The following is a 144,179-nucleotide window of genomic DNA, read 5'->3' on the forward strand; positions in this document are numbered from 1 at the left end:
GTTCAGCTTTCACATGCATATGAGGCAATTGAAAACACCATGGTATGGGTCAGGTGCACCTTCCTCCTCAAGGTGACATCTTTGCTTTTCAACACTTTAAAGAGGTCTTTTGCAGCACATCTGCCCAATGCAATGCGTAGTCTGATTTCTTAACTGCTGCTTCCATGGGTGTTGATTGTGGATACAAGTAAAATGAAATCCTTGACTACTTCAGTGTTTTCTCTGTTTATCATGATACTGCTTATTGGTCTAGTTGTGAGGATTTTTGCTTTCTTTATGTTGAGGTGTAATCCATACTGAAGGCTATAGTCTTTGATCTTCATCAGTAAGTGCTTCAAGTCCTCTTCACTTTCATTAAGCAAGGTTGTGTCATCTGCATAACGCAGGTTGTTAATGAGTCTTCCTCCAATCCTGATGCCCTGTTCTTTTTCAGACAGTCCAGCTTCTTGGATTATTTGCTCAGCATACAGACTGAGCAAGTATGGTGAAAGGATACAACCCTGACACACGTTTCTTGACTTTAAAGCATGCAGTAACCCCTTGTTCTTTTCAAATGACTGCCTCTTGGTCTGTGTATAGATTCTTCATGAGCACAATTACATGTTCTGCAATTCCCACTCTTAGGAATGTTCTCCATAGTTTGTTATGATGCACACAGTCAAATGCCTTTGCATGGTCAGTAAAACACAGGTAAGCATCTTTCTGGTATTCTCTGCTTTCAGCCAGCATCCATCCAACATCAACAGCGATAGCCCTCCTTCCATGTCCTCTTCTGAATCCGGCTTGAATTTCTGGCAGTTCCCTGTCAATATACTGCTACAACCACTTTTGAATGATCTTCATAAAAATTTTACTTGCGTGTGATATTGTTCAATAATTTCTACATTCAGTTGGATCACCTTCAGTGAAATAGGCATAAATAACAATCTCTTCCCGTCAGTTGGCCAGGTAGCTGTCTTCCAAATTTCTTAGCATAGACTAGTGAGCACTTCAAGCTTTATACTCATTACTACATAATTAGTGTTTATTTTTTCCAGACTCTACCCAAAGAGCTTAAAGCTATGATCTAATTTAAATTTCACAACAATGCTATGGATACTGTTACTAAGACATTTCACAGAAGTAAGTTTTCTACTGACCCGATGGAGTCAATTCTGACTTACAGGACGCGGTAGAACTGCCCCATGGGGTTTCCAAGGCTGTTTGGAAGCAGACTGCGACATCTTTCTCCAGCGGAGTGGCTGGTGGTTGGAACTGCAGCTGAGCACTTTCTCCACTGTGCCACCAGGGCCCAGAAACAAGTTTAGGAATTTAAGAAAGAAACTTGCCTTGGCCATTACAAATCTGAAGGGTGCTGGAGTACAGCTTGAATCCAGATCTGTTTGGCTTTAGAACTCACGCACAACTATCATTCCAATGCCTCTTCCAAAAAAATCAGAAAACTGCTAATGCAAACCTCCCTCCCCCTGCTTCTCGGGATTACATTTTTGGTAATCTTGGGAGTCCACTGAGGATACCCTAATTCCAGGTGTATCTCCTGTAGATAGGTTTGCTACTTATTTCAAGTCTGTTAAATATTAATACATACTATATTCATTCAAAAACATTTACTGTTTCCTATGTTCCAGAAACTGTTGTAGGCAAACCAAACCCATTGCGTCCAGTCGATTCCGACTCATATTGACCCTATAGGACAGAGTAGAACTGCCTCCCCCCACCCTCCCATGCCTGTAGAGTTTCCAAGGAGTGCGTGGTGGATTCGAACTGTCGACCTTTTGGTTAGCAGCTGAGCCCTTAAGCACTGCACCAGCAAGGCTCCTTTATATTCACTTAAAAACACTTACTGTTTCCTATGTTCCAGAAAGTGTTGTAGGCATTGCAACTACAGGGAGCAAAACAAGCCACTTGTCTCAAAATGACTTTGTATTTAACAACCCATTTGTGCATTTGTAAAATGGGGATAATGGTTATCTACCTCACGAATCAAATGCAGTTCTACATAGAAAGCCCCTACTGCCTAGCATTGAGCAAGTGCTCAAAAAATATTGGATATTATTACTGTGCACTCAGAACTAAGGTAGCTATTGGGGATATAAAAATAACTATCACTGGATTTCTTAAACTCAGTTTAGAGGGGAAGACAAGCACCAAGGGTAGAATGTGAAGTGCTGGGAAGGGGCAAGGCTGTGAGAGAAAAGGTTCAGAGAGGTACACGGCTGCACTGGGACTTAAGGAAATCAAAGAATTTCGCCACGTGGTGCAGCAGTTCCTGTAGCTAGTGCGAAGGACTGGAGAGACGTGATGCTCAAATGGCTAGAGCGTAGGTACCTGGGAAAGGAAAAGATCAATCTAGAAAAGTAGGTCGAGGGCTCCAGTAGAATCAGATTCTGAAAGCTCTTGCATCACATCCCAACAACTCATTCTTTGTGACCTAAGAATTTACAAAGGTGTAAAAGACCCAATATCCTATTTAATAGTCGACAGTAATACCCAAAGTAAGCCACAATAATGAGGGCGAAACTTGGGGGAAGGGCTGGGAAAATAGCACAGCTTTCCAGGGCCCAAATTACAACACATCAAACAGCCGAAAACATCCACAAAATGGAGGACCGGGGCAAAGAATAAACTGCAAAAAACGCATGGGTGGAACCCGACGTAAGCGGGGAAGGTATGTTAAACCCAGACTCTTCCTCACTATTGGCTCGACTAACTCTTATTTTCCTTTTTCATTGGTTATTGGCGCATTCTCTGGGTCGAAACAGCCAATCACGTAGCGCCCAGGGTAAAGCCCGCCCTTCCTCCTATGGGAGGAGGAGTCAGAAGAACGTAAAGGGTCCAAGGCGCTTGCGCGGGCGCGCACTCCGCCGGTTAAAAGCGGGTCCTCCTGGGAGGCGGTGTTGCGGTGTATGAATATTGATTACGCATTGCAACGCTGAGCGCCCGCCCCTCTCGGCCGCCAGACGCTGGCTGTTCGCGCTCGGGCTCGCGATGGGGAAGAAGTCCCGGGCGGTACCCGGTCGCAGGCCCATCCTGCAGCTCTCCCCGCCTGGTCCCCGGAGCAGCACCCCCGGGCGGGACCCGGAACCGGAGGCCGACACCGAGCCGGACTCGACGGCGGCGGCCACCAGTCAGCCAGCCCCGACGGTGGTGGCGCCGGCCACGACGACTGCTGTGACGGCTGCCGCGGCCTCGGAAGACTCGCCTTCAGAAGGTAAGCGTGCATACGAGGCCCTGGCCTGGAGTCGGGCGGTCCGAAACTCGAGCCCGGGGCTTGAGGCCTAGGCCTCAGGAGGCGCCTGGCCTGACGCTGGGAGGAAGAGAAACCCGGGCGGGCGGGGTCCGCATCCAGGCCTGCGTGGGGCTGCGGGCTGGGCGGTGGAAGGCTCAGGCGGGCCGTGCGGGCTCCGTCCGGGCCGACCCCGAGGGCCAGCTCTGGTGCAGGGGTTCCCCAGGAACGTTTGAATCCGACGGCGGCCCGGGCGCCCTGAGTCCTCATCGTCCAGTGTCGGCTTGGGATAACTTACAGGGTGGGTGAATGTATGAGTTTCCGCGTCCGAGACGTGGTGACCGCTGACCCTGTGGCCTTTTCTATACGTCATGTGTTTTTCCCTCCGTTTTTGTTGAAACTGAGAGAGACTCTTTAGAAGTGAGCAAACCCTGTTTATTATGCCCGCCGAAACGTAACTGCCCCCAAATTGGCAGGCATGCCACACACATGGCTGAAGAAGTGAAACTTGGGGGTTCCCGTGGACTTGGGTGGCTCGCCTCGGACTGGTAATTAGATTAAGGGTGACGGGCCAGCGTTACCACAGGCGCTGAACGCGAAACAAGTCGCCATAATTTCAGGTGTTTAAAAAATGACGAGGGAGTTTTTTCAGGAGGGAAAATACTATAATAGCAGTGCTTGTTGTCAAGACCTTGTGGTAGCCTGGAGAAGAGAAATTTTGTGTGAATGTGAGGGGTTTTTTTTGACTTTCGAGTATTTCAGAAGTAAAAACGTTATAATAGATATACATATCCACAACAGATTAAACAGATGGTAGTCTTTTGCTATTTTTACTTTTTTTTTTTTTTTATAAAATAAAACTTTACCAAGAGTCCCCCACTACCCCACATTCCATTTGTTTCCCTTCCTCCCTCCCTCTCAAGAGTATTCCGAAGCTGGTGATTATGCTTGCTTTGTGTATTTTTATATTTTTACTCTATGTACGCTGTTAGTTTGTAGTTGTTTTTACATAAATGGTATCAAACTATGCACATTCTTCTGTAATGTTTGTGATTTATGTGTTAATACATGAGTTCTGTGTTGAATTTAACTGTTGTATTTTTTTATAGTATCCCGTGGTATGAATGTACCACCGTTTCTGCATTCCACTATTGATGGATGTTTACGTTTCAGGCTTCTTTCCTGTTTGGGGCAGTGATGCAGTTAACACCGTGTCTGCCTGTATATTTGTCTCAGAGTTTACGTAGGGTGTATATCCAGAAGTAGAATTATAGAGTTACATTGGTTTTCCAATGAAATCACCTTAAAAAATTATAAAGAGTTATTAAAAATTTAATGTTTAAGTACAACATTTAAGTTTTTCTCTTAATGTTAAAGTCACTAGGCAAAGGGAAGATTATAGCTGTGCTTGTTTATCATCTCCCAATTATTTGGGTCAGTGAGAGATTATCCACCCTGTTTTTAAATTGATGAAATCTAGGCTTTGAAAACGTCAAATCAGAGATTCTTGTGTCACTTGTAGTGTTTTTTCTTATCCATAGTCTGACTGCAGTTTTCTTTGCTCATTTTTAGATCCAGATGAACAGGAAGTGGTGGTGGAGGTTCCCAGAGTTGTTGAGAATCCTCCAAAACCAGTCATGACTACCAGACCCACAGCTGTTAAAGCAACAGGTATAGCTTTTTGGTTTGTGGTTTTTGTTTTGTTTTTTCCTACATCTTTTCTAGAATACCTTTCATTAGAATCAAATTGGTTTTACATAAAGATTGTTTTGTTGAAAGGTTTGGTGTTGATAACGTTTCTCCCGTAAAATGGAAATTCAAAATCTTTTGTTTGTGAGGATTTGGTATATACACTTGGACCAGTGGAAATTTTGTTGTTGCTTTTTCACTGTACGCAAAGTATTTTGTACTACTTTTTCTTCTGATACTATTTTGTAATTCGTTTCTTGCCCTCCCACTAGCTTGGTATTTCTTAAGATCACTGATCATATCTCTTACCTGTCCTTACGTTCCTTTTTTTAACATGCTAGCCTGATTGGTACCTAGCAAATGCTTGTGGACCTGAAAATCATTCTTATAAAATATTTTTTAAGCATTGAGAGAGATTTGCAATGGTGGCTTTGTAGGCAAACCTGGGTTCAAATCATGAGCCTAGCATTCACTCTTAAGATCTTCAGATAGTTGCTAATCACACTGAACCTCATTCACCTGTAAAACAGATCTAATAGCTCTGAGTTATTTTGAGGGTTAAATTGACAATGTGTGTAACATTTTCTGGAGTCCTGGTGGTGTAGTGGTTAAGTGGTATGGCTGCTAATCAAAAGGTTGGCAGTTCACATCTACCAGCTGCTATTTGGAAACCCTATGGGGCAGTTCTACTCTGTCCTATAGGGTCCACTATGAGTCAGAATCGGCTTGTTGGTAACAGGTTTGGTTTTATGGTTTATAACGTTTTCTGACACATAATAAGTGCCAAAAAATGTTAGTTTTCTTTATATATCGTGAAAGATTAAAATATGCTTTGATACTAAATATTCTGTAATTGTAATAATTTTATTCTTTTGTATTTGGAATGCTTTTTGTGCTATTTGACACCTAAAATAATAAATTTTTCTTCTGTCCCCCAACATTTCAGAACAACTACCACTTTGTATTTACCAACTACATATGTTATTCATTTGAGGCTTCTAAGAATTGTGTGAGGTAGTTCAAACTTAATGTTCCTAGGAAAAATTTCCTTGATTGCCATGTCAGTCAGCTCTTTACGCCTTTATGTACATTGTGAATAGAAATGTTTTCATTCAGTTCAGTTTTATCCTGCACCATAACAATGAATAAGCTTTATTTTTGCCTGTTCGATAAATTGAACCTGGAAGTACCCCAGCTGGAGAAACTATAGAGGGGCAGGAAGAAATCTAAAGTGGTTTCAGTAGACAGGCAAAGGGTATTCCTGGGGCAATTCACTCATTCAGACAAGTTTCTTGAGCACCTTCTGTACGCTAGGAGTATAGCAACAAATGAAACATAAGCGTTTCTGCCCTTGTGAGACTTATATTCTAATGAAAATTCCATGCGACTCGCCTGGTTGGAAAGAATATAGTACTACCAAAGAATATAGAGTTAAGGCCAGCAACTTCGGCTTGTATCTATGATTGTCTCTAAACTAGAAGTCCTTTCAATATAAAAATGTAAATTTCTCACCCTCTCCTTTCCCCATACACACTAAACTATCAATGCTGAATACTAACGGGAAGTTTTTTTTTTCATACAGAAGTTTGTCCTTTTGTAGTTCTATTCATACTCTTGTTAAGAAAATTAGGAAAATTGACCAGTATGCCCAAAAACAAAGAAATAAAAATATCTGGAAGATAGAAACACTGTCAAAGAAATGTCCACTTAAAAATCATTCCAATCCATTTAAGACAAATATTTTGGAAATTGAGTATTGAATGTAAAATGTGAAATTGAATGTAAAAGCTCACCTATATAAGGGAGACGTGACTAAATCATTGAATGTAAACTGTTGTATAATGGATGGAACAGCTTAGGTTTACTTTTAGGTGAACCCATTAGTTCACTTACGGCGTGAAGGACAGAAAACTGGATTTTATTTTCTGATAGATCTGTTCATTTGCCAAATACTTATTGAAACCATGGAATGTACCAGGCACTGTAAATTTTAGTCTTATTAGTAGCTGAAAACTCTAGCTAGAGTTTAACATTTTATATGCTTATTATAATAACAGTATACATGGGGGATATACATGTACACGTAATTATAGAATTAGAGTAGCCACAGATGATCCAAAAGGAGATGGCATAGCAGCGTTAAGAAGTTTGAGAAAGACATTGATAATTGGTTCTGCCTACTTTTGAGTTGCATTTTAATTCCTTTCACTTCCTGTTTGAGGAATAATCTTTGTTTCAAGTGCTATGCTTAGCTGTTTGAGAGGAACACATTAATCACCAAATTCTAAAATGTGTAGTATATTGTTAGCTGCCATCGAGCCCCCGACTCATGGCAACTCCATGTGTTACAGAGGAGAACTACAGCATAGGGTTTTCTTGGCTTATCTTCATGTAAGCAGCTCACCAGGCCTTCCACGGAGTTGTTCAGTATGTTCGAACTGCCAACCTTTGGGTTGGCAGCCGGTTGCAAACTGCCTCCACCACACAGGCTTCTAAAATGTGGAATATATTATGTGCTATTTTGAAAGAGAATGAGATTCAATAATGGATTAAATATTAGTTCTGTATGCATGCTATTATAACTTATGTCTCTGTGGTAGTTCAATGATTTTTAATTTTGAGGCTGTTTTAGTCTGTAAATAAATTAGCCATAAACTCTTTGGCTAAAGAACCGTGTTATAGCTTCTTTCTTATACTTCATAGAACGTACTAACATTGTTACTGATATTATCTTTTTGTTTTTAGGAGGTCTTTGCTTACTTGGTGCATATGCTGACAGTGATGATGATGAGAGTGATGCTTCAGAAAAACCAGCACAATCTAAAGAGGCAAATGGAAACCAGTCAACTGATATTGACAGTACATTGGCCAACTTCCTAGCGGTTAGCAGTGCTCTTGTTTGGATTTTTAGTTATGGAAACCACTTTGGGATCTCGATCTCAAGTGGTTAGCATACTTGTCAGTCCCATATTGTTTCTTTTCCTTTCTTTCTGTCTCTCCTTCCTCCTCCTCTCCCCATCTCTCTCCTTATCCTCTTTTAAGTGATCGTTATTTCTCAAAGTGTTCTGGTTTTGGTGTAATTAATGCATGTGTTACTATTTTCATTCTAAAGGAGATTGATGCCATAACAGCGCCTCAGCCTGCAGCTCCTGTAGCAGCTTCTGCTCCACCTCCAACTCCACCTCGTCCAGAGCCCAAGGAATCCTCAACATCTTCACTTTCTTCCACTGCTTCAAATGGGACAGACTCAACCCAAATGTCAGGGTGGCAGTATGACACTCAGTGTTCACTGGCAGGGGGTAAGCTTGTTCTTTCATTTTTAAAGTCACCTGAAATATACTTCTTAAAGATGTTCTGTGAAAACCCAGATGCTTTGTCTTTGGAAGGTAATTACTTGCCCTTTCAACCAGCAGCAGATTGTGCTTGATGAATAATAAGATAAAAATATTTTGGGGTTCAGATGCAGTGTTGAACTAGTAAATTGCTTTTTTGAACCATGTGTACAAAGGTGACTTTATAAATAAATTTTGAGAAATGTATTTACTCAATATCAAGAAAATAATTCTTGCCGTTAGGTCATTTGTCTCAGCTAGGTGTGGGTTGCCTCCCAGGGGACATTTGGCAATGTCTGGAGACATTTTTGGTTGTCACAACTGGGAGAGTGCTCTTGGCATCTAATGGGTAGAGGTCAGGGATGCTGCTGCTAAACCATCCTATAGTGCACGCAACAGTCCTTCACAACACACAGTTATCTGGCCCAAAGTGTTAGTAGTGCCAGGGTTGAGAAAACCCCGTGTTACGTTTTTATGGCTTAGGGCTGTCTTAGGATGAAAGGTCAAAACTGAGGAGGAATGAGCTTCTAAAATTTTGTTTTCTTCTAGTTGGAATTGAGATGGGAGATTGGCAAGAAGTCTGGGATGAGAACACAGGATGCTACTACTATTGGAACACACAAACAAATGAAGTGACATGGGAGTTACCCCAGTATCTTGCTACCCAGGTACAGGGATTACAACATTACCAACCCAGGTAAGGATGGACTTGGAAAGAAATTACCTAAAAGGAAATTGGAGTCTTGTATTGTGCTGAAAATGCTTGCTTTCTATTTCTATTGTTAAGTATATTTTTTTAGTTCTGTAACAGGTGCTGAAGCCGGTTTTATGGTAAATACAGATGTATTTACTAAGGAGAAAACGGTTTCTGTTTCCAGTAGTAAAAGTGGACCAGTCATAACCAAGCGAGAAGTTAAAAAGGTCAGTGTTACAACTTATCTCATGTGCTTATTTTCTGATCTGAAGAACCTTAATGTGACTCAGAGCACTAGTATACATATCTTGTGTACTTTGTACAGTGCAGATGTAAATAGGGTAAATTCTGATTCTTAAGATCTGTTTCTGATTATTCTGCAGTATTTAGCAGTTATGCAGTCTGTAGTTTTTTTGACACTTTAGGATTTCACAGAGGCCCCTTGAGTCATTGTGAGGAATGCAGGAGCAGCCCAGCAGGCAGGGCTTGAGATTCCCAGCACCACTTCAGACAGAATAGTTCTATTATTTTGGGATTCTGTAAGAGATTTTTTTTAATGAAAAAATTAGCTACCTTAAAAATTAAAAAACTGCTGTTACTGCCACTTGAGCATCTCACATAGCAAAAAGTACTTTTAAAATACTTTAATCTTCACAACTTGTGAAGGAAGGTAAGACAAGTATCACTGTATTCAGGGAAACAAACATTTTATATAATCACTCATGTCATTTTAGAAATATTTACTCCTAGGTCACCTTGACTGCAACCCTGTGAAGTTATCTCAGCATTCACAAGGGGAAGGTAAAGATTTATCCAGTCATGTGTTCAGCTGACAAAACTGTGGTCTTACTTAAGTCCACCTCTGTTTCTTACTAGTCTACCTTTTGATGTCCTGAGAATAGGGGGAGAATATGTATGAACTAGGTTCTAGATCAGCCAACGCCTTCCAAAAGTACCAATGCTGTAAGGGAAATAGTACAAACATACATAGTAATCCATTGGGAGTTGATGGTGTGAGAGTATTCAGTGACTGAAAAATACAGGCAGTATTAACATAAGCAATTGAATATAAACACTGATGAGAATTAAGTGAACTTAAATTATTTCTTTGTAGGAAGTAAATGAAGGAATTCAAGCTCTCTCAAATAGTGAGGAGGAGAAAAAAGGAGTGGCAGCATCCCTGCTTGCCCCTTTATTACCTGAGGGAATAAAAGAGGAAGAAGAAAAATGGAGAAGAAAAGTAATTTGTAAAGAAGTAGAGCCAGCTTCAGAAGTGAAGGAAGCAAGTACAACAGTAGAAGAAGTAGCAACGGTAGTAAAGCCACAGGAAATTATGATGGACAGTATAGAAGACCCTTCTCAAGAGGATGTTTGCAGTGTTGTTCAGTCTGGAGAAAGTGAGGAGGAAGAAGAACAGGATACCCTTGAGCTGGAGCTGGTTTTAGAAAGGAAAAAAGTAAGTTTTTGAAGGTTTAATAGAAATTAAAGTACCCTTTGTCCCCTCTATTCATAGTGGAATCATTGTGTGCAACTCACCACCATTATTGAGATTTCCTTTTTTCTTAAACTTTTCGCCCAGATATGTTTAAGACTGCAATACAAAGTTGAAGTACATAGGTGTAGGAACCCTGATGGCACACTGGTTAAGTGGCTCAGCTGCTAACTGAAAGGTCAGCAGTTCAAAACCACCAGCTGCCCCGTGGGAGAAAGGTTTGGCAGTTTGCTTCCATAAAGATTACAGCCTTGGAAACCCAATGAAGAAGTTCTAGTCTGTCCTACAGGGTTGCTATGGATCAAAATTGACTTGACAGCAGTGGACTTGGGTTGGTTTACAGAGATGTAGTTCTTTTGGCTCCTGATGATACTTTTGGTACTTGAAAGCCATAAAATCTGACATTGTTGTGATTTAAGCATAGATTTTGAGTAATGAAACGTTAATTTAGCCTCTTAACAAATGAGTATTGTTAAGTTTCTTGTGACAACTCAGTTTTTAACCCAAAGTGAAAAGTGACTGCCAGTAGTTGGCCATTTCATTGTTTGGGAAATGAAATGGGTCTTTATAAGGGAACAGAAAATTAAAGAAGAATCTGTAACTAACTTTGAGGTGTTTTCATTTTCAAAAGGTGTCCATGGGAAACTTAAGCGAAGTTTTAACAGGTGTTAGAACAGTGACATTTCGTTGAAGCTTTACCTCATATGAAAAATTTTAAAGTAAAGCTATAGAAAGGAGCTCTGGTGGTGCAGCGATTAAGCACTTGGCTGTTGACCAAAGGTCAGTAGTTTGAACCCACCAGCTGCTCCCAGGAGAAAGATGTGGCAGTCTGCTTCCAAAAAGATTTACAGTCTTGGAAACTCTGTGGGGCAGTTCTGCTGTCCTGTAGGGTCGCTATGTGTTGGCATCAACTGGACAATGGGTTTGGGCTTTGTTTGTTTTGTTTAAAGCTATAGAGAAAAAACTTCAAAGCCAAACCCATTGCTGTCAGGTTAATTCCAATTCATGTCAACTCCATGTTGCATAGTGGAGCTGCTCCATAGAGCTTTCTTGGCTGTAATCTTTATGGAAGCAGATAAACAGGCCTTTCTTCCTCCTCCCAGCACTGCTGGGTGTATTCAAACCACCACCTTTTAGGTTAGTTAGTGGTAGAGTGCAAACCATTTGGGCTACCCAGAGACCGGCCATAGAGGAGGACTAACTAAAGCTTTTTATATTTGGTACACATATTGGAAAATTTGTTTGTGGATCTTTGTAATCTTCTTTAAGTTGATAGTTTTTACTGTGATCACAAGTAAGCATTTATTGAGTAGCAGCAGAATAGGGAGTGTAATACTTGGTTCTAAGGAAAAAAATATTAATGCTCCCTGCCCTTTAAGAGTTTAAACTTAAGAACATAGTCATATCTATATGACTGTGTGTTCAGCTGACAAAACTGGTCTTACTTAAGTCCGCCTCTGTTTCTTACTAGTCTGCCTTTTGATGTCCTGAGAATAGAGGGAGAATATGTATGCTGTTCACTTACTTTAATGCATAAGTACTGGAAAGCAATTAATGAAGCTAACTTTATTGAACTATTTCTTGTAGGCAGAGTTGCGAGCCTTGGAGGAAGGAGATGGTAGTGTGTCAGGGTCTAGTCCACGTTCTGATATCAGCCAGCCAGCATCTCAAGATGGACTACGTAGACTTATGTCTAAAAGAGGAAAATGGAAGATGTTTATTCGAGCTACCAGTCCAGAATCCACCAGTCGGAGTTCTAGCAAAACGGGAAGAGATACTCCAGAAAATGGTGAAACTGGTAATTAATGCTTTCCTGAACTTTACAGTGAAAGGTGTAGAGGGGAAATTCACCTTTCCCTTTTTTGTTCCTTCTTCAGCAAAAAGGCAAATAGTACTTTTATCCTTTTGGGGAGGTGCTTGAAAGGAGGGTTCTTCCACTTCTCTTCTATTTTTTCCTTGTTTCTCCTCTGGGGGGATACAGAATTAAGAGTCTGAGAAACTGACATCCATTGGGTCATGCATATATTCACCACTGAGTGGGAGTGGCTTACTTAAAAGTAGAAAACAAGATTCCCCCCAGACACACATTCCTCCCCCTCCCCAATAATTGCCTTAATCTGTATAAGGACAATGGACTCTTTGTGCTCTTTCTGTATTTGTTAGTCACAACAGGCAAGGCCTCCTCTGGCAAGCCCCCACCCAGCCCACTGCCATCCAGTCGATTCCGAGTCATAGCAATCCTATAAGACAAAGTAGAACTACCCCATAGAGTTTCCGAGGAGTGCCTGGCAGATTTGAACTGCCAACCTGTTGGTTAGCAGCCGTAGCACTTAACCACTGCACCAGCAGAGTTTCCAAGCCCAGCCTCATCTTCATGCTCTCTGTGTACAAGTTTGTCAGCCTCTGGTTTGGTGGGTAAGCAGTTTGGTCCTGTCATGAGGACCCAAGTTATACTTTATTCAGGGTAAAGTAGGAGAGGCCCTGCTGCATTTTTCAAGTCTGCTACCAAAGAGCTCTGAATAAAGCAAATATGTTAATCTCTATCTGCCCTAATTCTGTAGTGGAAAAGTTAGCGGTACAGTTTTGACACCAAATGTTTTCTTGAGTACACCTAGCAAAAAATACCTTATATGGGTCATTGTTTTAAAAAAACAAACCTCGCAGAAAATAAATGAAGGCAAATATGCTTGTTTGAAGTTTTTCTTTTAATGATGAGCATGAAGTAAAATTCGGAAGATCTCCTTCACCTTTTTCCTATTCCCATTTTTTACCCTTGAAGTCTGTTTTCTCTTGCCTATCTTAAAATGCATATATTTTTCCTTAACCCATATATGCATGTATAACTGTGTTTGTGTGTATATATATGCATACGTAAATTTTTGCCATAGATGAGGTTAAGCTGTGTGTATTATTGAGCAAGATAGTTTTTTCACTTAACAGCATGTCTTGAAAATCTTTTCATCATCTTGTCTTTGATCTGTTTAACTGTTTCTCCTATTGAGGGACATTTGTGTCCATTTTTTTACTCTTGCTGCAAAACCATGCAGTCAGGAAGGCAATGGGTTGACGTATATAAAACCTTGAAAGAAAAAAACTACCTGAGAATAATGTATCCTGCAGAACTCTTGCTCAAATATGATGGCAAAATTAGGACATTTCCAGATTAACAGAAATTAAGGGACTGTGTAAAAACCAAAACAAATTTACAGGAATAATTAAAGGGAGTCCTTCAGTTAGCAAACCACATTAGACAACAACTCGAATCTAGGACGCAAGATAGCATCAGCCAGATACCATCCTAGGTAATGAACTCTCAAAGATAAAAGAAAACTAAAAGATCCACAATAGGGAACCAGAGAGATCAATCTGTAAATGACAACAACGTCAGAACTATAAAACGGAATAGATGATGTAGGTGTAGAACTTTCAGATGGAGAAGTCAAGGCAATATCAAGTAATAAAAGACAAGCTTAAACTTAGGAAGATAGGGACAAATTTCAAGATAAGCACAAAGAAAGTTAACAAACCTACTTATATTAAAGAAGAAAAACAAAGTCTCAATAAACACAAAATCTACAAAAATGAAAAAGTATGCAGAAACAAAAGGAATTCAGCACAGAATAGTGAAAGGAACAGAGAAAATGTCAGCACCACAAAAAAAAAGTACTACAAAATGACAGTAATAAACTCACACTTACCAATAATTGTACTGATGTAAATGGCTTAAATGCAGCCATAAAAAGACAAGAGAGTGACGAACTGGATTAAAAAACAGGACCCATCAATATGCTGTCTACAAGAGACATATGTTAGAAACAAAGATATAAATATATTAAAAATCAAAGGATGGAAAAAAATACATCAAGCAAACAGCAACCAAAAAAGCAGGAGTGGCAATACTAATATAAGGTAGACTTTAAAACAAAAGCCAGCATAAAAGACAAGGAAGGATGCTATGTGATGATTAAAGGAACAATCCACCCTGAGGGTATAACCATAATGAATATCTTCACACCCAGTGACAGGGCTCCGAAATACATAAAACAAACTCTTAACAGCAGTGAAGAGAGAAATTGACAGTTCCACAATAATAGTAGACTTTAACATACCACTCTCGTTAAAAGACAGAATATCAAGAAAGAAACTCAGCAAAGATAAAGAAAAGCTAATAATAGCCACCATCAGCCAGCTTGACCTCATGGACATATGTAGAAAACACTACCCAACCCAGCAAAGTGTGCATTCTTTTCCAATGCACATGAAATGTTCTCCAGAATAGTCTATATCTTAAGCTACAAAGCAACCCTCATCAAAATCCAAAACATTGAGATAATACAAAGCATCTTCTTTGATCACTGTGCCATAAAAGTAGAAATTAATAACCAGAAAAGCAAGGAAAGAAAATAAAATACACAGAAACTGAATATCACCTTGTTTAAGAACTACTAGGCTGTAGAAAAAATCGAAGACGTAATCAAAAAATTCCAAAAATCAAATGAGAATGAAAACACATCATACCAAAACCTCTGGGACACAGCAAAGGCAGTGCCCGGAGATCAATGTATAGCAATAGATGCACATATCAAAAAAGAGACAAAATCAAGACATTGGCTGCATGACTCAAAGAATTCCACAGCCACCAGAAGAAAGAAAATAAAGATCAGAGCAGAAATAGAAGATAAAAAAACAGTAGAATCAACAAAACCAAAAACTGGTTATTTGAAAGGCTCAACAAAATCAACAAACCGTTAACGAAATTGAAAAAAGAAAAACAGAAGAGGATGCAAATAACCCAAATAAGAAATGAAATGGGGGGCATTGTAACAGATCCAACTGAAATAAAAAGGATCATAACAGTACTTTGAAAAACTATACTGCAACAAGTTTGAAAACCTAGAGGAAATGAACAAATTTTTAGAAATATACTACCTACCTAAACTAAAACTGAGGTAAAAAACCTGAACAGACACATGACAAGAGATTGAAAAGGTAGTTTAAAAAACTCCCCAAAAAAACCTATGGCTCAGATGGCATAAACTTTACAGTTGAAAGGCATGGGGGGGAATTCTACCAAACATTCAGAGAAGAGCTTGCACCAGTACTACTCAAACTATTTCAGAACTTAGGAAAGATAGGGATACTTCCAAATTCATTCTATGAAGCCAGCATAACCCTGATACCAAAACCAGGCAAAGATGCCACAAAAAAAAAAAAAAAAAAAAAAAATTACAGATCATACAGATCAGTATCTCTCATGAATATAGATGCAAAAATTCTCAACAGAGTTCTAGCCAATAGAATTCAGCATTATATTTAAAAAAAAAAAAAAAAAAACACCACAACCAAGTGGGATTCATACCAGGGATGCGAGGATGGTTCAACATTAGAAAATCGATCAACCTAATCTGCCACGTAAATAAAAGAATCACATGATCATCTCGATGCAGAAAAGACCTTTGATAAACTCCAACACCAATTCCTGATAAACAGTCTCAATAAAATAGGTGTAGAAGGGAGATTCCTCAATAAAACGGCATCTCTACAAAACCAGGAGCCGACATCATTCTCAGTGGAGAGAAGCTGAAAACATTCTCCTTAAGAATAAGACAAGGATGCCCTTTATCACCACTTCTACTTAATGTTGTGCTGAAAGTCATAGCTAGAGTAGTAAGGCAAGAAAAAGAAAAAAAGGGCATAGAAACTGGTAAGGAAGAAGTAAAACTATCCCTACTTGCAGATAATGTGATTCTATACATAGAGAACCCAAAGGACTCCACATGAAAACAATTGGAACTAATAGATTCAGCAGAGTATCAGGATACAAGATAAACATGCAAATATCAGTTGGATTCCTATGCACCAATAAAAAGAACTATGAAAAGGAAATCAGGAGAACAATACCATTTATAATAGCCCCTAAAAAAAATAAATCTAACCAGGGATGTAAAAGATACGTACAAAGAGAACTACAAAACACTACTGCATGAAACCAAGAGACCTACATAAATGGAAAGACATACCATACTCATGGATGCATAGACTCAGCATTGTGAAAACGTCAGTTCTACCCAAAGCAATCTACAAATGCAATGCAATCCCAATAACCAACAACATTCTTTAGATATAAAAACTAATCATTAACTTTATATGGAAAGGAAGGAGGCCCCGGATAGGTAAAGCATTGTTGAAGAAGCATAAAGTAGGAGGACTCGCGCTACCTGACCTCAGAACCTCTACTATACAACTATAGTAGTCAAAACGGCCAGGCACTCTGGTACAACAATAAACACATTGTCCAGTGGAACAGAATGTAGAACCCAGATGTAAATCTATCCACCTACAGACACCTATTCTTTGACAAAGGCTCAAAGTCCATTAAATGGGGAAAAGACAGTCTTTTTAACAAATGGTGCTGGCAAAACTGAATGTTTATCAGTAAAAAAAAAAAAAGGGAACAGGACTATACTTAACACCGTATACAAAAAATAATTCAAAATGGATCAGAGACCTAAACATAAAACCAGAAACCATAAACATTGTAGAAGAAAAAATAGCATCAACGCTAGAGGCCCTAATATGTGGCCTCTAGCGTTGGTAAGGTTTGTATATAAGTAGAATACAAACCATAACAATGCACAGACACCAGAAGATAAGCAGGATTACTGGGAACTTCTGGACTTCACCAAAACAGTAAAAAGAGAACCTGCAGACTGGGGAGAAGAATTTCACTGTGATAAATCCAACAAAGTTCTAATCTCTGAAACCTGTTAAGAAAATCTAACACCTCTACAACAAAAAATACAAATGATCTAATTAAAAAATGGTGGAGGATATGAACAGACACTTCAACAAAAAAGACATTCAGACAGCTGACAGACATGAGGAAGTGCTCACAATCACTAGCCATTAGAGAAATGAAAATCTTTTCATTTTGAGTTTTTTTAACAGTGGTCTCATACACTGTTAAAAAAACTCAAAAGGTTTACGTAGAGAAAGAAACAATCTTTGATGATTACTAGGGAGAGAAGGGGTGAGGAGGAGAAAATACTAGAAAAAAAAATGGATAAGTGGTAACTTTGATGAAGGATAAGACAGTACACAGTATTGGGGAAGTCAGCACAACCAGGAGCAAGGCAAGGTCATGGAAGCTTTATAGACACATCCAAACTCCCTGAGGGACCAAATTACAGGACTGGGGGCTGTGATCTCAGGGGACATCTAGTTCAACTGGCATAGCGTAGTTTATAAAGAGAATGTTCTACATCCTACTTCGGTGAGTACTGTCTGGGGTGTTAAAAGTTTGTGAGTGGCCATCTAAGTATTCCACTGTCCTACCCCATCTGGAACAAGGGAGAATGAAGAAAACCAAAGACATAAGGGAAAGATTAGTCCAAAAGACCAATGGGCCACAACTACCACAGCCTCCACCAGACTGAGTCCAGCACAGCTGGATAGTGCCTAGCTACCACCACCAGCTGCTCTGACAGGGATCACAATAGAGGGTCCCAGCCAGAGCTGGAGAAAAATGTAGAACAAAGTTCTAACTCAGAGGAAAAGACCACACTTACTGGTCTGACAGAGACTGGAGAAACCCCAAGAGTATGGCCCCAGACCCCTTTTAACTCAGTACTGAAGTCACTCCTGAGGTTCACCCTTGAGCCAAATGTTAGATGGGCCCAGAAAACAAATAGTAATTAAAAAAAAAAAATAGTAATACACGTAGCTAAACCATGTATATGAGGCTAAATGGGGACACAAGCCCTGGGGCAAGGATGAGAAGGCAGAAGGGGACAGGAAAGCTGGTATAGGGAACCCAGGGTAGGGAAGGGGAGAGTATTGACATGTCTTGGGGTTGGCTACCAGTGTCACAAAACAGTACATGTGTTAATTGTTCGTTGAGAAACTAATTTGCTCTGTAAGCCTTCATCAAAAGCACAATAAAAAAAGAAATAATGCTGCATGTATAATATAAAAAAGTATAAGTCATTCAAATCTCCGTCAGTGATAGAATGGATAATTGTGGTGTGTTCTTACGGTGGAATCTTAAATAGCAATGAAAAATGATTGAACAATAGTTACATGCATCAACATAGATTAATCTCAGAAACAATGTTGAACAAAAAGAGAATATACGTTAATATATATATATATATAAATTGGAGAATAAGCAAAAATATTGTGCTTAAAGATCTGTCTGCATGTGGTAAAATTAAAGCAAAGTAATAACTAACACAGTCAAGGTAGAGATTATGTCTCCTGTAGGTGGATGATAATAGCAGAGAGGTTCAGGGGGCTTCCAAGGTGCTAGTAATATTCTATTAGGTTTTAGTTACTTGAGTGTCCATTTGATTTAAACTATATTATACACATTCATTATTATATTTCACAGTAAAAACAATGCTGTGAACATCCTGGTACATACATCTTCATGTATATTTTTTCTTATCACTACACTGTTGATCACTAGTTATCTGTTGGTAGGTAAAGGGACATATGAATTTTAATTTGATATATCCTGCCTCGTTCTCTAAAATATTCAAGTGTTAGAGCTGTAGTGGTGCTTTATATTGTTAAATTATTTTACTTGCTGCTAAATGTAAGGTATATGTAAAAATATATATATATGTATGATTGAATTATAAGTAAGTGGGGTGGTAGATTTTGTTTTGGACAGTTTGAAAGTAGAGAAAGGACTATTATTAATAAAAGGAGAGCAAGACCATTATATCATAAACAAAGAAATTCAAACCCACTGCAGTCAAGTCAGTTCGGGCTGATAACAACCCTATAGGACAGAGTAGAACTGCCCCATAGGGTTTCCAAGGCTGTAATCTTTATGGAAGCAGACTGGCACATTTCTCTCTCATGGAGGGCTTGGTGGGTTTGAACCACTGACTTTTTGGTTGTCAACCAAGTGCTTTAATCACCGTGGCACCAGGGCTCCTTTGTTATATCATAAGGTTACTCCGTTTAAGTCAGTGGTAAACCTTTTCTCTTTTGGAGATTCCCACTACCTACAGACAGCACCAACAAGAATAGGTGAGTTCAGTAAAGATTGTCTACCCATCTTAACTAGTTCAGGTTTTTAAATTAATGCTGCTCTGACTTTAAGAGTCTTTTTTCGCTCACTTGATAAAGAACCCTTGTATATCTCAGGTTTGATGTCTAGCTTTTGTAAGTAATTGAAGCAGTGGTGTTCTGGAAGAGATTAGAAAAAGATTAATAAAGAAGAAAGGGAGAGCAGAAACTATACAGGTTAACATGGTAGAGTAAGGTAAATTTTATTTATAGATTGACATTCTAAGAAAAGTGATTATATATAAAGGATAAAATTTTTTTTTACATAGGTTGAGGAGTTGTTAGGGCTTTTATAACAGGTAAGGAAAAATAAAGCAAAGGAGAGAGAACTAATAGCCTTCTTCAGATAACTCTGCTACAGGAGTAAGAAAATGTATGTGGGGCTCTACCAGTATTGTCATTTAATTTCATATCTTTTCTTTTGTAGCAGTTGGTGCTGAAAATTCAGAAAAAATAGATGAGAATTCAGACAAAGAGGTGGAAGTAGAAGAATCTCCAGAGAAGATAAAAATACAAACAGCACCTAAAGTAGAAGAAGAAGTCCAGGATTTAAAAGTATGTATATTAATGCAATTTGACAAATAAGGATTAAAAAATTAGCAAACCAGAAAACTGATTTTTCTTCCTGTTAGCAAGTAGGAAAAGTAGTCTTTACTGTCTCCAAATTGAAATCATTTACTTCGGTAGGTAAAAAGGTCATACTTAAGGTCAGATTAAGGAATTAAAAAGACTGGCTTGATGAAGAGAAATTATATAAAATTAAATCCGAAATGCTGAATTAATTACTCTCTTTCCCGTTAAACCTTATTGGAAAGCACTAGCTTATCAAATAGGCTGCTTCTATAGTTTGAAAGTACTAACAAGACTAGAAGACACAGGTGTAATTCCTGCATGAACTACTTGTTGTATACATTTCTAATTTAATCTTACTGGTAAATATTTGGCTATTTAATGGCAGTCTTTTGGAAAAACCACTTAGCTTGTTCTTTGGGCATGAAAGAGTTTATCCAGTCATTAGCTAGTGTACAACCATGTGGGTAGGGACTGGGAAAATTCATTTTGTTTCAGCATATGGCTAGTATAAGCAGTTAGTAAATGGATAAAGGACTATTTGGGCAATATTGTGAGTTTTATTATTCAGGATCTATTTTCAAATGTTGAATTCCATGTTGTGTTAAAGTGCTTTATGATAGTATGAGTAGATATACATTTAATTCCTGGAGAGCTTCTGTCATTATCACTTTGTTGTGAATTTTACTATAAATTAAAATTTTGTCTTCTGCATTAACGGCTTTAGATGCAGCTGTTTGAGGAAGGCTATTTCTAGTATCACATAAATGAAAGATTTTACATAATACAAAAAATATTGCTGATTTTATTTTTGTTTTTCCTTTTTTTCTTCCCTGCCTTACAGTTTCAGATTGGAGAACTGGCAAATACCCTGACCAGTAAATTTGAATTCTTAGGCATTAATAGACAGTCCATCTCCAACTTTCACGTGCTGCTCTTACAGACTGAGGTAATTTAGCCATTTTTGATATGAACAATGTTTGAATAAAATGTGTGTAAGGTACCTACTTTGTGTTTTAGTGCTAAATTTAAGTTTTTAACCTTGATGCGTATATGAACCACCAGCCGAACAGCTAAGAATATGTAAACCAAAGCAAAATATAAATATGAAATAAACATCAAGTGTTTGTGATATAGTAATGATGCCTATTACAGTAAAACATGTAAAAGCTGGAACCTGTATAAAGTGGAAGCCTGTCAGAGAAGGAAACTCATATATTTTCCACTAAAACCAGAGGTAGAAAAGTGGTAAGACTGCAGCCTTTCAAGTGTGGAAAACTTGCGAGACCCGGAAAAACAAGGCAGTCCCATCAAGTTCGAGCTCTCACAGGTTTCACTGTATGTATATATAAGGCATATATCTTAGGACAGATTTTCTAATAAATTAAGATTCTACTCATAATGACCAAGTGAGGCCATAGAATTTGAAAGTGTTTTATAAGTTGTTTAAAGTATTATAAATCTATTTAAAAAGGAAATTTTTGAGTCCTATTTATATTCCACGTACTTTACAAAATACTAGGGAAGCCAATCGATACAGTCAAAAGGGGTGAAGAAATTGCTGCTGCTCATTGTCACAAGTATTGGAGACTTAGCAGTGTAAAAAATGTACTGGGGCCCAGTCCCATTTTTCACAGCTCTCTAGAGCAAACAAAATGGTCTTTTGAAATTACAATTGGATTTCTTTTCCTCTTTGGTCTACCCTCTCTTCTGCTAGAGTATAGCAATACAAATCTTGTACCAGAAAATGTATGTCTCTTTAACCTCTGTCACCTGATGTAGTAATAGCTCTTAAACTTATTTCTGTATGTGTTTGTTGACTCTAGACTCGGATTGCAGATTGGCGGGAAGGGGCTCTTAATGGAAACTACCTTAAACGAAAACTTCAGGATGCAGCAGAACAACTAAAACAGTATGAAATAAACGCCACTCCTAAAGGCTGGTCCTGCCACTGGGACAGGTACGCACTCTTCTCCCCTTTTCACCTTTCACCTTTGACATCTCAGACATGATTTGTGATCACCACCACCTGACGACGTGGCAGCCTGCCTGGAGACTGAGAGCAGCTACAGTTAGCGGTGCTGGGCAGGCAGAGCACCGCAAGCACTTACAGAGTTTGGGCCAGCTACACAGTGGAGAAACAAAAAGCAGTGTTTACAGTGTTCCATGTAACGGATTTTTTCCCAAGATTGGACAAAGCTGGTGTTGACTCTCCAGAGTGTTGCACGGAGTAGGGCGGGCTTGGGGGTTAAGCGCATGCGAGAGCTCTGTGCGCTTTACAGGACCTCTGGAAGCAACTACTCCTGATTAACCTCGGCGACGTTAAGGAAAGCTTCGTGGCTGAAGATGTGAATGAAGAACAAGATTACTATCTTCGGCCAGCAGGTCAGATCAAAACATTTCTTTTTATATTTGGCTTTTCTTGATTTTTTTTTTTTTTTTTTTCGTTATTTGAAATCTTTGCTCTTTTATTTTTCAGCTCCCAGATCCTCTCCCTCTCTTTAGCTTTCACTGTTTGATACCAAGAGTATGAAATGTGAATTCCACGGTCCAAGAGGGGAAGAGTCACCTTTCACAAACTTCGTTGTTCTCTTCTTTGGAAGGGAAATTAGTGTTCTAGGCGATTGAGTCCCTTCAGTCATGAAACTTGAAACCCTGTAAAGCAAAAAAAAAAAAGAGATGTTTTCTAAGTCATCTGTTGTAGAGGGCTCAGGGCTGTATTCACAGAGCTGCTGGCAGTGCAAATAGCTTTGAATTATCCTTGGCTCTCCATCCTCGATTGTCAAAGCTCTTTGTTGCCTTTGTGAATAGCAGTCCATTAAGAAGAGGTTCGTCCCTGTGAGAGCAGACTGCTGCCCTGGGACAGGACCAAATGGAGTGTCTTTGTAGGAGAATGGGTTTTAAAACATGTGTTTTCTTTCTTGTAATTTAGGGATCATAGACGATATTTCTATGTAAACGAACAGTCGGGCGAGTCTCAGTGGGAGTTCCCAGATGGTGAGGAGGAGGAGGAAGAAAGCCAAGCACAAGAAAGTAGAGACGAGACTCTTTCCAAACACATTTTGAAAGACAAAACTGGCACTGACTCAAATTCTGCAGAATCCGCCGAGAATTCCACAGGTGGGACAATTCACCCTCTATTAATTGGAGAGAAGAGATCTTAGAGAAAAAAGACTTAATACTTCTTATTAATTTATAAGAAGAACTTTTTGTGTTAATTTTTTAAGAGGAGCTTTTAATAACATAAGCTTCTAATTGAGAAATAGTAACTGACCTACAAAAAAGAATGCATGAATTGTACTGAAAGAAACTAAGGCAGTGACTAGTTGGAAGTCAGAATGCTGTTCATATCATGTATCAGACTACACAAAGATGGAATGATGAGCCAGTATATTTTGACTTTAAAAGATTGTCTTATTGTATAATCCTATTGATTTCCAAGAACAGGAATGCTAGTTGATGCCAAGGACCTAGAACTAGTTGAATTGTCAGTGTCTACATTGAGATTTGTTCAGCTCCGCAAATCAAAATGATCTGTAGAAACACTGCAAAACTAGGACCATACTTTTTTCAGAGAAGCAAAGTAATTGGTTGTTAAAAGTCACCACCAAAAGAAAAAAAAAATCACCAAGATTCTAGTTATAAAACAATCAGAAATCTGAGGCTAATCCCATTTAAGGTAGTCTTAGAGGTATTTTATTCAGTTATATACAAAAAGTACACTTTCATAGCTCCTCAGTTTCTCTGAGTTTCTGATAACTGCGGAAGAGCCACAGCTTGGTGGCCACGTTATGGATGTTTAATAGATATTTCTGATACATTTGGCTTTTACAAAGAATCTACAGGTATTTGTGAATGAACAAGAGAAGACCCAGTTTTTTCCCTCTAAGTTCACCTTTGTTTGGATGACAAAAATAAGTGAATAATATAACACAGCCAAGGCTGATAACCTTTTGATCTTAAAACTCAGTAGCTATTTGTTAAAACAATAATGTTTGAAGGCAAAAATCTATAGAGTGATTTCTAAGTAATGGGTCTTTGAAGATTAAAAGATGTGGAATTTGTTGGGAGTTTACAGGGAGTAAAGAGCTGAGTTCTTTTGTCCTCTGTTCATTAAAAATGTTACTTTGTATTCTACTGGCTCCCTGGTCCCAATAGAAAATTTCTGATAGCGTACCAAATGAAACTGATAATGTACAAAATGATGGGTTCTGTTAACTTCTTAAATGACCTGTGAATCTTTGTCATATCACCTTAAATGAAAAGTCATATGACTGCTGTAATAATTTTAGAACTACCAAAAACAAGTGTGGTTTTCTGCTACTTCACATTTCAGAAGTGTATTTTCTCAGGTTGTAGGGTATTTCACTTTTTTTATGAAGGAACTTCCTTTTGAATACTTTTCCCCCCACTTTCGGTGGTAATGATAAAAACCCATTGCCGTGAGTTGATTACCACTCATGGCAACCCCACAGGACAGAGTAGAACTGCCTCACGGGGTTTCCAAGGAGCGCCTGGTGGATTCAGACTGCCAGGCTTTTGGTTAGCAGCTGAACTCTTAACTGCTGTGCCACCAGGGTTTCCTAGTAATGATAGACATGTTGAATAATTAGTTGGTGAGCTGAAGTGGCTCGATGATAGTTCTGGGTAGGAGATTCCACTTCTGACTGCTGTCTAATGAATATCATAGTGCCTTTTTTTTTTTTTTTAACCCTTTTCATATGTTCCAAAGCTGAGTATTCTAGAATTACTAACTCTTAATTTTTTTATGGTTCTGTGATCACTTCAGGGTTAAGTGTTATTTTCTTCTTTTGTTGAAGACACACACAGTTAGTTGGTTCTGTCAGTGAAAGGCAACTCTTGAGCTATTTCCATCTGATTAAAACAAACTAGTGCTATAGGAAAAAGTCATTGCCAAACTAGCTTAGATACTCTGAAACCTCTACTGAGACTCCCTAGAGCCACACGATAAAAACTGATCCAGATAAAATCTAAATCTTATACCAAGACCTTTGGGATTTAAATATTCATAATCATTTTAACCCTATAAAGGGCGTTTATATAAATATATGCTCTTAGTCATCCCTGGAGTGGCTAAAATCATTTATTAAAGAAGAAAATTTACTACTCTTTGAAGATGCAAGGAAGTTTCAAAGTTCTCATTTTTCTAAATCATTTTTAGTCCTTGTATATTATTTCAGTGTTTGAATTTAGTATCATTTTCCATAAAAACAAAAAATACTTGAAGCTTAATAAAAATTAAAAAAAAAAAAAAAATACCAGTTGCCATCAATCAACTCCATCCAACTCATGGAGACCCCGTGTGTGTCAGTGTAGAAATGTATTCCATCAGTTTTCGGTGAATTATTTTTTTGAGGCATATCTGGGTAGACTCAAACCTCCAACCTTCAGTTGGCAGCCAAGCATGTTAATCATTTACACCACCACCCAGGGACTCCCATGTCTCTAAAGATGGTTGATATTTCAAAATATCTAACTTGTCTGCCTGGGCTTTTGACGGTTAGGCTTAAGTTTAACTACCTTTTTTTTTTTTTTTTTTAATCTGTCTTTGGAACTATTGTTTGTATAGTAATGTTTTGCTATAAATTGCCAGCCTGGTCTCTTAGGTCAAAATACCAAACAATTTTCTCTTTGGGGAGATACAGGAAAACAATAAAGGAAGGCTGCATTATAAATAAAAGTAAAGATGCATAGAAGAAAAAGTTCTGGAAGAATTCAGTGTTTGAATCTCCACGCTGTTCTATCATTAAGCTTATAGCTTTTAATCTGTTAGCACGTAATAAAAGCTATTTATTGTGTACCGTTTAAACCTCTACTGAGACCTACGAGTTAAATGCTCTCTTACATGGTAAAATACAAACTAGTTTAAATTCAGAAACAAGGAGGAACATCTTTGGATGCTCCATGGATATCAAACTAAGATTTCTTGAAGTTGTGTTTCTGATAGAAGAAATATTAAGACACAGCTTTTATGTGTTAAGTAAATGTCCGTAGTTTGAGATTCAGTTATAAAGTTTAAAAGTGCTCCTCCTTTGCTGCTAAATTTATCAAGTCTCATTTAATCTTGTATTTACATGAAGTTTAATTGATTCTGATGAGCTTTGCCAGGAATTGTAAACCACATAATTCACTTTGACAATGCTGTGTTTCCTATGAATTCCTTCATAGCAGTATGTCACAACCATAAATGTATGGGTATTGCGTTATGCTTTTAGATGAGAAACCTCCCAGCATATAAAATCTGACATATATCTGCTTATGTGTTGTAGTTGGTATAGTGGAAGGAGTGTGTTATTAATCCTCCATGTTTATTACTTTAGTTCTGAAGTAATCTTCACATACTATTACATGAGCTACGCTGCCCGGCCATACCTAGACTTTATTTGTCTAAAAGTATATAAATTTAAATTATATATGGCCAGACATGAAAACTTATGAGCTATTTTTTAAGTCTTTTAGCTGGAAAACTGCATTTCTGTTTTCTGGTGGGGTTTTTTCAGTTCGTTAACAGTAAGCAACATCTCAAAATAATTATGGTGTGGCCACTTATACAATGTATCTGTTACATAAAAAGTAAAGCTACTCTAAAGTCAAATGGCTTCTGTTCACTTTGGTTCAGGGCTTCGGGCTAGTTCAGCCTGGTTGGGTCACGGCCCAGTAAGCAACACCAGAACGGACCCAAATTTTTTTCACTAAATGTAGGCTAATCAGAACACTAACCAGAACAGGAGGAATTACAGGTTGAAGCCCTGCTAGAAATTTAATCTCCCTCTTGGAAAATAAGGGCAGTGTACACATTGCATAGCAACCAAATCTCTTGACTAACTGAGTTGAACCAGTGGTGCCAGCTCAGAGATGGTGACAGACTGAGCCAGTTTTTGAATGTGTGTCACTTTCCACAGTCCTGGCAGTAACCCAGTGTCACTCATCAGGCTTCAAGTCTCCCATCCCAGAGCTTCGACCTGTAATGCCCATTACAGTTGGCATTCCTGATCACCCAGATTTTTAAAATTCAGGTCTGTTCCTGTTTTGCTTCATTGGCCATGACTGAACAGGTTCAAAACCCTGCTTTGGCTTTACTTTTTTGAGTGCTGGTATAGTATAGTTTGAACTGAGTAATGTTGTAAAAGGCCTTCCCTTGCCCTGTGGAGCCTTTTATAATCTGACTGTTCTTTAACCCTCTGCTTTGATCATGAAATATAACAGGTAACTGCATCTGGATCTCTACTCCATGAGAGAGGAGATTTCTTTGAAATTTCTATAAAAGTCTCAGACTTCTGATTTTCACCAGGACGTCTTGGTAAAATAGAAAGCACTAATCTAGGAGTCAGACCTGAACTCTAGCTCTGGCCTGGCTACTAACAGCTGTATAATCTCAGGCATGTCAGTTCCCTCCTAGGTTTCATTACCTTTTCAATGAGGGAGTTGAACCAGATGATTTCTCATGTCTCTTCTACTCCTAAATTCTATGATTTTAGGGAGAAAATCCCCTTCAACATTCCTGGGATAGATATCTAATAGTCCCAAATATTGTGAAACTTCCCTATTGACGATAAAGAGGGATGGGGAAGGCTACAAGTAAGTATATCCTCCTATTTTCTCTAATATTTAAAGCTGTTCCTATTAGGGAAAGGACAAGAGTTAACTGGCTTTTGCAAAATTTGAGGAAAGCTTACCCTGCACATTTTTAGACTAGCCCTGATTTCTTAACTCAAACATTGGCAATAGCAATTTCAGTTCCTCTGCATATACAAACACCTCTTTTTTTTTATCCCTTAGATACCATTTACCTAGAAGATTTGTCTCCCTAATTTCCCTTTTCTCACAAAAATAAAAATTACCCTCCCTGATTTGTGTTGCTGTGATCTGGTAAATGATTATAATTCGCACAAAGGTGTGAAAGAGTGATAGGGTTGACAACAGCACCCTGCAAATTTAAAATTTAGTAACCCAAATTAATTAAAATGGGTCTAATTTGTGTTTTGAGTTGCTACTTCTCTGGGTCATCCCCAATCACTTAACCAGTTCACTAAGAAATAAAACATGAAAACAGTGTTGGAAATGCACACCACTCACCCTTTTCACTTCTAAAATAAAAAAGACTCCAGAGTCTTGCCTTCTCATCGTATGTGTTGAAACTGAATATGTGAGATCTAAACTGTAGATTCAGGTGACTTCTTGAATTTCTCTTTGGATTGATGTGCTTCATTTACTCATCCGTAAATCTGTGCCCAAAGAACAAGACTGGTATAGCACAGCTAGGGGAAGTGCTAACTGAGGTTCATAAATTTAACTTTTCATGAAAGTCATTTCTAAATTCAAGTGTTTCAATATTTCAGTGCCATTTATGTAAAGTAGATGCCTTTAGGTGAAATTTTGTTAGGGAAAGGGGAGCCAGCCTCTGCTGTTTGAGACTACTTTACATACTGTACTAGGTTCCTATTCTATTGATATTTGTCTCACCAGTCAGTTGAACGTTTCTGTGAATATAAGCCATGGAGTTTTTGTTTTGCTCTTTCCGTGACACCTATCTGTTTTTCATAGGTTCTCTTTGTAAAGAGTCCTTTTCTGGCCAAGTTTCTTCTTCATCGCTCATGCCACTTACTCCATTCTGGACCCTTCTTCAGTCAAACGTGCCTGTGCTTCAACCTCCATTACCTTTGGAAATGCCACCACCCCCACCTCCTCCCCCAGAGTCCCCTCCTCCTCCACCCCCACCACCTCCTCCTGTAGAAGATGGTGAAATACAGGAGGTGGAGATGGAAGATGAGGGAAGTGAGGAGCCTCCTGCCCCAGGAACAGAGGAGGATACTCCTTTGAAACCCTCAGCACCAGCAACAGTTGTAACTACCCAGGTGAGTAAAGCCAGTTGACATTCTGAAGAGCTTTGGGAGACTGGGCTGGAATATGATCAACACCATATATTACTGTAGAAAATAATGTTTTACCAGGGCCTGAGCCACTAACCAGAATCTTTGTGTTTCAGAGTTCAGTTGATTCTGGCACCTCTAGCTCTCCTTCCACCAAAGCGGTAAAAAGAAAAGCTACAGAAATTAGTACTGCAGCAGTTCAGAGGTCAGCTACCATTGGCAGTTCTCCTGTCCTCTACAGTCAGTCAGCTGTAGCTAGAGGTAAGTAAGCATCATGGCATCATGAATGAAGTGTGTTTTTTCCTTGGATTGTTTCTTTCTTTGTTTCCATCATTAAATGCTATAAATTGAAGAAATGTTAAAAACTTTTGATTGCAACAACTATTTTTTTAAGGAAAAGACACATTGGAATAATTTTGTGGGTGATATAACCCCCAATTCCCTTTTTCTTCTTATTTCTGGTCTTGTGATGATGTCTTTTTTTATACTATCATTTTATGTTTTTCATGTTAGGTCAGCAGGCAACAGGGATCAGTAACCAGGCTGCAGGGATTGGACACCCAGCAATAACAGTTAGCCATCCAGCAGCAGGAATGGGTCATCAGGCCAGAGGAATAAGCCTGCAGTCGAATTACTTAGGACTTGCAACAGCATCAGCGATTATGAGCTATGCTGAATGTTCTGTCCCAATTGGAGTGACTTCTCCCACACTGCAGCCAGTCCAGGCCCGAGGTGCTGTGTCTACCACTGCCATTATAGAGCCGCCACCACCTCCTCCTCCGCCACCACCACCGCCACCAGCTCCCAAAATGCCACCACCTGAGAAGACCAAAAAAGGAAAGAAAGATAAGGTATAGGAAATCTGTGTTTAATTTTTTTTTTTTTTTTTTAATTTAAAATGTTGGGATGCAAGTCACATAACAAAATTAACTATTTTAAACTGTACAATTCAGTGGCATTCAGTTACATTCACACCGTTGTACAGCTACCACCTCCATCTAGTTCCAAACCATTTGTATCACCCCAAAGGAAAAACCTGTACCCATTAAGCAGTCTGGCCCCATTACCTTGTCTCCTGTCCCTTGGCAACCACCAATCTGTTTTCTGTCTCTTTAGATTTGCCTATTCTGGACATTTCATATAAATGGAATCATATACTATGTGACCTTTTGTATCTGGTTTATTTCATTTAGCATAATGTTTTCAGGGTTCATCCACACTGTAGCATGCATCAGTACTTCATTCTTTTATATAGCAGAATAGTGTTCCGTTGCATGCAGCATATACCATCTTTTGTTGTTATAGGCCATTTTTAAAGAATAAAATACATCCTTTAAAGTGCTGGAGTATTTGAGACCAGTATATATTTTCAGTCTTTTTTGCTGAGAAGTTTCATATGCCACTTACATAACTAGAAAAAAGGAGTTTCTAGCCATTTAATGTTTATTCCTCCAGCCGTGATGTTTCCGTGTTAAAAATGTGCTCAAAAGTCCTATGGATCCATGGCTTTGAATATGATGTTGGGTGCTGTCAAGTCAATTTCAGCTCGTAGCAACCCTGTGTGACAGAGTAGAATGTCCCATAGGGTTTTCTCGTCTGTAATCTTTACAGGAGCAAATCGCCAGGTCTTTCTCCTGCAGAGCCACTGGGTTGGATTCAAACTGCCAACCTTTCAGTTAGGAGCTCAGCGCTTAGCTGTTTTGCCACCAGGGCTCCTTTTGAATATAGTAGGCAATGCATAAATTCTAAATTTATTTTCCCACATAATTTTTTACTAAGCCCTACAGAATTCAAAGTGAAACAGCAGTGTCTAAGTCTGTCCATTTTTAACCAAGTTTGCAGATGTTAGGTGAGAGGTTATACCCCAGCAAGCGAGCCATCTATGCTTACGTGACCATTATTATTTCAACTTACTTGTACTCGGTTGGTCCCATGCTAACCCAGAGGGGCTTTGTTGGAGGAGTTGTGTGTAGTGTGTCAGGCTGTGCCACAGGTAAGATGACAGAATGGAATGTGAGAGGTGTATGGAGCAAAGGTGTGAGCATGACAGATGGGCATTCATTTTCCCAGAAAGCTAAGAACTATCGATGACAGTCAAAACAGGGTATTGGGCAGGGAACCAAATAACGTGAAAGACTGAAAATGTTAAATTTATTTTCTCAGATCTTTGGGGACCTTATTCAAGTACTCTGTCTCAAGTGCAGACAGGAAAAACAACTTGGGCCCTGATCCCCAGTCCTCATGTGAGCACAGTACTCAGTCACAGCTATCATTTGAGCTCCTACTTAGCCCACTTACCGTTTAACCTGATTGGGTCTGCAAGCCCTGCTCCTCTTCAAACGGGAATAACAATTGGTCTTAATTATGGTCAAATACAGTGGTTCTCTAGTTTTACATAAATAATCATATTTTAACAAGTGCACTTTGAATGCATACTATGGGTCAGGAGCTGGCATTAGGAACTTGGGATTCAGGAGTGAAATAGACAGCCTGTTTTTATAGAGCTTTCCTTCTGGCAGGGAGTGAGGTGGGGAGATAGATAAGCAAATAAATATATTAGGTGATGATTTTTAAGGGCAATGAAGAAAAATAAGCAGTGTAAGGACAGAAAGTGGTTTTGGCATATCTACTTGCTTCTTTCCTATTTAATAGTTGTTGATTTTGCTGTTCTTTCCAGAAACGCTGGGCACTTGTTTCTCAGCCCTGTTTATTTACCAGTTGATGTGAACACCTCTATTTAAAATTTGAAAAAAGGAACACTATAATTGTGAGGAGATAGCATAAGGACAGCAGTTTGGCATTTCATAGAATAGGGAGACTAAAGGAAATTCTTTTGTAATTTCATAAAATGTATTTATAGTTCTTTATATTTTTAACTAAGCTTTTTGGTTCATATTTGGTAAGAATTTTCAGCAAAACAACTTAGAAAAATTCATTTTCTGTTCTTTTGATTTTGAAGTTGGCTTACTCCTTAGCACTAGCAAAAGATCCTGATTGCCAGTATACAAGATTGAACGTTTCTGCCCTCCTTATTTTATGTATTATATTCCCTCTTAATTTTAATAATTGTTATAGGCGAAGAAGAGTAAAACCAAAATGCCGTCTCTGGTAAAGAAATGGCAGAGTATCCAGCGTGAGTTAGATGAAGAGGAGAACTCTAGTTCCAGTGAAGAGGACAGGGAATCAACCGCACAGAAGCGAATTGAAGAGTGGAAACAGCAGCAGCTGGTCAGGTAAACAGACAGATCACAGACTGGGGTGGATCGTGGTGGTTGTCGTCTTTATAGAGCAGTCATGTTCTTAAAATCATAGTCCTTAGCTTTTGCTGCTCTTTATAAACTGTTATCTAAAATAATTTTTAATTCTCAAAGAAGTATTTATTTCCCTGTAAACGTCACGTTCTAGCCTTTTTTCAAACTCCACAAGCATCAGAGTTATAGTACTTTCTCCCACTGATTGTCCTTCTTAAGCAAAGGATTGTCCTAATCTGCTGTGTACCAGGAAAAAAAATAATCAGCATTTACCATCTAGATCCAGTGGACCTTATAGACCCTGTGTTTTGTTTTGTTTTTAATGTAAATATTTTTAATTTATTTTACATACAGTTTACCAAAGTAAAGATGAAGGATCAGGAGGAAAATTATATTAGAAATTTTAACAAGAATTTAAACATAGCAAACCTAAATTTTTATTCCATAGTTTCCTAGTTTTGAGGGCCAGGGGGAAAAAAAAAAAAAAAACCCTTTGCCATTGAGCTGATTCCAACTTGTAGCAACCCAGCAGGACTCCGTAGAACTGTCCCATGGAGTTTCCAAGGCTGTGAATCTTTACGGAAGTAGACTGCTGCATCTTTCTCCCATGGAGTAGGTGGTGGGTTTGAACCCCCGACCTTTTGGTTTGCAACCGAGCACTTAACCGTTGCGCCACCAGGACTCCTCTAGTTTTGAGGGTATACTTACTAAAATGGACACATTCTTTGAATGCAGCTAACTGCTCGTCACTTGTTCTGCATAAACCTGGAACAATCTCAACTAAAAAGATTTTTTTTAGAGACTAAAATTGTCTCCAGACTCTTACTTCCTGGAAAACTGATAGCTATTTTGGGCAGCACAGTTAGAAAGCTGAGGGATAGTGTATTAGTAATGGCTTATTTCACTTTTGCATCATCCTTCAGTTTTCTTATTGTCAAGAACATGTTTTACTCTTTCAGTGTGGCTTTAATGGTTATTAGAGTTATATGTACATAATTAAATATATACTTACTATAGAGACTTGTGGAGTGTGTGTGTTGATCCATCAGAATTAAGAAATTTGATTAATATGCTGGTATTTAGCTAAGAAACTTGAACATTTTTATGAACATAGATGTGATAGATCAGATTTTCAGTACAAGGTTCTTGCTAGGGAATGAAGAGTTTTTTTTTTTTCAGTGATGTAATCTGTTTTTTTTCCCCCAACAGTGGCATGGCAGAGAGAAATGCTAATTTTGAAGCCCTTCCTGAGGATTGGCGAGCAAGACTGAAGAGAAGGAAAATGGCTCCAAACACATGAAATTTTTAAGAAAAATTTTATTTTTGGTATTTGTTTTATGTTCAGTTCAGAGTCTTAACCAGTTTTACTGTTGTCAAACTGTAAATGTTATCGGGGAGAGCTTATGAATTTCCTGGGCAAGAACATACATATACCAAGTTTTCACACTTGTGAAATGTAATATTTCTGTTTTGTTGAAAGCTGAGGTGATTGAAATTTCTTTGACCTGGCTGCCTTTATTCTCACACTGGGAAGCTCAGCATGTTAGGTATATTAACCTCATCAGTCTTAAACATGTGGCTCTAAAGGACTCGCTGACAAAAAGTGAAGGGCTTTCCTGCCTAATAGAGGCTTATTTGGCCCTCTCACTGACTTCTATTCCAGAACAAGTGCAATTATGAAGACAGCTGGGTTCCACCTAGTTAAACTGGGATTATTGCTTTTTCTGACCTCTTTTCCTGTAGTCTGTTATGCCTAAAGCGCTAAGGTCTTTCAGCCTTTGCTGACAAATGGCCACACGCTTTAGTTTTTCTCACAAATTCTAAAACTGATAGCTCAGTCATTTCACACCATAAATAGGTGGCATATTTAAATTTTAATAAGGCAGCAGCAACAGCAGGTGTTCATGTCCTTGATTTTGAGAATTTCCCCTCAAGTATGTGGCAGTAATTGTAACAAGAGCCACTCTATATATTAATGTATTTCTATTGTCTTAACCCTGTTCCAAAATTCACCTCCCTTCTATGTGTGACTGTATTATCCATAAAATTCCAGTATTTAAAAAGCAGTTTACTCTTGTACTTCTGTTGTATCACAATCAGGTAAAAGTCACTTTAAACTGAAGGAAAGGCAAATTGTGTTTTAAAGCTATTTGTATTTCTCCAGTTTTTGGCCTTGTAAATTTGTACATATGCACTAATAAAACTTTTTTTTATACTTCTGAGTGGTTATCCGCTTGTTCTTCTGAGCCTGTTAAGTGATTACTGTGTAAACAGAACTTCAGTCTATTCTTAATTGTTTTTTCAAATCAGATGCAATGCAGGGCATGTGCAAACAATGAAGAACAGCTTTCAGAGAAAAGAAGAGCAGTAGGATCTTGAGTTGGGAGTAATGGAAACAGGCTTCTCATACCAGATGGTGCTGTGTGACCTAAACTTTTGGAGTTTGTACCCTGTTTATAACATTAACTTAACACCTGATCTACTTGTATCTTGGAAATGGTGGAATGTGGTTAACATTTTGAGAAAGCTATTGCTTTTCCAATTATTTCCACAGAGTAGATTGCTACAAATGAAACTAAAGTTTATCTAGTCATAGCTTTTGCCTTAACTACAGTACCTAAGTTTTCCAAGCTTGTAAGAATTGCTGCAGAACACCAGTGCCTCTCTCAATGGAACATCTTTTTTTTATATATATAATTTTTATTGTGCTTTAAGTGAAATGGAACATTTTTTAAAAAACTGCAGATTTGATATTCAAACTGTGGTTTTAACTAGCTAACTTTATTTCTTGGAATTTTTTCAAGGCAGAAGGTTTCTAGTTTTGGCAGTGGGACAGAATATAAGGTGAAAGGAGGGGGAAACTTAGCAATGCATTGGTTTCCTAAAGCTATCAAACTGCAAACAAGCTTGAAAATAGGCTGAGGACTTAACGGGCTTGTATTCAGTCCAATTTCGATTCCATAGGGTGGAGCTCCAATATTGTATGAAAGAGGAATGAATCTGAACCCTTGATGTCTGCAACGCCGCCAGCAACAGCTCCTGAGCCATTCTGTGTTCCAAAAACCAAACCCACTGTCGTGGAGTCGATTCCGACTCAAGCGACCCTATAGGACAGAGTAGAACTGCCCCATAGTTTCCAAGGAGCGCCTGGCGGATTCAAACTGCTGACCTTCTGGTTAGCAGCCGCAGCACTCAACCACTATGCCACCAAGGTCTCCATTAAGTCTGGGAAAATCGAAGTCCAGGGCTGGGTCTGCAACGCTGGCCATAGGTTTTCCCAGACTTATACTCCGAGCAGCCGAAGAGCTGCTGCTGCAGCCGCAGCCGGATCCCCTTCTTCGGGGGCGGGGCTGAGCCCCCCGGAAACGCCCGGCTGCCCCGCCCTCCTTCCGCTTCCCTCTCGCCGTTGCTAGGCTACCGGGATCCTCGCCGAAAGCTGTGGCGGGTGAGCGTGGTGAGCGTCCACTCCGCCTGGTGCGCGGCCGGGCCTCCGAACGTGTGGTGCCGGTGCTTCCTGGGTCTTCTGTCGCTCCGGGAGCTGCGCCCACCCCTGCTGCCCAGGGCGGACCGGGCTGCGGGACCCTCGCACCCTTAGCTCTCTCCTCCAAGGAAATCTGTGTCCGCCCCCACCCGCGACCCCTCAGGAAACTGCCCTTCCCTCCTCCCGTGGCCAGGAAGCTCTGAACCTCGGAATTCGGCTTTCAAGGCCCACTTCTCCCGACCCCTGACCCTTGTTTTCCACCTATTCCGAGACGACACCTCCCCTCCCCCCGTTTCTTTCTTTTCCTGCGGCGTCGTGGTGGCTCTTCCCTCCTCAGGGAGAGGGAAGCATGGGGCCGGCGAGAGGCTTGGCGCCTCCGGAAGAGAAGGCAGGAAGACGTGTCGCCCTCTCGAACACAGGTGCGCCTCGGGGCCTCGCAGCGGGACCCAGCAGCGGGTCCCTGTTTGAGGAGAGGCTTGCTTGGCGGGGAAGAGGGAGCAGGCCAGCAGGCTTCTTAAAGACACGGAGCCAAAGTGGAGGGACGGGAATATCGGCAGTGTTTTCAGATGTCCTGTTATGGTTTGGAAACCCTGGTGGCGTAGTGGTTAAGTGCTACGGCTAACCAAAATGTCTGCTGTTCGAATCCACCGGGTGCTTTGGCAACTCTCTGGGGCAGTTCTACTCTGTCCTGTAAGGGTAGCTATGAGTCGGAATTGACTCGACGGCAACGGATGTTTGTGTTCTGGTTTTGTAGTTTCTCCGGTGTAATTGGCTGCCCTTTTTGGAAATTGGGCCCTGGTTGCGGTTGGATGCCGGCGTCGCTGACGAGTCTTCAGCATACCATGCAGAAGTAACATGTTCCCAGCGTTGGACACAGAGCTCAAGCAGGAGGTCGGTACACACCCCTTTCCAGGGACACGGCAGAAATCCAATACTAGATCAGATAGATGGTTCATTCTGGTGGCGCCTTTTCCCAGTTGGAAATCTTGAACCCCAATATAAAATGATTTGCATAAATGTCTTTCACATGGTTTGTTTACAGAAACCGTCAGGTATACTGTCCTTGGCAACAATACTTTTGTGGCTTTTGTTGAGAGTTCAGTATTATTTGAAAGGCTTTTCTTCACTGGGGTGGCTTTTCCTTTCACAGGTGCTTCCTGATCCCTATGAAGATTTTATGTACCATCACCTCCAGTACTATGGTTACTTTAAAGGTAACATCTTGTTCTCATCTAGCATCACTTTTTCTGGGTTAATGAACTGAATCGTTTCGTTAATTGATTACTTGGCAGAGTAGTCAGTCTCTATTTGTGTTTGGATGCACTAAGTAAGAGATGAGTTACCTCAGGTTCTTGAACAAGATGAAATTGAATTCGAGTTTCCTAATACCCTATTTGATGTTGTTAATGCTGGACCATAGAAAAAAATAAAGAAATTCTGTGGGCATCAGAATCAAAGAGTTCCTCAAGCTTTGAAAAAGTGGCTGTCTTCCTGTCTGCTCTCAAAGTAATAAATTTCAATAAGTTGTATCCATTGCTTTTCAAGTCACCTCACTCTCTTGTTTCCTCAGCTGTGAAATGGGGGTAATTATGCTTAACTCACCTAGATTGGAATGGGAAAGCTCTTTGAACAGTGGGCCATATTTATTACAAAGTCCTGTGGTGCTGGTGGGTGGCGGTGGTGATGGAAATAGTGATGGTTTTGGTAGTAGTGGTTTCAGGCTTGACCTAGATGTTGACTGTGAGCCAGCCTTCCAGCAACCTGGGTTATACGGAGTGGTTAAGAGCTCGCTGCTAACCAAAATCTCAGCAGTTTGAATCCACTAGCCGCTCCTTGGAAACCCTATGGGGCAGTTCTACTCTGTCCTGTAGGGTCTCTATGAGCCAGAATCGACTCAACAGCAATGGGTTTGTTTTTTTGTTTGTTCATTTGTTTGGGTTTTTTATTCTTAGCTCAGAGAGGCAATTTACCAAACTCTGCAACACACCAGCGTCTCTGGAAGAGTAACTCTCGATTCCTGTTGAATGGCTCTTTTGGGGAAAGAGATGATTTGATACCAGACCCCCTGCAAAAGGAGAAGCTTCTTTGTGAGTAATTATCAGAGTGTATGAGACCCCCAGAACCCTCACTGCAAAACAGTAGAAACAACGCAGTAGTGTTAATGAGTTTGAGTATAATTGATAACGCCACGTCTTTTTTTTTTTTTTTTTTCCTGTTTCAGTCATTGGAGTGAGCAAGATATTTTTTTTCGTAGCAAAGCATTTCTTAAGATTTTGCTGCAGAAGTGCAAAGGAAAAAAGAATGGGTTATCTGTTTTTTTAAAAAAAAAAAGTGTGTGTATATGTATGTATGAGGTTACCCACAACCCAGTGCCATAAGGTTAGGAAATTCAAATGGTAAAGAAAAAAAAAAAAAGGTACAAAACGAAAACTAAAAGCCCTCCTTTGCTCCACCCCTAGTATAGCCATTGCTCTTATAATTCCTTTCAGAAGAAAAATAAAATATATCCTCATATGGATCTATAGTTTTTCTTTTTAAGGACTCACAAAGAATCCTATACACAATCTACTTGTTGTTTCCTTAATATCTTAGAAAACCATTTCGTATGAACACAGAAGAATCTACATTGTTATTTTTAAAGGCACCTATATTATTTCATTTCATTAATGTATTGTAATTATTTTAACTTCCCTGATGGTTTGGAAACTCTGGTGGCATAGTGGTTAAGTGCTACGGCTATTAACCTTGGCAGCTCAGATCTACCGGGCACTTGTTGAAAACTCTTTGGGGGCAGTTCTGCTCTGTTCTCTAGGATCGCTGTGAGTCGGAATCGACAGCAGTGGGTTTGGTTTTTTTTTTTGCTTTTTTTTTTAAACTGATGGATTGGAGCCCCGGTGGCGTAGCAGCTAAGAGCTCAGCCGCTAAGCGAAAAGTAGGTAGTTCAAATCCACCAGCCACTCCTTGGAAACCTGATGAAGCATTTCTACTCTGACCTATAGGGTCGCTATGAGTTGCAATCAACTCTATGGCAACGAGTTCCTAATGGATTGTTGCCACTGTGGTGGTGGGATCTAGTTTTTGCTGTTTTGAACATTGCTGTAATGAATATTTTTGTGTAGGTATTTGACAGACTTTTGTGAGAAAATCTAAGGGGAATCTTTAGCAGTGGGATTGCTGGATCAAAGGGCCTGTGTATTTTAAATTTAAAACCAGAAAGGTTGCAGCAATTTGTCCTATAGCCAGCAGAGTGAGAGTGCTTGCTTACTTGTACCCTTGCCAGGATGAGTGTGAAAATACATAAATGCTTTTCCTGCCTTTTAGGTGAAAAATTAGTATCTCCCTGTAGTTTCTGTTTATATTCTTTAATTATGAGTGAGATGGAGCAGCTTTATCATCTTTTCAGATGTTTATTGGCTCTTTTTTTTTTGTTTTATTAAACTGCAGGGAGAAGATTTAGATAGAAACCAAGGGGCCCAAGTTAGGGGTAGAAAGGAGTTGGGGGGAGGGGGAGTGGGCAGAAAAAAGAAAAACAAAGATCCCTAGGACAAACCATGTCCCTTCCTTCTCCTTCCTTAGGGCCTACCTGCTTGTCTTCAACTGTGCACAGACAGCTAGAAGCTGTGAACAGAGGTATTTCATTTCCTTCCAGACCAGAAAATTCAAGCTCATTCATGGAATTATGTCTTCCCCTTTCTTAGTCTGTCACCCTCCCCCAGCAGAGCGTTATCAGGAGGTCCTGGGACTCACACCTGATGGCCACTGAGGGACCTTGAGCCTTTCCTTTCCCCCCTCATTTCCTTTCTTTTTTTTTGCCCTGAAAGTCTTCTCCTCCCTTTTGTCTCATTCTTTCTTTCCCAGAGAACAGTTCTTCCCTCTCATTTGCTACTTTTCTTTTCTCTCTGCTCCCCTTTCCATCCTCTTGGTTTTATGTCTCTCTGGGCTTTGAATAGTTACGTTATTGACCTGAATTTTAATTTGTAGGTTGTTTAAGTGTAGTTACTAACATTTTATGTACCTTTTCAAAATGCTAATGGGTTAATTGAAAGTTCCCATTCTTGCATCTCTTAACAAAAACAATAAAATACATTTAGTAACTTTGTATTCATTTGTGACACACTTTTGTAATATCTTGGACCTATTAACTTTAAAAACAAAAAAGCTTCTTCTATCTTATTCTAAGGCTTTACATTTAAATATTTAATAGAGCGTGCAGAAATTTAATTTAACATTTTATAATTTTAAATATGTCATCCTGGACTAAATCTCCCTCTTGAAGGAGAAACATGTTATAGAATTGCACACCTGTGCCAATATTTTAATACAGTGCTTGAAGTTGCTTAGTTTCTATAGTTGAGCAGTAAAATGCTCAAGGAGGAAAAGGAGGTATTTTTACTCCTTCCCTTTTGCTTTTGCAGATTCGCTTATGTGGAATTCACCACTTCTTAGGAGCAGACAGCTTCTTTATGATGACTTGGGTGACATAAACCCACGTCTTCGAGAACCCCGAGATCTCTTTGCACTCTTTTCTAGCAGTGGGCCACTGCTGGCTCCAAGATGGCCAATAGAATGTGAGGTCATCAAAGAAAATGTTCGTCATATTGGTAATGTGAATTATGTGTGGTGTTCTTGCTTTTCTGACTCTATTACAAGACCTTAGATTTGTAAGTGCTGCATGCTGAAGTATAAGGCAAGAGAGAGTCAGCGTGCATTAGCTCACCGTGAAATGATTAAGCTCTTGGGAAATGATACACTTTTGCCAAAATCCAAGAGACCGATGTGTAAACTGGAATACTTCTGAGTTTATTGGAATGTGACAATACTTTCCTAGAGACCAAAATATGTACTTACATTTGTTTTCTAGATTATTCCCATCTCAATATTAATATGCTTTAATGAATTTTGTAAGAGCTGTATTTTTATCAGCTTTTTTTTTTGGTATAATTGGTGAAGACCATATATGCCAGACTTGGGTTTACAACATAATTTTTACTGTTTTTAATTATAACTCAAGTTTATTGGAGTTTTTTACAGGAATAGTGGATTCTTATGACATTGCTGGTCATATTGATGAGCTCCTGGTATAAGCACAATCTTTAACATTCATTTTATGAAGCATTTACAAGAGTAAATTGCATTAAAAAGTGGGGACTTCTCTAATTACTGAAACACTTGTGTCTCACCAAACGTTGTGTCTCTGCTTTAGACTGTGCTAAATAAACAACTGGATGTTTCGTATTTTCTAACTCTACTTTTATAATAGTTAATAAATATTTTTAAGCATTTATCATATGCTAAGTATAGTACTTGGTGCTAGAGATATAATGATGAACAAGATGGAGTTACCAGAGCTCACAGACTTGTAGGGAAAGTAAAGATATAGCCAGGTAATTGCATACAGTTTGGACTCTGGGAACACCTACCCAACCTGGGAGATCAGAGAGGGTTTCCAAGAGGAGTTGGCATATAATCTGAGATGTAAAGGTTGAGTTAGAAGTGATCCAGTTGAGGAAGGTCAAAGAAAAGTATTCCAGTTAGAGAAGCCCCATGGTGTGTTGGGGAAACCATAGAGTATAGGGCATAAAAGACAAGAGATAATGCTGAAAATACAGGAAAGGGCTCAATGGGGACAAAACTGGTTGGGGTGTTCGGAAACATGTAGGGCATGCCGAGTTGGCAAAAGGCTGGTGAATCCTAAGATCATTTGCCCCTACCCCATACAGTTTTTAATAGAAGTCCAAGATGATCTGGCTAGACAATAGGATTTTGCTATTCCCTGTATAAGATAGCAATAGGAGCCCTGGGGGTGCAGTGGTTAAGTGCTTGGCTGCTAACCGAAGGGTCAGTGGTTCAAACCCACAAGCTGCTGCACGAGAGAAAGATGCAGCAGTCTGCTTCTGTAAAGATTTACAGCCTTGGAAACCCTGTGGGGCAATTCTGCTCTGTCCTGTTGCATTGCTGTGAGTTGGAATTGACTCTTTGGCAATGGGTTTGGTTCTTTTTATATGTGTATATGTAAGTAGTGGAAACGAGTGGATATTAGACCAAGACAGAGAATTCCTGTGAGGATTTGGGACTGGGTACTATTTGAAAACCCTATGGAGCAGTTCTGCTCTGTCCTGTAGGGTCGCTATGAGTCGGAATCAACTCAACAGCAGCAGGTTTGGTTGGTTTTTTTTAACCAAGGGTATAGGCAAGGAAAGGAGAAAAAAGTGAAACACTGGAATTTGATATTTAAGTTATTGTGGTAGGAATCCACTAAACCCCTAGATATTTAGAAAAGTAAAAAAAAAATTTTTTTTTTTTTGTAAAAAAATACAGTTCCTGCATTCACATCAGTGACATTGATTACATTCTTCAAGTTGTGCAACCATTCTTCCTTTCCTTTTTCATGATTCCATCACCAGTAAGATAAACTTACCGCCCCCTAAGCATTTCATCTGATTTTTTGAGTTACTGTTGTCAGTTTGATCCCATAGGGATAATTTTTTTAAAAGAGCACAATGCTCAAGGCAGACATTCTTCATTAGTTAAGCTAAACTGTTGTTTGGTTAAAAGATGACTTCAGGAGATAGTTTCAGTTTAAGGCTTAAAGACTATCTCAGGCAATAGTTTTGGGAGTCATCTAGCCTCAGTGACCAGAAAGTCTGGATTCCATGAAAATGGGAAAGCAATTTTTTTTTTCCCCAAGGAAACTTAATAACAAGTACCTTACTTTTTAAATTGAATTTTCAAAGCCTCATCACTCCCTATTCCAAGAAATTAGCATCATCCTTTTACTGAATTACATCTTTATATGCCCTTCACTTTCATCAGAAACCCTGGTGGCGTAGTGGTTAACCGCCATGGCTGCTAACCAAAAGGTCAGCGGTGTGAATCCACCAGGTGCTCCTTGGAAACCCTGTGGGGCAGTTCTGCTGTGTCCTATAGGGTTGCTATGGGTCGGAATCGACTTGATGGCAATGAGTTTTGTTTTGTTTTTTTTTTGGTCACTTTCGTCGGTGGCTGCTGTACTTACAATGATACTGAAAAATTGCCCAACCCCATATGAGAAATTACTTTTGGAATTCATTGCTAATGAGAAAGCCTTGTTTATTCTGAAACAATTGACATACTTGCTCCTCTGAAGTAAGAAAAAAATATGTAGCTGATCATGTTACCCTGACTTTAAGGAAACTTGGCTAAATTTTAAAAAGCTATTGAAGCAACTGTATTGACTTTTCTGTTGGCATATATTTAGTCATTTTTTTCCTGCTCTTATACTTCAGTCTTCTATTTAAAGTTGATTATTTCACTGTATGTGTTTTTTGTTAAAAATTTCCTTATAGTCTTTAGGAAAAGAAGCAAGACATAATTATAGTTTATAAACAAACTAGAAACTCAGGGTGAGAATTTGGTTTGACTCAACCAAAGTAGCCATTTGAATAATTATTATTTTAATTTAAATCAGTTCTAATAAAGTACCTTTTCTATTTCTTATCTCATGCACTTTTTTTGTCTTCTTTCAGAGTGGGTTCCACCTCAACCGGAATATTTCTATCAATCTACAGGGAATGAAAAGGTACCAGAAATTGTAGGAGAGGAAAAAGGCACAGTCGTCTATCAGTTAGATTCAGGTATTGTTGTTACACTGAATAATCATGACAAAGTTATAAGTGTATTTTCTATGATAAAAGTAATGCAAAAATTTGTAGTTTAGTAACAAACTATCTTTTCCAGACCAAACTAAGTGAGGGCCCTGATATTCACGACCAGTCAGCTGTAAAATTTTAGCAGCTTTTAAAAATGACAGTATATTTTTCTTAATAGTTCTAAGTCCATCTCACAGCTTCTCCTTTGTTCACCTGCCTGAAAATGAGATGTTGGATAGGGGAGCTTGTTTTTCTTTTCTCCACCTTCTGCACTTACATTACTGACTACTTTGTTGTATGTGTATATAATTGTCATTTACTTGGTGGTTTCCTGCAGTAAGTTTCAGGCTCTCTAGGTATAAAATCCTGGCTTTTTTAAAAGTATCGACTACACTGAACCCAATAACAAAAAGATACATATTCTTGTCATGGGTATATGGAAGATTCCCCAGGATAGACCATATGCTAGGCCATAAATCAAGTATTAATGAATTTAAATGGATTTAAATCATATAAAATATGTTCTCTGATCACAAAAAAATTAAATTAGAAATCAACAACAAAATGAAATCTGGAAGAACCACAAATACTTGGAAATTATACAACACATTTCTAAATCATGCATGGGTTAAAGAAGAAGTCACAAGATGTGTTAGAAAATATTTTGAATGAATGAAAATAAAATTACAACATATCAAAATTTATGGGATACAGTCAAAGCACTACAGGGGAATTTTATGGCTTTAAATGCCCATGTTTGTGTAATCTAGTGGCATTTGAAGTCCTCTGATTTCGGGAGGAGAGATGAGAATCAGCATCAGCCCAGAGCATTCCTGCGAGATGGAGGTCAGACATACCACCGCTCTCTAACCTTTTTACCAATTCCCACACCAGCTGTCCTCCCCACAGCATTCTCTCTACTTCACTGCCGTGTTAGATCATTCATTGCAGTTGTCCCACCCCACAGATCATAATCACAACTTTGTGGTTTATCAGGGAAGCAACATTTTACAGCTCAGGATCAGGATCAATTTGGAAGTAACAAGAACAACTCAGGACAGCTTTGTAATCAGGACAGCTTCCAGTCAAGACAGCTCTCAGCTCCTTCTGAGCTGTGCCCACAGGCTGCCCCTCTCAGGCCTGGCCTCTGCTGCCAAGCCCCACTTGGGCAAGTGCCACAGCTCTTTCAGCTCTGCCATTGAGTGCCCAGAGGCACCCAACTCCACCAGCAAGCCTCCTGCCTGATGATGCTCAGCTCTCTAGTTCCATGGGTCGGCAAGCCCACTGCAGTCATCTCCTGTCTTGCGCCGTCTCATGCCGTCTTCAGTGTTACAGCTCTGTCTCCTGGGTCTAGAAGGTTCTCACTGCAGGGATCCTGGATCCAAAAGATGCAGTGTGCTCCCAGCCTTTCTTTCTTTTTTTTCTTTTTTTTTAAATAACTTTTATTAAGCTTCAAGTGAACGTTTACAAATCCAATCAGTCTGTCACATATAAGTTTACATACATCTCACTCCCTACTCCCACTTGCTCTCCCCCTCTTGAGTCAGCCCTTTCAGTCTCTCCTTTCTTGACAATTTTGCCGGCTTCCCTCTCTCTCTATCCTCCCATCCCCCCTCCAGACAAGAGTGGCCAACACAATCTCAAGTGTCCACCTGATATAATTAGCTCACTCTCCATCAGCGTCTCTCTCCCACCCACTGACCAGTCCCTTTCATGTCTGATGAGTTGTCTTCGGGGATGGTTCCTGTCCTGTGCCAACAGAAGGTCTGGGGAGCATGGCCGCCAGGATTCCTCTAGTCTCAATCAGACCATTAAGTTTGGTCTTTTTATGAGAATTTGGGGTCTGCATCCCACTGATCTCCTGCTCCCTCAGGGGTCCTCTGCTGTGCTCCCTGTCAGGGCAGTCATCGATTGTGGCGGGGCGCCAACTAGTTCTTCTGGTCTCAGGGTGATGTAGGTCTCTGGTTCATGTGGCCCTTTCTGTCTCTTGGGCTCTTAGTTGTCGTGTGGCCTTGGTGTTCTTCATTTTCCTTTGCTCCAGGTTGGTTGAGACCAATTGATGCATCTTAGATGGCCGCTTGTTAGCATTTAAGACCCCAGACGCCACATTTCAAAGTGGGATGCAGAATGTTTTCATAATAGAATTATTTTGCCAATTGACTTAGAAGTCCCCACAAACCATGTTCCCCAGACCCCCGCCCCTGCTCCGCTGACCTTTGAAGCATTCATTTTATCCCGGAAACTTCTCTGCTTTTGGTCCAGTCCAATTGAGCTGACCTTCCATGTATTGAGTGTTGTCTTTCCCTTCACCTAAAGCAGTTCTTATCTACTGATTAATCCATAAAAAACCCTCTCCCACCCTCCCTCTCTCCCCCCCTCGTAACCACAAAAGTATGTGTTCTTCTCAGGTTTACTATTTCTCAAGATCTTATAATAGTGGTCTTATACAATATTTGTCTTTTTGCCTCTGACTAATTTCGCTCAGCATAATGCCTTCCAGGTTCCTCCATGTTATGAAATGTTTCAGAGATTCGTCACTGTTCTTTATCGATGTGTGGTATTCCATTGTGTGAAAATACCACAATTTATTTAGCCATTCATCCGTTGATGGACACCTTGGTTGCTTCCAGCTTTTTGCTATTGTAAACAGAGCTGCAATAAACATGGGTGCGCATATATCTGTTTGTATGAAGGCTCTTGTATCTCTAGGGTATATTCCCAGGAGTGGGATTTCTGGGTTGTATGGTAGTTCTATTTCTAACTGTTTAAGATAACACCAGATAGATTTCCAAAGTGGTTGTACCATTTTACATTCCCACCAGCAGTGTATGAGAGTTCCAATCTCTCCGCAGCCTCTCCAACATTTATTATTTTGTGTTTTTTGGATTAATGCCAGCCTTGCTGGTGTGAGATGGAATCTCATCGTAGTTTTAATTTGCATTTCTCTAATGGCTAATGATCGAGAGCATTTTCTCATGTATCTCTTGGCTGCCTGAATATCTTCTTTAGTGAAATGTGTGTTCATATCCTTTGCCCACTTCTTGATTGGGTTGTTTGTCTTTTTGTGGTTGAGTTTTGACAGAATCATGTAGATTTTAGAGATCAGGTGCTGGTCGGAGATGTCGTAGCTGAAAATTCTTTCCCAATCTGTAGGTGGTCTTTTTACTCTTTTGGTGAAGTCTTTAGATGAGCATAGGTGTTTGATTTTTAGGAGCTCCCAGTTATCGGGTTTCTCTTCATCATTTTTGGTAATATTTTGTATTCTGTTTATACCTTGTATTAGGGCTCCTAGGGTTGTCCCAATTTTTTTCCCATGATCTTTATCGTTTTAGTCTTTATGTTTAGGTCTTTGATCCACTTGGAGTTAGTTTTTGTGCATGGTGTGAGGTATGGGTCCTGTTTCATTTTTTTGCAAATGGATATCCAGTTCTGCCAGCACCATTTGTTAAAAAGGCTATTTTTTCCCCAATTAATTGACACTGGTCCTTTGTCAAATATCAGCTGCTCATACGTGGATGGATCTATGTCTGGGTTCTCAATTCTGTTCCATTGGTCTATGTGCCTGTTGTTGTACCAGTACCAGGCTGTTTTGACTACTGTGGCTGTGTAATAGGTTCTGAAGTCAGGTAAAGTGAGGCCTCCCACTTTCTTCTTCTTTTTCAGTAGTGCTTTGCTTATCCGGGGCTTCTTTCCCTTCCATATGAAATTGGTGATTTGTTTCTCTATCCCCTTAAAATATGACATTGGAATTTGGATCGGAAGTGCGTTAAATGTATAGATGGCTTTTGGTAGAATAGACATTTTTACTATGTTAAGTCTTCCTATCCATGAGCAAGGTATGTTTTTCCACTTAAGTATGTCCCAGCCCTTCTTTCTTGATGGTAATGAGGTCCTTCCTCAACCTCTCTGATACTGGTCCTTTTAAGCCTAGCAGGGTGGCAAAACTGACCAATTTCTTAGGTAGGCCACAGTCACCTAGTTTGCATAGTAATCAACCAATTCCCACAGGAGTTTGCATAGTAAAGTGTCTAGTCCCTTTGCAAGATTGTGGCCTAGCAAACCATCTTGGCAGAACTACAAAACCAGGGTCAAAAAGGCCATTTATAAAGAGAAACCAATTGCATTGCAGTTTGAAGAGAAGATCTCAAATCAATTACCTAAGCATCTACCCTAATTAAACTAGAATAAGAACAAACTAAACCTGAAACAAGCAGAAGGAAATAATAAAGATAAGTATGAAAGTCATTGAAATAAAAAACAAAAATAATAAAGGAAATGAAACTGAAAGTTGTTTCTTTGGAAATATCTACGAAATTGACAAAACTTTAGACCAACCAAGAAGAAGGAGAGGAGGCACAAATTATTAAAATCAGGAATGAAAGAAGGGATATAACCACCAACCCTACAGAAATCAAAAGAATTGTAAGGTATTGTCATGAACAATTTCATGCCAACAATAGCAAGATGAAATGGACAAATTGCTAAAAAGACACAAATTACCAAAACCAACTCAAGAAGAAATAGAAGATCTGAATAGAATCTAACAAAAAAAAAAATTTTTTTTGAATTAATAATTTAAAGTCTTCCTGCAAAGGAAATCCAGGCCCAGAGGGCTTGACTGGTAAATTCTATCAAACATTTAAAGGTGGAATAATACCAATTCTTCATAAAATTCAAAAACAAAAGGGAAGGAAACATTTCTTCATTCTTTTTATGAGGCCAGTATTGCTTTGATACCAGTGACACAAAGACTTCACAAGGAAAGAAAACTCCAGACCAATATTATTCTTGATACAGATACAAAAATCCTCAACAAAGTATTATCAGACCTAATGCAGTAACATATAAAAAGTGATTTATACTGGGAAAACAAGATTGGTTTAATATCTGAAAATCAAGAAAAATGTAGAAATAATTATAAATTTATGTTAACAGACACAGTGTATAAAGATGTAGTTTGTAACGATAAGGGGAGGATGGAACTGCAGAGTTACTATATGATATTGAAGCTAAGTTGATAATGAGTTTAAACTCTAGATTGTTATAAATTTAAGATGTTAATTATAACCCCCATCATAGCTACTGAGAAAATTCCTTAAAAATGCACTGAAAATGAAAGGAGGGAATCAACCTAACACACACACATAAAGCACTGTTGGAGGAAGTGAGAAACAAAAAAGATACGACATACAAAAAAGAAATAGCAAAACGGCAGAGGTAAATCCTTCCTTATTAATAATTATATTAAATAGTCTAAACTCTCCAATTAAAAGCAGAGACTGCGTGAGTGAATTGAAAGACATGATCCAACTATATGTTGTCTATAAGAGATTTACATTAGATGCACAGACACTAAGTTGAAAGTGAAAAGATAGAAAAGGATATTTTATGCAGGTAACCACAGGAGAGCTGGATTAGCTGTATACTAATATCAGACGAAATGGACTTTAAGTAAAAAATTGTTACAAGAGACAAAAAAAGGTCACTATATATTGATAAAAGTATCAGTTTGTCAAGAAGATATAACAACTATAAACTTGTATGCACCAAAAAACAAAGCATAAAGCACACTGACAGAACTGAACAGAGAGATAATTCTATAGTAGTAGTTGGAAACTTAAATACACTATTTTCAGTAATAAAGAGGACATATGGACAGAAGATCAACAAGGAAATGAGAACAAGATAGAGGGCTTGAGAAAAATGATAAACCAACTACATCTAGCAGACATATATGGAACACTCAACCCAACAACAACAGAATACACATGCTTCTCAAGTGCACGTGAATTATTCTCTGAAATAGGCTATATGTTAGGCCACAAAACAAGTCTCCATAAATTTAAAAGGTTAAACTCATACAAAGTATCTTCTCCGTTTACAGTGGAATGAAGCTAGAAATCAGTAACAGAAGGAAAAGTGAAAATTCACAAATATGCGGAAATTAAATAACATACTCTTTAAAAACCATTGGGTCAAAGAAGAAATCACAAGGAAAATTAGAAGATACTTTGAGACGAATGAAAACACAACGTACCAAAAACAGCAAAAGCAGTTCCCAGGGGGGAATTTATAACTGAAATGCCTACGTTAATAAAGAAAAAAGATCTCAAAATCTTCTAGTTCATGGGACTTGAACAAACTAAACCCAAAGCTAGCAGAAAAATGGAAATAATATTATAATGGTGATAAACAAAATAGAGAATAGAAAAACAATAGAATCAGCAAGACCAAAAGTTGATTTCTTTGAAGAGATCACAAAACTGCCAAACTTTAGCTAGACTGACAAAAAAAAAAATAACTGAAATCAATAATAAAAGGGGAGACATAACTACTGACCTTATAAGGAATAAAAAGGATTATAAATGAATTCAGCAAAATTTCAGGGTACATAATCAACACACAAAAATCAGTTGTTTCTATACACCAGCAATGAACAATCACATTTCCATTTACAATAGTATCAAAAAGAATAAAACACACAGAAATAAATTTAACAACAAAGGAATACCAACATTTGTACTCTGAGAACTATAAAATACTGTTGAGAGAAGTTTTAAAAGATCTAGATAAATGGAGAGATAGTCTGTAATCATGAATTGGAAGACTCAGTATTCTTAACATGGCAGTGCTTCCCAAATTTATCTATAGACTCAACATAATCCTTATCAAGACTCCATCAGGCCTTTTTTGCAGAAATTGACAAGTCGATTCTAAAATTTTTATGGAAATCAGAGGGCCCAGAATAGTCAAAAATATCTTGCAAAGGATAAAAGTTGGAGGACTCACACTTCCCAATTTTAACACTTACTATGACACTTTTTATAAAAGCCACACGACAGTGTTGAGGTGGCATAGGATGTACGTATAGATCTATGGAACAGAATTGAGAATCCAGAAATAAACCTTTGCTTTCATAGTCTGTTGACTTCCAACAAAGGTGCCAAGGCAATTTAATGAGGAAAGAATATTCTTTTCCACAGATGGTGGTAGGAAATTGGATTTCTATAGGTAAAAGGATTAATTTAGACCTTTACTTCACAACACATACAAAAATTAATTCAAAACAGATCATAGACCTAAATGTAAGAGCAGAAATTATAAAATGTTTAGAAGAAAACATTGGAGAAAATTTCATCATTTTGGGTTAGACAAAGAGTTCTTAGATACAACAAAAGCCTGATCCATAAAAGAAAAAATTGATATATTGGACTTAATCTAAATTTAAAACTTCCATTCTTCAAAAGAGACCATTTAAAAAAAGGAAAAAGACAGCCCTCAGACTGGAAGAAAATATTTACAAATCATATGTTTGGTTAAGGACTTGTACCCAGAATCCATAATGAGAAGATAAACAACTCAATTAAAAATGGACAAAAGATTTGAGTAGACATTTTACCAAAGGAAATCTACAAATAGCTAATAAGGACATGAAAAGATGTGTAACATCATTAGTCATTAGAGAAAAGCAAACTAAAACCACATCACACTATTGAGTCTGTCAAGTGTAGCTATTAAAAATAAGAAGAGGAGGTGGGGCCAAGATGGAAAAATAGCCAGATGCTTCCTGCGATCCCTCCTACAACAAAGACCCAAAGAAACAAGTGCAACGATTGTTTTTATGACGAGGTAGGAGCCCTGAACATCAAAGGCAAAGTTAGAAAACGGACTGAGCGGAATGGGGAGGGAGAGACAGTTCAGAAGCAAAGAGGAGTTGCCGGACCTGAATCTCCAGGATCCCTCAGGTACCATTCCCAGGAACAGCTGTGGCGGGCTGGTAGTAGCATTCAGCAGCAGTTTCCTCAGGGAGAAGCAGCCAGCTGCACACCCTACTCACACGTCCAGAACCAGAGGAGAACAGCGCTCTCTGCAAAAGCTAAGTACTTGCATGTATTTTAACATGCCCTCAGCTCCCAAGCCACCTTCAGTGGCTGTTGATTACCCTAAGCTTGAGATAGGCCCTGTTAAGCACCCTGAGCCATCCTCCCAGCCTTGGAGTAGGAATAAATTCACAACTGAGGAAAAAGATAATTTGCCAGCTCCACTAACAGGGGAGCTCAAGACAGAAGTGGCTCCTGTCCAGGTATAAATGGTCCATGGACTTTGAATACCATTCCCCACTGCATGATCCTGCGTGGGCCTATTTCGGGAAAATAGGCCCTTGTTGTCAGACTGCAGCTGTTTCAGCTGTGTGGTGGAAAAGTGGGTGTTTGATATTTGACACCACTTGCCTATTAAATAGGGTCCTCACCTACCCACATCAGGGGCATGAGGACTGGTGGCTCCACTCAGGTCACCCAGCCACCCGCGACAGGGGCCCAAGGATATCTGGTACCTCCCAGTCCTTACAGCCAAAACCACTGGGTGCCAAACGTCCATCTGCAGAACCCACCCACCTGTATGCTTTAGGGAATAGGAACATGCTTTCCTCACAGACACTCGGGGGACAGTTCTCAGCCCCCCTGCTACAACCAGATGCCCGTACCTACACCAATCACCCCTGCCCCTCTAAGACTGTAGGACAGAGCCTGTATCACACACTTGATGATGAGCTACCTGGACACCTGAGCTGAATTCATACAAGAAAAGTGAATGGACTCCTAGACTGATACACCTGATGACACCTCCAGCCATCTGGTGACGGGATGTTAAGAGCTTCAAAGGCAAGAATAATCAGGCTAGCTTACTCACGCAACCCATTTGGGCATATCAAAACAATACAAGGCGCAATAAGCCAGGATACAGTAAGCAAAGATAAACTAATACAATAACTTATAGATGGCTTGGAGACAACAGTCAATATCAAGTCACATAAGGAAACAGACCATGATTGCTTCAACAAGCTCTCAAAACAAAGGATCAGTGAATCTTCTGGATGAAGATTCTTTCCTGGAATTCCCAGATGCAGAATTCAAAAGATTAATATACAGAACTCTTCAAGACATCAAGAATGAGATTAGGCAGGAGATCAGGCAATACGCAGAACAAGCCAAGAAACACACAGATAAAGTAATTGAAGAAATTTAAAAGGTTGTTCAAGAACATACTGAAAAATTTAATAAGCTGCAAGGATCCATAGAGAGACTGCAATCAGAAATTCAGAAGATTAACAATAAAATTACAGAATTAGACAACTCAATAGAAGGTCAGAAGAGTAGAATTGAGCAAGTGGAAGGCTGAATTGGTGAGCTTGAAGATAAAGCACTTGGTGCCAATATGTTTGAAGAAAAATCAGATAAAAGAGTTTTAAAAAATGAAGAAACCTTAAGAATCATGTGGAATTCTATCAAGAGAAATAACCTACAAGTGATTGGAGTACCAGAACAGGGAGGGACAACAGAAAATGCAGGGAGAATTGTTGAAGATTTGTTGGCAGAAAACTTCCCTGATATTGTGAAAGATGAGAAGATAACCTATCTGAGATGCTCATCGAACTCCACATAAGGTAGATTTTTTTAAAAAGTCATCAAGACATATAATCGTACTTGCCAAAACCAAAGATAAAGAGAGAATTTTAAGAGCAGCTAGGGATAAATGAAAAGTCACCTACAAAGGAGAGTCAATGAGAATACACTCGGACTACACGGCAGAAACCATGCAGGCCAAAAGGCAATGGGATAACTTATATAAAGCACTGAAGGAAAAAAATTCCAGCCAAGAATCATATATCCAGCAAAGCTGTCTCTCAAATATGAAGGTGAAATTAGGACATTTCCAGATAAACAGAAGTTTAGGGAATTTGTAAGAAAACAAACCAAAACTACAAGGAATACTAAAGGGAGTTCTTTGGTTATAAGATCAAAAATATCAGGTATCAACCCAAGTCTAGAACACTGTACAGAGCAATCAGAGATCAACTCAGACAGGGAAATCAAAAAAATAAATCAAGATAAAAAAATGCTAAAAACAGGGAAACAGCGATGTTATTGTGTAAAAGAAGACAACATTAAAACAATAAAGAGGGACTAAGAAATGTCATAGATCTTTCATGTGGAGAGCAAGACAAGGCGATATAAAGAAATAAAAGTTAGGTTTCAACTTAGAAAAATAGGGATAAATAGTAAGGTAACCACAAAGGAGACTAACCTACTGATCAAAATAAAATACAAGAAAAAAACAGGGACTCAGCAGAAACAAAATCAACAGCAACAAATAAGAGAAAAAGACAATTTAAAAAGATAAACTACTCAGCAGAAAAAATTAAGTGGGAAAAAAACTAAACACACAAAAAAAGACATCAAAATGACAGCACTGAACTCATAAAAAAAAAAACTCATACCTATCTATAATTAATGCTGAATGTAAATGGACTAGCAGCACCAATAAAGAGACAGAGAGTGGCAGATTGGATAAAAACACACGATCCACCTATATGCTGCCTACAAGAGACGCACATTAGACTTAGAGACACAAACTAAAACGCAAAGGATGGAAAAAATACATATCAAACAAACAACAATCAAAAAAGACCAGAAGTGGCAGTATTAATTTCCAACAAAATAGACTTTAAAGTTAAATCCACCACAAAGGAAAAAGAAGAACACTGTATAATGATTAAAGGGACAATATACCAGGAGGATATAACCATATTAAATATTTATGTACCCACTGACAGGGCTTCAAGATACATAAACTCTGACAGCATTGAAAAGTGAGACAGCTCCACAATTATAGTAGGAGACTTCAACACACCACTTTCAGTGAAGGGCAGGACATCCAGAAAGATGTTTGATAAAGACACGGAAGATCTAAACGCCACAATCAACCAACTTGACCTCATAGATATATACATAACACTCCACCCGATAGCAGCCAAGTATACTTTCTTTTCTAGTGCACATGGAACATTCTCTAGAGTAGACCACATATTAGGTCATAAAGCAAGCCTTAGCAGAATCCAAAACATCGAAATATTACAAAGCATCTTCTCTGACCATAAGGCCATAAAAGTAGAAATCAATAACACAAAAAGCAGGGACAAGAAATCAAACTCTTGGAAACTGAAAAATACCCTGCTCAAAAACGGCTGGGTTGTAGAAGACATTAAGGATGAAATAAAGAAATTCATAGAATCCAATGAAAATGAAAACATTTTCTATCAGAACCTTTTGGGACATATCGAAAGCAGTGCTCAGAGGTCAATTTATGTCAAGAAATGCACACATCCAGAAAGAAGAAAGGGCCAAAATCAAAGAATTATCCCTACAACTTGAAGAAATAGAAAGAGAGGAACAAAAGGAACCCTCAGGCACCAGAAGAAAACAAATAATAAAAATTAGACCAGAATTAAATGAAATAGAAAACAGAAAAACACTTGAAAGAGTTAACAAGACCAAAAGCTCGTTCTTTGAAAAAATTAACAAAATTGATAAACCACTGGCCAAACTGGCAAAAGAAAAACAGGAGAGGAAGGAAATAACCCAAAAAAGAAACGAGATGGGCGGTATTACAACAGACCCAACTGAAATTAAAAGAATCGTATCAGATTACTATGAAAAATTGCACTGTAACAAATTTGAAAACTTAGAAGAAATGGATGAATTCCTAGAAACACTACCTACCTAAACTAACACAAACAGAGAGAGAACAACTAAATAGACCATAACAAAAGAAGAGATTGAAAAGGTAATCAAAAAACTGCCAATAAAAAAAAGCCCTGGCCCGAACAGCTTCACTGAAAAGTTGTACCAAACTTTCAGAGACGAGTTAACACCACTACTACTAAAAGTATTTCAGAGCATAGAAAAGGACGGAATACTCCCAAACTCATTCTGTGAAGCCAGCATATCCCTGATACCAAAACCAGGTAAAGATACCACAAGAAAATTACAAATCTATTATATCTCTCATGAACTTAGATGCAAAAATCTTCAACAAAATTCTAGCCAGTAGAATTGAACAACATATCAAAAAAATAATTCACCATGACCAAGTGGGATTCATACCAGGTATGCAGGAATGGTCCAACATTAGAAAAGCAATTAATGTAATCCATCATATAAATAAAAGACAAGAACCACATGATTTTATCAAGTGATGCAGAAAAGGCATTTGACAAAGTTCAACACCCATTCATGATAAAAACTCTCAGCAAAATAGGAATAGAAGGAAAATTCCTCAACATAATAAAAGGCATTTATTCAAAACCAACAGCCAACATCACCCTAAATGGAGAGAGCCTGAAAGCATTTCCCTTGAGAACGGGAATCAGACAAGGATGTCCTTTATCACCACTCTTATTCAGGATTGTGCTGGAGGTCCCAGCCAGAGCAATTAGGCTAGATAAAGAAATAAAGGGCATCCAGATTGGTAAGGAAGAAGTAAAAGTATCTCTTTTTGCAGATGACATGAACTTATACACAGAAAACCCTCAAGAAAACTACTGAAACTAATAGGAGAGTTCAGCAGAGTATCCGGATACAAGACAAACATACAAAAATCGGTTGGATTCCTCTACACTAAAAAAAAAAAAACATCAAGAAGGAAATCACCAAATCAATACCATTTGCAGTAGCCCCCAAGAAGATAAAATACTTAGGAATAAATCTTACCAGAGATGTAAAAGACCTATACAAAGAAAACTACCAGACGCTACTGCAAGAAACCAAAAGAGACTTAACGTAAGTGGGAGAACATACCTTGCTCATAGATAGGAAGACTTAACATTGTAAAAATATCTATTCTACCAAAAGCAATATATAGATACAATGCAATTCTGATTCAGAGTCCGACGACATTTTTTAATGAGATGGAGAAACAAATCACCAACTTCATATGGAAGAGGCCCTGGATAAGTAAAGCATTACAGAAAAAGAACAACAAAGTAGGAGGCCTTACTCTACCTGATTTTAGAACCTGTCGTACCACCACAGTAGTCAAAACAGCCTGGTACTGGTACAACAACAGATACATAGACCAATGGAACAGAATTGAGAATCCAGACATAATTCCATCCACATATGAGCAGCTGATTTTTGACAAAGGCACGAAGTCAGTTAAATGGGGAAAAGACAGTCTTTTTAACAAATGGTGCTGGCATAACTGGACATCCATCTGTAAAAAAAATGAAACAAGACCTTACACCATGCACAAAAACTAACTCAAAATGGATCAAAGACCTAAATATAAAATCTAAAATGGTAAAGATTATATAAGAAAAAATAGGGGCAACGCTAGCTAGGAGCCCTAATACATGGCATGAACAGTATACGAAACATTACTAACAATGCAGAAGAGAAGCTAGATAACTGGGAGCTCCTAAAAATCAAACACCTGTGCTCATCCAAAGACTTCACCAAAAGAGAAAAAGATTACCTACAGACTGGGAAAAAGTTTTTAGCTATGCATTTCCGATCAGCACCTTATTTCTAAAATCTACATTATACTGTAAAAACTCAACTGCAAAAAGACAAATAACCCAATTAAAAAATGGGCGAAAGATATAAACAGACACTTTACTAAAGAAGACATTCAGGTAGCTAACAGATACATGAGGAAATGCTCACGATCATTAGACGTTAGAGAAATGCAAATCACAGCTACAATGAGATCCCATCTCACTCCAACAAGGCAGGCATTAATCCAAAAAACACACAATGATAAATGTTGGAGAGGTTGTGGAGAGACTGGAACACTTATACACGGCTGGTAGAAATGTAAAATGGTACAACCACTTTGGAAATCGATTGGCACTTCCTTGAAAAACTAGAAATAGAACTACCAGATGAGAGACTGGAACACTTATACACTGCTGGTGGGAATGTAAAATGGTACAACTGCTTTGGAAATCTATTTGGCACATCCTTAAAAAACTAGAAATAATATTACTAGGCGATCCAGCAATCCCACTCCTTGGAATGTATCCTAGAGAATTAAGAGCCTTTACACGAACAGATATATGCACACCCATGTTCATTGCAGCAGTGTTTACAATAGCAAAAAGTTGGAAGCAACCAAGGTGCCCATCAGTGTATGAATGGATAAATGAATTATGGTATATTCACACAATGGAATACTATGTATGCATCGATAAAGAACAATGGTGAATCTGTGGAGTATTTTATAACATGGAGGAATCTGGAAGGCATTATGCTGAGTGAAATTAGTTGCAAAAGGACAAATATTGTATAAGACCACTCTAATAACTGGAGAGATAGTTTAAACAGAGAAGAAAACATTCTTCGATGCTTACAAGAAGGGAGGAGGAAGAGAGGGAGGGAGGGGGTTTTCACTAATTAGATAGTAAACCAAACCAAAGCCACTGCCATCGAGTCGATTCCAACTCATAGCGACCCCTATAGGACAGAGTAGAACTGCCCCATAGAGTTTCCAAGGACCACCTGGCCGATTCGAACTGCCGACCTTTTGGTTAGCAGCCGTAGCACTTAACCACTACGCCACCAGGGTTTCTGATAATAATAATTAGATAGTAGACAAGAATTATTTTAGGTTATGGGAAAGATAACACATAATGCAGGCAAGGTCAGCACAAGTGGACTAAACTAAAAGCAAAGAAGTTTCCTGAATAAACTGAATGCTTCGAAGGCCAGCGTAGCAGGGGCAGGGGTTTGGGGGCTATGGTGACATCTAAGTCAATTGGCATAATAAAGTCTATTAAAATATTCCGCATCCCACTTCGGAAAGTGGCTTCTGGGGTCTTAAATGCTAGCAAGCAGCCACCTAAGATGCATCAATGGGTCTCAACCCACCTGGAGCAAAGGAGAATGAAGAACACCAAAGATACAAGGTAATTATGAGCCCAAAGGACAGAAAGGACCACATAAACCAGAGACTGCATTGGCCTGAGGCCAGAAGAGCTAGATGGTACCCAGCTACAACCGATCACTGCCCTGACAGGGAGCACAACAGAGAGCCCCTGAGGGGGCAGGAAAGCAGTGGGATGCAGACCCCAAATTCTCATAAAGAGACCAGACTTAATGGTCTGACTGAGACTAGAAGGACCCCGGAGGTCATGGTCCCTAGACCTTTTGTTAGCCCAAGACATGAGCCATTCCCAAAGCCAAGTCTTTAGACAGGGCTTGGGCTGGACTATGGGATAGAAAATGATACTGGTGAAGAATGAGCTTCTTGGTTTAATAGACACATGAGACTATGTTGGCATCTCCTGTCTGGAGGGGAGATAAGGGAGCAGGGGGGGTCAGAACCTGGCCGAATGGATGTGAAAATAAAGAGTGGAGGGAAGGAGTGTGCTGTCTCAGGGGGAGAGCAGTTAGGAGTATATACCAAGGAATCGATTCCGACTTAAAGGGATCGACTCGACGGCAGTGGGGTTTTTTTTTTTTTTTTTAATCAAAGAGTATATAAATTTTTGTATGAGAGCCTGACTTGATTTGTGAACTTTCACTTAAAACACAATGAAAATTAAAAAAGAAAAGTGCTGGGGAAGATGCGGAGCATGTGAAGTTGATAAATGTGAAGATTTGCTTGAGTCATTGCAAAGTCATTGACAAATGGAGATCTGGGAGTTTTTCATCAGTTAACAAAGAGAAAAGCAAAATATAACAGAAGAAGATCTTCTAAGTACCTACGAATATCTTTTGGACATTGTATGAATATCATGGGACAAAGAAAATTCCTTGGGAAAACTATGAAGCACTAAAATAATTTTGTGAAAGTAACTGCAAAATCAAAGATGTCATAAAGCCCTCTCACTAAATTTTGTCTGAAAAATTGTAAATCCTCCCCCCGCCCAAAATTAACAACACTTGACTATTATTCTAAGGATTAAAAGCAGGTTGTGAGTACAACCTAAATTTTGTTAAGATGAAATCAACTTCATAATTTTAGTTTCAGCTTCATCTTCAAGATAAAATTTCAATGAAAAGCTTTTCATTAGTAACTATGATGTTTTTGTTCCCCTCTTAACCAAATTCACCCATACCAATTATTCTCAAATACCTAGTTTCATTATATTTAAATCTGAAAGAAGATAATAAAAAATTGTATAAAGTGTACTTTTATTTTCTATTTTTTGTTTTCCACTTTATCATTTTTAAATTAGTGAATAGGTACTATTTACACCTTTTTTTTATTTTTTAGAACAAGATTATAAATATTTTAAGATTCTCCAAAAAAGTAGTTGAAATAAATTGTACCTTATTCCACCCAATTGCAAACATTTAGAATACCATTTTTTTGGCAACATCCTTTTAAATTCAGGTTTAAATGAGTTTGAGATGCCAAGGGTATCCATGTAGCAAAAGGAAACGTTCTAACCCACTAGCAGACTTCAGAGAACTACATTGGTGAAAATTAAAAATCTCAGCAAGGACTATTGATAATTTGAACACTCATTTTTGTTAACCTGGAATAGTGCTCGATACATAGAAAACCAAAAACCAAACCCATTGCAGTCAAGTCGATTTCAAATACCGGCTAAATGCATGGATTCTGAGTGGGACCTGACCTAAATATGTCTCTCTTGCGTGCAGTGCCCACTGAAGGTTCCTATTTCACCTGCTCCAGAGTGGGAGGCAAACGAGGAATTATCAAGGACCTCGCTGTCACGTTGCAAGGACCAGATGACAACACTCTGCTGTTTGAATCAAGATTTGAGAGTGGGAATCTGCAAAAAGCTGTCAGAATGTGAGTAACAGAGAAATTTCCCAAAGGGATGAAGATTGGAGGAGTGACTGAGAGATAGATGCCTTCGGGAATGATATTCATAGTCAGGAATGTTTGCAAAAAAGAGAGGTGATGACAAATGGTTATGAGGATGAAGTAGAAGAATGGAATAATTGCAACTCGTATTTGTCCCCAAAGTAAAATATTATCTAAGTTGTTTCTTCTGCTTATAAAATAAATTAGTACCCCTTTAAAATACATACCATAAAAAGCCCAAGTCCTGTAATTATACCTTCCTGAGATAGCAACTGGAGCCCTGGTGCCATTGTGGTTAAGAGCTCGGGCTGCTAACCAAAAGGTCGGCAGTTCGAATCCACCAGCCATCTCCTTGAAAACCCTTTAGGGCGCTCCTACTCTATCCTAAGGGTTGATATGAGTCAGAAACAACGGCAATGGTTTTTTGGTTTTGGAGACAGCTACTATTAACAGTTTGGCATATACACCTTATTCTTCATGTGCGTGTATACAAATTATATATCTTTAAAAATAAAAATAGGATAATGTCATATATACTGTTTTACAAATCGCTTTTTTCTACTTCATAAATTTTACATCTTTTTTTATGTCAGGACCACAGATCTGCCTCTTAATTTTTAATAATGCATGTTATTCTGTTGTATAGATATTCCATACCTTATTTACCATATCCTCAACTAAGGGAAAATTGAGATGTTTATAGTTTTTAGCTTTAATGAATTAATAGAATTAATGCCCCTAGGCATTTATATTTTTAAGTATTTGTGGCTTTATGGGCTAAATTCCTAGAAATGAAATTGTTGAGTCAAAGGGTTTGAACCTTTTTAATATTACTAGTTATTGTCAAATTGACCTCCAATGAGATTTCTTTTCCCATCAACAGAATATGAGTACCTTTTTCCCAGTGCTGGAATACTAATCAGATAGAGGGGGAAATGGCATCTTACTTTAATTTGTGCATCTTTAATTATGCATGTGGGTGAATACCTTTTCATACGTGTTAGTCCTGCTTCTTTTAAGCAAGATGAATCCGTTCCAGAGATATCCCTCATCTTCAAACAGTTATTAGTGGAGATAAAAATAGCACTGGAGACTTAAGGATCTCCTCCTCCAGGGTGATCTCCATGAAGGAGCTAGCAGCCTACACAACTCAGGCTGCACTACTGTTAACCATGTTTCAGAGGAATGTAGTAAAGTGGTTAGAAATTGCTGCTGGACAGCCTATAGAGAGATAACCAAGAAGGTCACAGAGCTCCCAAACATCCTGTACAGCAGCATACGTTTTGGGGACTCTTCCTGTCCCACCCCAAATAAACTTTCCTCCCCAAGTTCCTGTTAGCCTAACGTGGGTTGAAGAACTAGGTAAATTGGAGAATACATATTTGATTATTTGATGTCACAGGTTTTTATGTAGTAATAAGGTCTGTTTTTACCAGGGAAAAACAATATTTTCCCAGGTGTTTTTTTTTTTTTTGAGGGGTGTGTTGGGTTACAGAAGGAGCCCTAGTGGTGCAGTGGTTCAGCACACAGCTGCTAACCAAAAGATCAGCAATTCGAACCTACCAGCCATTCTGCAGGAGAAATATGTGGCAGTCTGCTTCCGTAAAGATTTACAGCCCTATGGGGCAGTTCTCTGTCCTGTAGGGTCACTGTGAGTTGGAATTGACTTGAAGGCAATAGATTTTTTAGGTTTTTGGTTGGGTTGCTGAGATGTTCTTCAATTTTCTCTATTACAGAGATACCTATGAGTATGAGCTTACCTTGCGAACTGACCTCTACACAAACAAACACACTCAGTGGTTTTATTTTCGAGTTCAAAACACCAGAAAGGATGTCACCTATCGATTCACCATCGTCAACTTGCTAAAGCCGAAGAGCCTTTACACTACAGGGATGAAGCCACTCATGTACTCCCAGTTGGATGCCGACACCCACAACATTGGCTGGAGAAGAGTGGGAAATGAAATCAAGTACTATAAGAACAACACAGATGACAAGCAGCAGCCGTTTTATTGTCTCACGTGGACCATTCAGTTTCCACACGACCAGGACACTTGCTTCTTTGCACACTTCTACCCATATACATACACTGACTTGCAATGCTACCTCCTGTCAGTGGCAAACAACCCCGTCCAATCCCAGTTCTGTAAGCTCCGTGCTTTATGCAGAAGCCTGGCAGGAAACACTGTCTACCTTCTCACCATCACCAACCCATCCCAAAGCCCTCAAGAGGCAGCTGCAAAGAAAGCTGTGGTCTTCAGTGCAAGAGTCCACCCAGGGGAAAGTAATGGTTCTTGGATTATGAAAGGCTTTTTGGACTTCATCCTTAGCAACTCCCCAGATGCCCAGCTCCTCAGAGACATCTTTGTCTTCAAGGTGGTACCCATGTTAAATCCAGATGGAGTAATTGTGGGGAATTATCGGTGTTCATTGGCTGGAAGGGACTTGAACAGGCATTATAAGACCATTCTGAAGGAGTCTTTCCCTTGCATCTGGTACACCAAGAACATGATAAAGAGGTGAGAGCCTTTATCTATTGATCTTTATGTGAATGCTGTGAGCACTAGCGCCAGATGCCCCCATCTGATGGGGTGTGAACTTTCTTCCAGGGCTGTAGGAGTTGGGTATGGCTTTGGAGATAGTCTTTACCATTCTTTTTGCAGTCAAATGGGTTTATTAATTTTTAGTCTTCTAACCCCAAGCTTATCTTTGGTTTGAAATGAGGCATGCAGCTTTTCAGCTAGTAAAGTCATTTCACTGATAAGTGAGTAAATGGGGAAGTTGAGAAGTCAGAAGAGTTCATAGTCTTCATTTAATCCTCACATTCACCCTGTGAGGTGAGTACAGTCAGTATTCCCATTTGATGTATGATGAGGAAATGGTGGTACAGAAAGATTAAGTAACTTGTCCAAGGACATAGAGCTAGTGGGAGGGTGGATATTTGAACATAGACCATCCATTTTCAGAGTCTGAATTCCTTATCACCATCTTATATTGCCTCTTATGAGGAAAGGAAAGTAAATCAGTCAGCAGTTTTCCAACCCTGTGTGAAAACAGTTGAGCGCTGTGACGTAACAGAGCACCCACCTTAATTTTCATTAGAAATAAAGATACAGCATATAGGAATCTGGGAACGCATGTTTCTAACCGTATCTATGGGAAAGGGCGGGAGCAGTGGTAGGCAAAATGGCCAAGAGCATGTGAAAGAGCGTGTGTTTGGGAGTGGGACAGGCCTGGGTTTGAGACCTTTTTTTACTACTGGCTGGCTCTGTGATCTTGGCCAAGTGATTTAACCTCTCTGAGCTTCATCTTCGTCATCTGTAGAATGAGTATAATGATACCTGCCTTCTGTAGTGACTGTGAGGATTAAATGAGATAATCCATTTTATCTGTTTAGCATAATACCCAGCACATTGTAAATGTGTGGTGGCAGTGGCCATTTTTGTTATCATCCTTTTCATCCTGTCATCATCATCATGGAGAAAGTGAACATGCCTGGAAGGTTTGAATACCCGGGTGTCCTGGGCAAGTTTTATAGATTTTAAGAAATAGAAGGCTTCTGTGATAAAATCTATTAAGAAAACATTCTGCATCCCACTTTGGTGAGTGGCATCTGGGGTCTTAAACACTAGCAAGCAGCCATTTAAGATGTATCAATTGGTCTCAACCTACCTGGAGCAAAGGAGAATGAAGAATACCAAAGACACAAGGTAATTATGAGCCAAGAGACAGAAAGGGCCACATAAACCAGAGACTACATCAGCCTGAGAACAGAAAAACTAGATGGTGCCCAGCTACAACTGATGACTGCCCCGACAGGGAACATAGCAGAGAATCCCTGATGGAGCAGGAGAGCTGTAGGATGCAGACCTCAAATTCTCATAAAAAGACCAGACTTAATGGTCTGACTGAGACTAGAAGGACTCCAGAGGTCTTGGTCCCCATATCTTCTGTTAGCCCAAGATAGGAACCATTCCCAAAGCCAGGTCTTCAGACAGGAATTGGACTGGGCTATAAGATAGAAAATGATACAAGTGAGGAGTGAGCTTCTTGGATAAGTAAACACATGAGGCTGTGTGGGCAGCCCCTGTCTGGAGGGGAGGTGAGAAGGCAGAGGGAGACAGAAGCTGGCTGAACGGACACAGGGAATACAGGGTGGAGAGAAGGAGTGTGCTGTCTCATTAGGTGGAGAGCAACTAGGAGTACATAGCAGGGTGAACATAAGTTTTTGTCTGAGAGACTGACTTGATTTGTAAACTTTCACTTAAAGCACAATTAAAAAAAAAAGGAAAAAAAGGCCTCTTAGGCTAGCTCTAGTTGAGTGGGTTTAATTTGAGACTATAGTAGGCTATCAGGAGACAAAGAAGATCTGGGCCTCATAGGAATTGGCCCTGGAAAGTCAGGAACTAAAGCTTTCTTTGGTTCTGCCTTTTTTCATCTCTGCAGTTACAGCCTTTCTCCCTCTCCCCACAGGTCTGCACCAGGGTGAGCTTTCTTACAATAGGTTTCCTCTGCTTCCTTACCAGTTCATACATGGCCTACCCTCCACCTCTTTCCACAGCAGGACTTTTCTACGTCAGGCTCCTAGGCAAGGGCACTGGTGACATGTTTACAACAATGGCTGAGAATGGGGACAGAACTCCTGAGAAGGGGGCTTGGACAGGCCAGAGACCCCATATAAAAAGGCATTTCAGCAGGGAAAGGCATATGACCAAGGCCTCAGAGGTGGGAAGGTTCTGCCCTGTGACAGACCAGTTTGTGTAGAAGTTGAAGGCAGGTGGTAAGAAGATAAAATATTATCTAGAAAGGATGTCTAAAAAAAAAAAAAAACTAATGCAAAAAATACTGAAGGCCACTGGGAGTTGAAATTTTCTTAGGAGGGAAGGTATCAACAACCATACTGAAGGAAGAGATTCCAAAAGATCCTTGGAATATTGTTGATTATTCACATGCGTTTGGATGTCCACTGAGTCCTTTTCATTCCCCCCAACCCCAGACTTCTTGAAGAAAGGGAAGTTCTCTTGTATTGTGATTTCCATGGCCATAGCCGTAAGAATAACATCTTCGTGTATGGCTGTAATAACAACCATCGCAAGTACTGGCTTCATGAGCGGGTCTTTCCTTTAATGTTAAGCAAAAATGCACCAGATAAGGTAAGCACATAAGGTAATTTTCTATCCATTGACTCAGGGAGAGGGAAACTCACTGCTTCCTATACTTAGTGTTTGATTTGCCACTTTGTATCTCTTTGTATTATCTTGATTAAATACATGAAACCTGTGAAAGCAGGAACTCACCAGGACTGCCTTGTTTTTCCAGGTCTAGCAAGTTTTCTGCCTTTGACAGTCTTACCACTTTCCTGTGGCTCATTTCAGTGGAAAATATTTGCATTTTCCTTCTCTGACAGGTTTCTGCCTCACACCCCTTCTGGTTCTCACAGGTTTTACTGTACCTGGACTTCAAGAACTAGGAAGGTGTGGCTTTAAAAATTGCTCTGTGTCGATAACTGGTGAATGGATAAATGAAATGTGGTACATCCACACTGTAGAATGTTATTCAGCAGTAAAAAGGAATCAAATACTGATGCATGCCCCAGCGTGGGTGAACCTCGAAAACATCATGTTAAGTGAAAGGAAGCAGTCACAAATGACCACATATTGTATGATTCCATTTATATGAAATATCCAGAATAGACAAATCTAGAGAGACTTTTGGAAGTAGATTAGTGGCTGCCTAGGGCTGGCAGGAGGGGTGTGAATTAGAGAGTGACTGCTAATGGGTACAGGTTTTTTTTTTTTTGCGGGTGGACGATGAAAATGTTTTAAACTTTAAATGAGGCAGTGGTTGCACAACTTTGAGAATATAGTTAAACCCACTGACTTGTAGTTTTTAAATGGGTGAATTCTATGGTATATGAATTCTCTCTCAATAAAGATGGTCTTTGAAAAAATTGCTCTGGTTCCTTCTCCTGGCCACCAACTTAAACTTTTTTTTTTTTTTAACTGTGCTTTAGGTGAAAACTTACAGAGTAAATTAGTTTCTCATTAAACAGTTAATAACACAAATTATTTTATGACATTGGTTGCCAACCCCATGTTGTGTCAACACTCTCCCCTTCTCTGTCCCAGGTTCCCTGTTTCCATTTGTCCATTTTTCCTGTCCTTTCCTTTTGGGCTGGTGTGCCAATTAGTCTCGTATACATGATTGAACTATGAAACACACCCCTTACGTGTGTTATCGTTGGCCCTGTAAAAAAAAACAAACAAACCCATTGCTGGCAAGTCGATTCCAACTCCTACCAACCCCATAAGACAGAATAGAATTGCCCCACAAGGTTTCCAAGGAGCAGCAGGTAGATCCAAACTGCCAGCCTTTTTGTTAGCAGCCAAATGCTTACCACTATACCACCAGGGCTAATCTTTGGATAAACTTAAAATCTTGGTAGGTAGAATTATCTATCATCTTTAATCCTGTGGCTGCAGCGCAAGAAGGAATTGGAGGACAAACAAAATGCTAATGTTGTATGAGCCCCCACAGAAAAGTTTATATAATATGAGATACAAATAACTAAGATATTAAAAGGCAAATGAGAACAACTTAAAATTTTTAATGACTGGCTAAGTAACAGCTTTGTGATGGTTGGGCATATGCAGAGTATCTACATTGATTTAGGTGTTGGTTTTTAGCATCTTATATCAATCCATAAAATGTAACTGTCATTAGAACGAAGAAATCAGGTTGGGATTAGAAAAGTATTTAAATGATAGTCCAAAGTTTCTCACATAAAGGTAGACGAGACAAAATGTTATGTGAGGAACGGCCACCCTTATCTATAAAAAGAAGGAGTTTATATGGACTCTTCACCCTTTCTTTTCTTCCTCCATTTCTCTCTTCCTTAATATTTTATGGAACGTACTTTAGGAAATAATGTATAGACATCAGAGGAACCCTTCTTATATTAGTGAATCTTAGATACCTTATATTTGCCCATTTATGAATAACAGGATTTGGATTTCTCTTTAGTTCTCTTTTCATAGTTGTAATTTTAAGGTCCAAAAGTGCAGAGAAGGAACAGGACGAGTTGTTATGTGGCGGATGGGAATCCTAAACAGTTACACCATGGAGTCTACCTTCGGCGGGTCCACCCTAGGTAAGCTTGTCATAGGCCAGCATGGCAAGGGGAAACCAAGCAAAGCACCTGGGGAGATGAAATCCTTTTGAATGTCATTGAAGTAATTGACCTAGAGGATTTCTTAATCTGTGACTTATGCTAATTTTGAGTACCTAAAAAATGGATGTGGAATATAATACTTGATGGGGCGATGTAGCATAGAGGTTGACAGGGCCCTGGAATCAGATCCATTTACAAGTTGTATGATCCTAAGTAGTTTACTTAACCTCTTAAAAACCCACGTAACCTCTTACAACCCTGTTTTTCTTTAATTGGCAATAATAATACCTGCATTATAGATACTATTTAATGGGATCGTTGTTGTTAGGTGCTATCAAGTCAATTTCAACTCATAGCAACCCCATATGACAGAATAGAACTGCCCCATAGGGTTTTCTAGGCTATAATCTTTGCGGAAGCAGACCACCAGGTCTTTCTCCCTCAGAGCCCATGGGTAAGTTCAGACCACCAACCTTTTGGTTAGCAGTTGAGCGCTTAACCGTTGCACCACCAGAGCTCCTTGTTTAGTGGAATAGTGCATGTAAAACACTTGGCATAGTGCCTACCACAGAATAAACCTCGTAATTATACCCCTTATGACTGCAAACTTTTTTTTATTGTCAAAGATTCTTCTGAACCAAACTGAAACTAGAAAGAGAGCTACCCCATCCAGAAACATAATAATCTAGAATCAGAGATGGTATTTTTGAAGAGATACTCATAGATTGGATTTGTAGTCAGTCATTAAGATTTAATTAAAAAAAAAAAAAACTATGGATTTTTCCAGGCAGTAAAAGAGACACCCACTTTACTATTGAGGATCTGAAATGCCTAGGCTATCATGTCTGTGACACCCTTCTGGATTTCTGTGACCCTGACCAAACCAAGGTAAAAATGAGTTTCAAGAAATGTAGTGATGCTACCATGATTGGCTGCTGGTAGGTCCAAAGTCAGTCCATTGGGATTATAGGTAATACTTTATTTTCCTCTTAACATTTTTCTCAAGTTTTTTATGAACGAAGAGATAATAAATCCCTCAGCTTATACACTCTCAGCAAATGGTCAGACCTCATAATTCAGCAAGAAGATAGAGGCCATCCTGCAAGCTTTCCTTTAGTGCACCTCTGTCTCACTTCTAGCTTACCTATGGTAGCACCAATTCTTACTTCCTTTTCTTCTGTTTCCTTTCTCTTCCCCAAAACGAACGCTGCCCTTTGTGCACTTGGTGACTTCCCCTATAGCGTCCCCAAGGTCTTACCTCATTAATCATCTCTTCTCTTTTCTGTGTCCTCAGTTTTTTCTTCTTTTTACTTCTCCTCAACTGCAGTGTTCTCAAGCTGCCCTATCCTAAAACACAAACACAAGTTTCCTTTGGCTTTGTTTCTGTGTTTCCCTTCATCATGCAGCTTCTTAAAAGGGAGTCTGTACTCATGGTCTCTAACTTACCTCTAATACCCCTCCAGAAATGTTGGCCCTGGGAGCATTATTATATCCACCACCCTGGATGCAATTGTTTAATAAAAAATATTTAAAGGAGAATTTGACCACACTGCAGCCTTGAATCATCTTTGCCATCGGCAAAAATCTGAACAACCCCCTTCTAACATTTCCTTCCTTGCTACTCAAAATCATAAAATAAATCAGATCATTTACTTTGTTTAAGAAATTTATCGTTAGCCTGGGAAAAGTGGATAAAGCAATGCTCATTGATGCCCTGCCCTGAAAAAAGTCTACATGTTCCTTCAGCTCATGTAATTTCTCTGTTAATATGTCCTTAGCAGCCGTGGTTACAGCTTATTCATCTTTGTTGCCCTAGCAATAAGTAAAGTGTCTGTCTGAGAATAATTAGTAAATACTTGATAGATAAATAAACGATCAAAAATAGTTCTTCGTTTCACTTCACAGTTCACACAGTGTCTAGCAGAGCTTAAAGAGCTCTTACAACAGGAAATTCATAAGAAGTTCAATGAACTTGGACAAGATGTGGATTTAGAAGGAAGTTGGAGTGACATCTCTTTGTCTGACATTGAATCCAGGTGACAAAGTTCATTTCAAAGAAAATCCAGAGAAGTTCTGTCTTTTAAAAAAGTTTTGTTTACTCTGGTTTTATTTATTTATTGGTTTGGTTTGGTTGGTTTTGGACCTCGGGCACAAAAAAATTAAATCATACTCCTCAGTCATGGCACACTTCAGTGCATTTAATTCCTTCAACAACTATGTATTGAGTGTCTGTTCTTTGCCAGGCTCTGTTCTAGACACTGGAAATGGTAGGGAGTGGGACAGGCAGTTTGTGTAGGGTAGGGCCTTGAGGGCCATTGCAGATAAAGTCTTTGGTTTTCTCCAAGGGAGATGGAAAGCTTTTGGAAGGTTTTAAGTAGAGAAATGTTACAATCTGACTTAGTTTTTGATTTTAACAGGAGTACTCTGGCTGCTGTGTGGAAAACAGGTTGTAAGGAGGAAAAGTCTAACCAGGGAAACTAATTAGGAGGCCAGTACAGTAATACAGGTGAAAGATGATGGTGGTTTAGACCAGAATGTGGTGGTGGAGGTGGAGTGGTGCGAATGGGTCGAGTTCTAGATATGTTTTGAAGTTACAACCATTAGGATCTGTTTATGGATTGGATGTCAGACATGAGAGAATGAGGAGATGAAAGGGGGAGGAGACCGTTTATGGGCAAGGACTTCAGGTTAGTCTAGATGTGCATCTAAAACTTTTGAAAGGAGAATTGAAGTGAAAAGGTAATACTCCTGCTGTCTGACTTGTAGATTCCTTATTATTAAATCTGTTTATACAGTTAGGAAGCTTTTACAGAGTATCTGGTAAGTTCCTGGCTGTCTGAATTGGTACTGGCCAGACTGCTCCCAAACAAATCACAGTCCCCCAGTCTCCTCTAGGGCTGTACATTGAGAATCCTATAGCCTCTCCCAACTGCTGCCAAAGGCAGTTTTGCCCATCTGCCCAGTGTTTACTTAACACATGGATCATGAATTCCTTGGCACCGGGGCTCTGCCTTATTCATCTTACGCCTGTGCCTAACACACTTGCCCGGCATGGAATAGGTGTTCAGGATGAATGAGTGAGTCAACGAATGAATGTGCTTGTCAAGAATTCCAGAGTCATTGAAACATAGACAATGTAGGCACATAGTAGACTAGATAACCTAGTCCTGTGCAGCTAGCCTGGTAAATGTTATACTTCTGGACATATTAACAGTTATTTTCCTTTCTTCTTTCCTTTTGAAAACAGCACCAGTGGGTCTGACAGCTCCCTCTCAGACGGTCTCCCCATTCACCTACTGAACATAGCAGATGAGGTAAGATTATTTAGACTCTTAACACCCAATAATGTAGCAGCTTTAAAAATATCATGACTTAAAAGATAATTTGGTGGAATTTTGCGGAGAGTAAACGAGATTATAATTTCCTTCTACAATCAGAAAATATGGTAATAGTGTCCTAACTGGTCACCCTGCCCTGGAAGTTTTCATTTCTTTCTTTATAACTTGCTTTAAAAAAATCTATGGAAAAAAAATATATACATGGGGACTCCATATTTATTCCATAGTTTTAACTAAAGAGAAAAATCAGTTGATAGAGATTATTAAAAATGACCCATACTGCAGGGCTTTGAGGACCATGGTTTCAGGGGACATCTAAGTCGACTGGCATAATAAAATCTATTAAGAAAACATTCTGCATCCCACTTTGGAGAGTGGCGTCTGGGGTCTTAAACGCTAGCAAGCGGCCGTCTAAGATGCATCAATTGATCTCAGCCCACCTGGAGCAAGGAAGAAGGAAGAACACCAAAGACACAAGGTAACTATGAGCCTAAGAGACAGAAAGGACCACATAAACCAGAGACTACATCAGCCTGAGACCAGAAGAACTAGATGGTGCCCGGCCACAACCGATGACTGCCCTGACAGGGAACACAACAGAGAACTCCTGAGGGAGCAGGAGAGCAGTGGAATGCAGACCCCAAATTCTCATAAAAAGACCAGACTTAATGGTCAGGCTGGGACTAGAAGGACCCCAGAGGCCATGGGCCCCAGACCTTCTGTTAGCCCAAGACAGGAACCATTCCCAAAGCCAACGCCTCAGACAGGGATTGGACTGGAATATGAGATGGAAAGTGATACTGGTGAAGAACGAGCTTCTTGGATCAAGTAGACACATGAGACTATGTTGGCATCTCCTGTCTGGAGGGGAGGTGAGACGGCAGAGGGGGCCAGAAGCTACCCGAATGGACACAAGGAGAAAGAGTGGAGGAAAGAACTGTGCTATCTCATTAGAGGGAGAGCAATTAGGAGTATATAGTAAAAATATATATATATATACTAGGTGTATGTAAATTTTTGTATGAGAGACTGAGCTGATTTGTAAACTTTCATTTAAAGCACAATAAAAATTAATTAAAATAAAAATGACCCATACTTTAAAAAAAAAAAAAGTTACTCATATAATCTTAGTTTTTTACATTTCCATATATTAATTGTTTTGCCTCATCTGCTCAGAGACATTTTCTTGCATGGATGCTGTAGAGCTTAAGGAACAACAACATACTTGTTTTGGTTTATTATACACATGATTTCCTAAGTAAAGTAGGAATTTTCTCTATTGTAGGATGAGATTAAGGCTGTGTCAGGAGGAGCCAGCCAAATCAAACTGTGCCCTACAATTTCTTCTGCTGGATTTGCAGTATCAGTATAAGCTTCACCATGGAGTGAGTTCCTGGACAATTAGTCTGAGCTGTAGGCACAAACTGATTCTTTTAACCATACATCTGGAAAAAAAAAAACCAAACCCATTGCAGTCGAATTGATTCTGACTCATAGTAACCCTACAGGACAGAGTAGAACTGCTCCATAGGGCTTTCAAGGAGCGGTTGGTGAATTTGAACTGCCAACCTTTTGGTTAGTAGCCAAGCTCTTAACCACTATGCCACCAGGGCTCCAACACATCTAGTAATCAGTATCATCTGGACCTGAGATTAATGGTATAAGTAATCTGATTTCATATGTTAAATGACAGATATTCACTTACTGGTATAGGTGCCCCTTTGGTTTAGTATATCTGTAGTAGTGAGGTTTGGGGTTCTTGAATAGGGAGCAGCCTCTGGCAAGGAGATTACTGAACTGTTCATTCTCCAAACAGCGATTCAACGTTGTGAGAGCTCTGCATACTAGATTAGATGTCGTGTCTTGAGTGTTTTGTAAAGAGTGCCACAGGTGCTCGGGCGGTTGGCTCCAGAATCCTCAGTGACTGGTTTCTCTGTACTTTCTGAAATAGTTGAAACAGAAGAAGAAGATGTATAAGAAGAAGAAAAAGAAGCAGCTCCAGACTAGGAAACAGCGAAATGAGCAGTATCAGAGAAATAATTTGATGCGAGAGTTAAAGTTAACCGAAGATGCCTCGGTAAGAAAGCCTGCTGCCTGCTTCTGTCTAGTTACAGGGTATTCCATCAAGGGAACAGGAAAAGGGGCTGAGGATTGGAAGGAAAAACTTTCTATTTTGAGTTCAGAGACCTTCCGTTACATAGCAAGTGTGGGTTTTGATCAAGCCTGGATTTACAGAAGAAAGAGGTAGTACTGGAAAAGCGGTGGCTGGAGCAAATCCAGAGTGGCTGGGTGGCTGAGGATTCAGGCCTGGTGTAGGCTAAGGACACCTAGATAGCTCCTTCCCAGTCTTTCTCCTAGCCGTCATACCCATACCACACCCTCTGCTTCCTACAGATGAGAAGGCTTTCAGAGGTGGGAGTTTTGCTGTTGGATAAATTGAGTCAATTGTGAATGGATCCATTAAAAAATATTCTCTTTGTACTCAATCCTTCTAGGAAAGGGCAGGATTTGCTTCTACTCCACAAAAGCAGCCTACCTTTTTCAAAAATTCAGAGAATCCTAGTTATACAACAATGAAAAATGACAAGCCAAGACTTAATGAGGTAGCTTTTTGCTTTGCTTTTTGTCATATAAATTGTCTGATTTCTCCAGTACAGCACATCTGTCTAGGAGGGCAGAGAATGCTGTAGCCATCTATGTCACCCTTACCTGTCAGAACCACTGGGAGCAGGGGAACACTTGAATTGGTGGTGGGGACACTGGTACTGCATTGGATTAGACACCCCTGAAGGGTAACATCAAGTATTATTGGTGATTTGTGATTTTATGTGAAAAACATAAGAACAGGCTGCTTTACCATCCTTCCATCTCCCCGTCCATGCATCCATCCAACAAATTTTGTTGCTCACGTACTAAGTGCCTCTACTGGAATACTTTGAACAAAACACTGTTCTTGCCTCAGGGAACTTACAGATTGGTGAGAATTTTAACAAGTACACAGGAAATTACGTTACGGTAAGGGTGCGGTGGGAACACAGAGAACAGGCACTCAACCAACTTTTGGGTTGTTTTAGTACCTTGGAGTCTTGTAGCTATAAGATCCTTGATTTTTTTTATGTATAAAAATATGTTTTGATTCAATAGTAGGTGATTCTTAGTGGTTAGGGTGCAGGAATGCTACCCCATGGTTAACAGTGTTATAACGAGGTCCACCTGCACTATACTGGGGAAACCCCAACAGAACGCAGTTGTTCCTATTCAGTGTTGATGATCTCTGGTGTCTAATGTGGTAGTGGCAACAGCACAAGTTTGAATTCTGTCTAGAATTCAAATTCCAGCCACACCAGTTAATATTCCATGCGTTACTTAACTACCTGTTTTAGTTATCTATTGCCCCTATAACAGAAATACCACAAGCAGATGGCTTTAACGAAGAGAAATTTATTCTCTCACAGCCTAGTAGGCTAGAAGTTCAAATTCAAGGCGCCAGCTCTAGGGTAAGGCTTTCTGTCTCTGTTGGCTCTGGGGGAAGCTCCTTGTCATCAATCTTTCCCTGGTCTAGGAGCTTCTCAGGCACAGGAACCCCGGTCTAAAGGATGTGCTCTACTCCTGGTTTTGCTTTCTTGGTGGTACGAGATCCCCATGTCTCTCTGCTTTCTTCTCTTTATCTCAAAAGTGGACTTAAGACACAATCTAATCTTGTAAATTGAGTTCTGCCTCCTTAACATAACTGCCTCTAATCCTGTCTCATTAACATCATAGAGGTAAGATTTCCAACACAGGAAAATCACATCTGATGACAAAATGATGGACGGTCACACAGTACTGGGAATCATGCCCTGGCCAACTTGACACATTTTGGGGGGACATAATTCAACCCGTAACACCAACCTGGGACTCAATTTCTGCCTCTGAAAAATTGTTGATGTTACTTGCCATCAAGTAGCCAACCTTATGTATAACAGAACGAAACATTGCCCACCTTCATGATCACTGGTATGTTTGAGTCCATTGTTGTGGCCATTGTGTCAGTCCATCTTATCAAGGGTTTCCTTTGCCCTTGCTGTACCTCCATTTTACCAAAAATGATGTTGTTTTCCAGTGATTGATCCCTCTTAATGACGCATCCAAAGTGAGTCAAAGTCTCCTACAACATTGTGTATTCCATATGGCTTTTATTGGCTAATTTTCAGAAAAATATTGTTGTTAGTTGCTGTCAAGTTGGTTCCAATTCATAGCACCCCTACAGAACACTGCCCAGTCCTGTGTCATCCTCATGATCCTTACACTTGAGCCCATTGTTGAAGCCACTGTATCGGTCCATCTTGTTGAGGGTCTTCGTCTTTTTCACTGACCATCTACATTTATCAAACATGATGTCCTTCTCCAGGCGCTAGTCCCTCCTGATAACACATACAAGGTATGTGAGATGAAGTCTCACCGTCTCGCATCCAAGGAGCACTCCAGCTGTACTTCTTTCAAGACAGATTGTTTGTTCTTCTGGCAGGCCATAGTATAGTCAATATTCTTCGCCAACACCATAATTCAAAGGCGTCAATTCTGCTTCGGTCTTCCTTATTCACTGTCCAGCTTTTGCATGCATATGATGCAATTGAAAATACCATGGCTGAGGTCAGGTGCACCTTAGTCCTCAAAGTGACATCTTTGCTTTTGAACACTTTAAAGAGGTCTTTTGGAACAAATTTGCCCAATGCAGTACATGTTTTGATTTCTTGAATGCTGCTTCTTTGGGCGTTGATTGTGGATCCAAGTAAAAGGAAATAGATTACAGCTTCAGTCATTTTTCCACTTATCATCATGTTGCTTATTGATCAGTTGTGAGGACTTTTATTTGTTTTATGTTGAGATGTAATCCATACTGAAGATTGTAGTCTTTGATCTTCATCAGTTAAGTGCTTCAAGTCCTCCTTACTTTCAGCGAGGAAGATTTTGTCATCTGCGTATTGTAGGCTGTTTATAAGTCCTTCTCCAATCGTGGTGCCTCATTCTTCTTCGTATAGTCCAGCTTCTGGGATTACTTGCTCAGCATACAGATTGAATAAGTATGATGAAAGGATACAACCCTGATGCACACCTTTTCTGACTTAAAACCATTCAGTATTCCCTTGTTCTGTTTGAGTGACTGCCTTTTGGTCTATGTACAGGTTCTTCATGAGCACAATTAAGTGTTGTGGAATTTTCATCCTTCACAGTGTTACCCATAATTTGTTATGATCCGCAGAGTTGAATGTCTTTGCATAGGGAATAAAACACAGATAAACATTTTTCTAGTATTCACTGCTTTCAGCCAAAATCCACCTGACATCAGCAGTGAAATCCCTCATTCCACTTCCTCTTCTGAATCCAGCTTGAATTTCCGGCAGTTCCCTGTTGATGTACTGCTGCAACTGCTTTTGAGTGATTTTCGGTATAATTTTACTTGTGTGTGATATTAATGATATTGTTAGATAATTCCTGCATTGTTTTGGGTCACTCTCTGTGGAATGGGCACAAATACGGATCTCTCTCAGTCGGTTGGCCGGGCAGCTGTCCTCAAATATCTTGACATAGATGAGTGAGCACGTCTAATGCTGTATCCGTTCATTGAAACATCTCAATTGGTATTCCGTCCATTTCTGGAGCCTTGTTTTTCACCAGCACCTTCAGTGCAGCTTGGACTTCTTCCTTCAATAACATCAGTTCTTGATCATAAGCTGCCTCCCGAAATGGTTTAATATCAACAAATTCTTTTTGGTAGAGTGACTCGTATATCCCTTCCATCTTCTTTTGACGTTTCCAGCTTCATTCAATATTTTCCCCATGTTGTTGTTGTTGTTAGGTGCTGTGAAGTCAGTTTCGACTCATAGCAACCCTGTGTACAACAGAACGAAACACTGCTTGGCCCTACACCATCCTGGCATTCATTGTTAGGCTTGAGCCCATTGTTGCAGCCACTATGTCAGCCCATCTCGTTGAGGGTCTTCCTCTTTTTTGATGACCTTCATGGACCAAACATGATGGCCTTCTCCAGGGACTGATTGCTCCTGTTAACACGTCCAAAGTATGTGAGGTGTAGTCTCACCCACCTTGCTTCTAAGGAGCATTCTGGCTGTACCTCTTCCAAGACAGATTTGTTTGTTCTTTGGTCAGTCTCTGGTATATTCAGTAATCTTCTCCAACACCACAATTCAAAGGCACGAGTTCTTCTTTGGTCTTCCTTATTCATTATCCAGCTTTCGCATGCATATGAGGCAATTGGAAATAGTCATGCTGACTGCCTCTTGATCTATGTATAGGTTACTCATGAGCAAATTAAGTGTTCGGAATTCCCATTCTTCACAATGTTATCCATAATTTGTTATGATCCACACAGTTGAGTGCCTTTGCATGGTCAGTAGAACACAGATAAACATCTTTTTGGTATTCTCGGCTTTCAGCCAGGATCTGTCTGACATCAGCAATGATATCCCTCGTACCACATCCTCTTCTGAATTTGGCTTGAATTTCTGCCGGTTCCCTGTTGGTGTCTTGGTACAACTGCTTTTGAAGGGTCTTTGGCAAAATTTTACTTGTGTGTGATATAAATGATATTGTTTAATAATTTCCACATTCAGTTAAATCACCTTTCTTTGGAATAGGCATAAATATGAATCTCTTTCCTGTGCAATCCTTCAATATTGTGACTCAAGGCTTGGATTTTTTTTTTTTCAGTTCTTTCAGTTTGAGAAATGCTGAGTATATTTTCCTCTTTTGGTTTTCTAAGTCCAAGTCTTTGCACATTCCATTATAATATTTTACTCTGACTTCTCAAGCCATCCTTAGAAATCTTCTGCTCAGCTCTTTTACTTCATCATTCCTTCCATTCACTTTAGCTACTCTACGTTCAAGAGCAAGTTTCAGAGTCTCTTCTAACATCCATTTTGGCCTTTTTTCTTTCTTTCGGTGTCTTTTTTTTTAATGACCTCTTGCTTTCTTCATGTATAATGGCCTTGATGTCATTCCACAACTCGTCTGGTCTTTGGTCATTAGTGTTCAATGCATCAAATCTGTTCCTGAGATGGTCTCTAAATTCAGATGGGATATACTCAAGGCTGAATTTTGGCTCTCATGGACTTGCTCTAATCTTCTTCAGCTTCAGCTTGAACTTGCATATGAGCAATTGATGAGCTGTTCTGCAGTTGGCCCCTGGCCTTGTTCTAACTGATGATATTGAGCTTTTCCATCATCTCTCTCCACAGATGTAGTTGATTTGATTCCTGTGTGTTCCATCTGGGAAAGTCTATGTGTATAGTTGCTGTTTATGTTGTTGAAATGTTATTATCTTATTGAAAAAAGGTATTTGCAATGAAGAAGTCATTGGTCTTGCAAAATTCTATCATGCAATCTCTGGCATATTTTCTAGCTACTGATGCTTCTGTTTCCAACTTTTGCATTCCAATCACAAATAATTATCACTTACCAATTACCAATAATTATCAATGCATCTCGGTTTCATGTTTGATCAATTTCAGACTGCAGAAGTTGGTAGAAATCTTCAAATTCTTCATCTTTGGCCTTAGTGGTCAGTGTGTAAATTTGAATAATGGTTGTATTAACTGGCCTTCCTTATAGGTATATGGATATTATCCTATCAGTGATAGCTACCACAGTACAACAAACTGACAGATACGTGGTGGTTCAGAAAAATACGAGTAATAATATCTAAATCATAAGACTGTTGTGAGGATTAGATGAGAAAATGTGTGTAGAGTGCCTGGCATATAGTAAACCAATTGCCATCCAGTTGATTCCAATTCATGATGACCTCATGCGTGTCAGGGTAGAACTGTGCTCCATAGGGTTTTCAGTGGTTGATTTTTTTGGAAGTAGATCACCAGGCCTTTCTTCCAAGGTGCCTCTGGGTGGACTCAAACCACCAACCCTTTGATTAGCGTCCAGGTGCATGTACTGTTTGCAGCACACAGGGACTCCATGGCATTTGGTAGGTACTCAATAAATGGTAGTTTTCTTTCCTTCTTTTGATTGGATTATTAGTTTGTGTCCTGCCTCTCTTTTCATGTCAGGGTATCATAATGAATCAACACGCATGACTAAAAATCACACAGATAATGCACGTTCAGTATAATCACTTTTGTTCAAGTGGGAAATTTAGTGAAATTTGCTCATTTACTTTTAGACACGGGTAAGTGCAAGAGAAAAAGACACCTCCCTGGATCCATCAGAAATGACCACCCTAATTCTGACTAAGAATAAAGAGAGACTACAGGTACTTCACTTAAAATGTGTACATACATGCCGGCAATTTTATTTACTTTTCCAGTGCATTCAGTGATTTGGAGGGGTGATAACCCACATACTCTGCCTCCTCGGATTTGTTCTGCTCAGGTGAACGTTCAAGGTACACTTTCAGGCCACAAACCAGCTGACCACGCTGGGACCCAGCCCACAAGGGGCCAGAGGAAGCCCACCCAGAGTTTCCTATTGAGAATTTCATTTCCACAAATATTTGTTAGGCAGCCATCATTTTGTGCCTCCATAGCAACATTTCAGGTAAATCGGTAATTAACACCACGGTTCTCAACTGTGGGAGATGTTAACAACACACAGGGTGTCATCCTCAGTTGAGAGAGCTGCCTCACGTCCAGTGTCAACAGTGATCCTTCAATACCGAGCTTTGCGAATGATTTTCTTTTTCAAAAAAGAATAAGTGAGAATGAATTCATACTTATCCCTATAATAACATCTTACTCATTTGCACTTGCATATTCTTCCCTGAGTGGGAGGAAAAAGGGGTGGAGAATCAGCTAGTAAGCCGTCATTTTGAATAGCCCTGGGTTCTTCTGTGGGAATGTGCTGCTCACACATGTCTGGGTGGAACAAAGGTTGAGAACCACTGGATTAATGCAGGTGTACTAGAAAGAGAATGGGTAGTTCTCCCAAGGTGAAGTCCCTGCAGTCTTCCCAAGTCCCTTGCTTGGGACTTCTCAGAGTGAAGCTGTCATTTACCCATTGGTATTTTATTGGCAGGGGTCCCTGGGTGGTGCACACAATTAAGTGTTCAGCTGCTAACCAAAAGGTCGGTGGTTCAGACCTACCTGGAGACACCTTGGGAAAACGGCCTTGTGATTTACTTCTGAAAAAATCACAGCCACTGAAAACCCCATGGAGCACAGTTCTATTCTGACACACATGGAGTTGCTGGGAGTTGGAAAGATATTTGCCAGTGTTTTTTTTTTTTTTTTTTTTTTGACTATGCAAAGGCATTCAACTGTGTGGATCATAACAAATTATGGACAACATTGCAAAGAATGGAAATTCCAGAACACTAAGTTGTGTTCATGCAGAACCTGTACCTAGACCAAGAGAGGCAGTCATTTGAACAGAACAAGGGGATACTGCATAGTTTAAAATCAGGAAAGGTATGTGTCGAGGTTCTGTCCTTTCACCATACTTATTCAATCTGTTTGCTGAGCAAATAATCCCAGAAGCTGGACTATATGAAGAATAATGAGGCATCAGGATTATAGGAAGATTCATTAACAACCTGCAGTATGCAGATGACACAGCTTTGCTTGCTGAAAGTGAAGAGGACTTGAATCACTTACTGATGAAGATCAATCCACAGCCTTCAGTATGTATTACACCGCAACGTAAAGAAAATAAAAATGCTCACAACTGGTCCAGTAAGCAACATCATGATAAATGGAGAAAACATTTAAGTTGTCAAGGATTTTATTTCACTTGAATCCACACTCAGCACCCATGGAAGCAGCAGTCAAGAAATCAAACAACAAATTGCATTCAGCAAATCTGCTGCAAAAGACCTCTTTCAGGTGTTCAAAAGCAAGATGTCACCTTGAGGACTAAAATGCACCTGACCCAAGCCATGGTATTTTTTTTTTTTTTTAATTTGCTGAATTTTTTTCTTTATAATTGTGTTTTAGGTGAAAGTTTACAATTCAAGTCAGTTTCTCATACAAAATATTATACACACATTGTTATGTGACCCTAGTTGCTCTCCCCACAATGCGACAGCACTCTTCTTCTCTCCACCCTGTATTTCCCTTGTCTATTCAGCCAGCTCCTGTCCCCTTCTGCCTTCTTATCTCGCCTCCAGACAGGGGCTGCCCGTTTAGTCTCATGTATCTACTTGAGCTAAGAAGCACATTCCTTTCCAGTATCATTTAATGTCTTACAGTCCAGTCTAATCTTTGTCTGAAGAGTTGGCTTTGGAAATGGTTTTAGTTTTAGGCTAACAGAGAATCCGGAGACCATGACTTCTGGGGTTCCTCCAGTCTCAAACAGACCATTAAGTCTGGTCTTTTTACTAGAATTTGAGTTCCACACCCCACTTTTCTCCTTCTCTATCAGGGATTCTCTGTTGTGTTCCCTGTCAGGACAGTCATTGGTGGCAGCTGGGTACCATCTAGTTCTTCTGGTCTCAGGCTGATAGAGTCACTGGCGTATGTGGCCCTTTCTGTCTCTTGGGCTCATATTTTCCTTGTGTCTTTGGTATTCTTCCTTCTCCTTAGCTCCAGGTGGATTGAGACCAACTAATGCATCTTGGATGACCACCAAGCCATGGTATTTTCAGTTGCCTCATATGCATTGGAACGCTGGACAATGAGTAAGGAAGACCAAAGAAGAATGAATGCTTTTGAATTATGGTGTTGGTGAAGAATGTTGAAGATAACACAAACAAACCTGTCTTGGAAGAAGTACAGCCAGAATGTTCCTTAGAAGCGAGGATGGCAAGACTTCATCGCACTTGATTTGGACATGTTATCAGGGGGACCAGTCCCTGGAGAAGGATGTCATGCTTGGTAAGGTGTAGAGGATCAGCAAAAAAAATGAATACCCTCAATGAAATGACTGACACAGCAGCTGCAGTAATGGGCTCAAATATAACAACAATCATGAGGATGGCCCAGGACCAGGCAGTGTTTCGTTCTGTTGTACATAGGGTCACTATGAGTTGGAAGCAACTTGACATCACCTAACAACATCTTATTGGCACAGAACCAGAGAAAGTTTCATTCTTATAACAGAATGGGGTAACCATGCTGACTCAACAGCAACTAATAACAACAGCACCTTATGAAGAACCTACTATGTGTCGGGCCCTTTGAGGACTGTAAAGACATGGTCCCTGCCCTTAAGGCAGTGATCCTCTAGGAAGGGTGACAAGCTATATCACTATGGTGTAACTGAAACTGAAGAGCAATGAAAAGAGAGGTTTAAATAAAGTCAATTCAGAGAGTTTCTGTCCTCACAACTGATGAATGAGGAACTTGTCCTTTGTCCATTCAGCATACATTGCAAGAAGTGTATGGGTGCTTAAAACCATGCCCCACAAACTGAAACATGCTAGTTAAGCAGCAATATGTAACCGTGAATTCACTAAATACAGTGTAGTGGATGAATACTATCCAAACCTTTACCTTTAGTTCATTTTCCTAAAATTTCTAGTGTGATGTCTCTGTAACAGAGATATGGGCATTTAACTTCCATGGCATGTCAGATAAGCAGAGTTGGAAAAATGGGCCATCTCCCCCCTCAATCAATCAAGTTCTCTTCCTTTGTGTAATGTTTCTAGATAGCTTATAAAATGCAGTCCTTCAACTTTTCAGGGCAATTAAAATGTTGCCCGTGAACCTCTTTGACTGAGGGACGAGGGCAAATGCTTGATTCATTTCTGCCCTGTTATTGATTACATGGGCTACTTTGGTATTTGGGGGAAAATGCAAATACATCTTACTAACTCATTGCAAAACTAGTCTCAACCCTGACTATAACTTTGGAAATCACAGCATGAAGTGATTTTGACTTTTATATCTTGTTTGCACAGAGCAGGAAGCCGGGCTTTACAGAATCATGCTCTCCAAAAACAAGCACAAAGACAAGCCAAGAGCCAGCTCCAGGTATGAAGCCAGACTGGTCCAGGAGCAGATACCCTGTGGCGAAGAGAAGCCGTGCTGCCATGCCAACATACCCGTCCTTGCATGTATACACCTACCCATAGACAGGCCTGGGCTGCACCATGCACAGGCTCTTCCTAGGGGGTGTTTTGAGTTACATATGCTGTAGGACTGGGTACTGCGTCCATTTGGGGGACACTGTGTCGTGCGTTCATCAGTCAGTCACATTACCTTTGTGCTTACACTGTGCGCACGCCCTCAAGATGCATACATCATGAATTAGTTTCTCATAAGGTGAAATTTTATTATGATGTATAGAAAGGCTTCCTTTATTAGAAACTCCAGTGTGTGCTCGTGGAACTACAGCACAGATATACCTCATTTTAACCAATCAATATTCTTCCTAAAATTATGTGCAGATGAATTTCAAAAGATCGCTATTTTAAACATATTTTGGGAGAGTACTGTATAAAAAAAGTCTTGTGTCAAAACCTTCTAGTGATGATGACCAGCCAGACATCTGTATATCAGGTTCACTCAAAGTGAGGTATTCCCACATAGAGAAAATTCTCATATTACCCGGAATTTAATGTTGCGTTTATTATGTTCAACATGGTTTTGTAAATTTTCTAACCCATGTATTAAAATTTTTTCTCTCTAACCAGTTGTTTATTTAGATTGGTTAACTGCATCGTCTTATGTGAACAGATGTTTTCTTTCAGCTGTTTGTTTTCAGTAACCTCTCACAAGCACTTAGCACAGCCTGCTGGCTGCCGCATGTCATGTCAACAGGGTAGAGTTGTGTTAAAGGTCACCCTAGCCTATGCCAGCTCTCCGTTTTGACTTTACCTTTTTCCTGTCACATTGGATTGAAAGTTTGCTAGCATGCTTTTCATTATCACTTTTAAACTCTTTCGGCTACCACCACCACCTGAGTGGTTAGTATTAGAACCACATTAAAAAAGAAACAGTTGCCGTCAACTTGATTCCGACTCATAATGACCCTATGGGACAGAGTAGAACAGCCCCATAGGGTTTCCAAGGAACGCTTGATAGATTCAAACTGCCAACTTTTGGTTAGCAGCCGTAGCTCTTAACCACTATGCCACCAGGGTTATTCCAGTTCCAGTGTGTGAGTCTTTTTTTTTTTTAAATGAATACATTTTATTTTCAGAATAGTTTTAGATTTACAGAGAAATTGAGCAGATAGTACAGAGTCTTTTTAAAGGGAATAATATCTACCCAAGCTCATCACATAGGGAGTTTGCAAGTGACCTTCCCCTGTTCCACACCTTTCTCACACCTTAAAACTAGTGTCTAGAAAGCATTCAGCCAAAGCCCCACTTTTTTTCCCGAACAGAATATCCTTATTCCCAAATCATTACAAATTGCTAAAGGCAAAACTTGTTTGAAAGTTGTTCAGAAATAACTTCATTTTTCTCCGAGTAATTGTGGAGAAAGTTTATAAAAGTTAGTGCACCCTAGTATGATAATATTTTTTTAATAAAAAATCAGAATACATGATCAGATTTTTTTTTTTTTTTAAATGTGCTTCTTGAGAGCAAATGGCTTTCTGAGAGATGTGGTTTGGATGCTAAGATGTTGAAGGGGCAAAAAAGGAGAGACTTCTGTGAAATCCAGGTGAGCCTCCACATCCAATAACTCCTGTAAGGCCATGACAGTTAAATTTCAGGGCCTGCTCAGCTGGCAGTAAGTCCTGGAAACCCCTTTTAGGAAAGGAGCCTATTTGTTTCCTTTAGAAAAGAGGCGAGGTTTCCTCCTCAGATTAGGAAGACGTGCCCCACAGGGACTTACATGCTGCAGCACCTAGAAGCTAATATGCCTGTCATTTCTCATTCTGCTTTTGGCGAGAGGCTGAGAGGGATGACTCTGGCTAGAAATTTTAAAATGACAAGCTAAGCTAATTAACTTCCTGAGCAGGACCATAAATTTCATGCTGCAGGAGAAACAGCCTGAAGCACCTCGATCACTAAGCATGAACCAGAGAACAGATCCGGGGAAAAGTAGAAAAATAACATTAGGTCAGACAATAAAATCAGCTTTACATTCAACGGTTGCCAGCAAAGTTAGGGATAGAAGGAAAAAATAACGAATGTACTTAATAGTTTGTTTTCTTTGTAAACTAAATGCATCATCATTAATAGAAGTCGTTTTCTGTGGTTCAATATGGATGTCAGGTAAACAAACTTTCTTAAGAAGCATGACTTTTTGTACCATGTGGCCATAACTGAGGCACTATTACTACCCAGTGGCAGCATAACCTTTCCTGTTTTTGGAGAAAGGACAACATCTCTTGAAAGTGGTGCAAACAATCTAAACAGGTAAACTGACGACAGTAAGCATTACTCTAAGTCATTTTTGATGGAACATTAAACATAGGGGCTCTGTATAGACACACAAGTTCTTTGAAAACAAAAATGCTGGGTATTTTTTTCTTATGTGTCATTATAAAGTACAAGAATTTTGGAACCTCCGGGATACCTGTCCACTCTGAAATTACCATTGATCCTTGGCGTTAGTGGTGCTGTCATCAAATTCAATCACAGCTATTGGCCAGAATGCCGCTCGAAAGGATCTGCTTTGCAGAAATAGAACTGCTAAATTCTGATTTTCCAGGCTGCTCTCAGACTAGTTCTGGTTAATTATCTAGAACAGCAGAGATGTTTCCAGAGCACAGAGACCTGGCACCTTCTGCCAGGATGCCCTTGAAGCTACAAAGCTTACTGTGTCCTTTAAACTAGAAACTGCCTGGCTTAGCTAGGTTTAGTTGAACTGAATTCCACCAGTGACATTTCTCTCTATTTCGTAGTGGAATATTGGTGGGGAGCATAAACTCTTAATGCCTGCCAAGGTGCAACATCTTATCCCCTTTCCCTCACCGTGAGGCTGCCTGATCAACTAAAATGCTGAAAATTTATTTTCCTCTTTGAGTGGGTTCTACCATGGCTCCCTGCAGCTGAGCCATGTGGTCTGTGAGAAACAAGCTTCCTTATAAAGTCAGGTTCAGAAAGGCATTGTTTTAATGAGTATGTTTACGAACTAAGTTCTGGTAACAAAGTAAGTACACATGACATGTCCAGATTAATGCTGACTCAACAGGGACAAAAGAAACAATGATCCCCTAAGCATATACAAAGAAATAATGCTACATGAAAATTCCAGCTCCCTGCTGATGCTCCTATCCTATGATGCAGGCTGTTTCTAAAAATCCATCTATCAAAAATAATGCATTAAAGCCAGAAGTCCTTCTCAGAGAGTCACCGCAGTGTCCTCCTTCCATGGTGCTTGGAGGGAACCCAGCACTTGGACCCCCTCACCTCCGGCTGCTGAGAGCCATCCCCCCGCCACCTCCTCACAGCACCATTGGACCACCCCAAGCCTTCCTCCCCCAGCCATCGTTCCCTCTCCTCCTGCTCCTCACAGGTACGCCAGAACTACAGCCAGGGCTTGGAAGCTGCCATCAACTGCTAGATCTACCTGGAGCACTAAGCCTTGTACATCTACCCATTGTCCATGTCTGTCTTTCTTTGAGCATGATGATGGCTTTGAAGAATTTTGCCAAACATTTTCTTCACCAATCTCATGCAGAGAAGGAACATGCTGAGAAACTGCTGAAGGAATGGCTGAATCTTCCTTTGGGATATCAAGAAACCAGACCACGATGACTGGGACAGCGGGCCGAATGCCATGGTATGTGGGCTGCCAGTTGCTGTGGAATCAGTTTGACTCATGGTGACCCATGTGTTTCAGAGCAGAACTGCGCTCTATAGGGCTTTCAGTGGCTGTGATCTTTCAGAAGTAGATCACCTATACTTGGAAAAAAGTGTGAGTCAGTCATTACTGGAACTATAAAAACGCCACTGACTAAATGACCCCCACTTCATTGAGCCTCATTACCTGAATGAGCAGGTGAAATCCATCAAAGAATCGGGTGATATGTCACCACCTTGCACCAGATCTGGCCTGGCAGAGTATCTCATTGACAAGCACACCTAGGAGACAGTGATAAAGAGAGCTAAGCATTAGCCTGGCTTCCCCATAACCAGGAGGGTGACTTCTGTAGTCACCGAGGCAGTGCATGCATGTTGGATTTACCTTTACCTTTTCTATAGGTTGTGCCAAAACATTCACTTAAGTTCTTTCCTTTGTACCATTCCTTCAAATAAAATGATTTGATACTCCCCATCCTCCCCCCTGAAAAAAAGAAAACAAAAACTGCATTTAATGGTGACTGACTTAGAAACTGTGGATAATGCAATGACCCATAAGACTCCATTCTTGCCCCTGTGCTTAACCAGGTGGAGAACAGAGACTCATGTACATGGAATAATTAGAAAACCAAACCAGTCAGTGAGACATTCTGCCGGCTACAGAACACTGTAGTGGGGCAGAGCAAGGCACTAACTTGGAATTTAAAACACCTGCATTTGAGTCCCACCCTGGCTGGGAGGCATTTCCTTAGCTGCTCTGGGCCTTCATTTCCTCACCTTAAAAATAACTGTGCAGATGAAATGACCTCTAAGATCCCTTTCTTTTTACGGAACTGCACTCGTTTGAACACTTTCTCAGCTGTTGATTGTGCATTGCAGTAACGTGCCTTAAACAGCTTTCCTCTTTGACCTAGGCCAGGTAAGTCTTCTCTCACTCAATCTCTGGCCCTTGGGGAAAAAAGGTGCTTTTGATTATTCCAAGTACAGCCCTTCCCGTTAAATAATAAACTATTAAATCTGCTCTTCCACCATCCAGTCTTGCTCCCAACCTATTTTAGTATACGCCATCTCTCTTCACAGCTCCATTTACTAGCTATTGCTAGATCCTTGGGTTCAATGATCAGAGATCACTTCATTAAACCTCTTCTCAGCACTGGACAAGCCCCAGTCACTCCTTCCCTTTCTCTTGGCCTCACTTCCTACCCCATTCAGCCCAGACTCCAGGATTCATGACATCAACTACTCTCTTGCCAGCACCCCAGTGTCCTCACCCTCTGTCCTCTGCTGCATCCACCTGGTAGTTCCTCAACTTTGGATCAGCCCAGCCATCCCAACCATCTGCTTTCTCTACTCCCACACCCAGGCTGCCAAGATGGCTGCAGGAAATCATGCCATTGTATGAAGTGGGGTCACCACACATTTATCTTGTTAAGCTCCAGAAATTTTTCCTCCACCCCTAAAGCTGAAGCTCCCTCAGTCCCCTGCTCCCTCTCTGCTTCTTCCTTCTTGCCAGCAGGCAACCTTGGTAGGAATTGGTGGTTAAGAATCTAGGCTCTAGTGGAGCAGGAGCAGGAGGAAAATGGCAAATGAATTCCGAACTCTTCAGTAGGATTGTTTGTGTGGTGGTGTTGGCACATTGGTTCTGAAACTATTTTAGGTGCATCATAAGATTGAGGAAATGAATAAATGTGTTGATGTTGTTGGGAGCCAGGTTTCTCACTGTGAAAGAAGAGACATACAAATATTTAATGCAGGGAGATGAGAAAAAAAACCCTGTGGGGATGGATTGAGATTGGAGGTATCATTGTGAATGCATTATTTCTAAAATATGTACAGGTATGTATATACACATGACATTGGAGGCTTGTGTGTTGCTATGATGCTGAACAGGTTTCAGCGGAGCTTCCAGACTAAGACGGGCTAGGGAGAAAGGCCTGGCAATCTACTTCTGAAAATCAGCTATTGAAAACATGTGGATGACAACAGTTCGATCCACAACTGATCATAGGGATGGTGCAGGACTGGGTTTCTTTTCCTTTCCTTGTACATTGGGTCACCACAAGTCTGGGGCTGACTCGATGGCAGCTAACAACAACAGCCACACCTCAAAGCCAACATGTTCCAAGTTGAATTATCTTTTCCCTAAACTAGAGCCTTCCACTGTATTCTTTCTCTCAGTAAGCAGTATTACCATTTTCATTAGCATTACCATACTTTTAGCCTCAGAGTCTCTGTATAGTCTCCCTCCCCAGCACCCCTACATTCAGTTGGTCACCACATCCTAATAATGCTACCTCCTAAGTAAATCCATATGCTTCTCTCCACACCTTTAGTTCGGGTTATCATTTTTCTCCTAACCTATTAAATCTGCTCTTAAACCCTCCAGTCTTGATGATCCTGACCTTTCTTCCATAGGGAAGCCAAGGTGAGCCTATTAAAAGGAAAATCTACCATGTGACCAAGCAATTCACTCCGAGATATATACTCCAAAGAATTGAAAGCAAGGATACAAACACTTGTACACCAAAGTTCATTGCAGCATTATTCACAATAGCCAGAAGGTGGAAACAACCCAAGTGTCCATCAGCAGATGAACTGGTAAACAAAATGTGATATATCCATATAATGGAATATTACTCAGCCATAAAAAGAAATGAAGTTCTGATACATGGTACAATAAGGTTGAACATTGTCCAGTCCTGCACCATCTTCACAATCGTTAGTATGCTCAAGTCCATTGTTTTGGTCACTGTATTTTGAGTGCCTTCCAACCTATTGTTGTTATTAGGTGCTTTCAACTTAGGCAGCTCCTTTTCAAGCACTATATTGGACGGTATTCCATTCTGATCCATAGGGTTGTCAATGGCTAATTTTGGGACTAGATTGGCAGGCCTTCCTAATCAGTCTTAGTCTGGAAGTTCTGCCAAAATCTATCCACCATGGGTGACCTTGACGGTATTTAAAATACCAGTGGCATAGCATCCAGCATCATAGCAACACGCAGGCCACCACAATATGAGGAACTGACAGGCGAGTGGTGGACTTCAGACACTAGGCACAAAAAAACGAGCAAATCACAAAGAGGTTTCTCTTATTAAAATCACATTTCTGTCTGAGACAAACTGTGAATGATTTAAAAAGTAATCTGAACATGGTGCTATGGATGGAAACACCACACTCTCCCTCCATAGCAAAGACCCCCAAAAACTAAGTAAAACAGAGACAAACGTCAATCCTGGAACTCTAAGTGTCAAATGAAGAGATAAAGAACTCAGACTAGTAGTCTTAAATGCTAGCAAGCAGCAGCATTTAAGATTCATCAATTGGTCTCAACCCACCTGGAGCAAAGCAGAATGAAGAACACCAAAGACACAAGGCAATTATGAGCCCAAGAGACAGACTGGGCCACATAAATCAGAGACTACATCAGCCTGAGACTAGAAGAACTAGATGGTGCCTGGCTACAACCAAAAGGGAACACAACAAGAATCCCTGATGGAGCAGAAAAGCAGTGCGATGCAGACCTCAAATTCTCGTAAAAAGACTTAATGGTCTGACTGAGACTAGAAGGACCCCAGAGGTCATGGTCCCCAGACCTTCTGTTAGCCCAAGACAGAAACCATTCCCAAAGCCAACTCATCAGGGCTTGGACGGGACTATGGGATAGAAAATGATATTGGTGAGGAATGAGCTTCCCGGCTCAAGTAGACACAGACTATGTGGGCAGCTCCTGTCTGGAGGGGAGATGAAGAGGCAGAGGGGGACAGAAGCTGATTGAATGGACACAGGGAATACAGGGTGGAGAGAAGGAGTGTGCTGTCGCATTAGGAGAAGAGCAACTAGGAGTACACAGCAAGGTGTATATAAATTTTTGTATGAGAGACTGACTTGATTTGTAAACTTTCAGTTTAAGCACAATAAAAATAAAGAAAAATAACTCAGTCTGTCCAAAACCAAAAGAATTACAACAGGGAACCAAAGAGGTTAATCTGTAAATGACAACAATATCAGAACAATAAAAGAGGGAATAAATGCTATAGGTATAGAACTTTCTAACGGAGAGGATGGCAAGGCAATACCAAGTCATAATAGACTGGGTCAAACCTGGGAAGATAAGGGTAAATTTCAAAGTAACCACAAAAAAAGTTAACAAACCTACTCATCAAAATAAAGAAAAACATAAAATCTCAGTAAAAAAATCTACAAAAACAAAAGAAATAAAAAATTCACACAAAAGGAATTCAGCAAAGGAGAGTAAGAAAGAGGAACAAAGTAAATGTTAGCACCGCTAAAAAAGCACTACAAAATGATAGCAATAAACTCACACCTATCAATAATTACACTGAAAGTAGATGGCCTAAATGCACCCATAAAGAGAACAGTGACAGAATGGATAAAAAAACAGAATCCATTAATATGCTGTCTACAGGAGACACACCTTAAAAACAAGGATGTAAATTTATTAAAAGCCAAAGGATGGAAAAAAATATATCAAGCAAACAGCTACCAAAAAAGAGCGGGAATGGCAATGCTAATGTCAGATAAAATACACTTTAAAACAAAATCCACCATAAAAGACAAAGAAGGGCACTATATAATGATTAAAGGGATGATCCATCATGAAGACATAACCAAAATAAACATTTGTGCATCAATGACAGGGCTCCAAAATACATAAACTCTAACAATACTGACAACGTTCTGCTGTTATAAGATTTTCACTGGCTAGTTCAACGGCACTGGTCTTTTTTTTTTTTTTAGTTCTTTTCAGAAGTACACTTCTGAGTGCGTCTTCCTAAAATTTTGCTGAAGATCATTCAAAAGCAGCTGTAGCAGTATATTGACAGGGAACTGCCAGATTCAGAAGAGGATGTGGAACCAGGGATATCATTGCTGATGTCAGATGGATCCTGGCTGAAAGCAGAAAATACTAGGAGGATGTTTATATGTGTTTTATTGACTATACAAAGGCATTCAACTGTGTGGATCATAACAAATTATGGATAACACTGAGAAGAATGAGAATTCTAGAACACTTAATTCTGCTCATGAGAAACCTATACACAGATCAAGAGGCAGTTGTTTGGACAGAACAACAGAGTACTGAGTGATTTAAAGTCAGAAAACATGTGCGCCAGGGTTGTATCCTTTTACCATATGCTGAGCAAATTATCTGAGAAACTGGACTGTATGAAGAAGAACGGAGCATCAGGATTGGAGGAAGACTCATTAACGACCAGCATTATGCAGGTAATACAACCTTGCTTGCTGAAAATGAAGAGGACTTGAAGCACTTACTGATGAAAATCAAAGACCACAGCCTTTAAGTATGGATTGCACCTCAACATAAAGAAAACAAAAATCCTCAGAACTGGACCAGTAAGCCACATTGTGATAAATGGAGAAAAGATGGAAGTTGTCAAGGATTTCATTTTACTTGGATCCACAATCAACACCCATGGAAGCAGCAGTCAAGAAATCAAAAGATGCATTGCATTGGGCAAAAATCTGCTGCAAAGGACCTCTTTAAAGTGTTCAAAAGCAAAGATGTCACCTTGAAGACTAAGGTGCTCCTGACCCAAGCCATGGTATTTTCAATCGCATCATATGCATGTGAAAGCTGGACAATGAATAAGGAAGACCGAAGAAGAATTGATGTCTTTGAATTGTGGTGTTGGCAAAGAATATTGAATATACCATGGACCGCCAAAAGAATGAACAAATCTGTCTTGGACGAAGCACAAGCAGAATGCTCCTTGGAAGCAAGGATGGCAAGACTGTGTCTTACATACTTTGGACATGTTGTCAGGAGGGATCTAGTACCTGAAGAGGGACATCATGCTTGGTAAAGTACAGGGTCAGCAGAAAAGAGGAAAACCCTCAGCGAGATGGATTGACACAGTGGCTGCAACAGTGAGCTCAAGCATAACAACAATTGTAAGGATAGCACAGAACCAGGCAGTGTTTCATTCTGTGGTACATAGGCTCACTATGAGTTAGAACTGAGTCAACAACAACTAACAACAACAGCAGGAGCAATGAAAAGACAAATTGACAGTTCCACAATAGTAGTAGGAGACTTCAGCACACCACTCTTGGTAAAGTACAGAACATCAAGAAAGAAACTCAGAAAGATACAGAAGAGCTAATGGCCACAGTCAGCCAACTTGACCTCATGGGCATATGTAGAACACTCCACTCAACAGCAGCAAAGTACATATTCTTTTCCAATGCACATGGAACATTCTCCAGAATAGACCACATCTTAGGCTACAAAGCAACACTCATCAAAATTCAAAACATTGAGATAATACAAAGCATATTCTCTGATTACACGCCATAAAAATAGAAATTAAGAATAGGAAGAGCAAGGAAAGAAAATAAAATACATGGGAACTGAATATCACCTTGCTTAAGAACAACTGGGTAATAGAAGAAATCAAAGATGGAATAAAAAAATTCCTAGAATCAAACAAGAATGAAAACACATCATACCAGAACTTCTGGGACACAGCAAAGGCAGTGCTTAGAGGTCAATTTATAGCAATAGATGTACACATCAAAAAAGAAGAGAGGAACAAAATCAAAACATTAGTGACACAACTCAAACAAATACAGAACAGCAGAAAAAGCTCACAGCCTCCTGAAGAAAAGAAATAATAAAGATCAGAGCAGAAATAAATGAAATAGAGAACAGAAAAACAATAGAATCAACAAAACCAAAAGTTGGTTTTTTGAAAGGATCAAAAAAATTGACAAACCACTGGCCACACTGACAAAAGAAAAACGGAAGAGGACACAACCCAAATAAGGAATGAAATGGGGAACATTACAACAGACCCAACTGAAATAAAAAGAATCATAACAGAGTACTATGAAAAACTACACTCCAGCAAATTTGAAAACCTAGAGGAAACGGACAAATTTCAAAAACATACTGCCTACCCAAACTAACACAAAATGATGTTGAAAATCTGAACAGACCCATAACAAGAGATTGAAAAGGTAATTTAAAAAAAAAAAAAAAAAACTTCCAACAACAAAAAAAAGCCCTGGCCCAGATGGCTTCACTGGAGAATTCTACTATTCAGAGAAGAGCTTACACCAGTACTACTCAAAGTATTTCAGAACACAGAAAAGAAGACCACACTTCCAAATTCATTCTATGAAGCCAGCATAACCCTGATACCAAAACCAGGCAAAAACAACATGCACAAAAAAGAAAATTACAGACCAATATCTCTTGTGAATATAGATGGAGATATTCTCAACAAAATTCAGACAATAGAATCCAGCATCATATCAAAAAAATAATACACCATGACCAAGTAGGATTCATACCAGGTATGCAAGGATGGTTCAACATTAGAAAATCACTCAACATAATCCACCACATAAAAGGAAAGAAAAGAATCACGTGATCATCTCAATCGACCCAGAAAAGGCATTCAACAATGTCCAATGCCCATTCCTGATAAAAACTCTCAATAAAATATAGAAGGGAAATTTCTCAACATAATAAAGGGCATCTATGCAAAACCGACAGCCAACATCATTCTTAATGGAGAGAGGCTGAAAACATTCCTCTTGAGAACAGGAACAAGACAGGGATGCCTTTTCTATTTAACATTGTACTGGAAATCCTAGCTAGAGTAATAAGGCAAGAAAAAGAAATAAAAGGCATCCAAATTGGTAATGAAGAAGTTAAATTGTCCCTATTTGTGGATGATATGGTATTATGCATAGAAAACCCAAAAGACTCCACGAGACAACTATCAGAACTAATAGAAAGATTCAGCAGAATAGCAAGATACAAGATAAACATACAAAAATCAGTTGGATTCCTATACACCAGTAAAGATCAGGAAAACAATACGATTTATAATAGTCCCTACCTAGGAATAAATCTAACCAGGGATGTAAAAGACCTATACAAAGAAAACTAAAAAACACTACTACAAGAAAGCAAAAGAGACCTACATAAATGGAAAGACGTAGGAAGCTCATGGATAGGTAGACTCAACATTGTGAAAATGACAATTCTACCCACAGCGATTTACAAACACAGTGCAATCCCAATCCAAATACCAACAACATTCCTTAAAGAAATGGAAAAACTAATCATTAATTTTATATGGAAAGGGAAGAAGCCCCAGATAAGTAAAGCACTACTGAAGAAGAAGAATAAAGTAGGAGGACTGGCACTACCCGACCTCAGAACCTACTATACAGCTATGGTAGTCAAAACAGCCTGGTACTGAAACAGCGGCAGATACATTGACCAATGGAACAGAATTGAGAACCCAGATGTAAATCCATCCACCTACGGTCACCTAATCTTCGACAAGGGCCCAAAGTTCATCAAATGGCGGAAAAGACAGTCTTTTTAACAAATGGTGCTGGCAAAACTGAATGTCCATCTGCAAAAAAATGAAGAAGGACCCATACCTCACACCATATACAAAAACTAATTCAAAATGGATCAAAGACCTAAATATAAAGCCAAAAACTGTAACGTTCATACAAGAAAAAATAGGATCACTAGAGGCCCTAATACATGGCATTAATGGGATACAAACCATAACCAACAACACACAAACTCCAGAAGATAAGCTAGATAACTGAGACCTTCTAAAAATTAAACACTTGTGCTCATCAAAAGACTTCACCAAAAGAGTAAAAAGAGAACCTACGGACTGGGAAAAAATTTCGGCTATCACAAATCAGACAAAGGTCTAATCTCTAAAATCCGCAAGAAAATACAACACCTCTACAACAAAAAGACAATCCAGTTAAAAAACAGGCAAAGAAAATGAACAGACATTTTGCCAAAGAAGACATGCGGGTGGCCAACAGACACATGAGAAATGCAAATCAAAGCCACAATAAGATTCTGTCTCACAGTGGCATTACTAGCACGAATCAAAAAAAAGAGGAAATAACAAATGTTGGAGAGGCTGCGGGGAGATTGAAACTCTTATACATTGCTGGTGGGAGTGCGAAATGATACAACCATTTTGGAAAACGATATGGCACTTCCTTAGAAAGCTAGAAATAAATAACCATATGATCCAGCAATCCCACTCCTAGGAGTATGTCCTAGAGAAATAAGAGTCAGCACACGAATAGATATATGCACACCCATGTTCATTGCAGCATTGTTCACAATAGCAAAAAAGATGGAAACAACCTAGATGCCCATCAACAGATAAATGGATAAACAAACTATGGTACATACACACAATGGAGTATTATGCGACGATAAAGAACAGTGATGAAACTGCAAAGCATCTCATAACCTGGATGAATCTGGAGGACCTTATGCTGAGCGAAATAAGTCAATCACAAAAGGACGAATATTGGATGAGACCATTACTGTAAAAACTCATGAAAAGGTTTACATGCAAAAAGAAACAATTTTTGAAGATTACGAGGGAAGGGGGGTGGGGGTGGAAAAACACTAAATAGACAATAGGTAAGTGGTAACCTTGGTGAAGGGTAAGACAGTACACAATACTGGTGAAGCCAGCACAACTTATACAAGGCAAGGTCCTGGAAGCTCCATAGACACATCCAAACTCCCTGAGGGACCAAGTTGCTGGGCTGAGGGCTGCGGGGACCATGGTCTCAGGGAACATCTAGCTCAATTGGCATAACATAGTTCATAAAGAAGATGTTCTACATTCTACTTTGGTGAGTAGCATCTGGGGTTTTAAAAGCTTCTGAGTGGTCATGTAAGATAATCCACTAGTTTCACCCCTCCAGGAGCAAGGGAGAATGAACAAAACCAAAGATACAGGGGAAAGATTAGCCCAAAGGACTAATGAATCACATCTACCACCGCCTCCATCAGATGGAGTCCAGTACAACTAGATGGTGCCCAGCTACCACCACTGACAGCTCTGACAGGGATCACAATAGAGGGTCCCATACAGAGCTGAAGAAAAATGTAGAAGAAAATTCTAACTCACAAAAAATGACCAGACTTAACAGGGTGAACAGAGACTGGAGAAACTCTGAGAGTATGGCCCCCAAACACCCTTTTAGCTCACTAATGAAGTCACTCTTGAGTTTAGCCCTTCAGCCAAAGGTTAGACAGGCCCATAAAACAAACCTAGACTAAAGGGGGCACACCAGCCCAGGGGCAAGCACTAGAAGGTAGGAGGGGACAGGAAAGCTGGTAATAGGGAACCCAAGATCAAGAAGGGAGAGTGTTGACGTGTCGTGGGGTTGTTAACCGATGTCATAAAACAATATGTGTACTAACTGTTTAATGAGAAACTAGTTGGTTTTGTAAAAACCGTCATCTAAAGTAAATAAAATAAATAAAAAGTAATCTGTTGAGAAATGGATTTTTATTCTAAATGACCGATCAGTCAATAAATATTCATTGGGAGACTTCTGATTTTAAAATGTCAGAGAAAATTTGGTAATTCTTCTCCTCTTGGAATTCACCCAAAAATAAGAACACAAACAATTTCAAACTCCATTTTTTACAAAAGTGGAGACATCTAACATCCAAAAACAACAAATATAAGAAAGACCTGCCAAACATGTGGAAGTGAAACAGAAATGTGGGAAGATGTAGAAAGAGGAAACCATCAGCTGCAGATCTCTGACAAAGCAAATGGCAGCATATTTCTGCATACACTGAGGGCAAAATCAATGTTCCCTAATTGGGACAGTGAGATCAGCTTTTGGTATTATATGTAAGCAATCTTTGAGTTAGTTATCTAGTGCTGCTATAACAGAAATACCACAAGTCGTTGGCTTTAAGAAAAAGAAATTTTTTCTCTCACAGTGTAGGAGGCTAGAAGTCCGAATTCAGGGCACCAGCTCCTGGGGAATACTTTCTCTCTCTGTCGGGTCTGGGAGAAGTGCCTTGTCATCAGTCTTCTGGTCTAGGAGCTTCTCAGCACAGGGACCCCAAAAGACGCGCTCCACTCCTGACGCTTCTTTCATGGTGGCATGAGGTCCCATCTCTCTGCTTGCTTCTTTCTCCTTTTATCTCTTGTAAGATAAAAGGTGATGCAGGCCACACCCCAGGGAAACTCTCCTTACATAGGATCAAGGCTGTGACCTGAGTAAGGGTATTGCATGCCACCCTAATCCCTTTAACATAACCTAATCTTGCCTCATTAACCACAGCAGAGTTAAGGATTTACAACACACAGGATAATTACATCAGATCACAGAATGGTAGACAATCACACAATACTGGGAATCATGGCCTAGCCAAGTTGATACATACTCTTGGGGGACACAACTCAAGCCGTAAAACTTTGAGGGTGTTGGCGAAGAATATTGAATATACCACGGACTGCCAAAAGAACGAACAAATCTGTCTTAGAAGAAGTACAGCCAGAATGCTCCTTAGAAGCAAGGATGGCGAGACTGTGTCTTACATACTTTGGACATGTCAGGAGGGATCAGTCCCTGGAGAAGGACATCATGCTTGGCAAAGTACAGGGTCAGCGGAAAAGAGGAAGACCCTTAACAAGGTGGATTGACACAGCGGCTGCAACAATGAGCTCAAGCATAACGATTGTGAGGATGGGTCAGAACTGGGCGGTGTTTCATTCTGTTGTGCATAGGGTCACTATGAGTCGGAACTGACTTGAGGGCACCTAACAACAACGTCGCATAGACTTTCTCCCTTTTTTAAAGATTTTGTACTTTTACCCCTGGACATCCTTTTAACTTGATATTGAAGTCACTCCTGAGGTTCACCCTTCAGCCAAAGATTAGACAGGCCCATAAAACAAACAGTAATACATGTAGCTCAATCATGTATATGAGACTAAACGGGCACACCAGCTCAGGGGCATGTGTGAGAAGGCAGGAGGGAACAGGAAACCTGGACTAATGGACATTGGGAATCCAAGTTCAAGAAGGGGAGAGTGTTGACACGTCACAGGGTTGGCAACCAATGTCATAATATGTGTATTAATTGTTTAATGAGAAACTAATTTCTCTGTAAACCTTCATCTAAAGCACGCACATACACAAAAAGATTACAACCAAGAAAAAAAAAAAGTATACTTTTAGCTCTCATTCAGATCTGTGATCTATTTTGAGTTAATTTTTGTGTGTGTTGTGAGGTAAGGGTCCAAGTTCATTTTTTACATATGGCTATCCACCTGTTCCAGCACCACTTGTTGAAAAGATTTTCTTTTCCTCATCGAATTACTTTGGTGCTTTTCTTGAAAAACAATTGATCATAAATGTAAGGGGTTATTTCTGGACTCTCGGTTCTGTTCCATGACACTAGTATTATATCTGTCCTGACAGCAGTACTATACTGTCTTAACTATTTGACTACACTTTCTCTCCATTTATTTGGATCTTTGTAAATTTCCTGCAGCAGTGTCCTGCAGTCTCCAGTGTACCAGTCTTATACTTCTTTTGTTAAATTTATTCACATGTATTTATTACTTTAATGCTATCGTGAATTGTTTTCTTGTACATTTGCACTGTAAGTATATAGAAATACAATTGATTTTTGTACAATGATCCTGTATCATGTAACCTTGCTAGACTCACTAATTACTTCTAGTAGATTTTTAAATAGATTTATTAAAATTTTCTACATACAAGACAGTTTTATTTCTTTCTTTCCAATATGTGCATTTAATATCTTTTTCTTACCTTATTGCATTGGCTAGAACCTACAGTACAATGTTGAATAGAAGGGGTGAGAGCAGACATCTTTGTCTTGTTCCCAATCTTAAGGAAATTAAGGGATTTTTCCATTTTATCTAAATTGTCTGATTTGTTGGTATAAAGTTGTTCATAATATTCTTTTACAACACTTTTTCTTTTCTGAAGCCTCTATAGTGAGATCCCCTCTTTTCATTCCTGACTTTGGTAATTTGTCTCTTCTTTCCACAGATTTTCTCCATTCTTTCTGTTTTCTGTTTCATAAATTTCCACTGTGATTTCAAAATGTCCTTTACTTATTTTGCCCTTTTTTCCCTGGATTCTTGAAGCAGAAGCTTATGTTATTGATTATAAATCTTCCTCTCCAATATGTTTATAGCTATAAATTTTACTTTAAGCATTGCTTTAACTGTATCCCATACATTTTTTTTATGTTGTGTTTTTGTTTTCATTGAGTTCAAGATATTTGCTAATTTTCTTTGTGATTTCTTTGACCCATGGGTTATTGAGAAGTGTATTGTTGAATTTCCAAATATTTTGCAATTTCTTAAATTTCTTTTTGTTTTCTAATTCAATTCTCTTCTGGACAGCATACTTTGTATGATTTTAATCCTTTTAAGCTTACTGATAATTCTGTTTAAACTATTTTTTGAGTTCTTATAATCTTGGTCTCATATAATATTTGTCCTTTTGCAACTGACTAATTTCACTCAGCATAATGCCTTCCAGATTCCTTGGGCTATGACTTTTTTTAATGTGAAAATTATTGTTACAGAATAGAATAAAATATTATGAACCTAAAAATTATGTATACTTATAATAATAATTGCAGCACTAGCAAGCAGCCATCTAAGATGCATCAATGGGTCTCAACCTAACTGGACCAAAGGAGAATGAAGAACACCAAGGACACAAGGTACTTATGAGCCCAAGAGACAGAAAGGGCCACATAAACCAGAGACTACATCAGCCTGAGACCAGAAGAACTAGATGGTGCCTGGCTACAACCAATGACTGCCCTGATAGGGAACACAACAGAGAACCCCTGAGGGAGCAGGAGACCAGTGTGATGCAGACCCCGAATTCTGATAAAAAGACCAGACTTAATGGTCTGACTGAGACTAGAAGGACCCTGGTGATCATGGCCCCCTGACCGTCTGTTAGCCCAAGACAGGAACCATTCCAAAAGCCAGCTCTTCAGACAGGGATTGGACTGGACAATGGGATAGAAAAAGATGCTGGTGAAGAATCAGCTTCTTGGATCAAATAGACACTTGAGACTATGTTGGCATCTCCTATCTGGAGGGGAGATGAGATGGCAGAGGGGGTCAGAAGCTGGCAGAAAGGACATGAAAAGAGAGATTGGAGGGAAGAAGTGGGCTGTCTCATTAGGGGGAGAGCAATTAGGAGTATATAGCAAGGTGTATATAAATTTTTGTATGAGAGACTGACTTGACTTGTAAACTTTCACTTAAAGCACAATAAAAATTTAAAATAATAATAATAATTGCAATTTCATCAAAAGAATTTTTAAGTTGATAAATCAAGAAATAGAAGTATAAATATATTCAAAGGTATAAAAATAAGCACTACAAAAAATAATTCAGTTTTGTGGATAGTGGAAAGGGCTAAAAAGGGATAGGAGTTGAAGGGGAAGAGGTGAATATAAATTTATTTCAACATTGCTCAGAGTAGGGAATCCATAGATACTGTCTGAAAAAGAGTATATGGTGTAATATAAAAACTTGTGGTCACAAAACTAGCTACTATATCTAAAATAGAAACCTTTCAAATATGCACACACACATTCACAAACAGTCCATATAGTGAAAGTTTATTTCTGAGCTACAAACAAAAAGCTATTTAAAAAGTGGTAAGCACTTTTTTGGAAACTATTCTTAAAATGGCTGTAGAGTATAATAACAGAACTATGTCCAAACATACGTGTCATATCAAGAAATGTAAGCTGGCTAAACTCACCTGTTAAAAGAAAAAGATTATCAGATTGAGTCACAAAACAAAAACTAGCAATTATATGGCATACCCAAGAGACAAAGTGACTAAGATTAAAAATGAAAGAATGGGCAGAGGACCTCTAGACAAATACAAACAAAAGGAAATAAGGGGCCATTGTCTTAGTACCAGATAAGATAGAATTCAAGGCCAAACACAATACAAATTGTGGGAGAGGGTGAAATTTACACTGAACCTCTAATAGCTACAAATTCTCTAGACCAAATAACATAGTATCAACTATGTTATCAATTCAAAAGGATAAAATGACAGGAAATACAAGAATTGGATGGAACATTAGTATTGGAGATTTTATTTCACCTTTCTTTGATCAAGTGGGCAAAAACAGTAAAACAAAAGAAATATATATATATAATTCATACACATATATATAACACTAAAACCAAAAAAAAGAAAACATGTGTCCTTTGCAAATGCTCGTGGGACACTCACAAAATAGCTCCACTATTAAGACACAAAACAAACAAACAAAAAAATATATATATATAAATTCCAAAATGTAGAAATAAAAAAGACAACATTCTCTGATCACAAAGCAATAAAACTAGTCATTAATAGTATTATCTGCTGAAAAATCAAAAAGCTCTCTCTTTAATTCTTGGTCAAAGAAGGAATCAAAACTAAAATTCCAAACTAAGGTAGAGCATATTAAGAATTTAATAGCTACAACAGTGCTCACATGACAATTCATAGCCTTAAATACTGAATAATAATGAACAGGAAAGGGTAACAATGAATAAGTTAAGCATCTGTAGTAGGCAGAATTCTAAGATATGTGTCTTTCTTTATTCAGTCACACACTAATTCAGGTACTGCTCCAAAAGGACTTTGTAGATGGAAGTAAGGTTACTTATCAGCTGATTTTAAAATAAAGATATTATCCTAGATTATCTGTTCAGATCCAGTGTGATCACATGAGACCTTTAAATCAGGAGAGAAAGGCAGACAATTAGAGAGGGCAAAGAAGAAGCAGGAGACAGGAGGCAGAAGAGAAGGTGAGAGAGATCCACATCATGAGAAAGACTCAACCCATCTGAAGATGAAGGAAGGGGGCCCTGAGACAGGCAATGCTAGTCGTCTAGAAACTGAGAACAACCCCCAGCCAACAGGCAGCAAGAAAAGGGAGACCTCAGTATTACAGCCACATGGACTTGAATTCTGCCAACAACCTGCAGGAGCTTGGAAGTGGATTCTTCTCCAGAGTCCAACTGGCCGATAAGAGCCCAGCTGGCCAACACCTTGATTTTGGCCTTGAGCTGAAAAACCAGCCAAGCTTTCTGGACTCCTGACCTGCAAAACTATGAGGTAACAAATCTGTATTGTTTCAAGCTGCTATGTTTGTGGTAATTTGGTATGGTAGCAATAGAAAATCAATACAGCATCCAACTCAAGAAGTTAGAAAAAAGAACCAAATAAAGTCAAGAAAAGCGAGTGGAAGAAATAAGTTTAGAAACAGAAGATAATTCAGGGGTAAATATAAAGCAATCAATCCATCTGAGAGCTGGACTGTGATGGAACGCTATGTATTCTGGCAGGGAGTCCAGTGTTCCCTCAATTTCATGCTACTCTCTGGGCCGGTGGCAAAAGTTGAGCACTCTCCGGGCCGCTGGCAGAAGTTGAGCAAGGCAGTCAAGGACAAAATGCATATCATCAGCGACACTAGGGTTGGTCTCACCCAGTGCGGTACCTCAGGGTGTCACCTGCCTGGGATGTGCAGGGCCAGCCAGCGAACACTGCCTCCTACGCTGTGTGGCCCCGCCCCTCCCAGCCCAGCCCCCTGCGGCTCCCCGCAGCTCCTCCCCACTCCCATTGGCAGAGGCTGAGACTCTCCTGTCTGCCCAGTGGCTACGCCCAGCCCAGCGGCCTGCACCCTGACTGGCAGGTGGGGAGGGTGCACGGGAAGAAAGAGGAGGTGGGGGAAGGGGGCGGTGACACCAACCATAGTGTTGCCACTGCCTTGGCAGCCCCTCCTAGGACAGATCCAGCCCACTCGCTGCTGCCGCTGTCACTGCTACTGTGAACCCTGGGGTCATTTTGATGTCACCCCTTGGACAGTGTCAGGGTGAGTAGCCTGCACTCCCTCCAACCCCCTAGAGACACCAATGATACTCGTAAACAAGAAACCCTTTATTTAACAGCCAAGCTTGGCTCTAAAAACAGTCACCTTTTAAGTTCTAAAGCATAATAAAACTAAGTGCTAGAAGGCTTGCGGAAGCATTTTTCTCTCCTTGCATGGGAAAAGGTGTGAGCGCCACTCACTGATTGCATACATCTGTGAGCACAGGCTGTTGTCCTGTCAGGCTGATCTGCTTAACTCTCTTCTCCTTTCCAGCTTTTCCACCTTCTGTTTTAAACTTTTGCTCAGATCTGCCAGCATCAAGTGCTTTCATTTGCTTTCACTGAAGCTATAAAACCGTACACTGATCATCTGAAAAAAGAGCAATCAGAGTTAATCAAGAAAAAAGATAGAAAATGAAATTGCATAAAATAAGCAGTGATAAATGGGAAATGTTCCACTGTTCTTCATAAGGTTTTCACTGGCCAATTTTTTTTACAAATAGATTGTCAGGTCCTTCTTCCTAGACTGTCTTAGTCTGGAAGCTCCGCTGAAACCTGTCCACCATGGGTGACTCTGCTGGTTTTTGACATACCGGGTGGCATAGCTTCCAGCATCACAGCAACACACAAGCCACCACAGTACAAAAAACTGACAAACGAGAAATTTCAAAAATGGTTGCAACAGTACATTAACAGGGAACTGCCAGAAATTCAAGCCCAGTTCAGAAGAGGTCATGGAACAAGGGATATCGTTGCTGATGTCAGATGGATCATGGCTAAAAGCAGAGAACACCAGGAAGATGTTTACCTGTGTTTTATTGACTATGCAAAGGTATTCGACTGTGTGAATCATAACAAATTATGGATAACATTGCAACGAATGGGAATTCCAGAACACTTGTTTGCGCTCATGAGAAACCTGTACATAGACCAAGAGGCAGTTGTTCAAACAGAACAAGGGAATACTTCGTGGCTTTAAATCAGGGAAGGTGTGCATCAGGGTTGTATCCTTTCACCATACTCACTCAACCTATATGCTGAGCAAATAATCTGAGAAGCTGGACTATATGAAGAAAAATGTGGCATCAGGACTGGAGGAAGACTCATTAACAACCTGCATTATGCAGATGACACAACCTTGCTCGCTGAAAGTGAAGAGGACTTGAAGCACTTACTGATGAAGATCAAAGACTACAACCTTCAGTATGGATTACATCTCAACATAAGGAAAACAAAAACCTTCACAACTGGACCAATAAGCAACATCATGATAAATGGAGAAAAGATTGAAGCTGTCAAGGATTTCATTTTATTTGGACCCACAATCAATGTCACAATGAAATAGCAGTCAGGAAATCAAAGGATGTATTGCATTGGGCAAATCTCCTGTAAAAGACCTCTTTAGAGTCTTAAAAAGCAAAGATGTCACTTTAAGGACTAAAGTGTGTCTGACTCAAGCCATGGTATTTTCATTCGCCTCATATGGATGTGAAAGTTGGACAATATATAAGGAAAACCAAAGAAGAATTGATGTCTTTGAATTACGGTGTTGGCAAAGAACACTAAATATAACATAGACAGCCAGAAAAATGAACAAATCTGTCTTGGAGGAAGTACAGGCAGAATGCTCATTAGAAGCAAGGATGGAGAGACTTCGTCTCACTTTGGACATGTTATCAGGAGGGAGCAGTCCCTGGAGAAAGACATCACGCTTGGTAAAATAGAGGATCAGCAGAAAAGAAGACCCTCAATAAGCTGGATTGACACAATGGCTGCAGCAATGGGCTTAAGCATAGCAACAATTGTGAGGATGGCACAGGACAAGTCAGTGTTTTGTTCTGTTGTAGATCGGGTTGCTATACATCAGAACCCACTTGACAGCACCTAACAACAACAAATGAGAAATAACCACAGATTTAGCAAATACAAAGAGGAATCATAAGAAACTACTTTGCTTAGCTCTATGCAATTAAATTTGAAGATACGGATGAAAGAATAATTTTCTAGGCAATGTAAATTTTTAATAGAAATAAAAAATCAAAACAAATTGCTTTAAAATGATAGAGAATAGTGTCAAAGAGTAACCCCCTAAAAGATCACCAAGCCCAGATAATATCACAGGGGATCCTACTAAAACCTAAGGAACAGATCATTGCAATGCTACTTAAATTGTTCTAGAAGATAAAAAAAAGAATAATTTCCATTAAAAAAAAAATCAACGTGGCATACCATCAATACCAAAATGACAAGACCAGGATACAAATATATATATATATATATAAAATCTCACTTGTGATTATCAATTCAAAAATCCCAAATAAAATATTATCAAATCAAATACAACAGAATCTGAAAGAATAACACATCTTGACCAAATGATATATATTCCAAGAATGCAAGGAGAGTTAATTATTAGGAAATCTATTAATATGTTACCATATGACTAGGTCAAAAGAGAAAAATTATATGATTGTCTCAAAAAATGCTAAAAAGGCTTTTGATATTATTCAGCATCCATGTTTATATTTGTAAAAACGGTCACTAAAATAGGAATAAATGGATACTTCAATTAACATGATAAAATATATCTATCTCAGTTCAAAAACTAGCATCCTGCTTAATGGGAAACACAAGAAGAATTCCCCTTAGAGTCAGGAGCAAAACAAGGATGTCCACTATTACCATTATTATTTAATATTGTTCTAGGGGGAGCAATCAACTGAATTAAGGAAGCAAACAAAAGAAGGAAAGAAATTACAAGTATTTCCTATTTCTAGAAAAGGAAAGGAGGTGGTAGCAAAATTATTGTAAGATAATATAATTATATACCTGGAAAGCCCGTGAAGTAAATTTGAAACTATTACATACTAAAAAGATAATCCAACACTTTAAGCTATTGAGAAAAATGCATATAAAAAATTAAATTCTTTCGTATACATAGATAGCCAGTTAGAAGACATAACAGAATAAAATGTTCCAACTCACAGAGACCCTATGCACAACAGAACGAAACACTGCCAGGTCCTGCGCCATCCTTATAATCGTTGTTATGCTTGAGCTCATTGTTGCAGCCACTGTGTCAATCCTCCTCGTTAAGAGTCTTCCTCTTTTCCACTGACCCTGTACTTTGCCAAGCATGGTATCCTTTTCCAGGGACTTATCCCTCCTGACAACATGTCCAAAGTCTGTAAGACGCAGTCTTGCCATCCTTGCTTCTAAGGAGCATTCTGGTCGCGCTTCTTCCAAGCAAGATTTGTTCGTTCTTTTGGCAGTCTGTGATATACTCAGTATTCTTCAGCAACACCACAATTCAAAGGCGTCAATTCCTCTTCCGTCTTCCTTATTCATTGTCCAGCTTTCACATGCATATGATGCAATTGAAAATACCATGGCTTGGGTCAGGAGCACCTTAGTCTTCAAGGTGACGTCTTTGCTTTTGAACACTTTGAAGAGGTCCTTTGCAGCAGATTTGCCCAGTGCAATGCATCTTTTGATTTCTTGACTGCTGCTTCCACGGGTATTGATTGTGGATCCAAGCAAAATGAAATCCTTGACAACTTCAATCCTTTCTCCATTTATCATGATGTTCCTTATTGGTCCAGTTGTGAGGATTTTTGTTTACTTTATGTTAAGGTGCAATCCGTACTGAGGGCTGTGGTCTTTGATCTTCATTAGTAAGTGCTTCAAGTCCTCTTCACTTTCAGCAAGCAAGGTTGTGTCATCTGCATATCTCAGGTGGTTAAGGAGTCTTCCTCTAATCCTGATGCCCCATTCTTCTTCATATAGTCCAGCTTCTCAGGTTGTTTGCTCAGCATACAGATTGAATAGGTATGGTTAAAGGGTACAACCCTAACGCACACCTTTCCTGACTTTAAACCAATCAGTATCCCCTTGTTCTGTCTGAACAACTGCCTCTTGATCTATATAAAGGTTCCCAATAAGCACAATTAAGTGTTCTGGAATTCCCATTCCTCACAATGTTATCCATAGCAATGTTATCCATAATTTGTGATCCATACAGTCGTATGCCTTTACATAGTCAATAAAACACAGGTAAACATCCTTCTGGCATTCTCTGCTTTCAGCCAGGATCCATCCAACATCAGCAATGATATTCCTGGTTCTACGTCCTCTTCTGAAACCGGCCTGAATTTCTGACAGTTCCCTGTCGATATACTGCTGCAGCCGTTTTTGAATGATCTTCAGCAAAATTTTGCTTGTGTGTGGTATTAATGATATTGTTCTATAATTTCCACATTCTGTCAGATCACCTTTCTTGGGAATAGGCATAAATATGGATCTCTTCCAGTCAGTTGGCCAGGAAGCTGTCTTCCATATTTCTTGGCGTAGACAAGTGAGCACCTCCAGCGCTGCATCTGTTTGTTGAAACATCTCAATTGATATTCCATCAATTCCTGGAGCTTTGTTTTTCACCAATGCCTTCAGAGCAGGCCGGACTTCTTCATTTAGTACCATCGGTTCCTGATCATATGCTACCTCTTGAAATGGTTGAACATCGACTACTTCTTTTTTGGTATAATGACTCTGTATATTCCTTCCATCTTCTTTTGATGCTTCCCGTGTCGTTTAATATTTTCCCCCATAGAATCCTTCACTATTGCAACTCAAGGCTTGAATTTTTTCTTCAGTTCTTTCAGCTTGAGAAACACTGAGCGTGTTCTTCCCTTTTGGTTTTCTATCTCCAGCTCTTTGCACATGTCATGATAATGCTTTATTTTGTCTTCTCGAGCCACCCTTTGAAATATTCTGTTCAGTTCTTTTATTTCATCATTTCTTCCTTTTGCTTGAGCTGCTCCGACGTTCGTGAGCAAGTTTCAGAGTCTCCTCTGACATCCATCTTGGTCTTTACTTTCTTTCCTGTCTTTTCAATGACCTCTTGCTTTCTTCATGTATGATGACCTTGATGTCATTCCACAACTTGTCTGGTCTTCAGTCACTAGTGTTCAATGTGTCAAATCTATTCTTGAGATGGTCTTTAAATTCAGGTGGGATATACTCAAGGTCATATTTTGGCTCTTGTGGACTTGCTCTTATTTTCTTCAGTTTCAGCTTGAACTTGCATATGAGCAATTGATGGCCTGTTCCATAGTAGGCCCCTGGCCTTGTTCTGACTGATGATATTGAGCTTTACCATTGTCTCTTTCCACAGATGTAATCAATTTGATTCCTGTGTGTTCCATCTGGTGAGGTCCATGTATATAGTTGCCATTTATGTTGGTGAAAGAAGGTATTTGCCATTTACAATACCTGTCTAAAAAAGTGAAACTTACACAGAGCGTGAAGTCAGAAATGTGAACTACTCAAAAGAAGAAAAATTTAAAATGCCAGGAACACAAAAGAGTTGAACAAATGGAAATCTTCTTGTGCAAGAAGACTAAACATCATGAATATGTCAATTCTCTTCAACTTAATATACTAATTTCATGTGAGTTAAATTTCAAGTGAAAATACTTGCAAAAAAATTTGACTTAGACAAGCTTATTGTAAAGTTCAATTGAAAATATTAAAAAGCAAGAAAATTCTGGGAACAAAGAGTAATACTGAGAGACTGGCCCTGCCAGACATTAAACCATAAGCTATAATATTTAAAACAGTTTTGTACTAGCTTATTAATGGACAGATAAATCAATGGAACAAATCAGTGAGGAATAATTCTTTAATAAGAGTTTTTAGAAATTATAGATAACCATTTTTGGGGTGGAGTCAAAGTACATTAAACTGCAGATGGATCAAAAATGTAAATATAAAAAGTAAACTCATAAAAGCAGTAGGATGTTTGTTGAACATTTTGGTTTGTGAGCATCCCCTTTATGTGGTCTTAGAACTGTGACAATGTAAGGTGGGAGCTGCAGGAGGCCTCCCTACAGAGTCATCTGCCTGAGAATAAAACCAATAAGAAGGCAGAACTGAGAGAAAAAGAGAGGCCCAGGTCAGACGATATCCTGTAAGACCCTGGATCCAGCCATGCCTGAAGCCAGTGCACTTATGAGTTAATGCCTGGAATTTGGTAGGTCATTTTTAACCCCCTTAAACCAGTTTGGATGGTGTATTATGTCACTTGCACCCAGGAAGTCCTAATTAAGACAACTGATGATAAAATTCATAGACTGTTCACTAGTGGAGGGGAAAGAATTTCAGCTGAGACTAGGGCAGCTTAAAGAGAACATATATTGGGGAATACTGTGAGACATTTAATCTCATCAATAGTTAACTGAAGACATGAGGGAACTCAGAGGGAAAGTGAGCTACCTGGATCTGGAAGGGAAATTGATCCTCACCCATTCCCTAGTAAGTCCCAGAGGCTTCCACTGCAATAAGTATTCCAACAGATACTTATTGAGCACCTACTATGTGCTTGACACTGTTCTAGGCACTGAGAATACAGCAGTGAACAAACAAAAAAAGACAACATCCCTGCCCTCATGGAGCTCATATTCTAGTGGGAGAGGGGGAGAGGACATTTAAAAAGTGAATTGCATAGTATATTAAAAGTTTGTAAAAGCTAAGCAGAAAAATAAATCAAGGAGCAGGGAATAGGGGATGCCAGATTACTTTTGGAATTTATCCCAACCAGCCCATGAAGGAGGGTTATTCACCCCCAAATTTAGCACAAGGAGGTAAAATGAGTCACTCAAGGTCATTAACTAGCAATGGCAAAATCAGGATTGGAAAACAGGAAAAAGCTTGCAGGACCTTTGATCTCTCCCCCATGTCAGACTGCCTCCCAGCCCAGGAGTCTTTTAACTGGTAAATCTACTCGTTCCCTTGACTTCATTATTATTGACCTCACTGAAGCTTTTGACCTTACTGACCATCCCTTCCCTTTCCAAGCTTTTCTCTTGACTTCAGTGACATTACATTGTTCTAGTTCTGCTTCCTTTTCCCATTAGTTCTGCCCCTTTTGACTTTTCTTCTTTTTCCCACCACGTGAATGCAGGACACCAAATACAATTTATCTTAGGGTCATCATATTGAGATATATCAGAGGACACCATTCAGATCAGAGTTTTTGTGACTGGTACCCCGTACAGTTGTTTAGTGCACAGCCTGTGCAAATGTACATATCAGCAGTGTACCTTCTGCACCTCTCTTATCTGTGCTACTGACTTCAGTTACTTTCCCTCTGCAGTTTCCTCCCAAAATGTCATTGGCAGCTTCTGCCCTCCACCATTGGAGAATCTGGTGGTACAGCCCACATCCTCCCCAACAATCCACCCTTGCAGCAGTCTCTGTGCCCCTCAGTGCCACAGGCGTCAGTAAGGCACAGGCACCACCAATACACAAATCCATGAATAAAGAGTCCTCTTGTTAAAGAGCCTCTCTGCTCCCGCTTGCATTGATGTCTAAAAAGTTTCTGGACTTAGTTGTAAGCAACCTGAAAGTTTCTTATAACTCTGAAAGCTACAATTCACTATTATATTTTTGTGCCAAACTGGGTAGGTGCATTATTTCTTTCAACCCTCACAACAGCCATATGGAGTAGACATTACTATACTTTGAGGTCTGAGTTTCAAAGAGGTCCTGTAATCTGCCTGAGGCCACATAGTTAATAATTGGTGGAGTTGGAGTTTGGACCAGGTCCACTGGCCTTCAAAGCCGCACTCCTACCCTATAAACTGCCTCCCAATATCACCTAGCACCATGCTGAGTACAGGACAATACTAAATAAAACTAACATTTGTGTTTTAATGTACAAATTAAAAAAAAAAAATCCTTCCCTATACATGACTTAATGCTTATAATAACCCTGAGAGGTAATAGTAGTGGTTGTTGTTGTTAGGTGCCATAGAGTCAGTTCCAACTCATAGAAACCTTGCCTACAAGAGAAAAAAACACTACCTAGTCCTGAGTTATCATCACAACCGTTGCTATGTTTGAGCCCGTTGTTGCAGCCACTGTGTCAATCCATCTCCTTGAGGTCCTTCCTCTTTTTTGATGACCCTCTACTTTACCAAGTATGATGTCTTTCTCCAGGCACTGGTCCCTCCTGATAACATGTCCAAAGTGAGACGATGTCTCACCATCCTTGCTTCTAAGGAGTATCCTGGGTATACTTTTTTCAAGACAGATTTGTTCATTTTTCTGGCAGTCCATGGTATATTCAATATTCTTCACCAACCATAGTTCAAAGGCACCAATTTGTCTTCAGTCTTTCTTATTCATTTTCCAGCTTTCACACGCATATGAGGCAATTGAAAATACCAAGGCTTGGGTTAGATGCACCTTAGTCCTCAAAGTGACATCTTTGCTTTTTAATAGTTGAAAGAGGTCTTTTGGAGCAGATTTGCCCAATGCAATACGTTGTATGATTTCTTGACTGCTGCTTCCATGGGTGTTGATTGTGGATCCAAGCAAAATGAAATCCTTGACAACTTCAATCTTTTTTCCATTTATCATCATGTTGCTTATTGGTCCAGTTGTGAAGATTTTTGTTTTCTTTATGTTGAGATGTAATCCGTACTGATGGCTCTAGTCTTTCATCTTCATCATTAAGTGCTTCAAGTTCTCTTTACTTTCAACAAGCAAGGTTGTGTCATCTGCATATCACAAGTTCTTAATGAATCTTCATCCAATCCTAATGCTTCATTGTTCATACAGTCCAGCTTCTTGGGTTATTTGCTCAGCATACAGATTGAATAAGTATGGTGAAAGCATACAACCCTGATGCACACCTTTACTGATTTTAAGACATGCAGTATTCCCTTGTTCTGTTTGAATGACTGACTGCCTCTTGTTCTGTGTACAGGTTCCACATGAGTACAATTAAGTGTTCTGGAATTCCCATTCACAACATCACCCATAATCTGTTATGATCCACACAGTTGAATGCCTTTGTGTAGTCAATAAAACATGACTTAACATCTTTCTGGTATTCTCTGCCTTCAGCCAAGATTCATCTGACATCAGCAATGATATCCCTTCTTCCACGTCCTCTTCTGACTCCAGCTTTAATTTCTGGCAGTTCCCTGTCAATGTATTACTGCAACCACTTTTGAATTATCTTCAGCAAAATTTAACTTGCACGGGTCTGGGTTTTCTGGGTAATATTAATGATATTATTTTATAATTTCTGCATCTGTCTGTTGAAACATCTTGTGACTCTGTCAATTCCTGTAGCCCTGTTTTATACCAATGGCTTCAGTGCAGCTTGGAGTTCTTCCTTAAGTATCATCGGTTCTTGATCATATGCTACCTCCTGAAATGGCTGAATGTCGACCAATTCTTTTTGGTACAGTGACTCTGTGTATTCCTTTCATCTTTTTTTGATGTTTCCGAGTCATTCAATTTTTTGCCCACAGAATCCTTCAATATTGCAACTCAAGGATTGAATTTTTTCTTCAGTTTTTTTCAGCTTGAGAAATGCCGAGTGTGTTTTTCCCTTTTGATTTTCTAACTCCAGGTCTTTGCATATGTCATTATACTACTTTGTCTTCTAGAGCCACTTTTATTGTCCATAAATTTAGATATGTTGTTGTTGTTGTTAGGTGCCATCAAGTTGGTTCCAACTCACGGCAACCCCATGTGCATTAGAAGGAAACATTGCCCAGTCTTGTGCCATCCTCACGATTGTTGCTATGTTTGAACCCATTGTTGCAGCCACTGTGTCAATCCATCTTGTTAAGGGTCTTCCTCTTTTTCACTGACCCCTCTATTTTATCAAGCATGATAGCCTCCAGGGACTGGTCCTTCCTAATAATATGTCTAAAGTAAGCAATACGAAGCCTCGCCATCCTTGCTTCTAAGGAGCATTCTGGCTGTACTCCTTCCAAGACAGATTTGTGCGTTCTTCTGGCAGTCCATAGTATATTCAATATTCTTCACCAACACCATAATTCAAAGGCATCAATTCTTCTTTGGCCTTCCTTATTCATTGTCCAGCTTTCACATACATATGTGGTAATTAAAATACCATAGATTGGGTCAGGTACACCTTAGTCCTCAAAGTGACTTCTTTGCTTTTTAACACTTTAAAGAGGTGTTTTACAGCAGATTTGCCGAATGCATAATATACATCGTTTGATTTCTTGACTGCTGCTTCCATGGGTGTTGATTGTGGATCCAAGTAAAATGAAATCCTTGACAACTTCAATATTTTCTCCATTTATCATGATGTTGCTTATTGGTCCAGTTGTAAGGATTTTTGTTTTCTTTATGTTGAGGTGCAATCCATACTGAGGGCTGTGGTCTCTGATCTTCATCAGTAAGTGTTTCAAGTCCTCTTCACTTTCAGTAAGCAAGGTTGAGTAATCTGTATATCACAGGTTGTTAATGAATCTTCCTCCAATCTTGATGCCCTGTTCTTCTTATATAGTTCAGCTTCTTGGATTATTTGCTCAGAATATAGACTAAGTCTGGTGAAAGGATACAACCCTGATGCACACCTTTCCTGACTTTAAACCACGCAGTATTTCCTCAGTCTGTTTGAATGGCTGCCTCTTGGTCTAAGTACAGATTCCGCACAGGCACAATTAAGTGTTCTGGAATTCCCATTCTTTACAATGTTATACATAATTTGTTATGATCCATACAGTTGAATGCCTTTGCATAGTCAATAAAACATGACTAAACATCTTTCTGGTGTTCTCTGCTTTAGATATAAAAACTGAAAATCATAGAGGATGAAATGACTTCTCACTTGGATAATGACAACCATTGGGATAAAAAGTAAGAGCCAGGATCCAAATGCAAGTCTTCTCTCAGGGTTTCATTCTCTGTGCCACACTCTGCTTCACTAAATGTCTAACATAGAACACGTGAGCTGGGGGAGGAAGGGCAAAGACAATACCTTTTTCATTTTTGCCTGTACTAGCTTCTAGCCAAGGAGCCCTGATGGAGCAAATGGTTAAGTGCTTGGCTAACGGAAAGAGTGGCGGTTTGAACCCACCCAGGGGCTCCGTGAGACAAAGACCTGGCGAGCTGCTCCATAAAGATGAAAGTCTAGAAAACCCTACTGTCACATACGGTCGTTATGAGTTGGAATCCACTCGAAGGCAACTAACAACAGCCTCTAGCATGCTGGGCAGTCAAGAATTGTTCATTTATGCGATAAAATTTTTTGAGTACCCAGTATGTGCCAAAAAACACATTCCGACTCATAGCGACCCTCTGCGACAGAGTAAAACTGCCTCATAGGGTTTCCAAGGAGCGGTTTGGTGGATTTGAACTGCCGACCTTTCAGATGGCAGCTGATCTCTTAACCACTGCACCACCAGGGCTCCTAATATGTGCTAGTCACTGGAAATGCAACAGTGAACAAAGACTGTCACTGAGTCCTGAACTCACAGACTTACATTCTACTGGAGTGGAAAAACAACGTCAGAGAGTGAAATGTGCTACAGTGCCGGCGTAGGAAATAAGGGGTAGGAAAATTTAGGCAAAGTTGTCAGGGAAAGCGTCTGAGGTGATACTAATTGAATGAATGAATGGCAACCCGCAGATGGATGCATTGTTCTTTCTGAAGTAACTAGATTTTTGTAGGGCGTTAGGCTGTTATCGCTTTGACGCTGAATATCCTTTGGAACTTATGTTGATTAGGCCCAAAGGGCAAGTGCAGAGGCGTAGCATAAGGAAGAATCCCCGAAAATTCTTTTTATTTCTCCGACCCTTCCTCGGCCGCCAGGGTCACACACAAGCCACTGCCACGCCCATTCTCCTTGCGGACGCTTTCGGCCTAAGCATGCGCAAGAGAAACTGTCTTTCCTGGTGGAGGGCACGGATCCCACTATACTGCGCATGTACCGCCCGCCCATGAGCCCCGCCCCGACCCCAGCGCCCGCTCGCGAGCGCCCGCCGTTTCTCTGGGCGGGGCGGTGGGCGGAGACTGGGCGGGCAGGCGCGCACCGGTGCTTGCGTGAGCGCGCGCCGCGGGCCGGCCAGTGAAGCCGGCGGCCCTGGCACGTGATCTGGGACCGGCTCAGTAGCTTGGTGGTTCCGTCGGTCTGTCCATCCGTCCGCGGGTGCCATCATGGCGGACGCGGCCAGTCATATGCTCCTGGGCTCCGGTATCACCATCCTGTCCCAGCCGTTCATGTACGTGAAGGTGCTCATCCAGGTATGAGTCGTCGCCATTCTCTTCCCCGCCCGGCACCCTGTCGGGTCGCCGCTACCCCCAGCGCCTGAGGATCGGGTCCAGCCTTCCCGGGCCTTCAGTCTCCCGAGGTGCCGCACCTTCTCTGCTGCCCCGACCTTCCCCGCAGGGCCAGCGTCCACCGTCCGCGACTCCTCTCGAGGGCCTTCACGAGCTCTCCTCCCCGCCAAGCGGTGAGGCCAGCTCCCTCTCCCATAGCCAACTGCCATCCCGCTCTGCCCGGTGGCTTCCCTGAACTTTGTTGTTTCTTCCCTGATGTTGATTCTGGCTGGTCGCCACTGAGGACTTCCCCACCCTCACCTTTCGCCCCCTCTGAAATTAGCATTCATCTCTTCTCTCCCCGCTCCTCCCCCCGCCAAAAAATCCCAAACGCTAGACGTAGACTATTCATTTGAAGACATTTTAAATTCAAGGGGAAGTTCAAGCCCATAAAGCCAACATTTTATTACCCCCTTCTTGTTTTTTATTTTGGTTTGTTTTTTGCTGCTATTCTGTTCAGAGATTTTAAGACCAGATACCCAGATCAACACAAGAGGCTCATTCAGAAGTAATAATGAAGTGGTTGCTGAGACAAATTTTGGAAGAATCCATCGAGCACTCTCAAGCAACCACCCATGTGGCTCATGACACTGAAAATCATATTTAAGCATAGGTGTTAGTTTCTAATATACTGTAAAATAATTCTTAGATGGTGTTTCATATTCACAGGCTAGTAGGTCAGGTTTTTGCTGATGATAGACTGCCAGGTAGTATTTTCAGTTGCTTTTCTAAATTTTTTCCGTGATGGGCATGTCATTCATTCTTTAAAACTTCATTGAGAGTTGCCATAAATATGTCAGGCGTTGTGCCAGGGAATGGGGCAGTTTTCTTGGAACCTTTGTCCTCAAGGACCTCACAGTCCACCTTTCTGTCAAAAATTCACAGGACACCAGGGAGGGTCACATTTCATATTCTTGAGTTGATGTTAATCCAGATTGTTGCTGATTTGACCTATGTGGATTCAGATTCCATATGGAAAAGGCTGTTCTAAAATAAATTATTTGAATCCAGCACTAAGACTGATTGAAATGTAGTATGTATGGCATCTAAAACAGAGAATTGGCACATTTAGAGCTGGGTAGCATCAGACAACAGCATTTTGCGGGACATCTGGTATGATGCCAATACTTCTCCTGGAGCCAGAATTTTATAGTGACAGAGTTCTTGTCTCAAAACTTGCATATCCCCAATCCTGATTTCACAACATCTATGTGTTGTCAAGTTTGTCAGAGGTTTTGATGAAATTCCCAGGTACCCAGTTTTAAAAACAGTCGCACAGCACTTTCAGACAGCTTAGACAAGTTAATCGAACAAGTTAAGAATCATAGCAATAGAGCCAAAGCTATGTCCAACAGCATCGTTCTCTCGAGCATCCCTTTGGCACTAAAAATCCTGAATATATTCTAGAAATAAAATTATAACCGTGAACTCTAAAATGGCCTTCATTAATTGCTAGTGATAGTCCATCCATTTAACATGAAGTTACGTTGTTGCATTGTTAGGTGCCATCCAGTCAGTTCCCACTCATGGAGACCCTCTGTACAACAGAACAAAACACTGCCCGGTCAGTCCTGTGCCATGCTCACAATTGTTGCTGTGTTTGAGCCCATTGTTGTAGTCACTATCAGTCCATTTCATCTTTTTCACTGATCCTCTACCAAGCATGATGTCCTTCTCCAGAGACACTGGTCCTTCCTGATAACATGTCCAAAGTATATGAGGTGAAGTCTCGCCTTCCTTGCTTCTAAGAAACATTCTGGCTGTACTTATTGCAAAACAGATTTGCTCATTTTTCTGGCAGTCCGTGATATATTCAGTATTCTTCGCCAACTCCATAACGTGAACTTAGTTTGCAATTATTTCACAAATGAATTATCCAGCCCTATCTGCTTTTGCCTCTGAATGTTTTGTTAGCCAAACATGCAGTTGATATTTGAGGATGGCTTAGGGGATGTCTTTTCATTTTGTCCAAAATTTAAAAATGCCCTAAATTTTCTTTAAAAAACATTTTTGAGCCTCCTCAGGAATCTGTAGCTTTCCTAACACAAAGTTCCTTTATTCTGTTTGTACTTTGATATTAGTCTGGCACAGCTACATGGTTCACTTCATAGGACTTGAACCAAGGAAAGTTGGAGTTTATTGAAACCAGTCTTATCATTTGATAAAAAATTGACAAGGATGATACTTCATCATTGCCTTGGAAAATATACACCACATTTTTACCTGTGTTAAAAATGATAACCAAGATTTTGTTCTTTATTCAAGACCTTGCAACCAATGCATTCTTGGGAGTATTGCTTAAAAACCCATTGCCATTGAGTCGACTCCAACTCATGGCAACCCTACAGGACAGAGTAGAACTGCCCCATAGAGTTTCCAGGGAGCACCTGGTGGATTTGAACCGCCAAACTTTTAGTTAGCAACTGAGCTCTTAAGCACTGCACCACCAGAACTCCGGGAATATTGCTTAGTGTTGATATATTTCCTTGTTTTTAAAGGTGGGGTATGAGCCTCTTCCTCCAACAATAGGACGAAATATTTTTGGGCGGCAAGTATGTCAGCTTCCTGGTCTCTTTTCTTATGGTAAGTGTCTTTGATTTATTTGGAATTTGATGACATTGAAGACTATGATAGACAAAAAAAATTCATTGCTGTCGAGTCAATTCCTACACATAGCGACCCTATAGGATAGAGTAGAACTGCCCCATAGGGTTTCCAAGGAGCAGCTGGTGGATTCCATCTGCCAGCCCTTTGGTTAGCAGCTGTTAGCAGCTGAGCTCTTAAGCGCTGCGCCACCAGAGCTCCTTGATAGACAAAGTAGAAAAAAAAAAAAGTAGAATTCTTAAGATGGCAAAGAAGGCATGTTTCCTTGAAATTTCTATGGAATCATTTCTTCCAACTAGAATTTAAATCTCTGACTTGTGTTCTTAGCACAACACATTGCGAGCATCGATGGGAAGCGTGGGTTGTTCACAGGCTTAACTCCACGACTGTGTTCAGGAATCCTTGGAACTGTGGTCCATGGTAAAGTTTTGCAGGTGAGTGGAAAATCAGTCTTCCCGTAGATTTACATAACCTTTATTTACAGTTTGACTAATCAAGAGCAATTCAAAGATTTATTTATAACTTTGGCCATTCTTCCCGCTGAAAAACATTCTCTTGAAATACCCATTCTTAGGTCTTTCCTGGAAGCAAGGGGCATTCTTGCAAATTGATGTAGTTGATTTTGAACTATATAACCTTCCTTTGAACTAGTCATTCTGAGCAGAAATTAAATACATTCGCTTATTTGGTCTCTGAGCGTTTATTTATTTGAAGGAGGAAGGAAGCTCACTAAAACATACCTTTTTTTCCCCCTGCAGTTATTTTCTTCTTATTTCTAGTGTTACCCTAGTAAAATGTTTTCTGTGAAAAACTTACCAAAGTAAACATAAAAGTCAGGATAGTGGTTATTTACAGGGGAGAGAGAGGTACCATGGATGGGGAAGTGGGGTAATACCAATGAATTCTCTTAACCTAGGTTAAGGCTGTTATGAGTATTTGTCTTTTAATCATTTATTATACTGTGCATTCGTATTTTGTACACTATTCTGTATGTGTGTTAGATTTTATAAATTTTAAAGTTAAAAAAAACCCTTACCAATGTAGGTATCAACTACAGGATAGGGGTGACTGTTAGGGAGAAGGGAGGCCTGAGAGGTGAGACTTCAGCTGTATCTGTGCATTTTATTTTAAGAAGGCAAGAGATTTTAAGCAAAAAGGGCGAAACATTAACATTTGTTTAATGTTGGTGGATATATAGGTAAATTTCTTAATTTTTCTGTATGTTTGAGATGTTTCATAGGATGTTTTAGTGACATTTGTTTCTTAGTGATCCTTTTGTTTCCCTGTGTTCTTTTTACTTCAGATGCTAAAGCTCGAAATATAATTTTGATTGTACTGATTTCTCAGTTGTGCCTATTACAATGTATTTGGGAAGTGGTTCTGCAAACAGAATTGCCCTTTGCTATATTATTAATTTTTTTTTTTTATATATATTATAAAGGTGTTATGGATAAGAATTCTGTACCATTTAGAACAGTCCAGGGAAGGTTGTTCTGCATGAGTGTGGTTGGGAATATGACTAATGGATTTTCTAGTTCATTATTCTGTCCCCTAGTGGCACCAAAGGCTATGTTATCCTCTGTGCTATAACTCAAAAAATGTAGGAGTGTATGCTAACAAATTAGATTTTTAACCTTTACCATGTATCAGATGTGAAAAATACCAACTGCTCATTTAAATAGTACTATATACAATCTTCATTGTACTTTTTTTAGGCTTTAATATTTTCCTCAATAATATTTTAACAACTAACGAGCAAATCATACTTTTGCTAAACAATTTCATCATCTAATTGGCTTGTTGTTGTTGGGTGCCGTCAAGTAGGTTCCAACTCATAGCGACCCTAAGTATAACAGAATGAAACACTGCCCGGTCTTGCGCCATCCTCTTGATCATTGTTACGCTTGAGCCCCTTGTTTGTTGTAGGCACTGTGTCAGTCCACCTCATTGAGGGCCTTCCTCTTTTTCACTGACCCCCTGCTTTACCAAGCATGATGTCTTTCTTTAGGGACCGATCCCTCTTGATAACATGTCCAAAGTATGTGAGATGAAGTCTAACAATCCTTGCTTCTAAGGAGCCTTCTGGCTGTACTTCTTCCAAAACAGATTTGTTCGTTCTTTTGGCAGTCCATGATATATTCAATATTCTTCGCCAACACCATAATTCAAAGGCATTGATGATTCTTCTGTCTTCCTTATTCATTGTCTAGCTTTCCCATGTACATGAGGCAATTGAAAACATCCTGGCTTGGGTCAGGCGCACCTTAGGCTTCGAGGTGACATCTTTGCTTTTTAACACTTCAAACAGATACTTTCCAGCAGATTTGCCCGGTGCATTGTGTCATTTGATTTCTTTTAAATTTTCTTCAGCTTTTATTGATTTGAGTAGGTCCGTTTTAGTCAGCTTCTCACATGGAGGCTGTTTCATCCTTCAATCCACCAAGCCACTCCTTGGAAACCCTATGGGGCAGCTCTACTCTGTTCTATAGGGTTGCTATGAGTTGCAGTCAACTCAGTGGCCACGGGTTTGGGTTTTTATTCTTTTTATCATGTTTGTGGGCTGAATGTAGATGCACCCTTCCAGGTGGCCCATGAGTCAGAATGATGGTATCTTAATGGGCGTTGTTTTTGGTGGGTTGATAACTGCTTTTTCTTTTTCAGCCACATCCTACTCTGGGCTCAGTGAAAGTACATTACCGTTACCTGAGTGAGATTTTGGAAACCCAGGTGGTGTAGCGGTTAAGAGTTATGGCTGCTAACCAAAAGGTCAGCAGTTTGAATCCACCAGGCACTCCTTGGAAACTCTGTGGGGCAGCTCTACTCTGTCCTCTAGGGTAGCTATGAGTCCAAATCGACTCGATGGCAACGGGTTTTGTTTACGGGTGTTTAAGTGAGATTTACTTGTGGGAAGGCAGCTGTCATCTACTCAGAGAACTTTGTGTATAGATTTAGAGCACAAATGAAATTACTGCTTGAGACCAAGGTCCATTATGTAAAAGAAAATTAAGGCAAACTTGAGTAAACAGGTACCCTGAATATGGATTTCAGATGTAGCCAAATGAAATATAACAAAGGGTTGGTACCACAGTTAGTATCAGCAGCCACTTCTATAATCAAGAAGAAAAAGCTATTGGGGGTTGAGGAAACTGTTAACCTTTATAAGAGTTCTGTATATCTGAACAAGAATTGAATTAAATCTGTTCAGAATAATGTAGAAGAGATAGGTAGATAATTTTTATTGATGGAGTAAAAAGCAAAGACTGGAAGTGACCACAAATTTTTAAAGAGGTCTGAAACTATTAAAATTAATTCTAGCAAAGGACCTGGAGTTTGACCAAAAGACATTACTTTGCTTAGTCTTTATGTTCTCTTTTGCCTGTGATTTTTTTTTAAAAAACGTAATTTTTTTTTTTGGAGAAGTGTTGTCTGATTTTTTTAATCTGGTATGACTAGGAAATACAACTGGTTATTATGTAATAAAGGAGCTTAATTGTCTGATTCTTTTCATTTCTCTTAGCCTACCTATTTTTAAAATATCCCACAAATATTTCCTCTTCTGGTATGGTCTGGGCTCTGGCTGTGTTCATGTTCTCTCAAGGTTTTTTTTTCCCCTCTTGCTTGTTTTCCAAACAGATGATACAAAAAGAAAAGTGAGGCCGTTTCAGCTGTTCAGACTTAGCACCAATTCACTGTTCTTCTGTACAATGAAGACAAGAATCTTGCCCTAATTTGGTATTGGCCTGGCATTTTCAATGAGAAGAGTAGGAACCCTGGGCCATGTTTTTGTCGGGTCATTTTCTGTTAAACCTGTATGTTTAGCAAATAATATGGTGCTTTTTTTTTTTTTTTTTTTTTGCCATTGTTTTCAAGTAAGCTTTTTCATGCGTATTCGCTTATTGCTCTAGCTGGCCAATATGTTAAATGTAGCAACAAGGCCATCTTTAGAAACACTTATTTCCAGTTGATAATGAGAGAAAAAAAAAAAATATTTTTTTTTTTTTTAAATGAGAAGTAGAAGTTAATTGGAGATTATGGCCAAGAAAAAAAAATTTTTTTTTCTTTCAGCGATTTTACTTTTCTGTCCTCTTTCACATGGCACTCTAATAGCCTTAATCGACCTCTCTTTCCTTTCCCCTTTTTTTGTAGCATTACCAGGACTCTGAGAAGCTTGAGGTATGTTGGAGTTGATTCTGTGTGTGGGCCCTTTCCCCTTGCAAGTTTTTGCTATTTGGTCCTCTTGAGGAGTGGGGCTGTGCAGTCAGTTTCCATTTAATCTCCATGAATATTGGCACATGGGGTGGCCACTAGGTTAATAGTTCTCATTGAAACCATCAAGAGCTCTGTTTTCTTTGATTTGGATTTTCAGGAGTTAGGATCTGGAAATGTACAGAGAGACGGCTCATCTTCCTTTGACCGAGTTATCAAGGAGGTAAGAGATGGATTTGATCCAACGCAATTTCCCTAAATCAGATTGTATGCGGTGTGGCAGTTGTGAATCAGATCACCAGACCTGTGTGCTCAGCATCAGTTCCCAAATGAAATTAAACCTTCACCTTAGTGTGGGCTACACGTGTAAAATAAAGAGAAGCCGTGCTCTCTCTTTGGGATAAAGGCATTTCAGAAAGGGTGACAGTAGAAAACTCATTTGTTCACTCATTTCTTCTTTAAAAAGTGAAAAGGTTTCTACTGAAGTCTTCTAATGGAGTTGAAAACCTCTAGCACAAAAGTATTAAGATAGTGGCCAGACCCATTGCTGGTTAGAGATTATGTGTCCGGAAATGCTTTTATCTTTTATGAGTGAACCTAACTTTGGAATGTTCCTCATCATCCATTTCCCCCCCATCTTCTGCCACTGGAGTTTCTTCATGTCTGACTTCAGATGTCTGACTTTCAAAACCACTCTTTTTATTTCTCAGCCTTTACATTGTCTCATTGTCTCTAATGAGGTCATGATTGCTGCCTTTTAAAAAATATATATTTCAGACTTTACTAAAGGTCTAATACATCAGATGAATCAGCTCTGTTCTCTGAAGTTTTCACGGAGTTTGTCTAAAAGCAGGGATGAGTGCAGTAATAAGCATTTTATATTTTCTTGACTTTAGTTAGCCCCACAGGGTCTTCTCAGAACCACCATTGGAGTGGGCGTGGTCTCTTAACTGACAAATATAGTGTTTAAATGCAAAAATAAATGACATCTAGACCTGCTCCGCTTAGAGCTCCAGGATCCAGCTCCAAGTATTGTAATTTAATTTTCTCTGCTACCTCCTTACAGAGTGCAGAACTAGAGAGATAAACTAGAATAAACCCAGCAGCTCGACAATAAGGCACACTTGTAGGATTGTGGCCACAAACAAATCAGAGCTGCTCTGTTCTCCCTAAGGTGTTGGTTGGCACAGAGTCAGTAGAGCCTGATACTTGACTGGCAACTTAATACTCTAAATACAGGCCTCATGATTCTGTTCCAGCTCTCTGAGGATTTGCTGGTGACCCTCCCTGTTCCTTTGCTTTTGTTTTTCTTATCTGTGAAGTTGAGAAAATAACAGAACCTGCTTTGCAGAGATATTTTGAGAAGTAACTCTAACAGAACAATGAAATCCACCAGTGAAAGGTGTGATCATGTATTATATTGTGTCGCATTCAAGCTGCCGTTCCTGACCCCAGGGCAGGAGTGTTGTGTAGCTCACTTTCTTATTATATACTGCGGTATCAACCCGCATTCCTTCTCACAGGAATTTCGGTGTTAGTTCTTTAGATTTCAGAAGTATGTGTTGATTGTTTCTAGACAACACGAGAGATGATGGCTCGTTCTGCTGCTACCCTGGTCACACATCCCTTCCAAGGTATGTCTGCAGTTGGTGACTACAGTCTGGTTCCTGTCTCTCTTTTACACCTTGGTTTCTCTTGACCTCTTAGATAGGTTGGCATGGGAATTCACTAAAGTGCCTTTCCTGCATGTTTTTTGTTTGCTTGCTTATCTTTGCTTTTGACCAATTTATCCAGATAACAAAGTGTCTTTAGGTGCAAAAAACTTTCTTTTTTCCCCAGGGCTATCAAAATGTATGTCAACATAGTTTTAAAAATCTTTCTCTGTGTTCTGCAGTGATTGCTCTGAGATCGATGGTACAGTTCATTGGCAGAGAATCCAAATATTGGTAAGTGCTTTTGTTTTTAAGTATTCAAGATCTGTTGAAGCCAAATTAATAGAATACTATTTTGCATTTGTACAATGCCTTAGAGTTTACAGAACAAATTCATATATCTGAAATCATTTTGATCCTCACAAAAAAACAGTAAAATAGAAGAAAATGGGCTTGGGCAGACTTGGGAGCCTACCAGTCATCTCAAAGTAAGCTGCAAAGACACCAAAGCCAAGATTCACCAGGACTCCAGGCGATTGCATGCTTACGTCATAGCACCTTCATTTCTTTCTTCAGATTCAACTCTGTTTGCAGAGTGAGGGGGTGTTAGAAAAGTAAGGGAGGGGGATATAAATTTGACCTTGTCAAAAATGATCATTGAAATTATTTTTTTCACATCTTCATAATAATTTTCATGTATTTCACCTGTCCTTCTTGTGCACTCAGCGGACTTTGTGACTCCATAGTAACCATCTATCGAGAAGAGGGCGTACTCGGATTTTTTGCGTGAGTAAATGTTAACTTGTGTGTGTGTGATTTTTGTGTGAGCAGAAAGTTTTAATAAAAGTAAGGGCAGTGAGTCTTTGTTTAATTCTTTTGGGCAGATGTGCTATTCTATGCATAACTCTTTCCATTTAAGCTGTCTTGCTCTGAAGATTACAGACCTTTGCTTCTGGGGATTTTTAAAGCATTTGAAATGAGTGGTTTGTTTGTTTTTTAACAAATAAATTCCCCCCACTTCCCAATTATATTCAGAAAATGAGGAAAATTAGTTTTTTTAAAAAATGGAAAAATCTTTTAACATGTATTTTCTTTATCCTGAGAAAGAAGTTTGCATAGTTATATTAAATTCTTTCTGATTCACTTTGGAAGAACTTAGGCTACTACCCTCATTCTTTGATTAACAACAGAAACTTTGTATTATTAACTAAATGGGCATTTAAAAATTTTCAGAGTGTTTCCACCTACTTGATTTTATTTGATTATCATAAATATTCTCTGAGATAGGCAGGACAGCTATTATTCTCATCTTATAGATTAAAAAAATACTGACGCTCAGGAAGTTCACTTGTGACTGGTCTTGCAGCTGATAAATGATGGTGCTGGCATGTGAGCCCTGGCCTTCAGTCCTTGGGATAGTGTTCCTCCCACTGTTCCATGTTGCCTCACCTAGGCCACTCAGGCCCTGGAAACATGTCCTTTGATGTCTCAGCTATTTCTGTGTTTGGGCTATTGCCATTTTGTAATTGTTCTCATCTTTTGCCCTGCCAAATATGAATATCAACTAGTTCAGCAAAAACCATGTTTAAGTCTCTCCTCCAAAGTACCTGGCAAATTTTTGGCTTTTTCCATGTAATTACTAATAGTAAGGTGAGCCATTGGCCGTAGTTCAGAGGGAGAGAGCTGACCTGCATTTTAAAAATGGGAACAAAATTCATTAGAGATGAGCCTCAGGTGTAGCTCTAATAACTAGAACAAAACTAGGTAAGAGGGCCAGATTCTGGTACTCAGAGTCTTTTCAGTTCTCTATAGCATTTTGCTATCTAATTCTTTGAGAAGTGTTTATACTGAGTGAATTATCTTTTTACTGATCACAGTCCTTGGTTCTTCTTATTTTTATTGTTTCTTCACGTAGGGGTCTTATTCCTCGCCTCCTAGGGGACATCATTTCCTTGTGGCTCTGTAACTCACTGGCCTACCTCGTCAATACCTATGCACTGGACAGTGGGGTAGGTATGACTTTGATGAGCTGCACTGGTGCTGGCATTATTGTATTCAGCTGGCTGCTACGTTAGCTTCAAAGCAAGATGACAGTCTTCTATGCTCCAGACACACATTATTTGCCTAAAATTCATCAGTTGAGTTTTCAAAGGCTCATGGAATGATCCATGTTGTTTACTGTAGAGACACGCACCTAAAGAGTCATTACCTGGGTGTGCAGAGTAAGCCAGAGAGATTTAGCCCTGCCGCAAGGAGATCACTTCTTTATTGGTATCTAATTTTGGCGGTTAGCATCAAGCAGAGGAACAGTTTTATGGTGTATCTAGGGGTTTTCATCCAGCCTAGAGTGTGAAGGGGACTCCTGTGTTGGGTTTTCTAGAAACCTTAGCTTGGGCGGTTTTGAGAATCAGCCTTTCCTAGAATTGATGTTTCCCCTGCCTCCACAATTGTGGGACGCCTTTGTATACAGGCAGCCCCATAGCGTGGTAGGAAATAGAACACACCAAACATTATGACTAAATCCATGTTGTGCACTTCTTGAGTGTGGAGAATGATCTTCTCCACAGTATCTGGATCCAAGCTAGGTAGCTAGGTGGTGAATTGTCCTGTATACTGTAAATACACTGTAAATACAGTTTTCTGGGGACTGTATTTCCAGGACATGGGAAAAGGTTACCACTCTTATTTTCTTTTGTCTTTGAAATCCTGAGATTTACCACATTTGGTCGTTAACCATCTTAGCCTAATGTGAATTTGTCTGTTAATGTTGAATCACAGTGATGATTTTGACCACTGCCCTTTTATGCTCATAATTCATATTTTATGTTTTTATCATCAGAATTCATTTTAAAGCTGTCAGACCAATACTTTAGGTATAGACTATATTGATATTGGTGGGGACAACTAACTGTTAACATGATCTTGTTTTCACTTCTTCTCATAAAGGTCTTCTGCCTGTTTTAGGTTTCCACCATGAGTGAAATGAAGAGTTATTCCCAAGCTGTCACAGGAGTGAGTTTTCTTAATCCTTTTAATCTTCTAGGAATAGTTGTGGGTTGTTTTTGTTTGTTTTTTATTATTATTAATCTGGCCTGTGTCAGCACCGCTTTAAAGTATCCAGATGTCTTGCTGGAAAGTCTCCCTAAAATTAGTTAATGTCTGTCAGAGGTAAGAACGCCCCCAAGTTCCTCTTCTCACTACTGAGTCACAGTAATAACAGCTCATGTGGTTTGGTACTTATTGCTTTCAAAGGGGGTGCTGTTCCTACATAAGAGAACTTCACCCTAGTTAAAGAATCTTCACCATAAAGATGGAGTCTTCGAATAGTTGAGTTTTAAAGTGGTTTCCATCATCTTTCAAAAGAGGCTTGGGTTTTCTTATTTTCTTCAGGGGTGTTTTGAAATGCTTCATTGTGTTTAGTTGTGTTTACTTCTTCTCCAAAATAATGTAGTTCGGTTTTATTTGACTAAGGACCCAGTCACGGGATAAGAGAAGTTTTCCGGCCTTTTGCTGGAATGTTGACTGTGCTGGTATGTTAAGAGGAAGAAGCCTCTCCAAGCTCAAAAATGTATAATTTAGCCTTTCCTGGGACCCTGAGAGAACTAACCAGTGTTGGAGTGTCTGACCACAGTGGCACGCAGCACTAGGACTTTAAGAGGGGGGAAAGAACAGAGTAAATAGAACTAGGAATTATCTGATAACTTAGCCGTCTTTTTTTTGTTTGTTTTTTTTTTAACCACTTTATAGTTTTTTGCCAGCATGTTGACCTATCCTTTTGTGCTTGTGTCTAATCTTATGGCTGTCAACAACTGTGGGTAAGTGCCTTGTGTTTTTCCTCCTGGTGGTTGGTTGCCTAATTGCCTGACTGATAGCAGTCCTGGTAGAAGTCTGGGGGAGAAAACTACAGTAGATGCTACTACTAGATTTCCTGTTTGTTTTTTTTCTGTCTATACTCCCCATGCAGCAATAACATCAGTTTATATTTAGAAGCAGCCACCTCAGATCCTTTTTTGGAATAGAGAAGGGCATAAATAGACAATATTTCTCAAGTACTTATAAATAGTATGTACTTGCCAGTGGTATAGGCCCTATCCTCAAAAAGGCAAAATAATTAGCGAATTATTCTATTTTCACATCTTTTTTTAAAAAAATCTTTACCTGTTTTTTCATGAAAGCTACAATAGCTATGTCAGGGACTGAAGGACAGCCTATACCTGTTATCCCTAGAGGGTTTCATGGAGAAAGTGAGTTTTGTAAAAAGAGAAGAAATTTGGTCTGTGGGGAGTTTGTCAGCCTTTCACTGTATTGGCTGGCAAGGGCGAGTGGCAGTGGGCTCTGTTGATATCCAGCTTCTCAGTGCCAAGTGACCTCCCCAAGTGGAATAGTAGTTTTGCCTCTTGATACAGTTCAGAACTCTGTTCCAGTACAGTCCCTCCACAGCAGACCTTTAGACATGTCGTCGTTTTCAAGCAGGATATCAAATAGATAGCTGGGGAGCAGAGTTCCACTATCACATTACATTCTGTTTGTGATTCATAGAACAGCTGCCACGTATTAGCCCGGCACCTGCTTGAAGGATGAGTTAGATTTATTATTATTCCTCACAGTTTTTTCAGAGGAAGTGATTTATGGGTTATATCTAAACAGTCACCACTGTTTAGATCTGTTGTCATATTTAGGTTTTTTGTGAACTCCAATTAGTGTTTAAATCCCCTTTCTCTGTTCTTTAGTCCTATAATTACTTTGTTCTAGAGTTTCATTTGTCCCCAAGTGAAAAACCTAGATGTTTTAGAAAATACATAAGTGATTGAAGTTTCTGTTCATTGATTTGAAGCCTAACTATGTGGGGGGAGCGTCCTTTTGTGATGCTCAGTCTTTCCCCTGCTCTAGTATGATTTGTTTCATTAGAATGAAAATTACCTCTCGGGGAGCCTTCTAGGTAGCAGAATATTTTGACAACCATTTCTGAAACTCTTGAGAGAATGTTTTGAGTAGCTAATCTTTTTTCCTATTTCAGCCTTGCAGGTGGATCCCCTCCTTACTCCCCTGTATATACTTCTTGGATAGATTGTTGGTGCATACTACAGAAAGAGGTATTTCTCTCTCTCGCTTTGTCTGCTTTTGTTTTTGCTTGTTTTCTTAATGTCGCTGGAATCCCAGGTTAATTCTCGTGGCTCAGCCTTTAGCTGCCAATTCCTGCACCCTTTACAATGCTTCATATATCTCTCTCTGGCATGCTAGTAAAATGTGATGCTTAGAAATCAGCAGGGGTAATGAAGTAAGAACCGTAGATGTGACCTAGAAGCCATTGGAGTCACCACATTCAAGTTGCATTAGGGTCTGGGCAGACAGTTGTCCTGGTCGTTAAAATTGATGGTCTTGATTTCAGACTCTTTGTTTTTTTTTTTTTTTTTTCCAACCTCCCCTTTTTTTTACCTCCTCAGAATCTCCTTATGTATTCAAATGTTTCCACACAATGTCAGTGAGGAAACTGGGAAATAAGTTGTTTATTATTTGTCACAGTAGTATTGGTAGAGCTGGTCTCTTACTTCTAGGCTATTGTTAGTGGATGATTTTGTCCAGACTCCAATTTATTACAAAAGCCAGAACCTGGGTAAGGTAGAAACCTGTCAGAGAAGGAAAACTCTAGTATCTTCCACTAAGAGAGAACGATAGAAAAATGGTAAGACTGCATCTTGCCAAAGGTAGAAAACTTGCAAGACCTGGAAAAATAAGGCAGTCCCCTCGAATTCCGGCTCTCGCAGTTTTCACTGTATTTGTTATTGCTATGAGGTATGTCATCTGCAACCAGAAGGTCTTGATCAGTCTCAGTAAAGCTTTATTAGGGCTAGAATAATGGATGGGCTGTGAGCTAAATTTAGCATGGCATCACTTAAACAGACCATCAGTTTAAAGCTGTTTTTGAGTGGAAAGCACTTTTTAAAGAATTGCGGAAGAAAGTATAAAAAAGCTCTTTGTTACATTATTTTACAGCACTGGTGATGCATATGAGAAAGGCCTTTGTTCACAGAGCCCAGGCTTTAGCAGCCTGAACTGTGAATGAAAAGGCCTGAGTGCCGCTGGGCTGCTTTTGCTCAGCGTGTATGCCCAGCAGGCCCCGCTGCGAATCCAGGCTAGAACACTGGGATGATTTCAGCGTAGTCCTGATGCCAGCGTTTCGGGTTTCATTCTGAGTTTTATACCCTGTACTAGATAAGCTCCTGCTGTGATCCCCATTTAAAAGGAAAAATGGCCGTTATTTCCCTACTTTCTATTAGGGTATCAACACACCACCCCTAGGGAACAGTTGGTCCTGGAAGCACTTAAGACAACAGCAAATCTCGACTGGCCATTTAGTACATGGCAGGTATCATGCTAAGAGCTGTCTGTGTATCAGCTCATGTAATCCTCAAACAACCAAATGAGGCTAGGTACCATTATTTGTCATCCCCATTTTCTCTATGAAGAAACTAACTTAGAGCAGTTAAAGTAACTCCAAGTACGTAACCCAGGGTCACACAGTCTGTATTTGGGAGAGCTGGGATTTGTTCTCAGGCTGTCTGACTTCTGAGTCCACTGAGTTAAGCTCACGTTATTTTATTTATAAGATTTTTATAAGTACCCCTTCGAGACCTGGCCATTTCATTAAAAAATAAATAAAAGCTAGCCATTACTGAGTGTTAGGCCCTGTCCCAAGCACTTTACATATACTGACTCACTTGATAACCCAGCTAGCAAGTGGCAGAGCCACAGTCCAAACTGGACATTCTGTCTAAGTAAGGAATTCTTGCCTTATCCATGAAGCCGAATTGTAGTTTTTAGTGCCAGAGAGCTCAGCCTGAGTCAGAGAATACAAGTTCCTTCTCTGTGGTGTTGGCCCCAGTTTTGTCCTGATGATTTTAGTCGCGTCTCCCAGAGACATAGCCAGTTGAATCTCACTCTGCTGATTTGGATTGGCTGACCTCTTCTTCACGCTGTGCTTTATTTGTGTTTATTTTTTTCCAGGGAAATATGAGCCGAGGAAATAGCTTGTTTTTCCGGAAGGTCCCCTTTGGGAAGACTTATTGTTGTGACCTGAGAATGTTAATTTGAAGATGTGGGGCAGGGACAGTGACATTTCTGTAGTCCCAGATGCACAGAATTATGGGAGAGAATGTTGATTTCTATACAGTGTGGCGCGCTTTTTTAATAATCATTTAATCTTGGGAAAATGGAGGTGTTTGGTGTCTGCCTTTTTTGTTCTTTTTCCCACGCAGAGAATTTACCACTGAGATTCCCCCCTGTAGTTATTCTGAAGCATGACCTTTTTGCTTCAGACTCTTAAACAGAAAAAAAAAAAGTTTCATTTCCCTAAGTGGTACAGGCAAAGTTGTCATGTGATTTTAGTTTCAATTTAAGATTTTGAAAAATGAAGAGTAGAAACCCAAGAAGAAATAGAAATAATTCTGTAAAACCTAAGAAAACTAATAAGGCAAACTACTTAAGAGGTTATGAGTTCCCATGTCTTGAGCAGACCCTAGAAAGAGTCGATGCTCCCACGGAGTCTGCCTCGTGTTAGATGCTCCCATTTGATTACCCCTGTCTCTTCTACTTCAAGAAGGGACAAGAATAGAGAATGCACAAGGTTTGGAAAGTATGATGATTTTTTTTTCCAAAAGAAGTTCTTGTTTTCATATCAAATATGAAAAGTAAATACTACAGTAGTTGCCCCTTTCTCTCAGAGCTATGTCTTTGCCAGTCCCTGAATTACATCATTACACAGTTCTGATTGTATATAATTGTTTTCTCTAGCTTTTTGTTTTTGTTTTCTTTTTGTTGTCACGGAAGGTAAGTAGTTTGTTTTTTATCCTAATAACACCCTTGGAAAGTTTTTGTAACCTCTTTTCTGGTACCGGGGACTGACGTCCACAGGGTCGTTAGGCTGTGGACCACCTTGCATGTCATACCCTCAGCTGGCACGTTAACAAACCTTTATGGGAGGAAAAAATAACTGTAGAAGGAAATAAAATTCACCTCAAGCCTAAAGTTGTTATTTACTCAGGCCTTTTAAAAGCTGGTTCAAGTGCTGTAAAATGAGAAGACGTGGTTTCACGTATTTAAATAATCCCCTGGGACATTGCCAAACGAGTAAGCACTTAATTTGCTGCTTGTCAGACTCCTTAAAGCAGCAGCATTCATAATACTGGGGGAGAGTGAGCATGCAGGGGTCCCCTCCCTCCCCCTGGGCTCAGGAATGCAGCCTGAAGCTCCAGTAGCTCAGCTTGAAATGTCTCTGATATCTCTTACTTTGTCTCAAAAAGTAATGTAAAATTTTGTATTCTATTCAATATTACCGGCATTTGTTTTAATATAAAAATGTTTTGCATTACCTACTTTTTTTCCCAAAAAAATCTTCAAGTAAAGATGACCTAGGAAAATGTGCCATGTTTATGCTGTGGCTTCTGTACACATATACGCCTGCCTGTCCCTGGTTGAGAAGTGTGTCTGACTGTAATACCTAGTCTACCACCAGGGGGCACCCAGGTCTTGGTTTTCCCCTTGTGTTAGTGGAGCAAGTCACCAAGGCCTGGGATTGCTCAAAGTACTAGTCCAGTCATTTTTTTCCAAGTTGTTATACCTCATGGGAGTAACATTCAATAGCACGTGTTATTTTAATCTTACTGCATCCAAGCTTTAGATCCAATAGGAGCCCAATACCTATGGTCCTCTGTAAAATTTAGTTATAGGCTATTAACGTAATCAAAAGTCTGAAGTTTATTCAAAAACAAATTCAGAACTGAAGCCACTCCCAAAGTCCACCTTTCAGCCAAAAAATTACACCTATAAAACAAACAGAGCCCTGGTGGCGCAGTGGTTAAGTATTCAGCTGCTAACCAAAAAGTTGGCAGTTTGAATCTCAACTGCTCCTTGGAAACCCTATGGGGCAGTTGTTTAGGGTTGCTATGAGTCAGAATCAACTCGACAGCAATGGGTTTTATAAAACAATAACACATGAGGAATGTGTTTCTTAGTTCAAGTGTATGAGACCAAATGGGCAACACCTACCCAAGAGCAAAGATGAAAGGGCAGGAAGGGACTGGAAAACTGGATAAATGGACACAGGAAATCCAGGATGGAATGGGGGAGAATGGTGACACATGGCAGGGATTGCAACCAGTGTCACAAAACAATTCATATATAAGTTTTTTAATGAGAAACGAATTTGCACTGTAAACTTCCACCTAAAGTACAATAAAAAAAAAAAAAAAAAGCCCACTAAAAACATCAGCCTCCCTTGGGCTTTATGGAAAAACTGGCTGCTCAGGTCGCAATCAATAAGGCTGTACAGCAAAGCCCAGTTTAAGGTTCTGCAGCACGTAAGGGAGCAAGAAGAGAATTAATGTCATTGGGGGCATTGACTGCCAAGCCCATTGTGTCAGTTTGAGTTCTCATATATCTGGTAGGATAGGTATCCCCATTACAGAAATAAAATGAGACTCAGATTAATAACTCACCAAAAATCATACAGCTAGTAAGCAGCTTCAGCGTTGGAGTCAAACTTAAGTTTATCGGCTTCAAAGCACGTTGTTTACTGCTACGTGGCGATTACGAAATGCTGAGAAGCAGCCAATACACCAAAATGATAAGTAATTTATGTCTGACAAAAAAGGCCTCTATTTGTAGTCAAAGGAGTAAGCCAAAAACCAGGCCTCCCACAGAGCAGAGCTGATCTTGATGAGGAGAGAGTGTTCTTGCTGCTACAGAATGATAAATATGTAAAGCGACTGAAAATAGAAGTGATCGCCATTATTTTTCTAAACTATTATGATGGTTTATGCAGATGAAAAGCTCAGTTACTGTACAGTCAGAATTTCTGGAAGTCCTGCTAGTCCAGTGTATTTGGAGGATACCATTTCTTGTCAGTCATCTACATGTCAGCTCCTCATGGGTGCTTCTAGAACGTCCTTGCAGATTGGATGGGTTCATTCAGGCTGCCTCCCTCACTGCCATAGTAATATCTGTTTTCAGGAGTTTTTGTTGTTGTTTTGGTATGTTTTCTTTTTAACATGAAGCATTATATCTCCTTTTCAGAGATGTTTGGATGTACCTGAAGATGTTACATGTAACATTTTTTTTCCCCACTCTGTTGATCTCTCATGTTAGTTTCTCTTTGACCTGAGAGTCAGAACTTTCCACTTTGATTTTTGTCCTGGAGGGCAAGTTCCAAATGAAAAGTTCTTTTGCCACCAGCCAAAAAAATAAGTTCTCTTGAGTAGAATGTCTCAGTTGGGGATGAGGAACATGGTATCCACCCAGATTAATGGGAGATTAATTTTCTAAACCAACTGAGGGTGTTTTCCTTCCAACCACCTTTGTCTGCGTGAACCACCTTCCTCATCCGTTTGCTGCCAGTTATGTCTTGGGGCAGCCCCTTAGCACTGGCTAAGTAGTCTGCTGCATACACGCTTCTAGTCTGCCATCATCTCGAGGACCTAGGGTCCTAAGAAAACAGCCAAGAGTCCATTTCGCCTTGGTCTTTAAGTGGGTTTCTCTGCAGTCTGGGTCCTAAATCTCTTGTCTGGGACAAATTAGGCAGATTTTGCATTAAAACTACAATTGTTCTGGATCCAGTTTATTACAACCCTGAAGGAAAATGTTTTTAAACAGATTCAGATTGTTACTCCACACCAAAATATGGCTAGAGGACAGCACCTTAGAAAGAAGCAAGGAAAAGGGGAGAGAGAGAAACACCACTGTCACCTGGAGGAGCTCTTCAAGACTCAGAGGCTTCCTGAGAGAGCAAATGATTAAACTGCCCTCCAGCTCTCTCAGGGTCTCCAAGGTGGCACGGTAGGTGAGAGAGATTTTCCTAGCACCAGCCTCTGCCTCACTAAGGCAGCCAAAAGAATGGACTGTTCTCTGGTAACTCCACATTTCCATGGAAAATGTGTTAGGCATTGCAGTTTATTTCCAAACAGAGTAGCATGAGGAGGCAGAGGTTAGACAAGGACAAGAACGAGAATTGCACCTTGTCTCCTTTTCTATCCAGTCTGGGCCCCTGCCCTCCTGGCTTTAAAAAAGACTGGTGAGAATGTCCTTTGGAAACAAAACCGGACAGTGAAAATGGAAACTGGTGCTGAGCCGCCCTTCGGACTGCTCACCTCCTGCTGGAACTGACTTCAGTATCTCCTGTCTTTATCCTCCCTGAGGCGACCACACTTTTTTAAAGATTATAAACACAACCCTCAGCTGTGAAGTGTGTGGCCTCTGCAAAGTCCTGTTCTAGGACCGGGGAGGAGGGGGGGGATGCAAAGACACGTAATAGCTCTCCCTGCCCTCCTTGGAGCTGAGTGTTCACTGCGGGGAGGGTGCAGTATGACAGGAATATAAAAAGCTGGGAATGTTGGGAGGGTTAAATGAAACCATATGTAAAACTACCACGCTTGGTACACTGGAAGAGGGTATTGCTGTGGTTACCGTTGTTCAAGGTGGTATATGCCATGAGAAGTTGAAACTAAGCACCCTGGGATTCACAGGCGGGAAAGCTCTCATCCGATTGGGAGACATCAGAGAAGACTGCATGAAGGATAGCATTTGAGGTGATTTTTAGGGATAGTGAGGATATTAGAAGGCAAGATGGAGGAAGGGGAACAGAACAAGCTGTCGAGTTAAATTTCCAGCTCTGTCGCCATCTGCTTGAGACCGTGGGCAAGTTACTTGATCAATTTTAAGCCTCAGGCTCCTCATCTGTAAAATGGAATAATACTTCTCTTATTGGAGTATTAAGTACAGTGCCTAAATAGTAAGCATTCCGTCTATGGTAGCTTGATATTGGAATTTTAAGAATTGGAAGGGGAGGGCATACCTAAGAAAGATAGACAATAATATGGGTAAAATTCGGAGTTAGGAAAGGTTAAAGCAGTTAAAGGCAAATGTATTTTTAACTGTCCTAAACCTCTCTGCCGTATCCTGAGTGCCCTGAACATGACTGGCATGGAGTAGATAACAAATGTTTGTTCAGTGAATGAATGTCCACATGCCTCCCTCATGCAGCCACCAGAATGTCCTTCAGAATCCTCAGGTTGAATTGCATCTCAGCCCCAAGCCTGCCGTGCTAGTTGGATTTTGAAATTCTACTAAATGTATCATATCATGATCATCCTATTTCCCAAGCTGAAAACCCTGGAAATGACTGAGTCCCCTCTACTCCTCCCTCTACTTCCAAGAAGTTACTGGCGATTCTCAGAAATGACTTGAATCTGTCCGCTCCCGCCCCCACTGCCTTGAGTTCATCATCTCTGCTCAGCTGTTGCAACAGCCTTCTATCTTGTCTTCCTGCCCGAAGTGCAGGGCAGAGGGCAGTAGATAAAGCTGGAGCTCTACAGCATGACCAGGGCATGGAGGGCAGCCATGACTTCTCTCTGCTTACACAAGCTTCTGGCAAACCAGAAAATACTTCTGACCCAAGCACCTTAAAACCTGTGGCCCTAGGATCCATAAATCTTTCCACCCTGAGGCCAAGCCATGGAGTCCCTGTTCTCCTCCCACACACAGACTGCTGCTCTGTATCTTGTACTTCACCAGCATCTGCTATCTGTGTCTGTTATCTTACACTGAAGCCTTGTGCAGGAGGAGCCAGGCTGAAAGACGGGGATATTTATAAACAGAAAGTGGGTGTAAAACTCTGCAGTCAAACGTTTTAAACAAGGCTAATTCCATCTCTCCTGTCAAACTTTAAAATTCCTGTCCACCCTCTCATCTTCCATCCTTTTCCCAAAGGTTCTAAATTCCTGCCCTCGCCTTGGTCAAGGCCATGACCAGTCTGGAGTCCATGGTAGCTAAGAGGTGTAACATAGAAGTATGAGAAATGTGAACGAATTCAGCATCTATAGGCCACTGTACAGAGTAAAAGATTATTGAAATAACATAAATGTACCCCCCTCCTAGCAATAGATATTGAATCCTGCTATCTCTCTGCACAAAAGTAAGGGAACAGATTCTAACAAGGAATTAAATATGAAACTACAGTGAGTCCATGATTTGATTATAGCAGTGAAAGGGTCAGCATTGTGTAATGTGGTCGCATACTCGGAAGTCCAACTCAGACTGGCTTAATTAAGAAGAGGAATGTATTGGCTCAAGCAACACTGATTCAAACAGGGCATTGGGGTTCACACTCTCACCACCCCTCAGGGCTGCCCACCCTGGCTTGGTGTCCCACTCAGACATGCTCTTTCCACAAGCTGCCAACTAGAAGCTCCATTCACGAGGCTTTTTATAATTCCAGAGAAAGAGCAGGTATCTCTTTAGAGAGCTCCAGCAAAAATCCCTTCGAGAAGTCTGGCTTGTAACACACGTCCGTCTGTAAGCTATTTCGTGTGTCTGGGGGGTGGAGCACCCTACTGGCTGGGCCTGAGTCGCGGGCCCAGCCGGAAGGGATTAGGATCCAGGGTCAGCCCCACTGGAACCATACATTGGACTGGACTTTTTTCAGATGCACAGGAGTGTGGCTTGTCAAAGGGAGGTTCACTGGGCAAAAACAGTTACCCTATACGTTGTCCAAAGGAAAAGCTTGAATAGAAAGGGAAAGAAAGCAAAACAGTCCACCAAGAAAATATAACATGAAAGCCCATGAACTCCTGAGATGAGTACAGGAGTTCATATTTATTGAAACCTATGTACAGGTATGTAAACCTATCGTCTCGGCTAATCATCCCGTGAGCCAGATAGTATCCCCATTTTTCAAGTGAGAAAAAGTGAAGCTCAGAGATTTACGCAAGCTAGTAAATGTCAGAACTAGGATTCAAACCTGGGTTTGTTTGACTCCAAACCCTGCATGCTTTACACCCCAGCGTGCTGCCAATCCGCAGAGGAAAAGCTTGGCAATCTGCTTCTGCAAAGATTATAGTCAAGAAGACGCTATGGAGCAGTTCTACTCTGTAACACAAGGGGGTTACCATCAGTCGGAATCGACTCGACGGCAACTAAACAGCAATGCTACCAGTCTAGGAAGAGACAGTCCAGGAGGAGACAGTGGGACCCTTCAGGTGAGACTGGTAGGGGAGCACTTCGAAGCCATGTCTCTGTAGAGGTGCACTTCTGACTGCCCAGCCAAGATCTGAGAGCAGGATGGCACTGGCTGGGAAACCTCTCTGCCCTGACGACCACGGTCTGAGCATCTAATACATTCTTGACATGCATCAGTGAGGATTTCCTCCCCCAACCTGCGTCTGACCATGGGACAATTGCTTGACGCTGTCGGTGTGGCAAGGAACCACAGGAGAATGCTGAATTGAGAAGGAAGGGCAAGTTGGGCATGGAGTGAGTGGAAGAATAGTCCCAGAAAAATGATTTGAAAAAGTTACGATCCCAAGTTTAGAAACTTGAAATGGAAATAGAGTGCAGGAGAGATAGGAAACTCTGAAACAGGAAATTAGGGCAACCATTTGCAGAAAATGCCTGTACGGAAAAAAAGGGGGAGACCTAAAGAAACCAATGTGGCTTTATCGAGAGCTCTCTGACGAGCTCAAAAATTAAAAGGTAGAGTATAAAAAATAGCAGGAAGGATGATGTCTGTGGTAAGCTGAGACTTGAAAAGGGTGCAGACAATAACACTGGTTATGTTCAGAGCAAGAGGAATAAGGAGAGGACAGGGCTGCCACTCGGGGATGTAGGTGTCAGGTTGGCATTTGTCAGAGAGAAAACAATACTGAACCACAGTTTTCTTCTTCACTGAGGAAAGCAGTTCTAAACTGGGAAGAATAAAGCAAGACATCATTTAGAGGAAGTTGGAGCCCCAAATAGAAGATAGTAAGAAAACCTAAGCACTTAGCCATTTAAAATAAGTTTCAAGTCATAAGGTGTTGAAAAGCCTTAACAGCTAAGATCCTAGACCCAAATGGACTGAGATAAGATCCTAGAGCCCTTGCTAGTGTAGCTGAGAAGCCACAGAAAAAGAAAGGGGCCACATGCTGGATAGCTGCCAGTGTCCTGATTTTCAGAAAAGTGGCAAAGGTAGATTCTGGAAACTCTTAAGTGGGCACATCTGAGGTGAATTCTCTCCAAAATTTAGTCACAAATACGGTGTTAAACTGAAAAAGAAATGGCACATTCACTGAAGACGGTAAATAATAACAATAAAAAAACAAAACCCATTGCCATCCAGTCAATTCTTAATTACTGGTGACCCACGTGTTCCAGAGTAGATCTGAGCTTCATAGGGTTTTCTGGGCTGTAATCTTTACAGAAGCAGATTGCCAGGCCTTTCTTCCCTCACACTGCCAGGTGGGTTTGACCCATAACAATATTTTTATTATTTATTCATTTCTTTGGTAGGTGACTAGGAAAATTGCTTGTTCTCAGTTAGATATTGAATGTCTCACACTTGAGGAGACGAATAGGAAAACAGAGATCTCAGAGACCGCCCAGCTAGGTAGATTTATAGCCCAATTGACTACGGTATCTCATCCCCCATCCCCGTTCCTGCAGATCTGAGCAGAAGTCTGCATTCCCTGTATCAGGCTCTGCTTTTTGCCTGCCACACTGGCCATGTTTGCAAACAGCACCACTATTGAGAGGAAAAGCTAATATTTGGATGTCAGAATCAAGATTCTAAACTATCTCGCAACAGCAGGCTGTTAACCCAGCAGGATGAAATTTAACAGAAATAAGCGGAAAGGTCTGCATTTAGATTTTTTATTTATTTATTTTTAATCAGCTGCACAAGCACAGGATGGAGTTTGGCTTGACTTTGGTGCCTGTGAAAAAGGCTTTTAGCCATCCTCAGGTTGAATAGAAACCAGTAGGAATGGAGCAGCTGCTTAAAAAGATAGCATCCCCTCTCTTTTTAATTTTAGGTACAAAAGGATAAAACAGTGAAAAGTAAGTCTCTCTCCCATAACCTTTCCCCTTCCCAGGCAGCAACCACTATCACCAGTTTCTAGTGTGTTCTCTCAGAGGTATTCAATGCACGTCCAAGCAAAGGCATACTTACTTTTTTTTCACATAAGTAGCAGCATGTTGTACACCTTGTTTTTCTTACTTCGCAGTGTGTCTTAGAGGTTACTTCAGATCAGGGCATGGAATGCTTCCTCATTCTTTTAGAGGATGCACGTATTCTATTACATATGTAATAATTGGTTTATTTCTGGACATGTAGATTGTTTCCGATATTATGCTATTACAAACAATGCTGCAATGAATAACTCTGTACCTATGTCATTTCAAGCATGTGGGCAGGTACCCGGGGAACATCTTTTCAAGAAGGGGAATTACTGAGTTACAGGGTGTGGACATTTTAAAATTTGATCAATACCGCCCAGTTGTACTAATTTACCCTCCTACCAGCTGTGTATGAATATTTGACTCTTCACATCCACACCACTACAATGTGTTATAAATCTTATTGATCTTTGATAGTCTGAGAGGAAAAAAATATCGACATATTACTGTAATCCTTATCCTAATGGTGATGCAGTGGTTAAACGGATCAACTACAAACCAAAAGGTCAGGAGCTTGAAACCACCGGCAGCTCTGCGGGAGGAAGATGTGGCAGTCTGCTTTTGTAGAGATTTACAGCCTTGGAAACCCTATGGGGTTGCATGAGTCGACAGTGAGTTTGGTCTTTTTGGTTTATTTTTTTTAGTAATTTTTATTGTGCTGGTCTTTTTGGTTTTAATAGTTATTTAGGAGGCCTGGTGACACAGTAGTTAAACATTCAACTGCTAACAAAAAGGCCTGCAGTTTGAAACCATGAGCCTCTCCGCTGGAGAAAGATGTGGTAGTCAGCTTCCATACAGATTGTTGTTGTTGTTGTTGTTAGGTGCCATTGCGTGTCTTCCGACCCAGCAACACCATGCACAGCGAAACACTGTCAGGTCCTGCACCATCCTCACAATCATTGCTGCGTCTGAGCCCATTGTTGCAGCCATTGTGTCTATCCATCTCCTTGAGGGTCTTCCCCTTTTTCCCTGACCCTCTACTTTACCTAGCATGATGTCCTTCTCCAAGGACCGATTCCACCTGATAAGATGTCTAAAGTAAGCGAGACCAAGTCTCACTGTCCTCACTTCTAAGAAGCATTCTGGCTGTACTTCCAAGACAGATTTGTTCGTTCTTCGAGCAACCCAAAAAAAAAAAAAAGCCAAACCCGTTGCCATCAAATTGATTCCAACTCACAGCGACCCTATTAGACAGAGTACAACTGCCCCATAGGATTTCTGAGGAATGGCTGGTGGATTCAGACTGCAGAGTTCTTAACCACTGCACTGCCAGGGCTCCGTTCAATATTCTTCGCCAGCACCATAATTCAAAGGCATCAGTTCTTCGGTCTTCCGTATTCATTGTACAGCTTTCACATGCATGTGAGATGATTGAAAATACTATGGATTGGGTCAGGTGCACCTTAGTCCTCAAAGTGACATCTTTGCTTTTTAACCTTTAAAGAGGTCTTTTGCAGCAGATTTTCCCAATGCAATACATCGTTTGATTTCTTATGCAGCTTCCATGGGTGTTGGTTGTGGATCCAAGTAAAATGAAATCCTTGACAACTTAAGGCTTTTCTCCATTTATCATGATATTGCTTATTGGTCCACTTGTGAGAATTTTTGTTTTCTTTATGTTGAGGTGTAATCCATACTGAAGTCTTGGATCTTCATCAGTGCTTCAAGTCTTCTTTACTTTCAGCAAGCAAGGTTGTGTTATCTGCATAACACAGGTTGTTAATGAGTCTTTCTCCAATCCTGATGCCACATTCTTCTTCTTATAGTCCACCTATATGAGATTACTTGCTCAGCATACAGATTGAGTAAGTATGGCAAAAGGATACAACCCTCACACGCACCTTTCCTGATTTAAAGCCATGCAGTATTCCCTTGTTCTAGTCGAATAACTGCCTCTTGGTCTATGTACAGGTTCCACATGAGCATAATTGAGGCTTCTGGAATTCCCACTCTTCTCAATGTTACCCAAAACTTGTTAAGATCCACACAGTTGAATGCCTTTGCATTGCCAATCGTATTCTCTGCTTGCATCCAAGATCCATCTGACATCAGCAATGATATCCCTGGTTCCCATCCTCTTCTGGATCTGGCTTGAATTTCTGGCAGATCTCTATGTACTGCTGCGATCGTTTTTTAATTATCTTCAGCAGAATTTTACTTGCGTGTGATATTAATGATACTGTTTAATAATTTCCATACTGCATTGGATCACTTTCCTTTGGAGTGGGCACAAATATGGCCCTCTTCTAGTTGGTTGGCGAGGTAGGTGCCTTCCAAATTTCTTGGAATAGACGAGTGAGCGCTTCCAGCATAGCATGTGTTTGTTGAAACATCTCAGTTGGTATTCTGTCAATTCCTGGAGCTTTGTTTTTTGCCAGTGTCTTCAGTGCAGCTTGAACTTCTTCCTTCAGTACCATCAGTTCTTGAGCATATGCTACCTCTTGAAATGAACGTCAACCAATTCTTTTTGGTACGGTGACTCTGTGCGTTCCTTCTGTCTTCTTTTGATGCTTCTTGCGTTGTTAAGTTTTTTGCCCATAAAAATCTTCAGTATTGCAGCTCAAGGCTTGAATTTTTTCTTCAGTTCTTGTCGCTTGAGAAATGCTGAACATGTTCTTCTCTTTTGGTTTTCTAACTCCACGTCTTTGCACATTTCATTATAATACTTTGTCTTCTCAAGCCACTTTTTTAAATCTTCCGTTCATCTCTTTTATTTCATCATTTCTTTCTTTCGCTCTAGCTGCTTAGTTATCTAGTGCTGCTATAACAGAAATACCATAAGGGGATGGCTTTAACAAGCTGCAATTGATTTTCTCATAGTCTAAGAGTCTAAAAGTCTGAATTCAGGGCCCCAGCTCCAGGGGAAGACTGTCTGTCTCTGTCGGTTCTGGGGGAAGTCCTTGTCTTCAATCTTTCTCTGGTCTAGGAGTTTCTCAGGGCAGGGACCCTGGGTCCAAACGATGCACTCTGTTCCCAGCTCTTCCTTCTTGTTGGTATAAGGTCCCTCTCTCTCTGCTTGCTTCTTTCTCCTTTTCTCTCTTTTAAGAAAAATAGTGATGCAGTCCACACCCCAGGGAAACTCCCCTTACATCCGATCAGAGCTGTGACCTGAGTAAGGGTGTTGTATACCACCCTAATCCTCTTTAACATAATTTATCTTGCCTCATTAACCACAGGCAGAGAATAGGATTTGCAACACATAGGTAATCACATCAGATCACAAAGTGGTGGACAACTACACAATATTGGGAATCATGGTCTAGCCAAGTTGATACACATTTTGGAGGGACACAATTCAATCCATAACACTCTCTGTGTTCAAGAGCAAGTTTCGAATCTCTTCTGACATCCATTTTGGTCTTTCTTTTCTGTGTTTTTAATAACGTTTTACTTTCTTTATAGATGAATTCTGTCTTAGCTATCTAGTGCTGCTGTAAGAGAAATACCGTAAGTGGATGGTTTTAGCAAACAGAAATTTAGTCTCTTACAGTGTAAGAGGCTAAAGTCCAAATTCCTCTTACAGCTGATTGGCTGATCACATCAGATCATATCATGGGGGATGATTACATCACTAAATAACTGCCAATTAGATCATTATGTAACTGCCAAACCATTGAGAATCAGGGCCCAGCCAAGTTGCCACATATTTTTGGGTGACACAATTCAATCCATGACAGTGTTCTTGGTGTCATCCCCACAACTCATCTGGTCTTTGGCAATTAGTGTTCGATGCCTCAGATCTATGCTGGAGATGGTCTCTAAATTCAGGTGGCATGTACTAAAGGTTGTACTTTGGATCTCATGGACTTGTTTTAATTTTTTTCAGCTTCAGCTTGAATTTGCTTATGAGCAACTGATGGTCTGTTCTGCAGTAGGTCCCAGCCTTGTTTTGACTGATGATATTGAACTTCTCCATCGTCTCTTTCCACAGATGTAGTCGATTAGATTCCTGTGTATTCCATCTGGCGAGATCCACATGTATAGTCACTGTTTATGTTGTTGAAAAAAGGTACTTGGAATGAACAAGTCGTTGGTCTTGCAAAATTCTATCGTGCGGTCTCCAACATAGTGTCTATCACCAAGGCCGTATTTTCCAACTACTGATCCTTCTTCATTTCCAACTTTCCCATTCCAATCACCAGTAATTATCAATGCATCTTGATCAATTTCAGAGTGCAGAAGCTGGTAAAAATCTTCAGTTTCTTCATCTTTGGCATTAGTGGTTGGTGTGCAAATTTGAATAATATTTGCGTTAACTGGCCTTCTTTGTAGGGGTATGGCTATTATTCTATTACTGACAGCACTGTACTCAGGATAGATCTTGAAATGTTCTTTTTGACAATGAATGTGATGCTATTCCAAGAAACCTATGGGACAGTTCTCTGTCCTGTAAGGTTGCCATTATTCGGAATCCACTCGATGGCAGTGGGTGTAATAGTTATTTGTATTTTCTTTTTTCATTAGCTGTTTATATCTTTCACCCATTTTTTTATTGAGTTGTCTTTTCCTTGTATTTATGTATTAAAGAAATTTGTACTTTGTGATGTGAGTTGTAAATATGTTTTCCAGTTCGTAGTTTGGCTTTTGATTTTGTTTTTGGCAATTTTGCCATGTAACTATGTCTTTCTTTTAAGTATAATAAAATTTATACATCAAATTTTTTTATGACTTCTGGATTTTACGTCATACCTCCTAACTTTTCAATTTAAATTAAGTTTATATATAT

General features: G+C 39.9%; 3 protein-coding genes and 1 pseudogene across 6 annotated transcripts; all 4 read left to right on the forward strand.

Moving 5' to 3' along the window:
- The first annotated feature begins 2,966 nt into the window (after positions 1 to 2,966).
- FNBP4 (formin binding protein 4) lies at positions 2,967 to 34,422 on the forward strand. The gene is made up of 17 exons (XM_010592057.3): positions 2,967 to 3,211; positions 4,799 to 4,897; positions 7,661 to 7,797; positions 8,028 to 8,214; positions 8,797 to 8,944; positions 9,048 to 9,168; positions 10,056 to 10,397; positions 12,021 to 12,231; positions 19,939 to 20,066; positions 20,926 to 21,030; positions 21,908 to 22,041; positions 23,014 to 23,201; positions 28,647 to 28,957; positions 29,089 to 29,233; positions 29,486 to 29,823; positions 32,048 to 32,205; positions 33,433 to 34,422. The coding sequence occupies exons 1-17, from the start codon at positions 2,989 to 2,991 to the stop codon at positions 33,521 to 33,523; spliced, it is 3,066 nt and encodes a 1,021-aa protein (XP_010590359.2). The 5' UTR covers positions 2,967 to 2,988; the 3' UTR covers positions 33,524 to 34,422.
- A 1,023-nt stretch (positions 34,423 to 35,445) lies between these two features.
- On the forward strand, positions 35,446 to 83,369 carry AGBL2 (AGBL carboxypeptidase 2). Of its 4 annotated transcripts, XM_010592058.3 has the most exons (18): positions 35,446 to 36,123; positions 36,459 to 36,595; positions 36,855 to 36,918; positions 37,657 to 37,791; positions 39,281 to 39,334; positions 40,120 to 40,305; positions 43,210 to 43,317; positions 59,784 to 59,937; positions 61,689 to 62,471; positions 64,949 to 65,105; positions 66,976 to 67,102; positions 67,911 to 68,011; positions 69,029 to 69,159; positions 70,371 to 70,437; positions 72,413 to 72,538; positions 72,957 to 73,064; positions 78,638 to 78,727; positions 82,310 to 83,369. In XM_010592058.3, exons 2-18 carry the CDS (start codon positions 36,560 to 36,562, stop codon positions 82,481 to 82,483), a joined length of 2,601 nt encoding a protein of 866 aa, XP_010590360.1. In that variant the 5' UTR covers positions 35,446 to 36,123; positions 36,459 to 36,559; the 3' UTR covers positions 82,484 to 83,369. The 4 variants fall into 4 exon arrangements, with proteins under 4 accessions (XP_010590360.1, XP_010590362.1, XP_010590363.1 ...); XM_010592060.3 differs by lacking the exon at positions 78,638 to 78,727; XM_010592061.3 differs by lacking the exon at positions 72,957 to 73,064.
- A 609-nt stretch (positions 83,370 to 83,978) lies between these two features.
- On the forward strand, positions 83,979 to 86,419 carry LOC135232136 (ferritin heavy chain-like; annotated as a pseudogene).
- A 28,341-nt stretch (positions 86,420 to 114,760) lies between these two features.
- Positions 114,761 to 132,734, forward strand: MTCH2 (mitochondrial carrier 2). The gene is made up of 13 exons (XM_003412236.3): positions 114,761 to 114,935; positions 117,509 to 117,593; positions 117,942 to 118,048; positions 121,761 to 121,787; positions 121,981 to 122,043; positions 123,397 to 123,454; positions 123,715 to 123,766; positions 124,199 to 124,258; positions 125,388 to 125,481; positions 126,437 to 126,484; positions 127,220 to 127,287; positions 128,490 to 128,565; positions 130,478 to 132,734. The coding sequence occupies exons 1-13, from the start codon at positions 114,849 to 114,851 to the stop codon at positions 130,562 to 130,564; spliced, it is 912 nt and encodes a 303-aa protein (XP_003412284.1). The 5' UTR covers positions 114,761 to 114,848; the 3' UTR covers positions 130,565 to 132,734.
- The last annotated feature ends 11,445 nt before the right edge of the window (positions 132,735 to 144,179 follow it).

This window comes from Loxodonta africana, chromosome 7 (genome assembly GCF_030014295.1).
Source record: "Loxodonta africana isolate mLoxAfr1 chromosome 7, mLoxAfr1.hap2, whole genome shotgun sequence".
NCBI lineage: Eukaryota > Metazoa > Chordata > Mammalia > Proboscidea > Elephantidae > Loxodonta > Loxodonta africana.

Coding starts and splice junctions, on each gene's coding strand:
- FNBP4 (XM_010592057.3), top strand. CDS start 2,989: ATGGGGAAGAAGTCCCGGGCGGTACCCGGTCGCAGGCCCATCCTGCAG. Junction 22,042..23,013: donor TGGTCCTGCCACTGGGACAG/GTACGCACTCTT, acceptor CTTGTAATTTAG/GGATCATAGACGATATTTCT. Junction 32,206..33,432: donor AAACAGCAGCAGCTGGTCAG/GTAAACAGACAG, acceptor TTCCCCCAACAG/TGGCATGGCAGAGAGAAATG.
- AGBL2 (XM_010592058.3), top strand. CDS start 36,560: ATGTTCCCAGCGTTGGACACAGAGCTCAAGCAGGAG. Junction 36,919..37,656: donor GTACTATGGTTACTTTAAAG/GTAACATCTTGT, acceptor TTTTATTCTTAG/CTCAGAGAGGCAATTTACCA. Junction 73,065..78,637: donor ACAAGCCAAGACTTAATGAG/GTAGCTTTTTGC, acceptor ATTTACTTTTAG/ACACGGGTAAGTGCAAGAGA.
- MTCH2 (XM_003412236.3), top strand. CDS start 114,849: ATGGCGGACGCGGCCAGTCATATGCTCCTGGGCTCCGGTATCACCATC. Junction 122,044..123,396: donor TTGACCGAGTTATCAAGGAG/GTAAGAGATGGA, acceptor GATTGTTTCTAG/ACAACACGAGAGATGATGGC. Junction 126,485..127,219: donor ATTCCCAAGCTGTCACAGGA/GTGAGTTTTCTT, acceptor ACCACTTTATAG/TTTTTTGCCAGCATGTTGAC.